Source organism: Anolis sagrei, chromosome 2 (genome assembly GCF_037176765.1).
Source record: "Anolis sagrei isolate rAnoSag1 chromosome 2, rAnoSag1.mat, whole genome shotgun sequence".
NCBI classification, from domain to species: Eukaryota; Metazoa; Chordata; class Lepidosauria; order Squamata; family Dactyloidae; genus Anolis; species Anolis sagrei.
This window is the reverse complement of record NC_090022.1, coordinates 95041462-95162958: the sequence shown is the minus strand read 5'-3', so window position 1 is coordinate 95162958 and position 121497 is coordinate 95041462. Positions and strand designations below refer to the sequence as shown.

Genomic DNA, 121497 nt, shown 5'->3' with positions numbered 1-121497 from the left:
AGTGTGACTTTGCCCAAGTCCACCCAGTGGGTTTCCACGGCCAATGCTCAGACCACTACATCACACACAGCATTATCTACTCTTAATGAGATCAACAGAAATTTCCAAAGTTACAAATACATTTTCAGTATTAGCCGGACTAATAAGCTGCTTAATAGTAGAACTAATAGAAAGAGTGTATTCATAACCAGAAACATCTACTGCTGATCAAATTAATGCTCCCAAAGGTCAATCAATTTCCGTATAGGCTGAAGTATGTTGGACTTTTAAAGAGTAGGTTCAGATGTTGGGAATCAATCTCCTTTTTTGGCAGGCTGGTATGTAAGACCAACAATGGCATACATTTGTTCATATGGAGTTTTAATATCTTGCATAGAAAAAACATGGCATATAAACAATATAAAAAGCACAATCAATTTAAGCTACTGTAGCTTGGCTAAAGGCCCACCTTTGAATATGATGGGAAAATGTAACTGGAATGAGCATGTATTTCTGGCACGTTAAAATCTTTTGCAACCATAAAACTGAACTGCTAAATGAAAATCTTTTAATAGCGCTTGATGAAATGATATTAGGTGGGGTAATAATAAATAAACAGGAAGGAGCATTGTTGAAGATTTGTCAGTGAAGAATCATTCCGGAGATGTTCTTAAAGAACAAAGTTTACTCCTAAAAAAAGAAAGGAAACTGGTCAGTTTACTTTTTCTTAGTCTTATTGAGATTTAACCTGCAAGCTTTCATTTTTTAAAAAAAACATTTGAGTTCATGTTTAGAATTATGGAATTTGTACTTGCTGTAACTTTGTAGGAAATAACACGATTGGAGAAGGTGTAAAATGCATTTCAGTATCTGTATGTTTTCATGCTAAACAAAATGCAGTCATAGGTCTGCATTATGCTTTCCAAATGTCTTTTGTTTATGTTGAATTGTATTGTATGAAAACACAGGTGGGCAATGTGCAGAATGTGCACACTACCATGGGTTTTTTTTTTTTTTGGTCTTCCAACTCGTCGTCCCCCATCCCCCCAGTTGCCAAGGTAGGAAGCCAGGCATTGGCCCTTAATCCAAGCATCAAACCAGTCTGATTTCACTGCAATTTGCCTGCTTGTTTTAAATTAGTCCCCCCCCCCCTCTAATTTGCCACACCATTTTAGTAGCACACATTAGAAGTTCACACTGTCTTAGACTAGGAGGTGGAAACTGCCCCCCAAACATGCCATAAAGGCTTCGTGGTGTTTAAGGCTGTTAATGTATTAAAATGAAATAGAAAATACAGTAACCTCTCCAGACCTGTGAATTCAACCAATTGCTGACCATCATGCTCCATATTGTTATTACCGTAAATTGGTGGCAACATGAACATGGACACACTGAAGCATGTCTGTTCACACCACTAGCATTTACCGATATGGAACATAATCATCTGTGTTTTTTATATCCATGTGAGGTCCTGGTACCAAATCCCCAGATACCGTATAATCACTATACTTCACAGATGAGATTCCTGCCACACTAATGCCATTTAACTTGGCAATCCTGGAGGGTTCATGAGTGCATTTCTCTTTCTCTTTTTTTTTTGTTGGAGATGATTGGATGATTACTGCACTCTATAACTTTTGACGTGGAACTTTATAACACTATAATCTCTAGCTAAATATGCATAAGGTTCACAAGGAGGAACTTACCTGCATAGTCTTGTGAAGCATTCACTGTTATCCCGGCATGAGGCCCCAGTTGGCCTTAAGAGTCCTCTCCAGAACGGTGTCATTCTCTTTTGCCGTACCAGCGGAGAGCTTGGTAGATACAACGAAGCACCTTGTGTCTGAAACACAGTAAGAGTTTGTTTATTTATCATTCTGGAGTTCTGTTACATGACAGTAAGTCATCATAATTCCCTTCACTTGGATCTTCCAAATTTCTATATTTCTATCACCTCCCCATTTCTATATGGCAAGTTATTACTATGATATGTTTCTGCACAAACATTCCCCAAGCTGGTGACAGTTTAAAAACTAACCATCGTTTTTGTTTTGAGGCACTGTGTATGTGCCATTGTAAGCTGCCTTGAGTCCCTCTGCTGGGGTAGAGAAAGGCAGGGTATAAATATAGCAAATAATAAAAAATAATAAATAAATAAATAAAATAACCATAGATGCTGGGCCTCTGCTTCTGCCATACACATGAATGATTGCTATTCATTGAATTTGGGAGCCCTATTCAGTAAAGTTAAGCCTATGGTGAGAGACATCCTACGAGGGGGTACAGCACATATCTCTATTCTGTCACTTGCTGAATACAAAGCCTCTTTCCAAACATTTGTATGACATAATGATGGTCATTCTGCCAGTAACACCCAAAAACTATGTTTTCTTGATACTAAGTTGTAATCCTTGTTTCCCTGACATATCTAGACATCGTATTTAAGTATGATTTGAAATGCAGGAAATCATATAGGTAACAATTCAAATGTCAAAGAAATGGTCTTACCTGAAATAGCAGGACAGAACAGATTAAAATAATTGCTGCAATTTTCAAAAGTGTCATCTTTGAATAGCTTGACCCTTGTCAGTATGTTTCCAAAAGGTACTGGGAGACCTGTGGACATACTTGCCAGCTCCTGCGCCTGGACTTTTATAGAGAAAACCCTTATTGCATCAGTTGCCAGCTTATTAAAGGGACAAAGGTCACTTTAAAGGCAAAGAGATTTAATAAGTTAATGTCTACAAAAGTGATAGTCCAAGGCCTGTCCTCTAGGCTAAATATGTTTGCTTTTCCAAACACTTGTACTTTAAACAGTTTATCAAACATGCCAACCATGTCTTTTTTTAAACGCAGATTTCACCCAGTGTTTCACTATGTACTTTCAAAGGAGTGCAAAGATCAGAGCAGAAAGAATAGAACTGACCTACAGTTTGTTTTTTCACAGCACTGCTTGGGCTTAGTTGTATGAGAAAGAATTGCCAATAGTTGACCGTGGGAAGACAATGTGGGAAGACAATGGATGTGGATGGTGTTTTCTACAGAAATTCATGTTCTTGCTGATCGGTGCAGGTCAGCCCTTTGCCTTTGTTAATATGTGGAAGCCTTACACACAAAACTACTCATAAAAATCAGATTTCTTAAGAATTAGGCAAGTTGCTGCGGAAGGGTATGATCCCTTGTTCAAAATTTGCCCCAATCATTCTATTGGGAGTGTTTCTAAGAAGGTCCAGTCTGTCTCAGTGGACCTCCCAAGAGTCTGAAATATCAAGAGAATTTTGCCCCATTTGTTATGAATTGTTAAATAGGTTTTTTTTCATGTCACCCAGCTGTTCCAACTCACTCTTCATCCCACCCTGTGTTCATTCTACTTAACACGTAGCCACTGTTAATTCTAAGTATAGTTATTTATTAAATCCCTACAAAGCTAATCTTGGTTTCTTTCAAAAATCTGTAGATAAACTAGTGGAAATAAGACTCAAGTGCACTGATTTGCAGAGCAAAAGTTTTTTTAATGTTACCTAGATTATTCATTGAGATGTTTCTAAACATACAGCTGTGAAAACTAAGTGAGAAACTTCCTACATACTTTAAGCAATGGTAGAATGCATAAGTCCATTAATTTTGTATACTAGAAGTTAGCATCCGTTTTCTGGAATTCCAAAATCTGAAATGCACCAAAATTTACACATGGGTAGGTGAGATAGTGCTATGTTCACTCTGATGGTTTGGTGTACATAAATGTTGTTTCATAGCAAAATTATTTAAAATTACCTTCAGGATATGTATATATAGTATTTATGAAACATAAATGAATTTTGCATTTAAACTTGGGTCACATTGCCAAGATATTTCATATGCAAATGCAGGTTTTTAAAAAGCCCACAGGTTGAATCTGGCTTGCCATGTCATTTTATGTGGTCTTCTGGATGCTGGACTACAACTCCTATAGTTCTCATCATTAGACATCATGATTAGACCTGAATGGAATTGTGATATCTGGAAGGCTGCAATTTATTCTGTTCAGCCAGAACAATGGGGTTTGAATTTAGATACAAGGCTTGTGGATATGATGTCTGTTTTTGAAATGTCCTTTAACATTTCCCCAACCTCAGAGCCACAAGTACTGTTGGGTTGCAATTTCCACCTTCCCTAGTCTGCATGGTGGATCATCAAAAGTGATGGGAATTGTTCAATAATATCTGGGGTCCCAAATAGGGTGAAATTAAAGAGCATCAATCACTATTTTTTAAAAAATGATAGCTGGCCCCTGTATCCACAAATTCTTTGTCCCTGGATTCAATGGTCCTTTGAAAGCAACCATAAGGTAGATGTGGCCCTCAATTAAAATGAGGTTGACACCTCTGGTCTAGGACGTTAAAACCAAATAAAACATTACTTTAAAACAGATTTTAAAAAGTAAAACTATAGTGTGTGTGTATGTGTGTATATATATAGAGAGAGATAAAATACAATAAATCTATATAAATAAAAATGTAATGTAGAAGATAGTTTAAAAGCCAAAAAACAAAAATACTACAACGCATGCGCAAAACCACATATATACACAAACACATATATACACATATACATAAATTTTCCTGTCGTGGTCAGCTGTGGCAGGGGACTAGGCTAGTAAATAATAAAACATGAAATCCCATCTCTTTGAAATTCAAATCTGTTCAGGGATGTCTGGGGCCTTATGGAACCAAAGAGAAAATCACCATAATACTGTCAGCTCACTACATTCACTGCAGCTAGGGTTAGAAAACCCCTGCAAAAGTGAGAAAACTGAATTAAAACGTTTTTTATTTGTAAGAAAGCTTTCTGGGAATTTCTAGGCTCTCCTGTGGAGAAGTTGACTATAGATTAACACTTGAGAACCTACAAATGCCTAGAGAAGTGTTCTCCCTAGGAATCTCCATGTCTTTTAGCACAATTCTGTGGTCAACTTCCATAAAAAATGAACCACAGAACCATGCTGGAGATGTAGAGATTTCTAAGATAACAGTAATCAAATCCATAAAAATCCATCAAGAAGTGAAACCCGTAAATGTGGGGGGACAGTAATGCCAACTAAATCTAGTTCCTATATCTTGCCCCTCCTCCATCTTAATACTTAAACAGTTTAGCACAATTAACTAAATCAAAAGATGTCATTTACTCTTGGTTCAGAAAATTGGATATTGTCATAGTGGCTTCTTTGCTGCAAGAGGGGGTCAGGAGAGAATTCAAAATGAACAAATGAAGTTCAGCAGTGACAAATGCAACATAATCCACTTAGGCAGAAAAAATGAAATGCAAAGATACAAAATGTGGGATGCGTGGCTTGACAGCAGTACGTGTGAAAACAATATCTTGGAGTCCTCGTGGACAACAAGTTAAAACATGAGCCAATAATGTCATGAAGTGACAAAAAATCCAATGAGATTTTGGCCTGCATAAATAGGAGTATAGTATCTAAATCCAGGGAAGTCATGCTACCCTTCTAATCTGCCTTGGTCAGACCACACCTGGAATACTGTGTCCAATTCTGGGCACTGCACTTGAGGGGAGATGTTGACAAGCTGGAATGTGTCCAGAGGGGGATAACTAAAATGACCAAGGGTCTGGAGAACAAGCCCTATGAGGAGCAGCTTAAAGAGCTGAGCATATTTAGCCTGCAGAAGAAAAGGCTGAGAGGAGACATGATGGCCATGTATAAATATGTGAGGGGGAGTCATAGGGAGAAGGGAGCAAGCTTGTTTTCTGCTGCCCTGGAGACTGGTACGTGGAACAATGGCATCAAACTACAGGAAAGGAGATTCCACCTGAACATGAGGAAGAACTTCCTAACTGTGAGAGCCATTCAGCAGTGGAATTCTCTGCCCCGGAGTATGGTGGAGGCTCCTTCTTTTGGAGGCTTTTAAACAGAAGTTGGAAGGCCATTTGTTGGGGGTGCTTTGCATGCAATTTTCCAGCTTCTTGGCATGGGGTTGGACTGGATAGCCCACGAGGTCTCTCCCAACTCAATAATTCTATGATTCTGTGATTCTATTACTTTGTTCTTCTATTTATTCACTGCACTCCTTAATTGGTACCCCACATTTCTACCTCGGAACTGGGAAATACATGGCCCTCTAAATGTTGGACTGGCATTCTCACCTATCCCTCATTTACATGCACAGATCATTGAACTAGAAGTGCAGACCCAGAACCTTCGGCCCCAAAGAAAGCAAAAAGGGGGGGGGGGAGAACTAACCACAATAAAACCCATTGCATTGCAAACCTGCAATCCTAGCCACAGTTGCAAGGGTTACTCCATTAAACAAAGTGATACTTCACTTAACCATCTATAATGCATAAAATGATGGTGAATCCCCCGGAAAGCCCACTGCCATCATAGGCAGCTCAGTGAGAATAAAATATTATATTGGGTGACTGTCAGAGGCACTGAAAATGGAAAGCAAGGACTGAGCAACCCTCGGAAAGGGTGATTTATACTAGAGAAGTGTCATATTTGGCTTGTTTCAACCTTGAGTAGAAGCACCTCTGCACTGCAGCAATTTGTCCATGACTAAAACGGGGAATCAAAAGTCTCTGCAGCAAGGCAAACAGTAAAATCACATGGATGCAAGGGATCAAGAGTTCGTGTCTGCTCCCAACGATGCCATAAAGCTCTCTTTTTGTGCTTATATGAGGCAGCTGCAGTTGCTGCATAGTGCATAAAAGCATGGAAAAATCGTGGCAAACAAGTGAACTGGATCTCAAGAGTCCAAAACAAAAGGTTGATGGCCAGTGAGTATCTCTGGAGTGACACTGAAGAGCTTCTCTGAGCCCACATTCCTCCACTAGCAAGACATTGCGCAAAAAGACAGGTATGCCATGCATGCTTCACACTCACCTCAGAAACCTACCAGCTTTAAGAAAAGGGGATTACCAAAGCGCATTGCATTTTAATTCTTTTTTTAAAAAAAAAAACAACACTAAAAATCCTACTAATCCACGCAAGCCAAAAAATAGCTTTTTATGTAATCAAAAGGGATGGTGGGGGAGGGGGAGCAATGCTGTTCTCTAATTTCCAATATATTGCAATATATTTCAAATGTACTCAAACAGGGAAAAATTCCATTTGAATCATCCCACTTTTTCATGAGGGGTTATCAATTCCTAGAATTACCCATAGGAGTGATACATGATGGTGCCAAGTGATTGCCTCATTCAGATAAGATAATGCAACCTTTCTTGATCTCTTTATCTGGCTCCAACCCTGTTCTGTTCTTTGCCACTGTATCCTTATTCAGCAACGGTCAAGCAAGCACTCTGCCTGCATTCGGTGTGCTGGCTGTCTGGCCATCTCACCTTCAACCCCTCTGTGGACAGCAGAATATGTGTTGACATTCTTTTTCCTAGCAGCACACAGTGTTTCTTTTTAAACTCCTGTCCCTTCCCCACTCCCCAGCCCCTGTCTAAATGGATGTTGCCTTCTGTGGCCTCCTCTTTAGCCATTCGGGCAGTTACTTTTGAAAACTAATGGATTAATATTAATCATTGCAGAAAAGTAGCCGATAGCTGTTACTTGCCTCATTGAGAGACTAATAGTATTACACATTGAGCTGTTGGTTATTTTATATAATTATTAATACTATTATGATATTTTATTATCCACCTCTCCTGGCCTTTTAAAAACACAATCCCTTAAGACAGCATTTCTCAACCTGTGGGTGGGAACCCTGGTGGGGTCGCAAGGGGGGTGTCAGAGGGGTTGCCAAAGACCAGTATTTTCTGTTGGTCATGGAGTTTCTGTGTGGCGCAATTCTATCATTGGCAGAGTTCAGAGTGCAACTACAACTCCCAAATGCCAATTTCCCCCAAACTCCACCAGTGTTCACATTTGGGAATATTGAGTATTTGTGCCAAGTTTGGTGCAGATCAATCATTGTTTGAGTCAATAGTACTCTCTGGAGGTAGGTGAACTACAACTCCAAAACTCAAGGTCAATGCCCACCAAATCCTTCCAGTATTTTCTGTTGGTCATGGGAGTTCTGTGTGCCAACTTTGGCTCAATTCCATCATCGGAGGAGTTCAGAATGCTCTTTGATTGTAGGTGAACTAGAAATCCCAGCAACTACAACTCCCAAATGACAAAATCACCCCCCTCCCAACCTCATCAGTATTCACATTTGGGTGTTTTGGGTGCTTGTGCCAAATTTGGTCCAGTGAATGAAAATACATCCTGCATAACAGATATTTACATTACGATTCATAACAGTAGCAACATTACAGTTACGAAGTGGCAACAAAAATTATTTTATGGTTGGGGGTCACCACAACATGAGGAACTGTAGTAAGGGGTCTCAACATTAGAAAGGTTAAGAAACACTTCCTTAAGAGATGAAAAGAGAATGGGACAATGGCAAATTATAGAAGGAACATAGTCACCAACGCCATCTGACAGCCTCCAACATTTCACTGGTGAAAACTAGGGCACCATGTCATTAATCAACATCAAAGCAGCAAGGGTTATTTGTGAGGGACAGAACTGGCTGCAACAGTCTGCTTTTGCATGAGCTAATTGGAAAGAGCAAAATTCAGTCTCCTTCGCTTTGTTCTTTCTGATGAGTTAACTGAGTGCAAACTACTTTTGCATGTTGAACTCAGTTTGCAGCAACTGAAATAAGATGAGGACAAGGTGTGGTGAAGGCTCCTCTTTTGAGATTTTTAAACAGAGGCTAGATGGCCATCTGTCAGTGATGCTTTAATTCTGCTTTTTCTGCTCAGCAGAATGGGGTTGGACTGGATGGCCAGTGTGGTCTTTTCCAACTCTTGGTTTTTATGATTCTAGGGGGGGAGTTTGAGGAAAAGGAAGAAACTGGGAGTTTTAAAATCAACTAAAAATGTGACCACAGAGGATTGAGACAGACCTTAACAGACTGGGACAACTGAAGGATATGCTTCTGCACACAGAGAGAGAAGAAAGGAAGGCTGCTGCTTCCTCCTTGCTGCAACCAGTTACCGATTCTCTCTCTCTCTTCTGCATCATCTTCAGGAATAGGCCATATGTGATTTTCAAAGGAATTGCCCTATTTGTATAGTACAGAAAAAGGAGGGGATAAAAAGAAAAGAGAAATGTAACAGTACTTTTCAGACTGATTTCTTTAATTTTCACATAAACCTTTGCAGTTATAAATCATGTCTTTGCACATAGTACCAAGTGGTATTGTCTCAGACATGAAAGTTTAAGGTGTCAGGCATATTTGCAGAGTTGTGGGAATGGGACAGAATATAATATGACCCAAAAGATGCAAATCCAGACCCTTGTCTTCAATTTACCAAAAGCCTGAATAAGGTGATACAGGTCTTTCCGATCTTTACTGTGGTCAGTTACTACCTTGTCACACAGCAGCAAGAATCAATCCGTGTTGTTGGGAGCATGGGGAACCTGGTGCCGCATGCCCCGCATTGCCTGGCTTCAGTTAAGGGTGATCACATGGAGTGAAGTGTTGCTTGCATGGCTTCCCCCCATGGCTTCCTATGGCAACACGGAAAGCCTCCCATGTTGTTGCAGTGATGATATGTGCTGGCTCCACCCTACTTCACCCACAGAGCCCTGCCGGCATTGTTTAGAGGGAGACAGAGGGCTCCATGGTTGACCTGGGCTAAACTGGCACATGCCACCGAATTTAGCTCTGTGTGATGAAGCTGTTAGTGTTGATATGTGAAAGCAATAAATCTCCTTACCAAAAGTCAGTTTCCTAGGATTCAAAACTGTGTCTATGCCTTTTGTTATATGTGCAAGGAGAAGTGTGTCATGAAACCATTCATATCTAATGGATTGCAACTTGTTAATATCATTCAATCCATCACTTTCTCTTTCTAGCCTTCCTTTATAATTTATCTGTTCAAGGACTGCAACCTTTAAAATCTTTCTGTGTATCCAGGAAGACTGATAAGTTCTTCAACAGATTTTTCGATAGTTCCATGTATACCATCCACTCCATCTGAACATTAGGAAGAACTTCCTGACTGTGAGAGCCGTTCAGCAGTGGAACTCTCTGCCCCGGAGTGTGGTGGAGGCTCCTTCTTTGGAAGCTTTTAAACAGAGGCTGGATGGCCATCTGTCAGGGGTGATTTGAATGCAATATTCCTGCTTCTTGGCAGGGGGTTGGACTGGATGGCCCATGAGGTCTCTTCCAACTCTTTGATTCTATGATTCTATGATTCTATGATTCTATGATTCTATGATTCTATGATTCTATGATTCTATGATTCTATGTTCATTACTTGTCTTGAAAAGTGCTGTCTGTCCAGTTTAGAGGATAGAGGGACATTACTGGCTTAGGATAGCACATATCACATTAGAGGAAAACTGATGTTATTGTTCCCTGTAATATTGCTCCCAGAGCAGGGTGAGGGCATAGGGAGTAAGCAAGCTGTTGGCTAACCAGGCAAGCTACCACTTAAAACTTCGCTGTTAGGAAGCTTTCTCGTTGGCAAGGCATTTATCATTAAACCTAACCTACCTTTTAAAGGTATTTGAGGAGAGGAGAAAACACAAATCACAGCTCATTAGAGGAAAGACTAAGTTAGCCATGGTACCAGAACTTGTTCCTTGCGGTCCTCCCTAACTGTCATTTTTTCTTTCTTTCATATTATGACTATTAGCTAGAATAGTATTATTTTAAATTATAAAATCGCTTGAGTGCTTTGATACATAGAAAGAAAGTGTATTAATGCAGGTAATAAATAATAATTAAGTGCATCCAAAAGGAGCCTTTGATGGCGTGGTGGGTTAAAGCACTTTGATAGCTCTGTGGGTTATACCAAAATGTCGCAGGTTTGAATCCAGGGAGTGGAGTGAGCTCCCCTGTCAGCCCCAGCTTCTGCCAACCTAGCAGTTCGAAAACATGCAAATGTGAGTAGATCAATAGGTACCACTCTGGCGGGAAGGTAATGGTGCTCCATGCAGTCATGCCAGCCACATGACCTTGGAGGTGTCTACAGACAATGCCAGCTCTTCGGCTTAGAAATTCAGATGAGCACCGACCCCCAGAGTCAGACACAACTGGACTTAATGTCAAGGGAAAACCTTACTTACCTACCACCTTTACTTAATTGCATCCAAATGTTCATACACATAGAGGCATCCTGCCCACTCCTATTCCCATTGGTGAACTTCAAAGCTGCCTCACTGTTGCTACTACTTGTACAGATATAAGGAAATAGAATCCTTTCAAGGTTTGTCATGTAATTAGTCTATTTTTAATATATATGTTTAAGTAGAATTAAGTAGAAGTGAGATATCAAAATCTTAGCAAATAGATATCTTTGTGCAACTGTACAAGGAATCCTCCACTAAGTAGTTATACATAATTTACCTGTAAAACTTGACATAATGTTATTGTTCAGCAAAGTACATAGAGTGCTACAGTTATGTTGTATTACAGCTTCGAAAAATGTAGCTACATTTCAAAAAATGCATTATATTATTCTGCTGTCAGGTGCTAATGTGATTCATATGGCTTTTTGAAAGGTATTAATTTTACTGAAAACAATCCTTTGTATGTCTCTCTTTCAAACATAAATGGAGTGAAATTTGACAGCGATTTTCCTGCTTCTTGGCAGGGGGTTTGACTGGATGGCCCACAAGGTCTCTTCCAACTCAATGAATCTATGATTCTACGAAATGTGAACAGTGTTATATCCCCCCCTTTTGGGGGGGGGGGGAGAGAGTCCATATGAGTATTTTTCGATTCTCGGCAACTGCTAAGTGACTTGTTTCTGCAAATAACCACAGATATGAAGTGGCAACACAAAAAAGATATAAAACAGGAATGAGCAGAAATTAGATACAGATCTGCTGATATCTCTAGATAATTTGCAGCTGATAAGCAGGGACTATTGATCTTTAATTATGTAAGAAGAACACAGAGTGACTCTCTCCAACTGTCCCAATTTATAAAGATGAAGCAAAGAAAGCGAAGGAACCAAGAATAGTTTTTGTGTGGAAAGATCGTGGGAGGGCATTCAGGCAACACATTATTTCATTCTTTGTCTTTTGCCCCATATTCCTTTCAGTAAATATAGTGCGAAAACCTAAATAAATCTCACAAAGCCCGGGTCCTGATATCTCCTGTTACAAAACAAGCAGATGATTGTTGTTTCCCATTTGATAGCTAAATGCACTCTAACACACTTGGCAAAACCTTTGTTTAAAATAACAGAGAACAGGGTGATGAGAGGGCAATTACTTATAAATATAGCCTCAAAGCAACTGGTGTAAAGATGAGCTCTGCTATCTCGACAAGTTGGGCTAGCATCGATCAACTCAAATCTCCCAGTTCCCATAGTGCACTGACTCTTATCCAAAGAAAGATAATTTAATCAATTCAAAGTACATTATCTTTACTGTTGATCTAGAGAAATAGAGAGAACAAGTTAGAATTGTGGTGCTAAAGCAGTAAATACTGATATACAAACAAGCATGTAACATACAGGGTGGGGAGTGGTTAGGGAAAACTTTATTTTGAAGAGACAGCTTTTAAATGGCTGAAGAGTATATGTTGCAGCACCCCAAAAGCTCATTTTCTAATTGCACCAAGAAACGTTGAGCATGAAATTGACTAGTACCAAAAGCACACCAAATCCCATTAAAGTAAAGGCAAATCGTCTCTGAGCTCCTAGATCTTTTGCTGTTATGTTTTTTTCAAAATGACTTCAGCTTATGATTTTCTTGGCATGATATATTCAGGTTTTCATTGCCCGTCTCTATGGATGAGTGTGACTTCCCCAAGAGGGGAAGCCATGATGATGCCAGTAGTTTTGGAGGAGAGTCATTATAGTCCAGCATCATCTGAATGATCATTATTTCCTTAACTCTCCGCTGAAGTTGCAAACCGAACTTATTATAATTTGGGGGGGGGGGGGGGGTTGAAGACTTTTAAAACTGGAAGTTGCATTTTGTAATTTCTGAGAATATTAAATATGGTTCAAATTTTTAAGAAGTTTATAGGCACATACACCTTTAAAGTATGGTCTTTTTATAATTTGTATTATTGTTATTTATTTCTAGTTTGGATGCCACCTTAAGCACTACCAAATAAGCATGCTCATTTCTTGAATATTCTGAAAGTACAGAATGAATTCCTTCTATGAGTAAAAATGAAGCCCAGCACTACATGGATGGAAGATTTCCTGGGAAGCATGTGCTATCTGCTCTCAGCTTCTTCGGATGAAGAAGGGCATGCTTTGCAGATAAATATATTTAAAATACAATTTTGTGAATGTGTGTGGGACCTATTCAGTTTTGGATGTTCATCTCTTTGTAGGTGTTGGGCTCAAGACAGAATTCAATTGCATTAGGATCGCAGAAGAACTATTTATTTATCGTGTCAGAAGCAAATTGAGGATACAGTTACAATGTATTTAAAAATACAAGTGAAGTTAACAATTTGGCATTATGCTAAAGCTCCTTTGACCAGAAGCTGGCTGCTTGGAGTGTCTCTGGTGTGAGAAGGTCCTCCAGGGTGCATGTGGTGGGGCTCAGACTGCATTGTAATAGGTGGTCTGTGGTTTGCTCTTCTCCACACTGACATGTCGTGGACTCCACTTTGTGGCTCCATTCTTAAGGTTAGCTCTCCATCTCATATTGCTAGAGCACAGCCTGTTCAGTGCCTTCCAAGTCACCCAGTCTTCTGTGTGCTCAAGGGGGAGTCTCTCAACTGGTATCAGCCACTGAATGAGGTTCCAGGTTTTTGCCTACCACTTTTGGACTGTCACTTCCTGAGGTGTTCCTGCAAGTATCTCCGTAGATCTTAGAAAGCTATTTCTTGATTTAAGACACTGGCATGCTGGCTGATATCCAAACAGAGGATGGGCCAGAGATGTCAATGCCTTGGTTCTTTCATTACAGGCTGCTACTTCCTGACAGTTGTTAGGTGGTGTGATACCAGCTAAACAGTATAATTTCTCCAGTGGTGTTGAGTGTAGACATGGTGATAATGCAGCATGTCTCGTTAAGAGCCACATTCACTGTTTTAATGTGGTGAGATGTATTAATAATAAGAAAACACCACCCCTGCCTACTTTACTTTACATCTCAGAAATTAGTAACTTCCTGGTTCTTAGCAACATTTAATTACATTTGTTTTGTAAACCATAAATATAAAGCAATATCAAGTCCTTAAACTAAGAGATTCCTTCCAGCAATGCTCGTTCCATTTTGTGTTTCATTTAATTTGTTGTTAATGTTTCCTGTCATGGTCAATGTCACACACAATTTAGACTGAGCCTTGGAATACAAATAAAATTATATGTGACTTAAAAAAAAGAAAACTTTATATTCCCCCCCATCCCCCCAGAGGCATGCGTACTCAGAAGCAGAATAGTAAAGTGCAAGGGCAGATGTTTCTTCTGGGCCTGGTTGTGATTCCCAGGTCACAGAAGAACTGAAGACACCTCTATGAGATGTACTAATATTCCTGATAGCACTTCAGAAACTAACATCTCCACTATCTAAATATACACATCTTGTCAGAGACATTGAAACTACATTTAAGGATAGGAAAAGAGGCTAAAAAGGAAGATAACATACAACAACTGCACATTTCTTATGCCTTGAAGTGATTGTCCTTGTTCTTTAATTTGGTGGGATTTGGTATAATGATGTGGAACACTGGAATTACAAGAACCCAGAGTACAGAACGTACAAAGGCAATCATCTCCAAACAAGCAAAAGTTTAAGTAAACAGAGTGAAGCTGGGTTCCAGATAAAAACTAATCTGGGCTGCCACAATGGAGTATCCCAGTTTCTACTAAGTACATACAACAAAATGTCCGTATAACATCATAAAATTTTAAATCCCTAACTTTAAAAGATTGGGTATGGTGGGCTGTGAATTAGAGACTGAAACTAGACAACTAGGTATTTTATCGTACACAGATACATATTTTATTGCTAAACAGAATATCTAATTAGGTCTAGCTCTAAATCACCATGTCGTTTTTGTTTTTTAAATACAGTACTGGGTCTTAGTGGGGGTTTTTTCAAATCAAGGAGACTGAAATCAGTTCTGATTTAAGTCCTGTGGTACCTGTTAACTATGACCAAGTCTGGAGACATCATAATATTAATCTATTTTTCAGATACAAGTTAAACATCTTTAATCCAGATTTCTGAAACTAAAAATATCCCAAAATCTAGAATTGTCACATGGCTGGCTGAGATAGTGATACTTGCTTTTTGATGCTTAAGTGTGCACTATTTTTGTTTCATGCACAATATTTAAAATATTGTATACAAAATATTTTTATATTATAAGGTATACATGAAGCACAAATATGCTCCCATCTCCAATATATCACATGTACATAGATGCAAAATGATTTGGATGATTAAATAGAAGGCATGCTTATCAAATTTGCCGATGACTTCAAATTGTGAGGGATAGGTAATATACCTCAGAGTACAGGATCAGAACCCAAAATGACCTCCATAGATTAGAGAGCTGGGCCAAAACTAACAAAATGAATTTCATCAAAAAGAAATGTATGGTACTATAATTAGCAATAAAATTCAAATGAACAGATATGAAAACTCTACATGTAAAAGGAATTCAGGAGTATTAGTAGACCAGAAGTGGTGCAGGAGTCAACAGTGTGATGCAGCATCTAAAAAAAGCCAATGTGATTTTAAAGCTCCATCAGCTAAAGTATAGTGTCCAGATCAATGGAAGTCATGGTCCCACTCTGTTTTGTATTGGTCAGACCTCACTTAAAATACTGTTCCAGTTCTGGGCACCACAATTCAAGAAGGGTATAGACAAGTTAAATCCATCCAGCAAAAGGTGACCAAAATGATTAAAGGTTTGGAAACCAAATCCTATGAGCAATGGCTGAGAGTCCTGGGTATGTTTACCTTGGAGAAAACAAGGCTGAGACGGGGCATGATAGCCATGTTTAAATATTTGGAAGGATGTCCCATTGAGAAGGGGGGCAAACTTGTTTAGAGACTAGAGACTAGGGCATGGAACAATGGATTCAAACTGCAGGAAAAAAGATTCCACCAGGGGCGGATCAACCCATTACGCAAAGTAAGCATTTGCAGTATAGTTGATTTTGCCCAGGGGTGCTCTTGAGGTGCTCTTGGGGGAAAATAGACCTTGACATATGCGAGTTGTAGTTACTGGGATATATAGTTCACCTTCAATCAAAGAGCATTCTGAACTCCAGCAATGATGGAATTGAACCAAATATGGCACACAGAACTCCCATGAGGAACAGAAAACATATATCAGTGATTGGTTGGGGGGGGGGGGGATACTGTTTGCTTACCATTGAAAATTACCTAGGGCCGCCTCTGCTAATGGACTATGCTGCCTCACAGGGTAGTGGTGTCTTTCTTTGGAGGGTTTCAAGTACAGACTGAATGGCCATCTGTCAAAGGTGCTTTGATTGTGTGTTCCCTTATGGCAGGGTATTGGACTAAATGGTCCTTGTGGTCTTTTCCAACTCTGATTCTATTATTTGTAATAGCTTTCATGCCTTTATTACTGTGCCATATTCACTGTTTCTTAATCTGGAAATAAGAGACAACTGTTTTTTGCCGATTGATTTTTCCAGCAGTACAATTTATTAAACAGCAGACCACTAAAGAAGTGAAGCAAACCTGAGGGCCAAAAGAACATCTGTCCAGTTCAAAATTCAGGTCATCCAGTGTCCATTTATATCATGGTATGAAATGTAAAATTAGCTAATATAAAAATGGCTGATAACAATGTGAAAAAAGAGCATGTCTCCTCTGGAATCCCAGTCCTGATCAAGTGGAGCTACTTCTCTTCCCTGTATCAAAGCTACACTAAAAAAAAAAACAAAAAAACAACTTCCCAACTTTCTAAACTTGCCACATAAGTTTCACACATCTTCTGACCATGCCAGCATATACTACAATGTCACAAATGTTGCTTCTTTGAAGTAATGAAATAGAAGTATCAGCAATTGACCCCCTTGAAAGCTATCAGTGGGTCTGTAATGTAATTATGATCATTTGGTAGGGGGCAATTTTCACCCCTGCCCTATAGCCCCACCCACATATCCAGAGACACCAGAAGTGACCACATCACTTCCATTCACCATTTGAGGGAGACTAACAGCCAAAGATAACAGTCTTGATATGGGTTCTGGGGCATGGCAACAGCTACATTTATGGTTTAGGATAGTTATTGCTAAAAATATCTCTAATTAATAAAAAAAAGTGTTTTGGGTGGTAGGCAATGGGCAGCAAGTCTGGGATTTACAAATGATCATGTTCAATCAACTGCAGGTGTGACACCAAGGATAGAGCTAAAAATATGGCTCATTTTCATGAGTATTTTCCACATGTGAACAACATACAAATTGGTCCATGATCTACATGATTCATCTATTCCAAACGCTACCAAACATAGTAGAAATTGGAATGTTAAATATATGGGATAGAAGAATTAAAAATGGACAGTTAGAGGGAAATGGTCTAGAATAAGAGATAAATAGTTAAACATAAAAGAGGAAGGAGGAGGCTGGGGAATACCAAGTTTAGAAGCATACCATTATGCATTTCAAATTCAAATATTCTTAGAAATACAGTACACTAGGAAAAATGGGTAAATGTGGAAAAAATAAATATTAAAGAGAATGAAAAAATATTTAAGGAATGGAATAGGAGAGAGGAAACAGAATGCAAGGAACTGTTTAAAAGAACAATAAGAGTACGGGGAAAAAGAAGAAATTAAGTCCAGACAATGAGAATAAACTGGCAACAATATGGCAAATTAATCACAACAATGATGTAAATATAGGCAGAACATTGAGATTAATCAAAAGTAGAGGGGGAAAATATGGTTGAGTACTCGTCCCCAGAAGATGGAAATCCTGTAGAGCAAAAAGAAATTCAGAACTGGATAGTATCAGGAAGCTGGATCCAAAGTTGGACTATAAGACAATATATTTATAGATGGAGGGAGAAAATAAGGGAAAAGGACAGTCCATTTGAGAAGCTGATTAGGAAATGTCTGAGAGGGGAGAAAAAAGTGGCAGGAGACCTATTCAAACAAATTATAACATTAAAAGAAATAATAGAGGAAATACTTCAGACGTGGATAATTGATGTGAAAATTGAGAGGGGAGACATCAAAAAGGAAATAAGCAATATAAGTAATGAAAAAATATAATGTACTAAGCAAAATAAGGAAAATGAAACAAAAATGGTATAGGACTCCTGCACAACTTTCATGTTTTTTACCAGAGGTAAAGGACAGGTGTTGGCATAACTATAAACAAAGAGGTGTGTTTAATCACATGATATGGAATACAGGCATACTGGAGAATGATTGAAGGAGAAACTAACAGTATATTAAATCTTCAAATAATAGACAATAAAAATGTATTACATGCAAGGATACCAGGAGTGTATAATGTGCAGAAGGAAAGAGTGGTTGGACAAATTAAGTGTGTTTACAAATTGTTTTAGTGAGGGGTTGGAAAGATAAAACATAGTGGACTCTGATAAATTGGCACAATTATATAGTAAAAATGTAAAATGTGGAAATAACAAATTGTAAACTGAACAATATAGATAAAATAGAAACTGTTATACTAATTAAGAGTACATGGGATCCAGTTAGGAATTATTTAGAGACTGCATTAAGTGGAAAAACTGAGATTAAGACTGATATTTCAAATGAAATTTCTGTAGTTTATTGTACAAACTATGTCCAGGGGGTGGGGCAAAGGGTGGGAGTGGGGTAAGACATTTTTTAAAAATCCACATGGTTCACAGTTCCTTAGAAAATATCTCCCCCCACCCCCACCTGGAGTGAAAGCAAGAGCTCTCCACAGGAGAGGAGGGACAGTGAAATACAGGATTCAGAATGCTGTGACTGGACATCACCAAATGTTCCTCTTTGCACACTCTGAAGAAAAGGCAGGAATCTCTGCCTTTGGTGTTCAATATGACCTAACAACTATTCAAACATATTATCAGCATCATTGCACAAACCAGATGGTAATTCTATATATACATAGATACAACACTTCATTTACAGTCCAGCTGTGCTTCCTTCTGCATATCTAGGAGTCCCGTGTACTGTTCCACCTAATTTTAAGAGGCTGCATTTCTCTTGCAAAGTAATAGGCAGACATTTAATCACCAGAGTTCCCTGTTCAATGAAATGACTAAAATACTACTTGGAGATAGTAAGGAGGTAAAAACCAAACCAAACTGTAGCTGCTTTTCATTTATTTCTAGCAAGTGTTCAGATTTGTGTGTACACTCAAATGGCGTTTCAGTTCAGCAACAGAAGAAAGGCAATATTAAAATGCTTTAAGCTAGCTGACCACTGCAGAACACACTTTTTTTTAACTGAGAGATATGACAAAACATTGCACGGGAATATAACTTCATGTTTTAACTTGCTTGTAGTGAAATCATGTTCCCTGTACATAAGCCAACCAGAATAGAACCAGCATTTAAAAATGGCTAAATGGCAAATCTAAGATTTTATCAATCTAATCTGACACAGGCTCGTGACACAATATATATATATTTCCCTCAATTAAGCTCTCTAAAACACAGGGCCACTTCTCACATTACAAAATATTGGTGTGAGGGCACTTCTGTATGGAATTTAGCATGAAGCTAAATTTAGCATGAAGATGGCATGAGGCCATGTTTGCATTGCTTGTTGAAAGATGAAATACACTTTTGACATTTGTGCATACCATATGTATACATGAATCTGTACATATTCAGAAGTGCTTTGGCATTTCGTATTATCCTCACACAGGGATTTTGTAATGTCTAAAAAGTCATGTCCCAGAAAAGCATACCTCTCTAGACACATAACCAGGACACTATCTATTTTCCTTTCTTTTGTAACATGAGAGCCTTCAGAGTTTGACAAAAGGTTATCCATTGCTTTAAAATAGCCTTTACATCTGGTAGTCATCATAATAAAGAGCATCAGTTGTCTCAGACAACCAGTTTCAATCACTAAAAATAAGTATAAAAATTAAGTGATTGACAGGTTAGCAATAGTAAAACCCTTTGCACCTAGACACTTGTCATAAAAATTTATTAAATAAAAATATATTTTGACATTGGAAATACTAAACAAGAAGTACACAAAATTGCCATGAAAGGACAGGTATTTATTCTCCTTGTTTTGCATCCAGAGAAATACAGTGCTCCCCACCCTCCCCACAACAAAAATCTTACACATTTAATGGAATAGTCTTCCATTTTGAAAACAAAAACAAGGAAACCTCCTTACACCCAAGTTCACCATTTAGTCTTCTGTAAATTAGAAGGTCCTAACAAAAAACAAATTGAAATGGAAATGCCTGCCATGTCATTCCATAAGTCTTATGTTGCAACTAACAGCAGGCTATTTTTTATAACTCTAGAAATATAGACTGAAACACAAGCATTAATAAACCAGGTTTTCTTTACCGACACGTACATTTGGTAGCTATCATATCTTCATACTCTTTGTAGACGATTGATCTATCAGGCTCTACCTTCAGGACACTCAGAGGACTATACTCAGCAGGAACACAGGAAGGCCTGGGAACAGAGGAATCCAGTTTCTCATATATGATGTTCTGCACCATGGTGTGGACAGGAGAGCCATAGCGATGCCCAACAACCCTTGGACATTCACCCTTGCAGTAGCGAGGATTGTATTTTTGTGGTGCAATTATCCATCTGTCCCATTTCAGTTGGCTAAATCGCAGCCAAAAGTTGTGAAGCTCACATTCATTTTGATGAAAGAGGAACTGTTTGTAGTACTGACTTAAATCATATATTGGAACTGGTGTGTTTTTCTTAGCCTCACCTTCATCCCTCCGCTGACGAAGTGCTCTTTTGCTTCTGTCTTTTTCTGGCTTTTCACTGGGATCTGTGGAGGGAATCTTCTTCAGCTTAAGCCCCAGAGAGGTATTCCTTTTTTGCTTGAGGGAGTTCCTCCTATGGTATGCTTGCTCACTGGTGTCATTGAGATACAGTAGAAGAGAAGGTGAGACCAGCACCATATTAAAGAAGTCCTGATGAAAGCCAGGGGATGGGTCATTTTTCAGACAAGTGAAATTCATAGCCATGTGAATATTTCTCTTGCTGGAGGCTATCAGAGGCCGAAGGAAAGTGGTCACATCAATCTCAACCCACTTGCGTCTAAGTTCAAAGTATAGACTGAAAGCCATTGCATGTGGGACATTGGGACACACTTGACTAGATGCATCATGCTCTTTCACAATAAGATTGCCTGTGCACATGACGGCCAAAGATTTAGAAACAGACTTATCAATTGAATAAAGTAAGACTGACTTGAGTAGGTGCTCCAAAGAAGTAACACAGTCCAAGTTGAAGAGCAGGTCCACAGAATGAAGGTCTCCTGCAAAAGAGAGGAAAAAATAGCAATTAAAGGAATATATTTATAGACTGTTATGGATCTGAGAGGCAAACCTTTGAGAACTACACAGTTTATGACAATAAGTATCAAAAAGACATCAAAGGACTGTCTCACTGTAAAAATCAGTTTATCCTCAATACAATTTATACTTTTTGGAGGAACAAATTGCCATTTGGAAGGGGCAGATATTTATTTTTGTTAAAATACCAGCAGGCCAATTTTAAAACAGTTTTGTAAGTACAGGCAATCCCCAAATTACAAGCATTCATTTTATAAATTACTCATAGTTACAAATGGGATGAGACAACAGAAAGTGAGAGAAATCTACCCCTTGCAAGAGAAATTCACCATATATATATGCTGGGTGCTTGTAATATGGGGATTGCCTATACTTGTTGGATGTTTGTAATTTGGGTATATATATATTCAGTTGGAGTTGCACTTAAAAATGTACCTGTTCTGACATACATACAAATTCTACTTAAGAACCAACCAACAGAACCTTTTTTGTTTGTAACTTGGGGACTGCCTGTGGCTAGCGTTTCCTCCCTTACGCATCTCTTTTTTTCAGTTTTACTCATATTTAATTTTATAAACTGGAATTTACATAAAAGTTAACAAAGCATATATGTACATTCCTTTTTATTCTTTTTGTTCTTGTTGAGCTTATGTTTCTAGTTAATACTGCATTTTTATTATTCACTGAAGTAACAATTGTCCAAACAGCTCTTCAAAAATGTGAATAATTTTCTATAAATATTTATCTATTCTCCACTATAATGACAACCCATTGAGTAGGAAAGAAAGTAACCATGTTAACAGTGGCAGCCATCTTGAATTTCCCAAAATTAAAAAAAACCTCAAAACCTTTTGGGAAGAAACAAGCATGTGTTCTCTTATTTTCTTACTAGGTAGTAAGAATTTAACATCATTTTCAAATCTGGTTCAAATCCCTGAAAATTTTACCTTGTCCATTCAGTACAATATCTACAATAATGTTGCCTAACATAGTAAGTAATCACATAAGGATTACTAACAGGATTCTGATCTAACTATCAGAATTCTTTAAGACCTATAGAAAGGCCTTAAAGAAAAGTAACATTTGGCTTATCCCTTCCTTGATAAAATAAGGTTGAACCACTAAAGCTATTCGTTAATTTCTCTTAGAAGACTCAAAGGCAAGATTTAGGAAGTCTAAAGTTTGTGGCAGAACATAGCTACCACATAATAAAATTTTTAAAAAGCTAGATATGTATATGGCTGTAAATCCATTGATCAATGGATCTTTCTAAATAAACACATTGAAAATCAATTTTTAGCTATGATAATCATGAGTAACTATCATAATGGAACTATTATCAAATAGAAGTAATATTCAAGAGACCAACTTAAATGTCACCAGTACAAGACTATTATGGTGCCATTTATTCCTTATTTTGGACGGTACACCAGAAGTCTGTGTACATTTTAGAGATCAGTTACTACAGAAGTGGGAAACCTCATGTTATTAAAAGATCCCATTAAGGACATCATTAGGAAATGAACTTTCAATAAAAGGGTATAGTCTCTACTACTGCATATTTGAAATCAATTTCAGAAGCTATATACAGAAAGAGGAATGGAAGTCAAGTCTTAAGATTTCACTTACCTTCTACTTGGCCTTTAGGCAGGTGCTTGCATTCAGCATGTGGAGTGAAGAGCCGGACTGTGTTATAGATGTGGTTTTTGTTGGTTTTGGGGATCCCTTCCTTGGTAGCAAACATTTTATATAGCCTCTTCATGTATCTCAGGGCTCTGGCATCTGGTAGTGGTCTTGGGGCGCCATCTTCTAGTGCCTGATGGCTGTGGCCAGATAGCACCTTGAAAAGGGGAGTCAAGGAACCACGGCCATTTTCTACATCTGGTGGAAGCAACAACTCTGGAGGCGCCTTGGAAGCTTCCATCTCTGACATTAGCAATGGCTGAAAGTCATCTTCATCTCCAAGACTGGGAGAAGACAAAACACCAGAAAATAGCAGCCTGAGAGAACAGAGACAAAAGAATATCCTCCCCAAAATCTTCATGTTGGGATTTAGTCAGGGCAAGAAAACATCTGCCCCATGACAGGTAATAGTCCAGAAAGTGGAAGCAGTCAGATCTGATCTCTTAAATAAATTCCTGGTGTCATTAAGAGAGCTCCTCCTCCCTAATTATCCATCAAAGGAAAGGCATACACCTGAAGGGGGGAGTCTGGTTAACCAATCAGGTTTAAGCCAGATAAGACCTAATCCTAAAGTTAGTCTCAACCAGAGTAGACCCGTGGAATCAATGGAGTCTACCTATGTGTTGACTCAACATTCAACAGTTGAACTCAATGAGCTTACTCTAGTTGGGACTAACCAAGAGGTTTCAAACCTAAAGCTCCATCTTCTATCCTTGAAGTTGTTTCTTAAGTAAAATGTATTTACTTCTGCAGTTTAACTAAACTGACTTGGAAAATGTAGTAACCCTGTGCATTATAACTTTATGCTCAGAGAACTAGGAATAAATCCCCCTTAATACTATAACACTTACCTGTATGAGTAAAGCTAATTAGGCTCAGTCTTAAATGTTAGCTAGGTTAGGCCTGATTCTGAAAATACACATGTGCTTGACATTAGGATTCCAGTAGGTACATGTCATTTGAATATATCTTGTGGGACCAAAAAGCAATTATACCAGGCATGGGCAAACTTGGGCCCTCCAGGTGTTTTGGATTTCAACACCCACAATTCCTAACATGTGGGAGTTGAAGTCCAAAACACCTGGAGGGCCCAAGTTTGCCCATGCCTGAGTTATAGCGTAATGCAAAGAATTATATTCTATTTCCTATAATTTTAAAAATTATGATCAATATCTTTGTAATAATGGCCAAGACCTAATTAGAACTTTAAAGCAGTTTTTAAAACTCAAGGCATGCTTAAAACACGGTAAATGTCAAAAGGATCTCATCAGAGAGCTTTTCCTGAGCAAACTGAAGGAGATGGGGACTTTTTGCAAAAGGTAATTGAGTCTTTTTTAAAAAATGAGATAAAAGGAACATAAGATTGTTTGTGATAATTAGTGGAGGAGGAATGGAAACAATGAAGGAAGTAGTGAAAGGGGTTTAATCTAAAATTAGTCCCACCTAGGGTAGACCCATTATAGATTGGACTTACAGATCCAGTCTATTTCAATGACACAAGGGAAGTATAAGTTTAGAATTAGAGTCTTTTGCATAACTGAGGCAACAAACTATTTTTCTCCCATCTAGCTATTCAAACCTACTTTAACTTGAACACTTAATAACCTGAAAAGGTTATTAAGTAGAATTGGTCTACTATAGTAAAATTGGTCTACTATATGTGTAGCAACAGGAGTGGGGTAGGAGCAGAGGGAGTCATCCCAGGACCTGGTTAGCTTGCATAGTGTTCCACTGACTGTTTTGACAAGATGTTATATTATATTTTCTGTAGCAGCTCTTCATGTCTTATAGGGTGCTGGAGGGTTCATACATTTCAGAGGTCCCAATGTGTGGTCCGAGGAGTTGTTATTTAGAACAGGGAGCAGAAAAAATGTACTGTGGAGAGGCACATCTATTGCTCTGGAGCCTAGTCCATAATATCTCATGGACTACTTACGGATTGGTATCCTGATTAGGAAATCATTATTTATAACTAACGTGCAGTGGTTTTATGGTGTTGACTCATAGGTAAGTATACTTTGGTTGTTTGTTGTCTTTTTATTATTATTTATTCCAATAGCTGTTCTTTTTCTTCTTCTGGCTGGCATGCAGCTTTTTAGTACTCTCTAGTTTAATTGATTTGTACTCCTGCTTATTGCTTTGGACGTATAAGTAGATAGGCATGTATGGGTTGGCTTGGTTGCTGAGAACCATGCAGTCTCCTACATTACATGTTTTGTCAGCCCACAGCAGTATAATCCATGCTAATAAGAGTTATACTTTGACAACATCTTGAGGAGCATATAATTTCCATCCTATTTTTAACTTCAGTTGCAGAACATAGTAATCCATGCAAATAGATGCATTGATTTCAGTAGAAGTACTGAGATATTCTAAGACAGTGGTTCTCAACCTGAGGTCCCAAGGTGTTTTTGGCCTTCAACTCCCAGAAATCCAAACAGATGGTAAACTGGCTGGGATTTTTGGGAATCGTAGGCCAAAAACATCTGGGGATGCCAGTTTGAGAACCATTAGTCTAAGATAATGATTCCCAAATGTTGGTCTTCCCAGTGTTTGGATTTCAACTCCCAGAAGCCCTAGCTGAGTTGGCCAGATGTCAGGAATTCTGGGAACTGAAGTCTAAAACATTTGGAGGCCCAACGTTTGGGAATCGCTGCTCTAAAAAGAAAAGCAAGGGAGGGAGTACCTTGTTGATTAGAGCCAAAACACTTTTCTGCCCTATGCCACATTCTCTGGGAACAAGGCTACCTGCTGGCAATGTGTGGGGCCAATGAGAGTACTCAGCTATATCTCTCCCTCCTTGCCAACATGTAGGGGAATTCACTATTTATTAACTATTTTTTTTTCCAGGGAAGCTGTACATGAAATCAAACCCACTGTGTTTCCTGTAGCCAATATCTTCCAGATAGCCTCAAACCTGAACCCAGAATGCATGAAACTATCTGTTCTTAATTCAACTTTGAAATTGCTGATGTTCTAACAAAAATATGTATTGTGCATGTTGACTTAAATTCTGTTACAGAAAACTGTAAAGTGGGTGATTTTCAAAACGATGTCTGGGAAGAAACAAAATAATCAGTTGCCTTAATGTCTGTTCTAGGAAAACTGGTGGAAAGACAAAAGTACCAAGCAGACAGAAATGCCAGTCTTGCCGAATGGGGATCAACATGACTTCTGAAAAGGTAAGAACTTTGAAGAGTTCTCTGAGGGTCCTTCCACACAGCTCTATATCCCAGAATATCAAGGCAGAAAATCCCACAATATCTGCTTTGAACTGAGTTATCTGAGTCCATGCTCAGATAATGTGGGATTTCCTACCTTGATATTCTGGGGTATAGGGCTGTGTGGAAGGGCCCTGAGAGTGCCAAAAAGTATGGGAATAAGGATAATACCATAGATATTGTTTACTTCTATTAATAAAATATTCTTGACCAAGAGCCTTCATAAAAGACTCCTAAGCAAACCTAGCAGCCATGGAATAATTTGTGTCCTTTAACATTGATAAAATGACCTTGAGATGGAGCGAACAATGAGATATCCCCCTTGCCGATGACACCACGTTTTTTAGAGTAATCAAAAGGGACATTGAAATGACAAATATAGACAACTGTAAAGTTATGCATACTGAGGCTTAACGTACCTAACAAGATCTGAGATGGAAGTGGCTGATGAACGTAGCAATATTGGGGATGTAGTAAGCAGCTCAATGAAAACGACAACCTGTGCTCCTGTTGTAAAAATGGATAATGACATGTTTGAGATAAATGGGAAAACAGCTAGAATGAAACTCCTAGTATCATACTGCCATAATACAAATCGATAGTGTACTAACTACATTGAAATATTGTATACTGGACAAAAACTACTGTGGCTCAAAAAGTGCTACAACTCAAAAATATATTGTAGAGTTGAGAAAGATGGAGAAAAGATGATCAAGGCCTCTTCTACTCTGCACTATATCCCAGAATCTGATCCTGATTTTCTGCTTTAAATTGGATTAAATGAGTCTCCACTGCCAGATAATCTGAGATAAGAAGATAATCTGAGATCCGATCTTGGGATATAGGGGCAATATGGAAGGTCTCAAATGATCAAGAAACTGGTACCTTTTTATGCGTGGAAAGGTTGTAGATGTTTTATCTTAGGAAGGAAAAAAATAAAATCATATAAATATATGCATGGCTTAGAGAAAGTGGACAAGGGGCCCTTCCACACAGCCATGAAGCCCGGAATATCAAGGCTGAAAATCCCACAATATCTGCTTTGAACTGGGATATTTGAATCCACAGTGCCATATAGTCCAGTTCAAAGCAGATCATGTGGGATTTCCTGCCTTTATATTCTGGATCATATGGCTGTGTGGAAGGGCCCAAGGAGACATTTTTGCCACCTTTCTTGTGATACTAGAGTGTGAGGTCTCAAATGATGCTGAATGGTGGGACATGCAGGACAGATGAAAGAACGCACTTCACACAGCACACAATCGAACTACGGTGTTTGCTTCCCCAGGGTGTAGTGATCGATGTTTAAAAAAGGAAATGTATAAATGACAAAGTTATCTAAAGCTAATAGTCATGATGACTGTATCCAAAATTAGAGTCAGTATGTCTTTGTATACCACTTGCTTGGCAACATGAGCAGAATGGTGCTATTATATGTCTTGGGCTGGATCTGCACTGCCATATAATTCAGTTTCAGAATGCAGATTAACTGTATTGAACTTAATTATATGGCAGTGTAAACTCATAAAATTCAATTTGTATTGAACAGTTCAATACAAATTACATTACCGTATATGAGTCGACACTGACTATATAATGCAGTTCAATTTGCATTATTATGGCAGTGTAGATGGGGCCTGAAGCATTCTAGTAACGCAAAATATGGAGTTGCATCCTTTCACATTTTTCTGCAAAGCTATTTTTTACAATGCTTCATTTTCCACTACTTGATGACTAGCCAAGTGATGATACAACCAAAACTGCAGGCCTTGCTGAACATCTGGAATTAACCTGCGGCCTTCATTACCTGAACATATTATGTCTAGTCTCCCATAATATTTCAATGACCTGAAAGAGATCTGCTAAAGTCTATTTTCCAGAACATCAAAAGGCGATCCACAACTACTGCATATTTCTTTTTTGCACTAAATATATCCAGAAATATGTTTGTTCAAGTTCACTCTGCAATGTCATATAATGTTTTCAGTTCCACATTCATCCATGTATCATGCTAATCTCTAGCCTGTGGCAGACATTGTTCAATTTCAGATGCAGTGCTTATATTTTGGGCAAGATTGCTGTCTGGAGAGCTTCTGGTATCACATTTCTTTCTTCTCAGTTCAGGATGCCAAATTGCACATACACCCTCTATCGAGAATCATAGTGGTGTGGCTTGGTATATGGCTTTTGTTTTTGGCCAGGTCAGTAATATTCTGAATTTCACTTTCTGAAGTATATTGTCTTCCACCGTTTGTTACATTTCAGTCTTCCCTGAGATATGAGTGAGTACTGTGCATACTTCAGCTTCTTGTGGTTATACCCAGTTCAGTGTGGCTAGTAACCAGCAATCTCTCCCTGGACAGTAGCTGATTTGTATACCATATTTCTGCAGGCATATCATGTTGAGGTATAGATGCTTTTCTGCATACTGATACGTTTTTATACATTTTCCAAAACTCTATGATTTTCTGAACATGTACTGTATAGCCAGATGTGTAACAATGACATTTCTCCATTTGGAAAAACATTGCAAATTGTGTTTCTGTTTCAGGAAAAGGTCTTATCCCAAATGCAATTGGCTGGTTTTGTTTTTTCACTGCATGGAATTTTCTGTATCTTTTCAGATTTCTATTTGATTACAAAGTATGATCCTACTGTACTTACTGTAGATTGTCAACCTTACTGTAGATTGTCAACCTCTCCTTCATTACAGGTTGAGGGTCTCTTATACAAAATGCTTGGTATCACAAATGTTTTGGATTTCTGATTTTTTGTTGTTGATTTTAGAACATCTCTATTTGGGTATTTGTATACAATGAGATATGTTGGCAATGGGACCCAGTGAAAACACAATATTCATTTATGTTTCTTGTACACCTGATACACATAGCCCAAACGTAATTGTGTGCCTAACATTTTAAATAATTCTGTACAAGAAGCATTTGTACATTTGTACATTGAACCACCAGGAAGGAACGGGTATTACTATCTCATCCACCCAGGTAGACAATTTTGGATTTCAGAATTCCAGAAAAGGGATGTTCAATCTGTATGAACACATTGTCAGCTATTTCATAGGTGCCATCACATTTTCCATTGTTTGTATCATCCTGTTTTGAAATATATCAGGGGGAGAACTGATGCCACTTGGCTTTCCTCTTCAGTATAATCTCCCAAAGAGCATCCAAAATAACCACGTTTTTGCGAGACTCACAGAACCAAGAGTTTGTTCTCATCATCAAAAACAAAGCAGCACTATACCACAAGATACTATGTAGACAAAATTACCTCCAGGCAGAGAATGCAGAAGTAATCAAAGATAGTGTAAGAACATCACTGAAGCAGAACTGTTTGCAGTAATTTTACTGTACTGAATGAGAGGAACAGTTGAGCAAAGATAAATTATGAGAACAACATGAAACATGCAGTTCAAAACTAAGCTAAGGGTGAGATAGTGGGTACCCAGCCTGATCTCTCAAAACACAGCTCTGCAAAGACCACAGAGCAGAAACTGCAAATCTTACTTTTTTGGTCTGCAGTCCTCTCCACTCTCCAGCATAGCTAATTATGATGATGCTCTCTTGAGGGTGTTCTGGGTACTGTAGTCAAAGAGGTAACTTTTCCAACCTCTGCCCCAGCACAAAAATTATGCAAAATTTCTGAAAAGTAAAAGGAGTGAAATATTCACAAAGCTGGAGGACATCATAGAAACTGCCAATGAGTCCTTAGAATTCACTATTAAATAACCCAGGAAAGCGAAATCCCTAAGTCAATGAAATGCCAAATCTAAAAATATGAGGATCCAGAAAAAGTCAGTATTTTAATATTAGGCTATATGGTGTCTAGGAAACAGAAGCATTTTTTCAGTAACCTTTCTAAACAAATTGCTCCTCAAATGTGTTATTCATTTACTGTGTGCCAACTCCAAAATAAAAAAGGAGCAATACTCAAGGAGGTCATTGCATGGTTTGCATATTAATTTGGAGAATCCTTTGGCACAAACGCACAGTGTCAGAAGATGTAGCTCTAGTGAGGCCAGCAATAAAACTTTTACAAAACTTCTGTACTGGAATACTGCAAGGTGGATAAAGTTTGCCCTTGGATTGGGAAACTACAGGAAATTGGGAATTTCAGTTTTTGGGTCCTGAGAGCACTGACAAAATGCTTGTAATGAACGCAGCCAACATTGCTCCATCTTGATCCTTTTCCATCTTGGCTGATTAAAGCACATTGCGGAATGGCTGATCAGATAAAGTCCAGGCCTCTCATTTTGTTCACTACTGCAGATAGACAAAATAATTTAACACAATGAGTTACGTTTCTGAATGCTGTGCTTGTTTTGTTGTTTGCCTGCAAATTGTTTCCAATTTATGGTGACCCTAAGACAAACATATAATGGGATTTTCTTAGCAAATTTTTTTCAGAAGAGATCACCCTGAGGATTTCCACAGCCAAGTGGAGATTTCAACCCTGGTCTCCCGAATCATAGTCCAGCATTGAAACCACACCACACTGGCTCCTAAAAAGTGTTTACTTACTTGCAGAAAAACGTTTTCTATATATATTGAATTGATTATAATGGTTTTATTGTTTTAGTCAGAGAGACAATTTTTATGTTGTAATTTGTTTTGAGTGAAGTTGTTAGCTGCCCTGTACATAATTTTTTAAAATAGAAAGATAGGTTTAATAAGCATAAATTCATTTTATGTGGCTTTATCTATATCTGTACATAGGCACGAAACAGACTCTATAACTGATTATATCCTAATACCCATTGACAGCTCATATCTTTGTGCCCTCTTTGGTCTGGGATTATTGGAAGCAATGGGCAGTCACGCAGGGAGGTTTTTAGTTCAGCCCATTGGTACTCGCACTCTGCTTGTACCATTTTGTCCCTACTGCTATTTAACATTTATATCAAGGGTCCCCAAACAGAGGCCCGTGGGCCTGATACAACTCTCCAAGGTCAATGACCCAGTGCCTGCCCTAAACTTTAGACTTAGGTTTTCCCTAAGTCTGAAACGACTTGATGGCACACAACAACAACATCCTAATTAACTTGACTATCTCATTAGCCAAAAGCAGGTCCACCAAGTTTCTGTTGGTTAAAAGTGTTTTTCATTTTAAATATATTGATCTTTCATGTTTTTTTTGCACTACAAATAAGATATGTGCAGTGTGCACAGGATTTTGTTTGTGTTTTTTTCAAACTATAGTGTTTTTTTCAAACTATAGTCTAGTTCCCCCAAGTTCGGCTTTAAAAGTTTGAGGACCCCTGATCTCTATGAAACTGTTGGAACTAATCATCAGGAGAGTGGGCCCAGTTATCCTGAGGAGCCCTAGAGCTGTTTCTGTGTAACATCCGAATCAGTTGTGCTGTGCAAGACCAGAATGGGTTGGATGAAGGCTAGCAAGCTGAACAAGAAAAGGAGAGAGTGGCTCAATGCGTGGTTAATGCTTTACTACAGGAATAGGATAGGTTGACAGGTTTGGAGAGGGTTACACTACCTCTGCATGATCCCAAACTGTCCTTGTTCCTAGGGTTGTTTGCACCTCTTTTGGTTTTTTTTAAAGAGTTGTATTTAGACATAACAGATCAGATTTTGTGTGAATTTATCTTTAAGACTCCTGGTTTCTCCATATTTTATACCTTTCTGCCTAACAAAAAAGGTTCAAAATCCTTCTTTTAAGGAGATTTTGTTTATTATTATTTTTTTGTAGTGCAAGCTTATAATATAATAGTTGCAATTTGCTGAGTTTAATCTTTTAACCTCCAGTATTTGAAGCATTTCTGTTGTGATGTTTGGGATTTGTATCTCAAGGTCATGAAGATTAGAGCTAAATAATCTTCATGCATGCAGAATGCTGTCCTCTGATGCATCAATCCAGTAGTAAATAAAAGAAGATCTTTGGTTGTTAACTGACCAAAATGTTACATTGTTATAGAAAGTATTTGTTAGAAAATTAAAACAGAAAAATTGGATTAAAAAACATCTAGGCCAGAAAAGCAGAATTTACTGTTATGTCATAGATGAAGGGTGACCTTGCTTTTGGTAGATTTGGCAAAACGTTTGTATTGGTAGTGTTATGTTTTTGGTCGCAAGGAATGGAAAATGGCCTCTTTCCAGTGGTTTGCTTAAGGGCCTTGGATCTGCACATTATCTGATTTCTGTGATAGTTTTCTGTTCATTATCAGATTATCAGATTTCTGACTCAGATTGCTTTTTTCATTGCATAATGACACAGTCCCCCACTTTTGTAAACGGTGTGACTCTTCATTGAGAATCTATAATAAAGCAGTCAAAACCTTCCTTTTTGGTAGCTACATATTTGAGTCAATCTTTTAAAGAAATGTTCCTCTCAGTCAAACATGTCACTTAATTTTGTAGAAATAATGGAATTCTATCTTTAAAAACATGTTCATTACCAACTTCCTTGAGGCCTAACACAGTTCTAGTAATCTACAACCACAAATTTTGGCCTGAATCTCTGGCTTGTCTGTACATAAGCAAAATTGCTAATGTACAGACAAGGGTACTGTTCCATTATCCAGGTGGAGGCCAGACAGAGAAGGGGGCTTAGACAGAGGAGGATAGTCTATTTTACGGGGGGGGGGGGAGGATTGAAGGGGTAAAACCATTTCCCCCTGTTTTCCTGTTATTCACCCCACCCATGTTGCCGTCATCAAAACAACCATCGTTTATGATATGAGAAAGGGGGAGGGATAACCAGTGAAAATGGGGAAAACTCCCCCCCCCCATAAAATAGACCATCCTTCTCTGTCTAAGCCCCCTTTTGGAGTCCTAGACATGGAACAATCCCTAGACAAGTTTGCATTAGGAAAATACTAGTGTTAATGTAGCCTGTATATGGTATTTTAAAATTACTTACTTTTTTGTGAAGAATTTTGGACTCTACTACAGAGATGTATTTAAGATACCAGGAAGATCAAGGTAGATGGAAATAATATTGCCATTGCCTCTATCATTTAACTAAAATGTCAGTATTTTATCCCTCGAGTGCATGTTTACAAAATACTGATGCCTTTCTGGCATTTCCTAAAGCATGTTTATCATGTGATAGACTGCCCACAAGATAACTTCACATTTCATTGTCACTTTTGAGGGTTTTTTTTAAAAAAAAGTGCACTCTTTATTGTGTCTTCAGTGTTGTTTAAATTGTGTCATTTCCCCCATTTGCATGGGTGTTTTTTGGTTCTGTCTACACCCCTTACTTATGTTCACTGCTTTGCTTATATCTGGTTTTTCATACTTTTTTCTATGTGTTTCGTTGACAAATCCCTTTCTCTTTCTTTCTAAGGTTTCATTCTATTTTATCCAGGATTCTAGTTTGGCCTAAATCAGTTGCGTTGCTTATCTATAACATTTTCTCTCCACAAATTTCCTGGCACCTACATGTCCCAGCTTCCTTATGTTATCATCTCCCATATGAATGAGTTTTCAATATTATAGTTTTATATAACCTTTTTTCTTATATCCCACTACTATCTCCCCAAAGGAACTCAGGGCAGTTTACAGATGGCACAAAGTGCCTAAAAACAAACATAAAATAAAGCACAATATAAAATACAATACAATAAAATAAATCACATATGCATATTAAAACATCAATTCAGACTCAATCCAACTGAAATTATCAACCAGTGGTGGTAAGCTTCTGTAAACCTGTCCATACTGTAAACAATAGGAATGGAATAAGTGCAATCCGCAACAATGGAGAGAGGGCATAGGATAAAGTACAAGGATGTGTGACCACTGGGCAGAACAACCAAGGACTAAGCATTCTCAAAAGCTTTTGAATTTCCAGGAATGTTCCTAGATTGTGCCATACATAACCTTAACATGCCTTAGTTCCAAGTGAAAAACCCTTTCCACAGTTTCATTATTTTTTGGAAGTTGCTCATGCTTCAAAGCCCTAATAACCAATTCAGTGCTTGAGGAATGTTTGTAAACCATGTTTACAAACTTATCTCCGTCCCTCTAAAACATACTGAACTCCTCTTTCCAGGTGTTCCATGCCTGGCTTAAGTCCTAAGTATGGCTTCAACCCTTTAATTTCCTTTTTGTTTTAAATAACATACTCACAGTTTGCTGTTGTTCTCCATCTAGCATGAATTCAGTTTCCACTCCTACCATCTTTCAAGACTTCAGAAATTTTTAGTGGACGAAATAAATTTTGTTTTCTAAACTAATGATAGGTTTGTCCAAATAAAAAGCTTTTCACAGAGCTCTTTCTGTTTGGGAGCCTCTGTGAGCCAGAGGAAGTGCATGCCGCTCTTACGTCCTTCCCACTTCCTCCTAGAAAGCCCAACATTTTAGCCAAGCTGTGTTTATAAGCTCTTCCATGTTACACGTGCGATCCACTTTCTCTACGTCTTCAGTAAGCCTGCAGCTTCTCAAGGACTCAGTATTTAAAGGCTGCCAGCTGACTAGAAAAGAAATAGTTTGGATTGTTTCTTTGCCTTTGAACTTCAGAGATAAACAGAAATTGTTTTTTCATACCATGGAAAAGAACATTAATGGCTCCTTGTGTCAGGACTTTATGCAAAGAAGTGGTGAAGAATAGCATTGGGCCGAAGAAGACCAAGCAAGCAGTGACGGAGTATGTAGCATGAGAGCATGGTTCAGAGGCCTCTTGACCACTGCATGGGCCTTTGGAGCATTGCTTTTTCAATATGGGATAGCATATCCAGGTTAGAAGAGAGACCACATGTACATCTTGATTCTGACCTCATTGGACCTCCTACCCCCTTATATGAAGCGTACACTGCTCAGGTGTAGGGTTTTGTATTGAACCAGTTCACCAACTTTTGTCTAGTTGTTGTTGTGTGCACCAAGCCCTTGAACTGATGAAGAATGGTTCATCATGGTTATTGTTTCATGCAATATCTCCTCCTCTAACCTTTGGAGTTCTAGTTTCCGAACTCAATACTGTAATCCTTAAAAGAAACTGGTGCTTGGTTTAGATGTTCCTTGTCTGTATAGCCATTAAATGCTAATCAAGGTGGCCAGTTGAAACATTCACACCTAGCTCCAACAGACAAGAGTTCTTTCTCCCACCCTAGACATTCCACAGATATATAAACCCAAATTTCCTAGTTTCCAACAGACCTCACAACCTCTGAGGATGCCAACCATAGATGCACGTGAAACGTCAGGAGAGAATGCTTCTGGAACATGACCATACAGCCCAAAAAACTTACATAAACCCAATGATTTTGGCCATGAAAGCCTTCAACAATATATATGTCTATATGGTGTGTAAAGCAGGTTGTATCAGGGGAATATAGGGATAAAGATCCAAGCCTTTGCAGTAGTCTGTAGCCACATACAAGACCCCTTATATAAGCAGGTCATAGTCGAAGGACTCACATAGGAGCAACAGTTATGTGGAAGTGTAGTAAGTGTTCTCTTGTGCAACTGTCATTAGAGAAGAACTGTCCTTTCAATAATATGGAATAGGTATAAATCAAGCAGTGTCTACGAGTTACACTGCCACATGCTCTCTTTCTTCTAATCTCATTATTTCTGTTGGCTTTCAAACTATAATTAGCTACAACCGAATGCAGGAAGTTTCATTTAGACTGGAACTGTAATATAAAGCAATATACCAGCCTGCAATACCACTTAAATCAAAACAGAGATCTAAAATGAATGTTCGGATCTCATAGGTAAAGGTTAACGTTTTTCCCCTGACATTAAGTACAGTCGTGTCCGACTCTGGGGATTGTTGCTCATCTCCATTTCTAAGCCGAAGTTGTCCATAGACACCTCCAAGGTCATTTGGCCAGCATAACTGCATGGAGCTCTGTTGCCTTCCCACTGGAGCAGTACCTATTGATCTATGCACATTTGCATGTTTTTGAACTGCCAGGTTGACAGAAGCTGGAGCTAACAGCAGGAGCTCACACTCCTCTCGTGATTCGAACCTGTGACCTTTCAGTCAGCAAGTTCAGCAGCTCAGCGGTTTAACCCACTGCACCCCCGGAGACTCTTCAGATCTCATACACATTGCAAAAAATGTGTCTATGGCATGCAACCAATTCACTACTGCTGTAAAAACATGCTATAAGTTCTTGTGACCACCAGAGGCCATGCTAGAGGCACATTCTGTTTCAAGTACAACTCTGACATATTTCTCGGGACCATTAAATGGCTTTCATTACTGATGTATTTATTTAACACAAAACCTGGAAGGTGTTACATGCTTTTTAAGAATATCCATAAAACTTTCCAAAAGGAGACTTCCATTGGAGAAATAGCAATTTTGCTGAATTCAAAGTTTTGTAGGAGAATACCAGAACAACTGCTAAAATCAGAATCAGTAGTTCATAAATGATTAAAACATTTGGAGGATGATAAAAGATGACAACATGGCTTGATTTTAAAGAATTACTAAAGATAAACACAGATATATATATATAAAAAGCACCAATAAGCAGGAAAGGCATTGTTGTGGTGGAGTCATACAGGTTGAGCACCACTTATCTGAAGTGCTTGGGACCAGGCATGTTGGTGTATTCTGGATTTCCCTTCCTTTTTCTCATTTGGAATACTGGCCTGTACACAATGAGATATCTTGGAGATGAAACTCATATCTAAACACAAAAATATTCAAGTTTCATTTGCACATTACACACATAGACTAACAACATTTTTATGCACAATATTTTTCATAACTTTGCATGAAACATAGTTGGTATATATTAGATCATTAGGAAGTAAAAGTGTTTCAGCAACCTATGTAGAAAATTTTGGATTTTGGAGTGTTTTGGACTTCAGAATTCCAGTCAGGGATGCTAAAACTGTACACTGTTTCCCTTTTCCAAGTCTCGGTTCATTCACGATGTTGGCCAAAAATAAATAAATAAAAAAAATCAAATATCACACCCTCTGCTGTATTTGTTTATGAAGATTACTCTTATCAGTTTAAAACATCAGTTATGCTATCTTGGCTCTTGGGCTCTAGTTAGATGTTTCCTATGGTAGCAATCAAAATCAGTCATATTTATATATAAAAAAACCCCAATATTATTTTACCACTTGAAATTTGATGCTGGTAGATATTTATGGCCGCATCTAAATATAAAACAGTTTAACTGCATTGAATTGCATTGTGTGGTAGTATAGACTCATATATTGCAGTTCAGTGCTGTGAAACTGCATTATATGGCAGTGTAGGTGGGAGCTATATTTGTTTTCTATATTTTTATCCCGCGCTATCTCACCCCAAAGGGGGCTCAGAGCAGCTTCCAATTGGCAAAATTCAATGTCATACAAACAAAACATACAGATAAAATATACATATACGTTAAAATCAATAAAAATAAAAATTCATAACATATTAATACATTAAAATCAGCTATTAAAACCACTCAAAATCCGAAGTCATAATCCAGGAGCCATTCCAATTGTGTTATGCTTAGTTCATAGCTGCCTATTGCACTGATAGTTCTTCAAAAGCTTGGTCCCATAGCCATGTTTTCAGTTTCTTTCTAAAGGTCAGGACGGAGGGAGGTGATCCAATTTCATGGGGAAGGGAGTTCCACAGCCAAGGGGCCATCACTCAGAAGGCCCTGTCTCTGGTCCCCGTCAGCCACACCTGTGGAGGAGGCAGAACTGAGAGCAGGGCCTCCTCAGAAGAACTTATCCTCCAAGGTGGTTCATAGAGGAAGATACGTTCGAACAAGTACGCTGGGCCAGAACCATTTAGTGCTTTATAGGCTAAAGCTAGCACTTTGAATTGTGCTCGGTAGGAGACTGGCAGCCAGTGGAGCTGACGTAATGGGGGGGGGGGGGTTGTGTGCTCTCTGTATGCCACTCTAGTGAGTAATCTAGTTGGTGCCCATTGGACTACTTGGAGCTTCCAAACAGTCTTCAAAGCCCCACGTAGAGCACGTTGCAGTATCAAGAGCATGGACCACTATGGTCAAGTCTGGCTTCTCATGGTATATTGAGTCATTACTATCTTCCAGAACACAAATACAGTTATTGTTGTGCTACATCAACAATATCAAAGTACAGAAGTGTATATCAACTACAGTACATAAATATATTTTCCTCCAATTCATACATAAAATCCTTAAATTCTGTATTCCCAATTGCCCCCTTTGGACCCCAATCCCGATTTATCTCTTGAGTGAACAGATTTGAATTCTGGGATTTGTTGTTTGGTTAGATTTTTGGTATTTCTTGCTGAGAACGCCCATCTCTTTTACTGAGAATGACTGGAATGCATTATTTTCAGAAGATAGTGAGTAGAAGCATTTTGCTTAACCATCCTTGGTAGAGGCCTCTCGTATACAACAACATAAAGGTTTATTCATTCCCTGAATTGCATCACTGGACTTCAAAATCCAAATCTATGTTGTAGTTTACATTTATGCAGTACGTATATGAAGGATGCTAACATATTACATTTGAAACTACAAGGCTCTATCTTTATGGTGGACTCTCTGGTGGCACAATGGGTTAAACCCTTTTATCAGCAGGACTGAAGACCGACAGGTCAGGTTCAAATCCGGGGAGAGTGCGGACGAGCTCCAGCTTCCCATGTAGGGACATGAGATAAGCCTCCCACAAGGATGGTAAAACATCAAAACATCCGGGCGTCCCCTGGGCAATGTCCTTGCAGACGGCCAATTCTCTCATACCAGAAGTGACTTGCACACACACACATCTTTATGGTGCAAACAGGTCTTCTTTTGAAGGCTGAGACCCCATCAACATTGCTCTAGCCACTTCAGTATGAACCTAGCTTTGAACTTGATTACTTGATCAGTGTAGATGGGGTCAAAGCCATTTTAGTTGGATATCTAGTACAGGGAATAACAGCTAAAGAGAAAAGACCTCTTGCAGTTTTAGTGAAATCAGATGTGGAATTTCCTTGCTTATATTTATTGTAACGCTGTAGAAACTGAAACCTATATGAGCCATAATGCCCCCTTGGATTTGACCAGCATGTCTGCATTCCAAAAACTGTTTTATTTTTATAGGGACTGGAATTTTACAACTTTCCTCTACAATAACTGCATTTCTGTGTCAAGGTGTTTAGGAAAAAGCTGACAGACCCCTTTTCATGGGAGGCCCTATGAAATGCCTGTTTGCAGTGCCAATAAAACTCCTCTGAGGAAAATCCAAACTTCTGTGAAAAATATGCACTGAACACTTTTCTTCGCTTTAGTAATTCTATCCTTAACATTCCACAGACCGCAGGAGAGTTCCCCATTCCCTTCGTGTATATATAGGAGAGGGAATGTCACACTGGAATTCTCTTGTTTTAAAAAAAGTAAAGGCATGCTGTTAGGAGGTCTGTGCAAGGTAGTAATTTATTGTTATGGTAGTTACAAAAGGTAATGAGCATGCCTCATGCCAGAGGTTCTCATAGAGTCCATGGACCCCAGGCTCCCTTGCAATGCCTTCACAGGAAATTTGCAAAGGTCAAAAGAAACATTTTGCATGTTTACAGTTAGAAAGAAAGAAAAGGAGGAAAGGAAAGAAGATGGACAGATACACAGTCTGTCATACAACCATTCATTGATCTTAAAAAGCAGAAGTCTATTGCTGGTGGTAGACATCATTTGTACAAAATTTCATTACAATCTCTCAAGCCATTCAAAGGTTTTGAAAATAATTGTTTGGTAGTCAAAATCGGAGCCCCCGGTGGCACAGTGGGTTAAACCGCTGAGCTGCTGAACTTGCTAATCGAAAGGTCGTGGGTTCCAATTTGGGGAGCAGCGTGAGCTCCTGCTGTTAGCCCCAGCTTCTGCTAATCTAGCAGTTTGAAAACATTCAAATGTGATTAGATCAATAGGTACCGCATGGCAGGAAGGTAATGGTGCTCTATGCAGTCACATGACCTTGGAGGTGTCTACGGACAACACGGCTCTTCGGCTTAGAAATGAAGATGAGCACTAACCCCTAGTGCCACCACTTTATTGAAATGTCTTATTGTTTCCCTGAATTTTGCTGTGGTGTTGAGAATGTTCTCAAACTCATATATGAAAGGAAGACATTTTCATAACATTTTCGTGTTAACTGTTAACATTTTCGTGTTAACTTTGGGCTATTGAAAATATTTCGGTATTGTTGGGAAATGTGACTTTTGAATGTGATTACAATGAATTCTGTAACAATACAGTTTTGCTAAACCTGAGGATGGAACACTGGCTGAATGTGCAACGTCAAAGTATTGACAAAGTTGATAAGGCTAGGTTCTTGTGGGTTTTTTCGGGCTATAGGGCCATGTTCTACAGACATTTTTCCTGACGTTTCGCCTGCATCTATGGCAAGCATCCTCAGAGGTAGTGAGGTCTGTTGGAAATAGGACAATGGGTTTGTATATCTGTGGAATGACTGGGGTGGGACAAAGAGCTCTCTGCTGAAGCTAGGTGTGAATGTTTCAGCTGACCACCTTCATTAGCATTTTAAGGCTTGGCTGAGCCTGGGAAAATGTTCTGTTGAGAGGTGTTAATCTGTGCCTGGTTGTTTCCTCTCTGCTGTTTTGCTGTAGTAATTTTAGAGTTTTTTAATACTGGTAGCCAGATTTTGTTCATTTTCATGGTCTCTTCCTTTCTGTTGAAATTGTCCACCTGCTTGTGGATTTCAATGGCTTCTCTGTGTAGTCTGACATGGTGGTTGTTGGTGTGGTCCAGCATTTCTGTGTTCTCAAATAATATGCTGTGTCCAGGCTGGTTCATCAGGTGCTCTGCTATGGCTGACTTCTCTGGTTGAAGTAGTCTGCAGTGCCTTTTATGTTCCTTGATGCGTGTCTGGGCGCTGCGTTTGGTGGTCCCTATGTAGACTTGTCCACAGCTGCATGGTATACTGTAGACTCCTGCAGAGGTGAGAGGATCCCTCTTGTCCTTTGCTGAACGTAGCATTTGTTGGATTTTCTTGGTGGGTTTGTAGATTGTTTGTATGTTGTGCTTCCTCATCAGCTTCCCTATGCGGTCAGTGGTTCCCTTGATGTATGGCAGGAACACTTTTCCTCTGGGTGGATCTTCATCTTTACTCTCGTGGCTTGTTCTTGGTCTTGCAGCTCTTCTGATGTCTGAGGTGGAGTATCCATTGGCCGAATCAAGGAACATGAAAGGCACTGCAGACTACTTCAACCAGAGAAGTCAGCCATAGCAGAGCACCTGATGAACCAGCCTGGACACAGCATATTATTTGAGAACACAGAAATGCTGGACCACACCAACAACCACCATGTCAGACTACACAGAGAAGCCATTGAAATCCACAAGCAGGTGGACAATTTCAACAGAAAGGAAGAGACCATGAAAATGAACAAAATCTGGCTACCAGTATTAAAAAACTCTAAAATTACAACAGCAAAACAGCAGAGAGGAAACAACCAGGCACATCTTAACACCTCCCAGCAAGAGAATTTCCCAGGCTCAGGCAGGCCTTCAAATGCTAATGAAGGTGATCAGGTGAAACATTCACACCTAGCTCCAGCAGGGAAGAGCTTCTTGCCCCACCCCAGCCATTCCATAGATATATAAACCCATTGTCCTAATTCCAACAGACCTCACTACCTCTGAGGATGCTTGCCATAGATGCAGGCGAAACGTCAGGAGAAATCCCTCTAGAACATGGCCCTATAGCCCGAAAAAACCCACAAGAACCTAGTGATTCCAGCCATGAAAGCCTTCGACAATACATTGATAAGGCTACATCCTTTTCAAAGGAAAATGAAGCTTCTTCCAGTCATTTTACAAGTGCTGCCATTATAGCAAGGAAGATCTATAGATTTGATTTACTTGTACAAAGCCAGAAGACAAGCAACTGCAGTTGAATTTTATTTTTCTGGAAATCTGAAAAACTCAAAAAACTGAAATCTTTAGTTGCCCTCCCATGTCCACCTTAGAGGAAAGGGGGCTAGTCATGCTTCTGCTAGGTTTTTCTCAAGGCGCTCTTCTCCACCATAGTCTAAAATATGATAGGGAAAGGCAAGTGGGAAGGACTTTCCTTTATGCTGCTGGACTTACATAAATCCTCTGTAGAAAGCAGGCTTCAGGAGAGGGAAGAGTCCAAATGCCCCTGGTTGCTTAGGGAATGTTGCAAAGCTCCAGTTGCCTGGGTAGTCTGCACCATCCTTTCCTTCTGCCCAGCCAATGGTGGAGCAAGTCATGCACCCTGGAAACAAGGTGTGGATGTGGCATGGATAGGCAGGCAGCTGGAGCTTTGCAACATTCCCTGACACCATGGCAGCCAGATGCTGTTCTCCAGCTTCTACTTTCCAGTAATGTAATCCCTTAGATTTCTATATTGGCACATTGATACTCAAAATCCTACAGCAATGGATTGTTCCGCCATACATTTAGATTTCAGGTCCCAGAATACCCATCAGTCTGACTGCTCAGAGTTTCTGGGAGTCAAAAACACCCAAAGGAACAAAAGTTGGGAATCATTGATATAGCTCATGAACAACAATGGATTATTCTTAAAGAAATGAGTATGCCACAACATTTGAGCATCCTGATGTGCAGGCAAATGGGCTACTGTTAGGTCAGAATATGGAGAAACAGAATGGTTTCCAATTGTCAAAGAATCATAGAGTTGGAAGAGACCTCATGGGTCATCCAATCCAACTCCCTGCCAAGAAGCAGGAAAATTGCATTCAAAGCACCCCCAACAGATGGCCATCCATCCTCTGTTTAAAAGCCTCCAAAGAAGGAGGCACCATCACACCCCGGGGCAGAGAGTTCCACTGATGAACAGCTCTTACAGTCAGGAAGTTTTGAAGGGGTAAGTTAGGAAGGGGTAAAACAAGGCTACATATGATCACCCTTTTCCTACTAAGCAGCTACCTGTCATCTGTTTCATTTGTACACAGAACATCAAACAAAAAGCTGGTTTAGACTAGTAGAAAGGAACATCAACAATTTAAGATATGCAGATAACACCATATTACTAACAGAAAATAGTGAAAAGTGTTGAGGAAACTCAGGGAAGAAAGAATAATTAAAAATTATTTATATACTTTTAAATAGTTTTAAAAGCTCTATTCTTGTTTCAATTATGAATAAGAAGGGAGGCTGCAGTCAATACGTTTTAAGAAGACTAGGACTCAGAAAAGCAACTGTGAAAGAACCAGAGATGTTGAAGTGTAGAGATATATTATTGAGTACTAACATTAGGATTGTCTAGACCAGGGATCCCCAAACTAAGCCCTCTAAGGTCATTTACCAGCCCCCCACCCTAAACTTTAGACTTAAGGTCAACCTAAGTCTGAAACAACTTGAAGGCACAAAACAACAACAATCCTAATTAACTTGACTATCCCATCAGGGGATTGTAAAAGCTGGTCAGTGAAGAAATCCACTCCAGTGGTACTGGAAGAGAGTTCTGCAGATACTATGGACTGCTAAAAAAAGATAAATAAATGGGCGCTAGAGTGAATTAAACTTTCTATAAAAGCAAAAATGAATAAACTCTTATCCTCCTGCCTTGTAATGAGAAGATATGCCTTACTATAAAAGACAATAAGGCAATAGGAAAAGAATAAGGGCCCTTACACACTGCCCCTTTATCCTAGGATCTGATCTCAGATTATCTGTTTATCCCAGGTTATCTGGTAGTGGGGACTCATATTCCAGTTCAAAGCAGATAATCTGGGATCAAATGCTGGGATAAAGGGCAGCGTGGAAGGGCCCTAAGACTGTGGATATATTTGGTCTTGGAAACCACATCCCTGAGTCTGAGAAGGACTGTTGATAAAAGGGTGACTTGGAGGTCTCTTATTCATGATTCATGGGGTTGCTATAAGTTGAAGCTGATTTTACAACAGTTAATAGCAACACAGATCTTTTAATTTAAGTTGAAACTAAACTAGTAATGCTAAGGGACACCTATTTATATGGATGATCTTGGGGAAGGGGAAACCAAAACATATCTTGTATCTCCTCTCCCTCTTCCCACCATGTAAAACGTAAATTGTATTTGTTGCTCAAAATTATAATTATTATTACTATTATTACTATTATTATTTACTTTTTATCACACTTTTCTCCCATGTATGGTCTCAAAGTGGTGTAAAGGTAAAGGTTTTCCCCTGACATTAAGTCCAGTCATGTCCAACTCTGGGGGTTGGTGCTCATCTCCATTTCTAAGCTGAAGAGCTGACGTTGTCCATAGACACCTACAAGGTCATGTGGTCAGCATGACTGCATGGAGCTCCGTTACCTTCCTGCTAGAGCAATACCTATTGATCTACTCAAATTTGCATGTTTTCGAACTGCTAGGTTGGCAGAAGCTAGAGCTAACAGTGGGAGCTCACTGTGCTCCCCAGATTTGAACCCGTGACCTTTCAGTCAGCAAGTTCAGCAGCTCAGCGCTTTAACCCACTGTGCCACTGGTATACAAAATAGAAAAAAGACAACAACATAATACAGAAAAACAATCATCCCATACACCCAATCATACCACCACCCAACATGTAAACAATAAATCCATACATTGCATAAAACACAAGTTACATAAATATAAATAAACATAAAAATGATCACATATAACATTATCATTAAAAACCCTACACCTCAGGCCCCAGCGGCTGTCCTAACAAGTTAAAACATTAAACTGAACGACTCAGAGGTCCAAATCTTTGGCTATATGAGTCTTGTCTGGTTGAGATAGCTGCTTATTGTATGTTGTTGGGGAAGGTCTGCTTCCATAAAAAAGTTTTCACCTGAGAGCAGAAAGCCAACAATGAGAAGGCCACCACCGAAAAGGCCCTTTCTCTTGTTCCCACCAATCATACTTGTGATGGTGGTGGGACTGAGAGAAGGGCCTCTCCCGATGATCTCAAGGCTTGTGTGGGCTGGGCAAAACCCAAATGAGGAAGTGTGCTTCCCTACATTACATTTTACAATTCCCTGTACATAGCTTAATGTGAATAAAGCTAGGTTTTGCAAAATAAAAAAAAAGGGGGGGGGGGTTCTAAGGAGAACATGCTGATATGGTTCCCCCAAGAATGATCCCCCAAAATTCTGAATTAGCCAGACATCCCAGGAGAGGAAGGATTAATAAGATGCAACACCTTTTATTTGGAAATACGTAGCCTAACAGTATATCTGGCTCACAATCACTTATGTGGAGTGGCAGTGGCAATTCCCCAGGCTGTGCTCCCAATTCGGTTACTTAACAGTTTTTAACAGAATATGCTGCAGCTAGAAGCCAACGCTATAGCTGGAAAGCAGCTGCTTTAATCCTTCCCAATATCTATTTATGACCTAGACAGGGGTGAAACCAAGTCATCATTGGATTTGAGCTGTTATCAACTGACACATGACTAGATAGGAGTATACATTCACCCTGCATCATAATATCTCCCCTAAGCATATAATTTGCCATGCTGGGTTTTGTTTTTCTGTGAACAAACACTGTAATTAGGAAAGTGGACATTGCAATCTCTCTTCTGCAGAAAAGCCAAACTTTTGCTCTTGTGCTCCAAAAAAAGAAAATTGTGCTGGTCTAAAAAAGAGCTTGAAGTAGGTGCCAAAAACATTCACATTGAAACTTTGCGAATGTCCGGCAGGTAGAAAAAAGGAATAAAGGCAAGGGAAACTCGATAAAAGACTTCTTTGGACACAAAGGATTTGTGTGATGTTGCAGAGCTGAACAAGGACACGTCGTGAATGGATGGCTGTCCTGTGCACTGTTTTAGGACCTTAAGGATTCTAGCTACGCGCTGAGCCTTGCTTGACTTGTACTCTAATCAGTGGCACAAATCCTCTTGTTTATCCTTTTGTCCAGTTGCTGGCGGGTGCCTTTCTTTTCCTTTTGCATGAGGAGATCTGGGTCAGGCTGAAACGCTTTTACTCTGAAGCCTGAGGTTCAGGTTCATTATTCTAACCACTCCTACTTTAATGTGATTGGATGGGGAATACTTCCAATTACCTTGATGATCTAAAAGTAGCCAGGGGAACCAAAGAAAACTCAAAAGAGCCTCTCTCTCTCTCTCTCTCTCTCTCTCTCTCTCTCTCTCTCTCTCTCTCTCACACACACACACACACACACACACACACACACACACACTTACTTTCACTGACTGCTTAAAGAAACCATGCTCATGTGAGCAAGAGAAAAAGAACAACACTTTTTGTTCTGTGCTGGCACTACAAAGGAGGGAAAAACTATTGTTTGTGTCAGTCCAAAAACAAATCTCCAGCGAGTGCTTTGGAGGGTTAACCAGAAGCAGCATCAAGCGATGGCAAACAGGTAATTATAACTGATTTATTTTTTTATTAAGGAATCACTCTCTAACTCTATATTTAGAAATGACAAATCCACTGGGATGACATATGGTATGAAAATTATCCTGATTGGTTTTAATGCCTGGGTATATGCATACACATCTGGAGGCAATATATTCATAGTGAAGATAAATAAGGATTTTATAGAGGCAGGCGGATTTGCAATTGCCAGTGGGAGACTGGGAAAGGCATAATTGTGCGGCTTAAATTTCAGTGATTCTCTTGGTTGGAGTAAAATGACAATTTAAATCCAGTTTGTTGTACTTTCCGTATGGAGTAATCTTTAGTAGCAGTGTAGTCAGTTTTTCTCTCTCTTTAGGTAGCAATAAAATCAGCATGGAGTGTGTGCGTGTGTGTGTGTGTGGGGGGGGGGGGACTCACTATGCATCCCTTTTGTATGCGAATTGTGTTGAAGTTGTGGCTGATGTGTTGTTACAGTATGAACATCTAAATTATTTAAAACAATATTATCTAGCTGCTAATAACTCGGGAGTCTTGTGCAATAAGGCTATATCTGGTTTAGAATATGAGTGCCTTATTAACTCAGAATGAGCTAATCTAGTTTCCAAACTCTTTGGCTCTAAGCCTGGGTTAATTTTCTCTGGAGACGTTTCACTGACTTGAGAAGAATCGCTGAGGAATAAATTCTTCTAGGGCTGTGAGCATCAGGATTGCCATGGTGCAGCAATGGAAGCTACTAATGCTTTTTTATTATTCATTTGTAAAGCATTTGCAACCATCACAGGAACATCCATTACCCTTTCAATTGCAACTCTGCAGCGCAGGCATCCCTTACTGGGATTTTTCCCCCCTGCTTCTCCTGAGCAATACCTCTAGCCAAAGTCATAAGCAAAAGAGGTGTACAAAAGCAGCAACTCTTCTTCCTTGACAAAAGTGATGGAACAGAAACCCTTAATTATTCCTGATTGAATCAATATTTGCACAAAAAGTTTGTAAAATTCTAGATATTGCAGTCACTTTTGTTTTAAGTATGTCACATACAAATGTGAGATATAAAAACACTGGGGGGAAATAATAGATGACTGCCTTTTTTGATCACTGACTTGAACACTTGCAAAAGATATGTTGAAAGTGAGCATTATCAAAAAAAGCAATGAGAGAACCAAGGTTAAAAAACAGCAAAAATTGAATGAAATTGTTATGTTATTTGCCTTATTGCAATCCTGCTTGCTTTTAAGTGGCCCAGTTTGCAGGGAGGACTTATACAAGAGGCTCAATGGGAAGATTTACCAACAGGATTTTTTAGGATTAAAATAAATAGCATATTTCACTAAACCGAAGATACTTAAACAGAATGAGGAATTGAAGTCACAGACCTTGCTATGGCTGAAAACATTTGTGAGTCAATCATAAGGTTGTGCCCCTCCTGAAAATTGCTTTACTACATCACTTGTTTTTTCTTCTTCTTCATGTCAGGAGTGACTTGAGAAACTGCAAGTCGCTTCTGGTGTGAGAGAATTGGCCGTCTGCAAGGACGTTGCCTAGGGGATGCCTGGATGTTTTAATGTTTTACCATCCTTATGGGAGGCTTCTCTCATCCCCCACATGGGGAGCTGGAGCTGACAGAGGGAGCTCACTCGCACTCTTCCCGGATTCGAACCTCCGACCTGTCAGACTTCAGTCCTGCCGGCACAAGGGTTTAACTCATTGTGTGACCAGGGGCTCACTTGGTTAGACCATCTCATCGCTTGGTGAGACCATCTTTTTCTTCAGGTGTTCTGCATGACATTGCAAGAAGGGCCACAAACTCTCTTTCCTCTGCCCTCAAAGTCTCCCAAACCTCACACTGCTATAAAGGGGGTTCCCAGCCATAGGAATAAACAACAACAACAACAACATCAACAACTTGAAGGTCCAGTGTATTACCATGAGGGAAAAGCTTAAAGCTGCTCTGAGTCCCCTTCGGGGTGAGAAGGGCGGCATATAAATGTTGTAAATAAATAAGGCTAAATAGTAACCCATGTTTACATATTTATGTAACCTGCATTTTGCTGTATCTGTGTACCTGTTGTCCAGATCTTGTAAAATATGCAGCAAGTAATTAGAAGCAGCATTAGAGTACAACATGCAATGTTTTGAACATTGAGTTGGTGGACTCACCGTTCCCCAGGACAGAGGGAATGTGCTTGTGCCGATAAACAGGGACATGTTGCCAGAGAGAAACTTTTGCTTCTTAGAAAATTTACCCATTCCAAATTTCCTAGGCAGGATTTATGAAGGTGTAGTGGGTGCAAATTACCACAATAATCAGGCTTTGATCCAAGGGTAGTAGGAATATTTTGTAGGACTCTTCTTTAAACCAGGTGGTCAAATAACAAGGTACAATGGAAAAGTACCAGAGGCGACAATAATATACCATTAGAAAAAGAAATGTAACTTCAGAATGAAACTGAAATGCTTATTTCATGGATATATATATACGGAAAGGATCTTGGTTTGGAAAAGAGTCTGTAGTCACAAATCTATGCTGGTTGCCTTCTCGTGATGTTTGGGTCCTAGTTCTAGGTGCTCCTGACCTTTGCAATACATGTTTCCTCCAATGTTAAACAAGTGTTCTGATCCAAAAAGGAGTTCTCCTTTTGTAAGTGCTGAGCATGAATGGAGTCTTTGTATTTCTTGGGATTCCCCAGAATGTGTAAGGCGAAGTTTTAATACGGAAGTATCTGAAAGAGCAATTGCAAACAATAAGATTTCAGCCCAGAGCATGTTATTGGGTTCATGTTCAGGGGAGCTTATAGACCGGTGGTTCCCAACCTGTGGTCCATGAACCATCATTACTACACCATTGCAATGAGAGTGACTGATCTGGCAAAACCCTCTTATAGTGCTGAAGCTTATTAAATATTGTTTTCTGTGGGTGAAGAGATGGCAACTACTGGATGACATATGTCCTGTATCAGAAACTAGAGATGATGGTCTAACTCTGTACAATGTAATTTTCTGAATCAGCACACCAAATAACCAAACTGAATCTAAAGTTGATCAAAAACTGATTTGTAACAGTTTTGGTACTAAAGTTGGAGAGTGGTCCCTGGTCAAAGTGGTCCCTGGTCAAAAAAAGGTTGGGAACCACTGGTGTCGGCCAAGAAGAAACTGCCTCCAACCACTGTTTCAGAGGAGGTACTTTTCTGTTCATTCCATGAACCGCCACGGTATATATATCTCACATAAACTACTAAAACAGGCAACATGATTTATGCTATTGATTTAAATAGGATTAAATGAAACCAGCTTTTCTCAGGGTAGCCCCATGATCTGTAATGTCGCTTCTAGCCAAGAGTCACATATATTATTTAGATTTCTGTGCTGCCTTACTATATTAGGAGGCTAAAACAAACAACAATTATAAAGCATTTTACGTTTCACAGTATATAAAAGATGCATAACATAAATATATAAAACATTGCCAAATCCATAGTACATAAAAGATACATAACAAGAAAATATAAAATGTGGCCATTTGTTTCCAATTCCACCCAAGTAAAAGTTACATAAAATGAAAAAAAAGTTTCCAAATTCACAGTACAGTAGAGTCTTTCTTGTCCAACTTTCACTCATCCGATGTTCTGTATTATCCAATGCAGTGTGCCCCCTGCTCGGATCCACTGCTGTTTCACTACATTGCAATGTTTTGGTGCTAAATTTGTAAATACAGTAATTACTACACAACGTTACCGTGTTTTGAACTGTGTTTTCTGTCTATTTGTTGTAAAACATGATGTTTTGGTGCTTAATTTGTAAAATCATAATGTAATTTGATATTTAATAGGCTTTTCCTTAATCCTTCCTTATTATCCAACATTTTCACTTATCCAACGTTCTGCCAGCCCATTTATGCTGGATAAGCGAGACTCTACTGTATGTAAAATATGCAATGTTGCCATGGGATCCATTTTTCTGATCCAATCAGTTCTTTGGATCAGGATTTCTAGCATATAATTGTGGCAAGCAACATTTTTTACAAAAAAGAACTGAAAAAACGAGGATGTCTTCCATTTGTAAGTATGTTTCATCCATAAATGTATTCATCTTGAAGTATGGGATATGAAGAGCTAAGGAAAGTCCATGATGCTTTTCCAAGTGGAGCAGACAAGGATATGACATTTCGCCTTGCGTCTCCTTCTCCCTTCACTTAAAGCCCTACCTTGAAATCAGTGCCAAGATGATATTGGCAACATGCTGCACTGTAAAGGAAGGCAACCTCTTTCAGATTGAACTTGGATCATTTGTCAGCATATTTTGCTTAATCTTCCTTATTGTTTGTGCAGCAAAACTAGTGAGAGATGATGCAATTTTTGAGGAGGGTGGCATGTGGAAGATGAAGTAACCATGGCTGTGGGTGGGTTTGTGTCTGTGTCAGATGCCCTTTGTCTTCAAGGGTCTCCAAAAGCCTCTCAAAAAACAAATACTATGGCATGTTAATGCACTTTCTGTATACATGAAAATGTAAACAATCTTGCTGTTACATAAATAACTCAGGCATCTGGACAGATGCTGGACTTGCACAAAGAGGGTGGTATTTTGTGCGACCACACAGCATGAAACAGTACCTCCTTTAAATTTTAATAATCAAACTTTCAAGACTGGACTGATGTATGGGGGTTTTACATTTTAAATACGGTTGGCTTAGCTCTGTTATTGATATTAATGATTATGGGCTAGTGGTTACAAGTAGTGGTTACTGCCTTGAACAGGATCTACCATGAAGTCTTTTACATGTCCCAGGAAATGAATAGGAGCAGCAGAAGAGCACAGAAAATACAGGAGAACTTCCTAGTGGACAGTGTCTTTTGTCGATTCTTGATTCTTGTTTTCACAGGAGAGAAACAATAAATGTTTGATAGGAAAGCTACAGTTCAGTTTTGCATAAATCCATCATAAAGTGTTATAGAAACTGTATGATCATAGAATCATAGAATTATTGAGTTGGAAGAGACCTCATGGGCCATCTAGTCCAACCCCCTGCCAAGAAGCAGGAAAAGCACCCCCAACAGATGGCGATCCAGCCTCTGCTTAAAAGCCTTCAAAGAAGTCTCCAAAGAAGGAGTTCCATCGCTGAACAGCTCTCACAGTTAAGAAGTTCAGGTGGAATCTCCTTTCCTGTAGTTTGAAGCCATTTTTCCACATCCTAGTCTCCAGAGCTGCAGAAAACAAGCCTCCTCCCTATGACTTCCCCTCACATGGCTATCATGTTTTCTTTCAGCCTTCTGTTCTGCAGGCTAAACATGCCCAGCTCTTTAAGCTGCTCCTCAAAGGGCTTGTTCTCCAGACCCTTGTTCATTTTAGTTGTCCTCCTCTGGACACATTCCAGCTTGTCAACATTTCTCTTCAATTGCAGTGCCCAGAATTGGACACAGTATTCCAGATGTGGTCTAAACAAGGCAGAATAGAAGGGTAGCATGACTTCCCTGGATCTAGACACTATAATCCTATTGATGCAGGCCAAAATCCCATTGGGTTTTTTTGCTGCCACATGACATTCCTGGTTCATGTTTAACTTGTTGTCCACGAGGACTCCAAGATGCTTTTCACACATACTGCTCTCAAGCCATGCGTCCCCCATTCTATATCTTTGCATTTCATTTTTTCTTCCTAAGTGGAGTATCTTGCATTTGTCATGGTTGAACTTCATTTTGTTAGTTTTGGCCCATCCCTCTAATCTGTTAAGACAATTTTAAATTCTGCTCCTGTCTTCTGGACTATTAGCTAGCCCTCCCAATTTGGTACATTTTTATGTACATTGTGAAGTGCAAAATTGTGTGAACACTGTTCAAGACAATCTTCCCAATCAAAAGATTATTCTTATATCCAAGCATTTGATGAATCTGAGTCTTATTGAAATCAGTGTGTAGTAGTCTTCTTGATTAATACCTATCTTACTGTTTTCTGCAGTGACTGCTCAGTGCAGCTCACTTAGTCTGGATCCCCCCTGTTATGAATCATTTATTTGCAACATTTTGAACATTATAGAAGACAGAGGTAGTCAAAGTATTTCAGCTTTGCTGCAATGAACCTAGTGAAAGTGATTCCCCTTTTCATTGCAGCAATGACAATAAAACAAAACAAAGGGAGGAAATTCTGTACATTAAGTAATGTAACACAGATGGAATTTTAGAAAAACAGAAAACCCATTGGTATTGAATTCACCATTCTCTGTAATGTCTAGGACTAGATTCTGAGACAAGGTTGTCAAGAAACATGACTGTTAAGGTACTTAACCAGTGTGAGAAACTTGAAGCAGAATCTGTTATTGTTAGTGAAATGATTGTGCTCCCACATCCATTTGTCAAAGGTAACAATGATGGCAATTCCAGATTGTGTCTGATGGCTGACGGTCACCTCATCAGGCCCGTATTTCTTCTGCTGGTTTCCTTTCTGTCTCCAAAACTGTAATTGACTAGAATTCTTTCCCACATAATAACAGTGTTTCAGGGCGCCACCTGTGCAGAAGGCAGCCATGAGCTAGACCTGAGATCATACTCTTATGCAGGCAGTTTGGAAGATGAGCCCAAGGTTTGCACAGAAACAGTCCAGCAGAAGGTTAAATCTTAGGCTTAAGCAGGAAGGCTGGGCAGGAAAGGCACAGGGGATTTTTTTTTTTTGCAGTCTCCCCTTACCCTGCTCTATAGGAATCTTTGGAACAACATATAGGAAAAATGTATGAGGAGGAGTGCATGAGAAAGAGTAATTGGTGAAAATTGTGTCCCTTGGTTCTAGTAATGGAAACATCCACTGCATCCAAGAACCTTCTGTCAGCAGCAGGATATGACACTGCCCAGAGAAAGATATCATTTTTAAAAAACAGGCAGTATTATATTAATGGTTGGTGAATTATTCCACTCCACATTTTTACTGATTGTTCTTTAGCTGGCTATTACAAAAGAAAGAGGAGGAAAATATGTTGATGCTGGTAATAGGATTTAAAATTAAAGATTGCAGGATATTGTCTTCATTTACTGAAAGGCTATATGACATCTCAAATACCAGTACATTGTTAGGTCTATTAAATTAGATTAATAGATCTAAAACAGTTTCCTAGCATCAGTATAATGTATCTCACAAAATTCATTATATGCAGTTTTGCATCTGCTTTGAGAACTTGGCTAAGAAGCAGAATAAAATGCAAACAAACAAGTTCTTTGGAGGAAGAATGGGACATAAATAAATATGATATGAGAAAAGTCTGCCCCAGAACTTGGACCAAGTCACCCTCTTCTTTCCCCAGCTTCAAAGATTTACCTGATGAGTTGAATAAGCTTCAGATCGTTGTTTTCTTGTGGGAAAACAAAAACCTGTGTCTACAACAGGATGCATGTGCTAAGCTTTTGTGGTAAATCTGGGCACTGGAAATTTTATAGACATATAAAGAGGTGATGAGTGGAGTCCCCCAGGGTTTGGTCCTGGTCTGATTCTGTTCAACATCTTTATTAATGACTTAGGTGAAGGGTTAGAAGGCATGATCATCAAGTTTGCACATGACACCAAATTGAGAGGGAGAGCCAATACTCCAGAGGACAGAAGCAGAATTCAAACGATCTTAACAGATTAGAGAGATAGGCCAAAAGTAATAAAATGAAGTTCACCAGGAACAAATGCACGATACTCCACTTAGGCAGAAAAAAATGAAACGCAAAGATACAGAATGGGGGACGATGACTGGCTCAACAGCAGTACATGTGAAACAGATCTGGGGAGTCCTCATGGACAACAAGTTAAACATGAGCCAACAATGTGGTGCGGCAGCTTAAAAAGCTGATGGGGTTTTGGCCTGGATAAATAGGAGTATAGTGTCTAGATACAGGGAACTCATGCTACCCCTCTATTCTGCCTTGGTTAGACCACATCTGGAATACTGTATCCAATTCTAGGCACCACAATTTAAGGGAGATGTCGACAAACTGGAATATGTCCAGAGGAAGGTGACTGAAATGATCAAGGGTCTGGAGAACAAACCCTATGAGGAGTGGTTTAAAGAGCTGGGCATGTTTAGCCTGCAGAAGAGAAGACTGAGAGGAGGCATGATGGCCAGGAATAAATATGTGAAGGGAAGTCATAGGGAGGAGGCTTGTTTTCTACTGCCCTGGAGATGAGGATGCGGAGCAATGGCTTCAAACTACAGGAAAGGAGATTCCACCTGAACATTAGGAACACCTGAACAGCCTCACTGTGAGAGCTATTCAGCAGTGGAACCCTCTGCCCTGGAGTGTGGTGGAGGCTCCTTCTTTGAAGGCTTTTAAACAGAGGCTGGGGGTGCTTTGAAGACAGTTTTCCTGGTTTTTGGCAGGGGGTTGGACTGGATGGTCCATGAGGTCTTTTCCAATTCTATGATTCCATGCCTGTGATGAAACGTTTGCTAACCAAGGCATTATCTTCTCAGTATCTCCTTTTCTCTAGAATTGCAAACTACTATTGTATTTTCTGACAGTCATCCCAACAGTATTATGTATTGGTCAATATGACGCAGTTGGTCTCCTTCCAGCTTTGTAATTTTGTAAATGTTCAGTCAGCCAGCAGAGGTAAAATGATTATGATGTCTCGCAATACACTGATTGTGGTGCCCTGAGACAGTGCCTTTCAAACACCTGATCATAGCTGGAGGCTGGTAACAACCTGTACTTGCGGTCTTGGGTGAGCCTAGAAGGTTGTGATGATGACATGGGGAAGAGCATAGTTTCTATCTCCCTTCTTTTAGAGAAGAGATAGCATTAGAAAATATTCTGTGCTAGAGTTAAAACTATAAGGAAGTTGAAATCTGATATTGTGTGTTAAAAATATGAATTTTTGTAAGGGCCAGAGAAACAGGTTTGGAGAACTGCATGCAGCTCATGAGATTCATGTTTTCCTCACCTTTGTCCTAAACAAGGATAAGGAATGGACATCTGTTGAAATGTTTCAAGTATGAAGCTTCTTCTTACACCTAGTCTGTATATATTTATAGATCAATCATATGTCACTAACACATCAAGAGTGGAATCTGGTGTTTTGGACTAGAAGTATGTTGTTACGTGAGAAAGGATGTACCAATGGGTTGCTGTGTGTTTTCCGGGCTGTATGGCCATGTTCCAGAAGCATTCTCTCCTGACATTTTGCCTTCATCTATGGCAGGCATCTTCATATAGTAGTATTCTAGAAAAAGTTGCTCACTTTGATTTTTGGGGTATTTTTGTATGTAGGTTTTGTTTTAATCTGTCTAAATAAAAATTTAATCATTTTTAAAAAGTGTGGAATCTAGGGCAGGCTACATGCAAGTGAGATGATATGTGGATGCAAATCTTCCTCCGACACTCATGGTATCCTTTACTTCTCTTTGAAATGCTACACAGACATTGGTAGGCAATGGAAGGTACAGAGAGGATTGTGTGGATTCACTCAAGGCCATAAATCTCCAATGACTTCCTTCTTTGGAAAGTAAACCCTGGCACACAGAGAAGCGTTGAAACTACAGTGCTCCCTCACTTATCACAGGGGTTCCATTCCAGGACCACCCGCGATAAGTGAAAATCTGTGAAGTAGGGACGTCGTATTAATTTTAATATTTATATATTATTTTATATATTATTTTATATATTATTTTCTTACCTGCGCTTCCTTACCTGCCTTCTGGCCCATCCCAAGGGCACCTGCCTGCCTCCCTGGCCTCCGCAGAGCTTCCAGAGCCACACAGGCAGCAGCAGGCCAGGGAGGCAGGCCTTCCCCGCCATGCCTCAGGCCACCGCACTTCCGGGGTCCCTGGCCTCCCTGGCTTCCACTGGACATAAATATTTTATATTAATATTTTCAAAAACCCGCAAAACAGCGAGTCTGCTAAAAGCGAACTGAGAAGTAGCAAGGGAACACTGTACTCACAGCATAGAAGCAGGGTGTATAAGCATAACAATATTGTTTCCTGTAAAACAAATTTAGGGTGTTTTTTGCAGCAGTGGCAGGGCATTCACACAAACTGATACTGACCAATGGACCTATTGCAAAATGCTACTGTTCTGCCTCCACTTTTTGTTTTATTGCCTGGAAGACTTGATCAGATAAAGGCACCATACAATTTATGATGTGGACTTTCTTCAGTTGCTGCCATCAGTCGTATGGTGCTCTAGGAAGGACTGCACAGACATATTGCATGCCTTGCTGAGGGAGAATTTCAGATGCTCCCAGCTCAACTTTCACCAGGAATCTTTGTTTTGTGGAATATGAAATGAGATCATCCCCCTCTTATCCTACACTTGCTATCAGCACATGTTCTGCATTGCTAGGGGATATATACATTTAAGGATCTTTCCAATTAAAAGCAAACCAAACACGTGCTACTCATATTTTGGCTTGAACTAGAAAGGGTGTCATTTGTCATCATGGTGGCAAGTGTTCAGTTTGCACCTGTCTCTATACTTACCCAATTTCACCACATTTTCTCCTTGTACCCATATCAGGAGAAGAGTATTTTATACAGAAAAAGTCGTTATTGGCAGACCACAATCTGTATAAAAGAAAACAAATCACAATCTGCTACCATAAAAAACAAACTCAAAAACATTTTTCATTATATATATATATATATATATATATATATATATATAACAAGCAACACACCTTTATCTATAACATACAAGCCAAACAGATCTCTCCAAAAGCCGATCTACAAGCCTCAATGTCGCTGCTGATTTTAACTATTTGTTACTCCCCTTTTCCACTTTATTTCTCCCCATATACTTTTGATGTCACTCTGACTCGTGTGTGTGTGTGTGTGTGTGTGTATGTGTAAGAGTGCTTTCAGATTGCCAACAAACATAGAGTGATCCTATGAATTCCATAGGGTTTTCTTAGACAAGGAATACTATGGTCAAAAATTGTTTACTATTGCCTTCTTCTGAAGTATAGTCTATAACAGTTCATATCCCTTGATGGTTCTCCATCCAAGTATTAACCCTACTTAAATTCCAGGATCAGATGACATCTGATTTAGGTTTTTCTTCTTCTTCTGATGAACAGTTTGTGAATTTCACTTGCCTAATATTCTAAAAATATTTATTTATTTTAGAACAGCTTCCAAACAGGCAACAATTCAATGCCAAGCCTAATATAAAACACATAATAAATACACCCATATACATTAAAATAGTTTAAAATATACATTAGAACTAGCTATTCTCTAAAGAGTTTCTGCACAAGGAACTCTTCTTACTTCCATTCATGGCATTGCATCCTAAAGAAAAGTTTTCATATCCTCATTTATTCTTCTCATTGCAGTATATTTGCATGCAGGACATTGTACCTAGTATGCCATCCAGGAAATATAGGATGCCTTTGCTAGGTTCAGGGTCGCATGACCCTTCCCCCTTCTAGGGAATGCATAGCTTCCCCACAACTGCTTGGTAGACTGGTAGGAAAGTTGTATGAGTAGAACATAGGCTCTATGTGGCGGTGGCATGGGATACAGAAACGGAGCATATGTTGAATGTCTGTCGCAAAAGGCTTATAATAATAATAATAATTATTATTATTTATTTATTTATTTATTTATTTATAGGCCGCCCTATCTCCCCAGGGGGACTTGTATGTTTTGATAAGAGTGCAAATAGTAGTTGTGGGTGAGTCTTCAGGTTATGATGCAACAAAATGGTTTAAATTCTGTCCACTTCCACTGATACGTGCACATACCATTGTGTTAATCTGAACTCCATAAAAAGAAGACCAGATTTCCCATCCTACAACATAAAGAGCAAATTTGACAGTCTTAGCGATGATTTAAAACTGGGCCATTCAATGGCCACGATATCTTTCCTGTGCTTCAGAAGAGGCTGTTTGATTGGCATAGCTTTCTTTTACCTTTTCCTGGATTACATAAATAAATCCCACTTGTGCCCCACACAGGCAAAGCTTCTCCATTTCAACCTTATGCTATAAATCTGTCTCTGGCACCTGAAACTTGGCCCCAACACAATAGAAACTGAACTCTGTTTGTTGTTTCCCTGGCCCGGATTTCAACTTTGCAAATCACTTTCAGGTCACATGAAGTAAGTTAGCAGGTAAATTTTACTTCCTTTTGCATTTCTAGGGACTGGGAAAAATGTTGGAGCAGCTATTTAAAAACGATTCTTGATGTGGCTTTCTTGGTCTTAATTTGTGGATCTTGTGTCTAGATGGAATAGGTATATATGTCATCTAAGAGACAGTATGTATAGAGTAAGACCCTCCCCAAAGAATAGAACCCATTACTGTGACTTCACTTACCATGCTCAAGGAAATGTTGTCTCTCTAGGAATGCATTGAGTCCTCTTCTGGGAATTTCTTGATCTTCCAGGGCAGTTGTCTAGATCCATTTCAGTAAGGTTTCAGGTCTGATTATGGAACAGAGACAGCTTTGGTTGCCTTGATGGATGACCTATGACCTCATCAGACAGGTCTCCAGAATTGCCACGTATCATGGCAAATCTGGCATGGGCAACCTGTCAGTCCACATCTCCCGGCTTCCCCCCACCTCATCCCATGAGGTGGGGGACGGGGATGGGGACATCCACAGTCCAGCTTCTCCTGTTGATTCCAATGTAGCACAGGAAGCCTCCCATGTTGCTACCAGGGTGTTATACACCAGGTCTTCTATAGTTTTATGATGTAGCCCCGCCAGAAGTTGTTCAATATTGTGGGATAGGAGCCAGTGGGCTCTGTTGTAAAACAATAGAAGATCCAGTGCATGCCATCAATAGTAACCCCGTCTGATGAGGTCGTTGCACAGAGAACTGTGCAGAGGAAGTGTGTCCCTGTTGGTTGTCCTGGATCTTTCAGCGGCTTTCGATACCATCAACCATGGTATCTTTCTGAATCGCCTTTCTGGGATGGGACTTGGAGGCATTGTTCTTCAGTAGCTCTGTTCCATCCTGGAGGGACAGTCTCAGAAAGTGGTGCTGTGGAGCCCTGTTCTTGATCTGCATGTTCTCCTGCAGTGAGGACATCAGTTTCCAGATGGAAGGCGGACCTGGTCAGGGTTGGCTTAATGTGCCTTCCTTTTGGCATATTTCTCCCTTTTGCCCTCCATTCATGCCTCTTTGAATTCTGCAGCACTGCTGGTCACAGTTGACCTCCAGTTAGAGTGCTCAAGGGACAGGGCTTCCCAGTTCTCAGTGTTTATGCCACAGTTTTTAAAGTTGGTTTTACCATGAAGCCAAGCCAACTCTGTGGTACGTTGGGACTAAAAGTCAGGTGATTTAATGGTGTTTGGTTGTATCTATAGTTTCAGATAACCGCAGTCTAAGTGAGAATATATCTCCTGCATTCTTACTGTACTTGATTGTCTTACTGTACTTCCTTGTGTGATATCAGTGCTGCATCCACTCTTCTTAAAATGCCCTGGAAAAGTGAGCCAGAAACCTGTTTTACTTTACACTGTTGGTGTAAGATTCTGTTTCTGTTATACAAATGCCTTTCAGACTTCCGCTATCGAAGTGCATAGATGTGACATCTTCCATGCTGACTACAGTAATACAATTTTAATGCCCTGTTCTATAAATGGCACAATGTTCCTGCTTAGGGATTTTTGACAACTTACATATTTAAAATTGCACTTGTAAGTGGCAATAGTTCCCTTCCCCTTCTATTTAAGTCTCTTGGATAGCACAGATTGCTCAGTATCCCAAAGTTTCTAAATCCATGCAATTAGATTTTTTTTTTAACGTAAGTGGATGGATGTGCCTGGATGATCTTCTTTTGCCCAGGAAATGGAAAACTTTACGTTGTATTATAATTAGAGATGGAGATAAAAATGCTAAGAGACTCAGAATGCATCTACAGTGTAGGCTGGGGTTTTTTTGTTGCACAATCCCCCAGCGTTACTAATGACATTTTATGCAGGTTCCAGATATCCTCATCCTCATCTACAATGTACAGTGATGTAGTTTGACACCATTTAAATAGCTATGGCTTAGAATCATAGAATCATAGAATCAAAAAGTTGGAAGAGACCTCATGGGCCATCCAGTCCAACCCCCTGTGAAGAAGCAGGAATATTGCATTCAAATCACCCCTGACAGATGGTCATCCAGCCTCTGTTTAAAAGCTTCCAAAGAAGGAGCCTCCACCACACTCTGGGGCAGAGAGTTCCACTGCTGAACGGCTCTCACAGTCAGGAAGTTCTTCCTCATGTTCAGATGGAATCTCCTCTCTTGTAGTTTGAAGCCATTGTTCCGCGTCCTAGTCTCCAAGGAAGCAGAAAACAAGCTTGCTCCCTCCTCCCTGTGGCTTCCTCTCACATATTTATACATGGCTATCATATTTCCCCTCAGCCTTCTCTTCTTCAGGCTAAACATGCCCAGCTCCTTAAGCCGTTCCTCATAGGGCTCGTTCTCCAGACCCTTGATCATTTTAGTCGCCCTCCTCTGGACACATTCCAGCTTGTCAATGTCTCTCTTGAATTGTGGTGCCTAGAATTGGACACAATATTCCAGATGTGGTCTAACCAAAGCGGAATAGAGGGGTAGCATTACTTCCCTAGATCTAGACACTATGCTCCTATTGAGGCAGGCCAAAATCCCATTGGCTTTTTTTGCCGCCACATCACATTGTTGGCTCATGTTTAACTTGTTGTCCACGAGGACTCCAAGATCTTTTTCACACGTACTGCTCTCGAGCCAGGCATTGTCCCCCATTCTCTATCTTTGCATTTTGTTTTTTCTGCCTAAGTGGAGTATCTTGCATTTGTCATGGTTGAACTTCATTTTGTTAGTTTTGGCCCATCCCTCTAATCTGTTAAGATAATTTTGAATCCTGTTCCTGTCCTCTGGAGTATTGGCTATCCCTTAATGCTTAATGCTTTCAATCCTGGGATTTGTAGTGTGGTGAGGCACCAGCACTCCTTGGCAGAGAAGGCACTAGACCTTGTCAAACTACATATCCTTCAATTCTATAGCTTTGAGACATAGTGGTTAAAGTGGTATCAAACTGCATTATTTTTACAGTGTAGATGCACCCTTAGTATCTTTTGTAGCATCATCTCCCATACTGTTAGCGTATAATTCCTGTTGGTGATGCTATATCAGTAATTCTTCTCACTGCATCCATTTCTTTTGAGATGTTCTCCCAGACATGGGTTTTGTTGCACAATCCCCCAGCCTTACTAATGACATTTTATGCAGGTTCCAGATGAATTTTATGCCTACTTAAAGTTTTTTATGCCTACTTTCATCTTCATTTGTACTACAAACAATCCTTCGTGTAGAAAAAAAATGACTCACTGTACATCAGCTATTGGCATTAGGAACTCTCTATTGAGAACTACCCTAAACTACCCTAAACAGTATTGTTTGTACATTTGAAGAAAGGTTCATGGTTTCTAAAATGTACTCTGTGCACAGGACGAGTTCTTATGGGTGGAATTCCCTCCAAAGTTATTCTGCAGAGGATTAAATCTAATCCCAAAAATGCTAATCTTAACCCATGCCTGATTGCTTTTTTAGATTCCAGTCTTGCCTCTGTCCCAAAGCAGTTGTTCACGTGAATCTAAATCCATACTGAATTCTATTCAAGGTTATTTTAAAAATATGTTTGTTTTGTTTTTTGCCGTTTGAAGCTAATGGAATTCCAGGAGAACTAGAATTAGCCTATTATTCAAAATGGAACTAATTTAATTTAGTGTGTAACTTGGACAATTACAATTCATTCCATTATATGTTACAAAATTCCAAAAGAAAATATCCCCATCCCTGTAATTTCGTGAAGTAAAGCTATTAATAATTTAAAGCACCTGTGTCAAACTCAAGACCTGCAAGCTAAATCTGGCCTGCCATGTTATTTTACCTGGCCCTCCAGGTGCTGGACTACAACTCCTGTATTCCTCATAATTAGACATCATGACTAGAGCTGATGGGAGTTGTGATATAATAACATCTAAAAGGTTGCACTTTATTTTAAATAGTTAGGATAATGAGGTTCAAATTTAGATACAAGGCTTGTGGATATGATGTCTGACATTAAACTGTTCTTTAACCTCTCCCCAACCTCAGAGCTGTTGCTGTTGTGTTTCAGTTCCCATTCTCCCCAGTTTGCATGGTGGATAATCAAAAGTGATGGGAGTTGTCATTCAATAACATCTGGGACCCAAACTTGGTAATAACTAAAGCGCATTGACCACTATGTAAAACAGTTATGTTTGGGCTTCTGTATCCATGGATGCAACGGCCCTTTGAAGGCAACGCTAAGGCTGATGTGACCTGCCATGAAAATGAGTTTGACAACCCTGATTTAAAGAAAAACCTGAATAAGGAACACACTTACATACACACACTGGAACACCCAAAACCAAAGAAAATAATCTGTCTTGCCATTTCCCCATTTTAAAATTGTTTGCATGGATGGCTGCGATTTTGACACCTTTGCTTTCTGATGATTCAGTGTACTTTGCTTCACGCACAAAATTAATTAAAACATTGTATAAAATTTCCTTCATATACAAGATGGGTCCATCTACACACAACAAGTGAGGTGGTCCTGGGATGAAAGGTTTTAATGGAATCCATGTAATGCACAGAACTGATTTCCTCTACTTGCCAGGCAAAACTTCTTAAGGCAGTCTTGCTTCACATTTCCTAGAGTTCGAGAATATCCCAGAGCTTTCCCACACTTTGGTCACAAGTAAAATTTGGGCTGGTTCTGATTTGGTTTTGGCTGCTGCTGTTTACGTGGCCATCCTACTTTCACCATCCTGTCCCTGTTGTAGCATTAACCATGGGTCTCATGGTCATTGCTCGTGATCTTCGCTAGTGCAGACACTTGCCAAAGACCCAATGTGATCAGAGAGGGTGTGTTTGCTGATGCTTTGGCAAGCTTGAGTACTAGTATTAAGTAAAGATCATTATAAATTTCACACCCTGTTGTTGCCTCTATGATGGGAACACGATGGAGACAGTATGGGTGGCTGAACCAGATTTGGCATTGCTCGATGGTGCTAACTCCCTCTATTGCAGTTTTGTCCTCTTTCCTTAGGAGAGGGACTGCAAAATCTTTGGTTTGCATGGATGAAAGCTTCCCTTTGCCATTTGGGTAAATAAAACTCAGTCAGATAGTAAAAGCAGACAGGCTTGTTGAGATACTCACACCAGCTCTTTTATTTTGTCTTCTTCACTGACAGATTTAAGGGCACCTCTCCCCATCCTTCCTTGTCCTCCTCCTCCTCCCTTTCTGTGTCTCTCTTTTCAGTCTTCCCCAGCTCCACCTTTCTTACACATCTCCCTTACACTCAGTTGATTGTCAGCCTCAGCTCCTATATATTTCTGTTGAAGTAATAATTTTGCAACAACTGCATTGGCTATCAATAGAACATCGGATCTCTTACAAGATATCGATCCTGACATTTAGAGCTCAAAATGGCCAAGGACCTTTTTATCTTAGGGACTGCCTAATTCCTTTTTCCATCAGTGGTTACCTCGATCCACCCAGGAAAATCTCCTATACATACCGGGCCCTAGGGAGGTACACGTGGAAGCTACAAGGCATAGAGCTTTTTCGACCTATGCTCCAATTCTGTGGAACTCATTGCCTCCATATATTAGAGCAATGTCGGAGTTGCAACCTTTTGTAAAAGGGCTCAAGACTTGGCTGTTTGGTTGTGCATTTAAGTAAACAGATCTAATTTGCCAAATAGTCACTGTTGAATGTTTTTATATTGAATGTTTTTATATTGTGAAATGCTATTTTAAATTGTAAGTCGCTCGGAGCACCTTGTTGGAGAGCAACTAATTAAGAAATAAAGTGAAGTGAAGTGAAGTGAAGTGAGGGAGTAAGTACAGGTGTTTCCTTCTTCACTCCTTACACTCTTTCATCCTCCCACTAGTTGTGCAGACACCCTCCTGCTACTGCAATGCCTCAGAGGCTGGCTGTGTAGACTCTCCCAAGGCTGATCCAGATGTGCCCTGATTGTCTAGGGCATATATGTAACATATTTTTTTGGCTTAGACTTGGATCTTATCTCCAATATATCTCATTATGTATGTATATGCAAATACAGCTATTCCAAACTCTGGATAAGGGATACTCACCTTCTACATTGTTACTTCTGAGTTTTGATCCAGTACTTTCAAAATCTGATGTCAGTCCCCAGGGCTCAGTTGGTCTTTTCCCCATATCTAGATACTACACCTGAATGTTTTTTCTTACACAGCTAAAATCCCATAAACATGACTTTGCCTAAGTGCTACAACACTTTTAAATGTATCACTTGCTATTGTGCTGTTTTTATTAAACTATTTTTTCTAAAGAATTGGCATTACAGTTCAACTATTATTGATTGACATGATTTCTTCCAAAAACTGAAATATTTCAAGAGCAACCCTAATATTTTAAACTGTTGTCCTCTTCTAAGCTCCCTACCTTATGAGAAAGGACACACATGTTCAACTCCATGATGTAAGTTAGGTTGAAAGTCAACATAGAAGAACCGAGATTTAAATGTGAGAGAGACTGAACAAATACAGTACTGTCCTTATATCAATAAGACCAATGCCTGGGGTTTTATTTATCCATGTCTTATATATGTCTTCTCTAGGATTTTTCTAGGTTATACAAACTGACTATATAGTCTTCTTGGGTGGGAAGTCCTTCATTTCATTAGAGTTTGCTATTATCTATGGTTCTACATATCCACACAAAATCTAGTAACATATTCCCACAGAGTGTGGGTGTGAATGTATATGTCATATTGTATCCTTACATTTTCCCTTCTCTGCAATGGCTCTACTTATCAAAATAGTTATATCATCTACATGTACAAAATATTTCCAATAGCATGTTTGAATAGCTAATGTGTCACCTTGTCATTGTGCTCTTGACCAATGATTTCCAGATTAGGACAATATTTCATGTTTACCGACTCGAGGAATGCAACATTCTTTTTTTCTTTGTTTTTAAAGATGTAAATATCAGTGCAAAACACCATAAGCGAAAATAAAGATAAAAACATTCTAACTGTTTATAAAACAGAAAGTGGTATTTACTCCTTTCACTTCACATTCTTCACATACCTTTTCGTTTATATTTTTATTTACTTGCCTACCACCATATCCTGCTTTTTCCTTGCTCAGAATTGAGACAAAACTAAAAAACTACCAGATGTCAAAAAATTAAACAATAATTCTGTTTAGGATCACAAAATCATTTGGGATTCAATTCATTACAGAAGAAAAAGTAGCTGCATGGATGCTTTAAGGAGTATCACATATCACACACACACAAATATGCAACATGAAATCACATTATTTCTTTCTTTCTTTCTTTCTTTCTTTCGTATATTTATATCCTGTCCTTCTCCTCACAAGGGGGACTCAGCGCGGCCTCACATGTGCATCAGAGGATGCTAACAGCATAATTACAATAAAAATTACAATTTACAATAAAATCATTTTAAAACATTATACTACATCATCCATAAAATTTAACAATAAATTAATATATTAACGTGCCAGTAAAATTAAGCCGAGCTGGGAGAATCCGTTTCGCAAAATTCAAATTATGGCTGAATTCTTCCAATTATCCAAGAATTTCTTTGCAAACCATGGCAAAAATGGGGCTATTTCATGAGATTAAACTGATGTAACAAAACTGACAATTCAGTAGATCTGAATTTTGTATTTTGTATTTCTTTAGTTGTACTGGGTATGAAGAAGATTCAAAGCTGCCTTTTGGAATTTCTTTCTTTCTTTACTTGATATATATTCTACCTTTTTCTCACTGTGGGACTAAAAGCAGCTCATCATATATAAGTTTAAACCAAAAACTGTTAAAATAAGGAAAACAGAAGTTACAAAGCAATTAAATAACCATGTTAAAAACATTAAGACAAACCAGCTAAAAAAGCAACATAATAGAGGTGATAAAAATACAATATGATTCAATAGAAAGATCTTGTGCAATAACCAGTGGACAGTCAAAGGTCTCGGTAAATAAGTGGTATTGACTCAGTCCCAGCAGCTTATATAATGGGCCCTTGTTATCTATTGGAGTCCAGTTCCAGAACCTCAACATCTGTTCATATTGAAATCCCATTATATACAATTACATAATAAAAATGTGTCCTATATGTAACATGGAGGAATCAAGTTTTTTATTTTTGGAATAAAAAAAATATTTTTCAGGGATGGTTGAATCCTTGGGTACAGAATCTGTGGATGTGGAGGGATGAGTATGTAATAAGAAAGCAGGACTATAGCTTATGTTCTTACATATTTTCAGAAATGCCCTTCCTTTGCAAAAGTATTGAGGGTCTGGAAGCCTTCACCTCCCTTGCACCTGAGCGCCTCTCCACTGTTGCCTAACAAAAAAACAACAACAAAACAAACAACAACAAAACATCTGTGTCCAAATTCTTGTCTTTTACAGCCAGCACTGAAAGGCACATAAACATTGTTCTTCTTTGTCACTCTGGTAATTAGATCACCTTCTCAAATTAGATGAATGGGTCAGATCCCCAGCTGGTGTGAAATGACATGGATCTAGTGGCTCAGAAGCAGCCGAGCTGAAGAATAAAAGGGAAAATGGCTCTCCAAGGCAAAGGAAGTTCCTATAGCATTCTAAACCAGAGATCAAAGTCATAAGTGGTTCTGGTTTGCAAGCTTTCCAGAACAAATGTAAGTTGCTTGCTTGCATTTGAGGGCTGTATTAATTTAAGAACCCTGTAATAAAGGTACCATTGTTTCAGGGCTCTGGCAGAGAAAATGAAAGCTGAACTACACCTTTGCAATGTAACATCAGCACATCAGCAGAAGCCCTCCTTTTTCATTGATTTATTTGTTATTCGGCATAGAAAGGAAAGTATCCACTTGTCGATAAAAGCAGCAAGGACTCCTTGCATTTGTTTCTGCCTTGTAACTGGATCTTTGCCTCTTCTTCTAGAGCAGGGAAACTACTATTTTATTTCTACTACTTTTCTTTTTAAATTTGAATCTTTTAACTAATTAGAACTTGCACTATTTCTTAGTGGCAGTGGCATAACATTTGGAAACTAAGGCAATACAGTATTTTTGAATTGAAACCTTGTGCAATTGACCTTGGAACGGACTCAGACCATGAACTTGGATGGCGTGTTTTCTAAGTTTTTAACTTTTAAAATCTGTTTTTACTCTGCTTAAATTTTGCAATTTTTGAAATGTTTAGGTAATTGTGTTGAGGCACAATGTTGTGCCATTATAAGCAAATAAATAACTAAATAAATAAATATAACAAATGAACAAGTCAACAGCTAATAAAGTGCTGCTGTTGAGATTGATATGCAGCCATCACTTGACAATTGTCATGAATGTGTTTATCATTAGAATCTGTCACAGCTACTTCCTTGTCCCTTTTAGAGGATGTCCAGTCTATTGACCTCATCAGATGGCCGGCAGCAGAAGATGTGGGGAATCCGGTACCCCACACTTTGTGTGCCTGGAGGGCAATCACATGGGGGGAAGTCTGAGTGTGTGGCTTCCCCCCATAGATACAGGCAATATAGGAAGCCTCCCGTGTTGCCACAGTGGCAGCAGTGTGCCAGTTCCACCCTCCTTCACCCATGGAGCCCACATGATGTCATCTGATGGGAGCCGGCCGGCTCCACAGGTGACCGGAGCCAGATCGGTGTATATAACCAGTGTGACAAGGTTGTAAAAAATGTACCCAGTCTAAAAATACCTCTGTTCTCCTGCCAGTCTTGATATTGCTTTGCTCATTTTCATACTTACCTGTGCAGAGATGTTTGTATATATAGTTATGTACATCCTGGAAACGAGTGTAACTGGTATTGCAGCTATCTATTTATTTTACTGAGAGTTGATGGAAATGAAATTTTCAGGTATGAAAACCACCTCATACAATATAGTCAAATGCTCTCTTTCTTTAGCCTTTAACTTGAGGAAACTGTCTTAAAATTCCACATTAGTTCATTTATTTGCTACACATGGGACACCTTTAAACCCCTCTCTCCATTTTTGTTGCCCCCTGGCAAAACAAGTGTATTTCATTTGGCAACATCTGGAAGTGGTGCAGGAATAGTAACATTTGATTCCAGGCTTGCTGAACTTGTCCACATCATTTTAGGGACAAGTGATAATATAAGGGAGGCCTCTTTCTATAATATCCCATGGTCATCCCTGTAACTGGCCATCACTCAGCTCATTTACATCAGAATAGGAACTTTCCAGAACAGACTTGTCCAACCAGTCTGACCCACACCAGCAGTTTCTTTTCTCAAACCACAAACTTCAGACTGTTGGGGGAAATGCTTGAACGATCATTCAGAGCAGCCTCAATCTCATTATCCTAATGAGAAGCAGAGAATAACAAGCCAATTTGAGGTTTTCATATGGGTGCACACCCTGGAATGTAAACTGAACTAGTTGCAGAAGTATCGTGGACTCTTTGAAGGGTGTAGTGCTATCTTACTTGTGCAAGAGAGATCCTAATTACAGAAAATCAAAAGAAATCATTCAGAAACACCCGGAAAGAAAGATGGTAACCTGAGGAGGGATCAGGCAGAAAAACCAGAGAATAATAGTTATATTAACGCAAGTTAATTGGTGTGACCAAAAAATACAGCCTGGATACAGCGTTGCAAAGCTATATTTGAACCTATAATCTGAGGTGGATCTTGGAATTCCTCAAGAAGGAAGTCAGGTGAATTGCTGAACGCCTCCTGAATATGAAGGTGATCTTTCTTGGTGCTTCCGAGGTTTCTAGTCTTTGCTGCTGCTGAAAGTCACCTCTGCTGGACCTGCCAGCAGAAACAGGCATCTATTAACAGGTAACAATTTGAACCACCTTTGATCAAAAGTAGAGATGGGTAACATTTGATTTAAACATAGTGATTTATTTCATTAGATTCAACAGGAAAATGTCTAACTCTGATCGGTATGATCAAAATAAACTGGGAAGGTGAGCAAACGCTGGAGAGAGACAGATTGATGAGAAATGTTCAGGGCTGAGTTACAACTGATCTAAAGGTTGTAATATACAGATCCCAGACAATCAGGAAACCAACTATAGATTACCAAGGCTTCAATGACTCTTGGTTTCCTAGGAGTAAGTGCAATTGAACTCAATGGGGCCATATTTCAGTAGATATTCAAAAGAGTCCATTAATAATGGAATTTAACTGGCGTGCAAATGGAAGAGAAAAGTGGACTGATTTGTTTCTTTATTCTAAACTCTCAGGTAGCTTGGGATATTTTAACTTCTAAATTATGCCTTTACAGTTTTTACTTTTTACAAAAATATACACTTTCCTCCTCTGCACAGAAAAAAAAGCTATCAGTTACTATATAACCCAGTACAATGAATTGTAGACATCAGTTAAAACATGCTTTCTTGATTTCAGTTGATTTATTTACAGTAGATTGAACACTTTGTTTCATTTCTATCAGTGTGTAGGAAGGAATCAAGCAGAAAAAATTAGGAGGATGTTTGCTGTTTTGCTTGGTGTAGAGCTGTGGTTCTCAACTTGTGGATCCCCAGATGTTTTGGCCTCCAACTCCCAGAAATCCTAACTGCTGGTAAACTGGCTGGGATTTTTGGGAGTTGTAGGCCAGAACACCTGGGAACCCTCAGGTTGAGAACCACTGGTGCAGAGATATGTATTCCGTGTTCAACTGTTGCAACCCCCCAGGCAGTTGTGTGTGTTTGATTATTGTATTTCTTACTTAGCAAAACAAATCTGTTAGCATCCTTATTCTGCCTGAGAACTGAGTGGAGCTACAATATTTTCTTCTCTCTGTCAAATATTTGCTCTGTTAAATGAACATGAACTATTACCAGAGGGAAATCTATTATCTTATTTCTTCCTTTTGAGAAACAAGTACTTTTACTCAATTGTGTGACACTAGAGTCCCAAGAAACTGGGCGTAGGAGGCTAAAGTAACACCTACACTATAAGATTAATGCAGTTTGACACCACTTTAACTGCCATGGCTCAATGCTATAGAATCCTGGGAATTGTAGTTTAGGAAGGTCTTTAGCCAAAGATGGGTAGTGCCTCACTAAACTAAAAATCCCATAGCATTGAGCTTTGACAGTTAAAGTTGTGTCAAACTGCATGAATTTAATGGTGTAGATGCTGTTTTAGTCTCCTATGCCCAGTTTCTTGAGACTCTCTAGTGCAGTGGTTCTCAACCTGTGTGTCCCCAGATGTTTTGGCCTTCAACTCCCAGAATTCCTAACAGCAGGTAAACTTGCTGGAATTTCTAGGAATCATAGGCCAAACACCTGGGTACCCACAGGATGAGAACCACTACTCTAGTGTCACTGAATTCTGTAAAAGTACTTGTTTTCAAAACAAGTAATTTTATTGATTCATTCATTTTATAGTGTAGATACAACCTGGGTGTCTTGCTATTTTGAGAAATGTGTCCTACATTGCACTAGGTGGGGCAGGATTATGAAAGAAGCCTGTGATTATGATTTGCCAAACCTACTGTAGAAACAATGATAAAACTCTATCTGGGGACCCCTGCTAGCAGTTGAGTGGGTAGTTGAGCTTTGATTTCATGGGCCAAACCTCTGTTGTTAGTGCTTCTTTGCTTGTCAGTTATCCTTAATATAATTCTCTTGCATTTGAACAACTCCTTTCTTTATGGGCCCCATTCACACAGCCATGTATCCCACAATATAGAATCACAGAATCATAGAATCGGAAGAAACCTCGTGGGCCATCCAGTCCAACCCCCTGCCAAGAAGCAGGAAAATTGCATTTAAAGCACTCTTGACAGATGGCCATCCAGCCTCTGCTTAAGGCAGATGATTCACAATATCTGCTTTGAAATGGATTATCTGAGTCCACGCCGCCATATAATCCAGTTCAATACAGATTTTATACAGCTGTGTGGAAGGGGCCTTTATCAGTTACGTTTCACAATTATACAACATTACAAAGTCTATAAGTTACGATAATAATGGATATGGCTTGAGATCTAAACAGAAGGTCCTGGATTTGGGTTTTGCATCGACCCAGTTGAAAGATGAGAATAATGAAGGCAGTGTCAATAATCCTTCCTTGTAATCCTGATTAATACAGTTCATATGTTTAACCTCAAACCCCCTTGTGGCTATAAACCAAATAAATCTTAAATGCCTCGCACTAGCTTTAAGGCAGCTGTGAGTTTATTAAAAGCAGAACTGGAAAGTGTTCATAGAGCTTTTAAGCACAGCCCAAATTTATAACTGTGCTCCTGTTGTATCAACTCAGTGTGAAATCAGAGGTGAGGGAAAATGCTTTGGCTTTATGGTAGGTTATGTGTATTAAAATTGTTATAATGATATCTAGAGAATGGCATATTCAGATCCTTCCTAGCTAGGGCTTTTCAGTGGTTAATGACAGAGGAGATTTTATGCTTTCAGACTACAAATAAATTATATATGTGTACACACATCCACACAGCTGCTGGAAAATTGCTGTTCTCTGCAGGCTAAGAGATCATCCTATCCAATTTTGGCTTGCTAACTATAGCCAGATTGTAGCCGTAAGAGAGAGCTCCTTTACCCCTTAGCTTCAGGGTGAAGCCCAGAACGACTGGTTGTGGGCCCAGATCAGGCTTGGAACATCATATGCGCTAAAAGATGCTAATCTCTGAAATTTGCCAGAGGGCTCAGAAGGTAATGATCTGTGGCTGATGGAAGAAACACAGTGTTGTGTGAGTTCTGTATGGGGGAATGATTTTGCTCATGGGCTGTTGCTGGGGAAGCACAAAAATTGAAAGCATTGTAAGTGCCCACAACTGCAGACATGAGATTGTCCTATCAATCCGATTTTGAACTATTAAAAGAGCACAGTGCCATTAGTGGACAAGATTCCCTCCTCTAACATGTCATAGAAATATGTGTTGGAAATAGCAACCTTCTACAGGCCCTCCTATACAAGTTATTTGTAATGTATATAATTTGGATAGCTTACTATATTGTATATGTGTGTATTGGTATGCAGCTTTCCCTTAACTCTATGTTTTTTGAGGTTGTGGGAGGGACTGGAGACCATGTGATCAGATCTGGGACTATTCAGACCGAGACTCCATTTTAGAAGTCAGTGTTCAGTCAGTGTTGTATTGTATAGTCAGTGTTCATTATTCATTAATTATAAGACAGATAAGAGATTGCAACAGAACGCCTTAGAGAACTTACTGTTTAAACTTTCAACTGATAAGCAATGTACCTGTACGTTGAATACATAAGGTTGTAAGTAGATGAACTTCGTTATTCTTAACAAAGATTACTTATTTTTGTCTCTTGAGAGCACGATTTAAAACCAAATATATTTTATGGGAGGGTAGATGTTTTGGGGCAACTGTAATAACACTTTTGAAGATCTACTATATATTTTGTGCATAGGTATAATCTTTATTCCTAACAGTTGAAAGAGATAACAATGTATATCAGTCTAACAACTGAGAAACCTAATTTGCCATGCATGAATACTAGTGGATATATACCATTAAAGAGAAGATTCACTCAAACGAGTTTTTAGGTCTTCTCAGGAAGATCATACTTTACAAAAGGGTTATGATTTTCCAAATGGCATGAACGCCAAGTAATTTCCAAAAGGTTAGACTTCCAAAAAGGCTATAGAAATTATGGTTTTCCAAAAGGTTATGATGTCAAAGGTCATCCTTTTCCCAAAAAAAGTCTTTCTTCTTAAAATTTCTGATTTTCTTTTCTCTCTCTGTATAGCTGTGAAGCTATAGACGTCATCTTCTATCCCACTTCTGCCATTTAAAAAATGTATTTATATTCAAATGAGTTCAGAACAAAATAAATGCAACACAAATGCCCCCACAATTACAGCATTGCAGCCCGTGCATGCACACTATAGAATTAATGCCATTTGACACCACTTGACCTGCTATGACTCAATGCTATGGAACCTTGGGAGGTTTACAAAGTCCTTTAACCTTCTCTGCCAAAAAGGGCCACCAAACTACAGCTCCCAGGATTCTGTAGTAATGAGCCATGGCAATTAAAGTGGTGTTGAACTGCATTAATTCTACAGTGTAGGTTGGATCTACATGGCCCATTAATGCAATTTGAACTGCATTATATGGTACACACATAGGCATATCATATTATTCTAATTTTCTAGTTTTCCCAAGAGTTAAGTGCTGGACCATTTGAGCATAGATATGGTTCCCTGTTTCAGCTCATCCGGTTAACTTTATTAAAAAAACATGTATGTGAAGGTCACAAGTAGACCTTGTGGGTATTATAAGTGATGTCTAAAGGATGATAAATGTATAGCTCTGAGAATGAGAGTCAAACCCCTTTTGTTAAAGAACTTATAGGTAGGTTTTAGCTTGGAGTTAGTGGGTGCGCATTTCCTGTTCAGCTCCCCTGAGGTGATCTGTTTATGAAAGGTAAATTAATTGCTTTTGGAATGTGTAGGTTGCCTGCCCTTTCTGGCAGGGAAGAGTAATACAACTCTTTGCATTATGCAACTGTATAAATGTAAAAATAAAATAAAATTCATGTTTGACTTTGGAATTTATGTGGAGTCCATGTTTTGGGAGGGGGAGGGGTCTGATCTTTCAATAACATGCTCAGTGTAGATCCAGATAATGCAGTTTGCTGCAGTTCAAGCTGCATCATTTGGCAGCATAGATCCAGTTGTAAATGCATCCTGAGAGTCCTTTAATAATAAACTTTTGGTTATTATTAAAGGCATTTGGCTGTCAAGGTCTAATGCCTTTTCAAAAAATCTAATAAACCAACATGGCTGCAAATGTTGGACTAAGTTATAGTTTTATTTTCCTGGTCTTTTTTTAAGTTTGAAAAATTATGAAGTAGCCCCTTTAGGCTGCATCCACACTGACATACAATCCAGTTTGAACTGCATTATAATGGTCAGTGTAGACTCATATCATGAAAACTGAACCACATTGAACTGGATTGTATATGAATCTACACTGCCATATAATCCAGCTCCAAGCAGTTAATCCTTCTATGAACCGGCACAAACTCTAAGATCTTCCAGGGAGGCCCTCCTTTCGCTCCCACTACTGTCACAAATACGGTTGGTGGGGACGAGAGAGAGGGCCTTCTCGATGGTGGCCCCCCACCTCTGGAATGCCCTTCCAAGGGAAATAAGACAGGTCCCATCCCTCCCCTCCTTTCGTAAGAGCTTGAAGACCTGGTGGTTTCAACAAGGCTTCGAGAATGACCAGTTCTAGCCCAGCCCCAAACATTGTTGAATACGGCCTTATACTTCCTACCTATTACCCTGGTCATTCCTCAAATAGGCCTTGGAAATGAGCAGCCACAGGCTCATACCTGTTATTGCTGTTAGCCTGTTATAGCACTGTACTTAATTCTTGGTCCCCACATATTTTGAGTTTGCACTAGCCTCGGCCCGGCCTTTTAATTGCTCTGAACAGGCAGGATTATTTTTTATATATGTGTGTTATTGTGATAATTTTATGCTTATGTTGTTTTGTTAATTTTATGTTATGTTGTTTACTCTGTATGTTTTGGTAATGTTGCTTGGAAACAGCCCTGAGTCTTCCTTGGGGAGATAGAGCGGCATATAAATCAAGTTTTTTTTTATTATAATCTGCATTCTGAAAATGGATTATATGGCAGTGTAGATGGGTTATCACAAACACTTCTCTTGCAAGTTCACACAATGTGAGGATGGCTAAGTAGAACACCTGGATATCTTATGGAAACACCTTTCAGTATCTGCTATAGTCACTGGCAGTTTCCAGAAAAATAAATAGAAAAACCGTTAGGTCAATGCATAGTTCTTAGAAAATCAATTCCAGTTGTTTCTTCAAAATTGTCTTTAACAATTGAAATGGGAGTAATTCTTTTCCAGGAAAAGACATAAGTTCTTTTTTTGTGGGAGAGGGTACAACATGTCTCAAGGAAAAACACTGCTTCTGATTGGTTCCACTAAATTGCACCAAGATCTGGTCAATAGAAATAAAGAAATGAGTTTCTGTCAATATCCTCAGGCATTTTATACTGATTTTCCCCTTAACGGTAGTGGAGTTTCTCTCCTGGCCTGGGTCCCTCTGGAGTTCTGCCCCCTCTATATATTTGGACTCTAGCAAAATGCATCCTTGGTCCCATGGTTTCCATATGTTGGTGCTGCACTCAGAATTAAGGGGCAGGTAGTACTTCTAATGGTTTTGGTGGCCCCGTTTTGTCTTCTTCCCAAGGCATTTAAATTTATGGAGAGGTAAAAACAGATTTCATCTGAACATCAGACAGATAACGCAAATCTTAACTTAGTGTGTGCCTGTGCCTTCAAATTGCTTGTTGATGTATGGTGACCCCATGAATTTCACAGAGTTTTCTTAGATAAGGATTACTTAGAAGTTTTCTTGCCAGCAAGTGGGGGGGGGGGGGGATATTATTTTATGAGTTAGATAATTTACACAATAGTCCTATGCATTTCTTTTCAGAGGTAAGCTCAACGGACTTCTCTCAGTGTGGGGAAAGTTAATTTTTAAATGCAGTTTGTTCCTGTTGAGTTTGACAAGTAATGCATTGTTGTTGCTCATTACAGTGTGGTAAGACTACAACCCACGTCCTTCATAGCTGATGAATTATGCAAGAGGTAGTTCAATACATCCCCGAGTCAACAGACTGGAGCAGGGACTTTTGCATAAATTGAAGCTTTAATGGACAGGTTTGTCGGGCATTTTAGTGGGCTATGGATATAAGTAGAGGGGGCAGCTGCTGATTCATGTCTGCTTATCCCTTTGCATGCATCTGAAAGAACTGGACAGCAGGCAGCCTGTGACTATCAGCAACAGAGTCCGTGCTGAAGTAATAGAAAACTTTTCTGAGAGCAAAACTGAACCCTGCGGGATCAAACCAAGGGACCGGTTGAGACTAGCATTCTGCTCTGAGAAAGTGTCAAGCAGGACAGAAATGTTAACAGTACTTTAAATATACTACCATGATAGTAAACATTATGGAACTATGTAATTGATTTATATCCCCTATTTCTCCCCAGAATTTGAACTTGATTTTAAAGAACAAAACAATTAAAAACATACAAACAATGAACATTAAATTAAAATTTGATTATTTATAGTATTGGGGGCTGCAGTGGCACAGTAGGTTAAACAGCTAAGACACGCAAATTGCTGACCAAAAGATTGACAGTTCAAATCAGCAAGACGGGGTGAGCGCATGTTGTTAGCCTCAGCTTCTGCCAACTTAGCAGTTCGAAAACATGCAAATATGAGTAGATCAATAAGTACCACTCCAGCAGGAAGGTACTGGAGCTCCAGGCAGTCATGCTGGCCACATGACCTTGGAGGCATCTACGGACAATGCTTAGCTTAGAAATGCCCTTCAGCTTAGAAATGGAGATGAGCACCACCCCCTAGAGTCAGACTCAACTAGACAAGTTACAAATATAGGCTGCAATTAAAAGATAATTAGTTATAGAGCCCTGGGACAGCCACTGAGGGTTCACCTACACTGTAGAATTAATGCAGTTTGACACCACTTTAACTTCAATGGCTCAGTGCTGTGAAATACTTGGAATTTGTTTTGGTTTGTTTTAGTTTGACAAGGTATTTACTCTTCTCTGCCAAAAAGCACTGCCTCATATGAGCTACCACAATCGATATGAACTACCACGATTCCATAACATTGAGCTATAGCAGTTAAAATGATGTCAAACTGCATTAATTCTGCAGTGTAGATTTATTTATTTATTTACTTTACTTTACTTTACTTTACTTATATACCACTGTTCTCAGCCCGAAGGCGACTCCACACAAAGAAAGGCATCTCTCACATCCTCCTCAATTTAGCTTATGATAGTGGTGGGACTGAAAGAAGGGTATATCCTGATGATCTCAGGTCCTTTGCAGGTTTATACAGGGTGATACAGATGGACAAATAGTCTGTACCTCACCTATATAGTGCTTGATATGTGCTTTATATATCATAACCAACACTTTTCTTTGGTAACATCCCATTTGAACTACTACAACACAATGTATTTGGGGCTGTCTTTGAAAAGTGTTTGAAAATTTCTGCAAGTTCAAAGAGCTGTGGCCAGACTATTAATTGGGGCAGGTTAGAGAGACTATACTATGCCCCTGTTGAAATGGCTCCCCAGTTGCCGGTTTGTTTCTGTTTGAATCAAACTGGCAGCTAGGGGAGCCATTTCAACAGGGGCATAGTATAGTCTCTCTAACCTGCCCTAGTTAAAGGTTAGGCCACAGCTCTTTGAACTTGCAGAAGTTTTCAAACACTCTTCAAAGACAGCCCCAAATACATTGTGCTGTAGTAGTTCAAATGGGATGTTACCAAGGCATGCGCCACTGTGGCCAGATCTGACTTCTCAAGGGATGGACGCAGCTGGTGGACAAGCGTTAAATGTGCAAAGGCACTTTGCCATGACTGCTAACCACTGATACCTTTATCTTCCTTGGAGAACAGTCTGTTTTTTAATATGTGAAGTATGAAGGAGTATTTTCCTTTGTCCAGTGGTGCAATGGGTAAAACCCTTGTGCTAGCAGTAGTGCTGACCGATAGGTCAGCGGTTCGAATCCAGGGAGAGCGGGTTAAGCTCCCTCTGTCAGTTCCAGCTCCCCATGTGGGACATGAGAGAAGCCTCCCACAAGGATGGTAAAACTTAAAACATGTGGGTGCCTCCTGGGCAATGTTCTTGCAGACAGCCAATTCTCTCACACCAGAAGCAACTTGCAGTTTCTCAAGTCGCTCCTGACATGGAAAAACATGAATCTTTCATTATTTACCTTGAATGGATGACCTTGTTCTATTCTAGTTGTGAGAAACAGAAAAAATTCTCAGTCTGCTTTCCCCACAATCTGTTAAGTTTCCCCTTAATTCTTGTTTCCTGAACAAAAAGAATTTTCTCTTTCCTCAGGCAAGAATTACTCCTTTATTGGGTTGTTGTAGGTTTTTTGGGCTGTATGGCCATGTTCTAGAAGCATTCTCTCCTGACCTTTTGCCTGCATCTGTTGCAGGCATCCTCAGAGGTTGTGAGGTTTGTTGCCTTCGACAATACATTACTCCTGTATTGTTTTTGCATCCTTCCAGATTTGCAACATCCTTCTAAAGAAATGTGTGTGCATATGCACCTTCAAGTCACCTGTTGCCCTACGGAGAATCTGATCAAAAAACCTAAGCAAATTTGCCTGAAAACTCCATATATCATTTAACAATGTAAATCAAACCCAGAACAAAAAACCCAGACCAGATTGTTTCTCTGGGTGGTCATATCTTTGTGTATGGGCTGAACACAGGTGGGAAAATCTTGTGTGGGTAGCATGCCAGTGAGACACTGTTCATTCCACTGTAATTCCCCATCTCTGGGCCATACACTTTGGAACATGCAGATAACTGTTGAATGAACCCAAGTATTGTTAGTACACACAATTTGTTTTTCCAGAGAGAGTCCTCTGTGTGTGTATATGTCAAGGTTGCACACAGAATCATTTACTTTTCTGACCTCAAACTGTTCATTTTAAAGCTCCTTGTTTAAGCTGACAAAAGGAAATACTTGATGAAATTTATAGACAAAGCTAGATCTTGATGCTGATCATTGCTGTTGTTGTGGTTATATCCCTTCAAGTCATTTTTAACTTATGGTGATCCAAAGTGAACCTGTAATGGGTTTTCTTGGAAAGCTTTGTTCAGAGGGCATTTGCTCTTGCCTTCCTCTGAAGCTGAGAGAGTGTGACTTTCCCCAAGTCACCCAGTGATTTCCCATGGCTGAGTAGGGATTTGAACACTGATTTCCCAGAATTATAGTCCAACACAAATCATGGCACTATACAGGCTGATACAGCAAATTACATGATAAGCCACAATAACTAAGCAATGGTAGGATGATACTCTGCACACCAGGGCATCATCCTTCTGTGGCTGAAATATGGGTGGTTTCAGCATGCCCTTATATTTGTTGTTCGTCAAAGTAAAATTCAATACGATGCTATGTGGCATGTTTTTCACCCTCCTGGTTCAGCTGTGGTGATCATGCAAATGTTCAGTCTCCTTGGAAGGTCTAGCTTTGCCCTGAAGGAGGCGCATTCTCCCTGCCATGGTTTCTGATTGTAAATCAGATTAAACTCCCAGTGCCAACTGTGACACTGAATGGAATCTAAGGAATGTAGTTTAATATTTATCTTAGCCAGTTTGTACATTGATAAGCACTGGGTCATTCACAGCTGGGTACAAGACAAGACGTAGCACTGGTAGGCAGGCCATGATGTTTGCTTTGCATTTTCACAGGCTTATCGATCACATTCTTCTGAGGCCAATAGGACTTGGACGCTTTTATAAAAAGGACTTTTACATGCTTTAAAAAGAAATAAAGATTAATGGAAGAATTCTTCTTCCTTGACTCATTACTCTGTTTGAACAAACACTTCGATAAGCAAACAGGAGTGATCTATCTGATACAAAACACATTTACTTAAGTGTGATTTCACTACTTGTAACCGGATGGGCCCAAATTAAGCGAGATCTCACTACTTGTAGCTGGATGGGCCCTCAAGAAAGTCCACCAGTGAGTGCATGCTCCAACCACACTTGTGACAACTACTGTGGTGCTCCCATCTTCTCCTCTGCAAGGTCTTGAAAACATTGCCTCTCAGGATAGTGTTGAGTTTGTTCCTTCTTCTTTAAGGAAAATAAACAATATTGAGGTGTAGAAAGAGGCATGCATAGTCAGGGGAGGAGCTGAAAAGATACCCCCATCATATGGACTTTTGGGGGGGGGGGTTTACTTCATTTCTTAGATAAATTAAGTGTAGTATGATTATGTATGCAATATACAATATCTTTAAGGATCCATTGGGATGAAGGGAGAGATCAGAATGTGGAAATAGCTGGTGATTGGCGGTCTGAGGGAATAAAAAAATGACATACAATATTTTAATAATTTTGTATATGAAACAAAGTAGCTGTATGTTAAACTATCAGGAAGTAACAATGTCACTAATTCAGCTATCCATGTTGATAATTTTGGATTTTTTACAAAGCCATTTTTTCAGTTTAGACCAGGCATGGGCAAACTATTTTGCCTTGGGCCACATTGTGGGCCTGACCAAGAGGGCCGGGCCAGGAGGGAGGGCGGCTGGGCCTGCGCTGGGCGGGATGCGCCTGGGAGGGAGAGGCCCTATGAAAGGGTGGAGCAGGGCAGGACCTGGGTCATCCTCAGGTTGTCCTCTTGGCATAAGGATGGGGCTGCTCGTCCCATCCTTATGCCAGGAGGAAAATGAGACATGCAGCGACTGCCCTGATGCTCCTCTCTGATCATCCTCCCCCGATCATCAGGTTGTCCTCTTGACATTATGCTGAGAGGAGGGTGATACAGGTGATGTCCAAGAGCACTCTGGAGGGCTTTCAGCCACTTAATGCCTTCCTTGGACCATCCTCTCGACATAAGGATGGGGCAGCTCATACTGTCCTTACGCCAGGAGGAGGGCGAGACATGCGATGGCTGAGAGCGCTCCAGAGGACTCTCAGCTTCTGCGTGCCTTCCTCCCCCAGCCTTTCTGTATAAGGATGTAGTGTGCCACCATGTTTTTATTCTGAGAAGACAGAGAAAATTAGGAGGGCCCTGAGGTAAGTGCCCAGTGGGTTACATCTGGCTCCCAGGCCTTAGTTTGCCCATGAATGGTTTAGACTGTAGAGAGAATTCAATGAAAATGAATGTTGGTCTTATTTTTTAAGTGTTCATATGATCTATTTGTAGAAGAAACACCATTGTCTTGAGTTGAGGCTCACACACTTCCTTCTTTATTGTTTCTCCCCTTTACATGCCAGTCACTGGGAAAGCCACTTTTTCATAGTTTCAGATTTAAACATTGCTTATTTGTGAAAAACACTTAGTGGTGTTACTGGATTTGTTTCCTGACATGCCATTTGTCCCACCATTCAGTATAGGAGCAGCCCAAATATTCTTTGTTTAATAAATATTTTTTTTCCTGAGTTGTGCTTCTACACATTGAAACTAAGCCTGCCAAAAGCTGCTTTTGCTCACTGCTGCAGGAAGTAGTCATTAGAAGTACAACGAACCCATTTCAAAAAATAGGCTTGGCAGCGACTGTAGTAGCAGTCCATTATAATTTTTTCCTTCAAGTGTAATCAGAAAGCTCATGCATACAAACAAGAAAAGTTAACTTCTTTAAAGAAAATAATACTTTCTATTTGGTTTCTGCCAATTTGGCATACTGTTTCTACCTACTCGTAGAAATGTCATGGCCATGAAACAGAATTCATTCATTTCCAGTGAATATCCTGTATGAATCTAAAGATGTCTGAAGACAAATGCTAGCAATATAATATTATGTTCTCAAAGGCTTTCACAGCTGGAATCACCGGGTTGCTGTGAGTTTTCCGGGTTATATGGCCATGTTCCATAAGCATTCCTTCCTGATGTTTCACCCACATCCATGGCAGGAATCCTCACAACTTCTGAGGATGCCTGCCATAGATGTGGGCAAAATGTCAGGAGAGAATGCTTCTGGTATATGACCATACAACCCGGAAAACTCACAGTAACCCAATATAATATTACTTTATCTCCAGAGCTGGAAGTATTTTGGAGAGTTCTGATTTGTAGGTTCCAAACTTATAGCTCATGTGATTGTGCTGCAAAAGCATAGTTTGGGATGTTAATGTTTTAAAAAGAAATTAATTAGAAGATGTAGTTCCACCTCACTCTAGGTATCCAGCAACTTTTGGCAGATAATGCTAAAGATCTTATAACCCTAAAACCCTCGTGATTCCATAGCATTGAGCCATGGCAGGATGAATTTTCCAGTGTAGATGCACCCTCAGTTGGCTTGCATGGCTTCTAGGGAGACTCCAGGCATGATTTACTCTAGGATCCATTTATTCTTCTTTTAAGCAATCCATTAGCATTAAGCAGACGTCTTGTCCAGCACCACATCCCAAATGACAAACTACAAAATAACTACAGTTGTTTAAGTGACTTCACAAAAGAAATTATACTTTGTTATATATCATTAAATAACTTAGTTATAGCTATATTCAGCATAATTACATAATTCAGTTAAAGGTAACTAACTGCCTTCTCCATTCTGTGTGGAAAGAGTGGTTCAGCTCACTCAGAAGTAAATGTTTCAAGGCCTAAACAGTGTTTGTCATTATCTTTTCTTCTCGCTGCTTTTTTTGTGGTCAGGAGTGCAAGTTGCTTCTGGTGTGAAAGAACTGGCCACCTGCAAGGACATTGCCCAAGGGACTCCTGGATGTTTTTCCATCCTGTGGGAGGCTTCTTTCATGCCATGAAAGCCTTCGACAATACATGGGAAGAACAGTTTTCATCTGTTCTTCTCACATAACTACTTGGCTAATTATACCACGCTAGCACTATAACTATTAAAAAGAAGAAGAAGAAATATTCAGTCTGATAACCAGTAAGGTAATGAGAGGAGGAAAGTCAGAGGGAAACCTCCATGGCAAAGATCAAACCCCACCTAACACATCTATAGTGAGACCACCCAGAGGTAGAGGAGGAATGTAACAATGGCATGTGAATTCATCCCTGCCTGTATTGGAAATCCCTGGGGCAAGGAGACCCAGGCCCTGGGTTTAAAAAGTTGTGACTATTCTTTACATTCATAGTTCCGGGCAGAACATATGTTGAACTGATTTTTTTAAAAAAATCCCAATAAGTACAGATACATCACTCACCAATTCTGGAGGCTTGGGCTTCTCTCATTACATCCAAAATCCTTCATGTGGAAGGAATATTGATACAATAGTTCAAACTCCTCTGTCATTCCTCTCCTCACAGGCCGCTTCAAGCTGAGAACAGTTTCTACTATAGACATGCAGAAGCCTTACAAAATGTAGGACTCTGAGAAATATCCGTACGCAGAGCTGGCAGAGGTAGCGGACTCCCCCTTCCTCACAAGTTAGTTGGGGATCCTATATCTTGGTCTTGACCAATTTTATTCCATGGAATACCAGATGTAGCATAGTTCTGAGGGAAGTGGGTGACAGGATTAATCACGAAGACTTGTTTTGATGGTTAAAAAATATGTGTGCAAAAAGTAAGTTGTTCCAGTTGGCATCGCTTCAAAATCTAAGATAGAGGACAAGTGGAATGATTGTTTCCAGGTATCCAAGCAGTATGATTTCAGACTTATTACAAATGCTTTTCCAGAACATATTACTTCATCAGCTTCCTACAGTGAATAATAATATTCTAATTTAGATAGGATAATCTATCCTGCCTTTTAAAGCCTGAATTGTGATGTTACATTTAAAAATGCAATTTAAGGAAGGTTTGGCAGCAGTGTTTGTGTGTGCGTGTGGGGGCGGGGAAGGGATTGCATGTACCTAACACTACTGGACCTTGTTCTTAGCAGAGGTCTCCATTCGGGATTATGTTATGAAGTAATTTAGGACAGTTCACAGATAGTGAGATCCGGAACGTGGAAATGGTGTCCATGCCTGGTGAGACTTGAAGCTAAAACCCAAAGTTCCCAATCAAAGAAGTCTCACCAGTTGAAGCAGGAGCCACCCAGGTAACTATGGCGCAGCTGGCTGGGAGTCAGCTGCATTAAGATCACTACTGACCAAAAGGTCATGAGTTCAAAGCCAGCCCAGGTCGGAGTGAGCTTCCGACCAATTTTGGTCACTTGCTGTTGACCTTTGCAGCCCGAAAGACAGTTGCATCTGTCAAGTAGGAAATTTAGGTACCACCTACATGGGGAGGCTAATTTAACTAATTTATGATGCCATAAAAATCTCCAGCAAGCAAAGAATGAGGAAGTACTTCATCAGTGTCACAAATGGACAGTGAAGCTACAGCTCCCCGGTGGCCAGAATACCCTCATGAAAAGCTGGAATGTTAAATAGCCTCTGTGTGTCTGTCTATATATGTTGTGTGTCTATGGCATTGAGTGTTTGGCATGTATATATACATTGTAATCCACCCCAGGTCCCCTGTGGGGTGAGAAGGGTGGAATATAAATACTGTAAATAAGTAAATAAATAATAATAATGTATTCAATTTGGCCAGAAAGGATGACAGCCAGCGGTAAGCCATTCAAAGAAACTGACATACCAAGGGGCCACAGGTGGCACAACGGGTTAAATGGTTGAGCTGCTGAACTTGTTGACTTGAAGATTGGCAGTTCAAATCCGCTGGATGGGGTGAGCTCCCGCTGTTAGCCCCAGTTCCTGCCAACCTAGCAGTTCGAAAACATACAAATATGAGTAAATCAATAAATAGGTACCACTTAGGTGGGAAGGCAAACAGGCGCTCCAAGCAGTCATGCCGGCCACATGACCAGCAGATGTCTACGGATAATGGAGGCTCCTCAACTTGGAAATGGAGATTAACACCTTTCCCAGAGCTGGAAATGAAATGGGAAGCTTTTGCCTTTGTCTGTGAGTTTCTGTTAATTGCATCAAGGCAATGAATGTTTGTCTGTGTTCGTGTTTATACATATACTGTAATCCACTCTCAGTCCCCTCGGAGAGAGAGGGCAGAATATAAATAAAGTGTTATTATTATGTTATTATTACCATGGTACAGATAAAACACACATTTTATACAGTTCAGTCTTTTGTTTGTTATACAGTTCAGTCTTTTGCTGGGGGTGTGTGTGTGTCTTGGCTCGACATCAGTTACTCTTAGTTGCTTGTATCCCCTCAAAAGCTACTTCAAAAAGCGTCTTTGCTCCATCAGCTCTTTTCCTGACTCATTTCTCATGATGTTCTCACCCCATTCTTGTCTTGGTAGAAGATTTAACTGACAACCCAGAGTGTTTGAAATTATCCCAGTGGCTTGTATTATGAGATTACCAGAGCATTGCTAGGAGGCAACTTTTTGTGGTGCTTTTCAGCGAAACATGGTTAAAGAAAACAACAGTGTTATTATTTATTTTACCATTAGCTGGCTTTTCAGGATGCGAATGTGCTGCCTTCTATCTAGTGTAAAAGCAGCTTAGGCTGTGTGCAATGATTACTGGCTTTAAAACACATGAAGCCTGAAGCTTCTGGCTTCATCACTTCACTTATAAATGCAAAAAGCTTTTCTAAGGATCTATTTCCAATTCTACAGTATGTACTCAGAGAGAACAAAGTCTGGGCATTTCTTCCAGAGGATTTGTAAAGGGCTAGGGAAATGAAAGTGTACGGTTGAACAAAAAGGTAGTGATGTTATCTCATAAATTTCAACAGGTTTAACACTTAAAGTATTATATTCCACTTTAACTGCCATGGCAGCATCCTGTGGAATTCTGGAGTTCGTAGATTAGTAACAACTCCTTGTCTGAGAAGTCTAAATTCTTCTTCCTAAACTCAGAAAATTTAGGATTACCTATGATGTTCCAATGGCAACTGAAGTGGAACATAATGCTATAGCAGTGTTGCGTGATACGGCACTGTAGCTATCTAAAATCAGGACATCAGTAAATAAAGGGCAATGCTAAAAAGTAGGGGAATTCCAAACAAGAATAATTCAGGGCCAGCTAACACCTCCCAACAAAGCATTTGAAGCTGCAAGGCCATTCAATGCTAATTAAGGTGGCCATTTGTAACATTCACACTTGCCTCAAGCGGACAAGAGTTGTTTCTCCCACCCTGGACATTCCACAGATATATAAACCACACTTACCTAGTTTCCAACAGACCTCAAAACCTCTGAAGATGCCTGCCATAGATGTGGGTGAAACATCAGGAGAGAATGCTTCTGGAATATGACCATACAGCCTGGAAAACTCACAGCAACCCAGTGATTCCAGCCACGAAATCCTTCGACAGTACCTCCAACTATCATTTGGATCTGTCCAGCCTTATTGACAGCAAAATCCTTCAAAAGTCAGTGAAACAATTCCGTTTTAAATGAAGCTTGATTAACTCCATTTCTCATCAGCATTGCTTTGCATCATAAAAATCGAATTTAATCCCTCCATCCCAGACACCAACAGTCTGCTTCACTCCTTTTCCCTCCTAAAAGCTGACTGGTTTTTTAATTGTTTCTTGTAAATCTACATTAGCTCCACTTTATAAATGAACTTCTTGTAATTATTCTCCACCCGGGCCTGGGTTACCCAGCTTGGCTGCCATCCACATTCCCTTTGGCTCAAGATGATTGATACCCAAACTGCCCTTGAAACAGAATAGGAAGGCTGTGCATTCTTTTTGTCCAAAGAGAGGTATTTCCCAGTTGGCTTCTCTTTCCTCCTTTCTCTCGGGCTGGATCTACACTGCCTTATGTCCCAGGATTTGATACCAGACTATCTGTTTTGAACTAGGTTATATGAGCCTATACTGCCAGATAATCTGTGATAAGCAGATAACCTGGAATCAGCTTTTGGGAAATAGGGCAGTGCAGATCCAGTCTCAATCTCTCCTCTTCTTTCCCTCCCTCGCTTTTCATGTTTTACACAGAAATGTGTGTCCATACAGAAGATTGTATCTATTAGCTTAGCTTTTTCTGTGAAACTGGGCATTAACCTCTGTCTGCTTCTGAACAGCATCCATTGAGCTGAAAAGGAGATGAGAAACTGCACTCATATTCACAGTTTGAGACATAGATCTGATAAAAGTACCGTATATACTCAAGTATAAGCCAACCTGAATAGAAGCCGAGGCATCTAATTTTATCACAAAAAACTGGGAAAATGTATTGACTCGAGTATAAGCTGAGGGTGGGAAATGCATCCACTATGGGTCAATTTCAAAATAAAAATGGATACCAATAAAATTACATTAATTGAGGCATCGATAGGCTAAATGTTTCTGAATATTTACATAAAACTGTAAGATAAGACTGTCCAACTCTTATTAAATCCATTATTCTAATCTCCTTCAATGTAAATGTACTTATTATTAAAATAATAAATATAATAAAAATAATAGAGCAAAATAATGAAAATACAATAAAAACAGTAATAATGGAGTAAAATAATAAATGTAGTAATAATAGGGTAAAATACTGTAAATGTAATAATAATAATAATAATAATAATAAAACAAAATAATAAATATAATAATAATAGAGCAAAATAATGTAAATATAATAATAGAGTAAAATAATAAATATAATAAAATAATACTAATAACAGAGTAAAAGAATAAATAACCTTGACCCGAGTATAAGCCGAGGGGAGCTTTTTCAGCCTAAAAAAGGGGCTGAAAAACTAGGCTTATACTCGAGTATATACAATAATCACCAAGAAGTTCCTAGCAATATAAGCTGTTTAACAGTGGAATATGCTGCCTCAGTATAGTTTCCTTCTTTGGAAGTTTTACAACTGAGGTTGGATGGCCATCTATCAGGAGTACTTTGATTATTTGTTACTGCATGGTAGAAGGGAGGCCCTTGGAGGATCCTCCAGTTATATAATTCTAGCAGCAGTAGGCAAGACAAGAGCAGCAGAGACGCTGCTTCATTCACATATTGCCTTGAATTTTTCAGGTCCAACTTTGACTACAGTCTGAGGCCCCTTCTATATTGCTATATAATCCAGATTATCAAATCAGATCATCCAGATTATCTGCTTAGAACTGGGTTATATGAGGCCCTTTCTACACTGCTATATAAAATCCAGATTTTTTTAACCGAATTATATGGCAGTGTAGACTCATATAATCTAGTTCAAAGCAGATAATCTGGATTATTTGCTTTGATAATGGCAGTGTAGAGGGGGCCTTAGTCTATTGGTGTATTAAGAGTCTATACAGGCTGCAGTGAAGTTTTGTGAAGGCACTGTATCAGAGGCTCCAAAAATCCAATTGCTTGCCTTGCCTTTTTGTATTATTTTATTTTATTTATTGTCAAGAGGTGCTTGCAAGGGGCACAGCTTATTTGTGCTGGCAAGGAGATCCAGTTGTTTATAAGGAATGTTTGTATATAGCTGTCAAAACCTACCTATTCAGCACAGAAAAGAGTGGGCTATTTATTAAAAACCCTTGGCAGATTTAAATTCCAGTGCCTGCCGTGTTATATTTCTAGGGACAGAGCTCCTTGGAGCTGCTGCTTGCTTTTCCCATTACTGTCAGAATGCCTGAGGGCTGGTGAGTGACCCTGCCAGGCCAAACTACTCGCCTGCTTTTGTGATATATGTCTTGTGGCTTAGAGAGTACTTTATCTTCAGTATGGATGGTGTGTCTGGAATTTCATTCTTTGTGTCCTTCTTTTCACAGTCTTGGAGCAAATTTCCTGATAAAAAAATAGGGAAGATTAAGTGACTAAAGCAGCGAATGCCTTCCATCCAAGCAGCCAACCAAGGCATAAATCTATATCTGCTGTTGATGGGGGGCTGTAGACCATTAGATAATGAATTTCATTGTATTGGTGTTGGCATGATTGGTGTAATTGCATTAGAAATGGTTTATTCAGCATGTGCTTTTAAGCTTCTGCTGTCTAGAGCCTAAAATAAATCCCATCACCACCCAAAAGGATGCAGAATCCTTAAGACCTTGAACACCCGCCTTCTCTGTGTTGACCTTGGAAGAGGACAGATCCAGGCTTGAAGTAGTGCAACCAGTATATTTTATTTTGACATAACCATGTGTTTTCCGATGCCTTCCATGTTTCATGCTGGCTTGCCATAATTTTTTCACTCTTTATTTATCTAAAACTCACAAGCTACAGATGATATTTGTGAGTCCTCTGGCCAATATCCAGTCTCCACTCTGCCCTGGGACCCTGTTTTTGACTTATGGTGACTCTCAGGTTACCCAGTGGGTTTCCATGGCATAGTGGGGATTTAAACTCAGATCTTGAGAGTTGTAGTCCAATGTTTAAACTGCTATATCTTTAGATGGTTGATCCTCACAGCTTCATACACATTTAATGTGTGTTGTTTGGGAATGGCAGTTCCTATTCCCAGACAATGATACAAATTAAATGTATTTCTTACTATTGGACCCAACGACAGATCCAAACTCCTTTGGACACTCAAACTTAGTAGTGCTGGAGCCAGGCCTTTCTTTTTAACACAGCTAAAAGCAAAACTCTAAGGGCAGTGGAAGGCTTTGCTCTGTTCCATTTGTGTAAGACCAAACTAAAGTTATCTGCTGAGATTAGCAACAATGCAACTAAAAATAATTACTTCCTACCACTGTCTGTCCAACATCTGAAGACAAACAGTGTAGTTCCTTGGATTAATTTCACGAAGGAAAGGAAGTTTTTTGCAGGTGGAGCCAATTTCTACACCACATTGAAACTGTGGGCATTACCTGCCAGGACATTTTCTTATGCAAAGCCTATTGTGATGAACGCATACTGCACCGTTGCTTTCTTTTGGCTATTGCAGACAAAATAAACACTGAAAAATATCTATGGGTGGGATATGTGAGAGGAAACCCAGCTAGAAATAACACAAAGAATGTTTTTTTTTCACCTTCAGAAGTGTAACCAATCAAGGAAAAGCTGAATATTTTCCAATGGCATAGATTATGATTCCAAAAGATTTAGGCAGGTGTGGAATTCTCCCACTGGGATCAGTGGCATTTCCATTTTTAAAAATGAACAGTTCAACCCAACATGTGTACCCTTGATCCCCTTTGAATTAAATGGGGTTTCTTCCCATGTAACTGGGAGCCCCCAGTGGTGCAGTGGGTTAAACCACTGAGCTGCTAAACATGTTGACCGAAAGGTCACAGGTTCAAATTCGGGGAGCAGCGTGAGTTTTCGCAGTCAGCCCCAGCTTCTGGCAACCTAGAAGTTCGAAAACATGCAAATGTGAGTAGATCAATAGGATCCGCTCCAATGGAAAGGTAAAGGCACTCCATGTAGTCATGCTGGCCACATGACCTTGGAGGTGTCTACAGACAATGCCGGCTCTTTGGCTTAGAAATGGAGATGAGCACAAACCCCCAGAGTTGGACACAACTGGACACGACATGGGAAACCTTTATCTTAACTGGGTATGAGATTTGTATCTTCTTTATTTTTATTTTTTATTATTTTATTATTTATTATTATGATTGGTGATGGTTTGCATTGTTGCTTTTGATTAATCCCCTTGACACAAGTAGGGTCTCCCCATTTCTTTCAAGTCTCCTTGTGACTTAAAACTCAAATACAGGTCTGGAAAACAAGTGTGTAAAGCAATGCACCATTCCTTGTGGCAAGACAAGCTCTGCTGTGCCCAGTTCAGACCACCGGTACTTCTTATGTCCTGGGATGGGTTTGGTCAGGAAATGACCCTGGTTCAGGTGTACAGCTAGGTGAAAATATTGAACCAACCTGTGGCTGCTATGAAAAAAAGGAAATTTGAATTGTGGCTCATTCGCTTCACATCCACACAGCAAAATTATGGCAGTTTGACAAAACTTTAACTGACATAGCTGCATCCTGAGATTTGTAGCTTGTTGTGGCATCAGAGCTCCATGACAGAAAAGAATCAATATCTCACAAAACTACAAATCCCAGAATTCCATAACATTGGGCCATGTGGAATCAAACTGCTATAATTCTGCAGTGTAGATAAGGCCTTAGAAAGGGATAGGCATTAAAACTGTCTGTGAACCCTTGTACTTTAAATTGTTTCTGCTAGCAGTCTTTGCCAGATCTTCCGAAGGTTTGCTTTTTATATAAATCCTTCTCTCTTCATGCCATAAAGTAGCTAAATATTAACATACCGTACTGAAACATGTCAACTGCAAACCAGATGTTCTGAAAATACTTCTCTCCATGACAAAGTAATCTGATCTACTAGAATCACACTGCCTTTGAACCTTCTACCTATATATTTAGAGAAATGTTTTCCTGACAATTATACAGTTTAAATTATAGCTATGCAAGAAATCAGAACTTGGAAACATTCAGGCTTGCTTTAGACCACAAACATTTGGGCTGCAAATAGGGTTGCCTGTTCAGGATTGACTAAGGCCTTGAGGTTTTCTGGCCAAATCTGAGTAGGGTTGGTTCTTGGTGATATCTTTAAGTGTTATGCATTAAGTACCAACAAGAGTTACTAACAGATATTCACACGTGACATGTGCAAACACATACATATAAAATTTCCCTGTTTGGAAATGAGACATAAATCTTAGCTGAAGAGTTGGTTCCAGATCAAAGTGAAGTGAAAAGTTTAGTCCTTCCTTAGGCACATAGCATAAGGAACATTTAATGTAGCTAACCAATTAGTATGACTATGACTCCCACCCAGTGCTATGATACTGTCATTCTACTTGCTTTTAGCCAGAAAGTGGATGCCGTGGAGTCAAAGGTTGAGTACAATAGTTGGGATTGTGTCATACACCAGAGCAGAAACACCTCTGACCTCTGACACCACACCAGCTTGATAAAATCAGCAAGCAGTTTATTGTCAAAGGCTTTCATGGCCAGCATCAATGGGTTGTGGTAGGGTTTTTGGGCTATATGGCCATGTTCTAGAAGCATTCTCTCCTGACCTTTTGCCTGCATCCATGGCAGGCATTATCAGAGGATGTGAGGACCTCACAACTTCTGAGGATACCTGCAATACATGCAGGCAGAACATCTGGAGAGAATGCTACTAGAATATGACCATATATCCCGAAAAACCTACAACAATCCAGCAAGCAGTTTATTGAAGAATATAAGTAAGCAAAGTAGTAAAATCAGCAAACCAGTAAAGTTCCAAAACTAAGTTTAGTCCATCAAGGCAAAACAAGGTTCATAGGTATATAAATCCATGAAACAGGCAGAAGAATCCATGAAACAAGGCAACATGAAAAATCCAATACATAAATCAGGAGCTTGGCACATGAAACTAAGAACACTTGAGAGCAAGGCTAGACTCAAAATTCCAATGTTGACCCAACTGAGGCAACTCTTCCCATTACTCAATATAAGGCTTTTCCAGATCCCCACACCTAAAGGAAAGCATTTTGCTTGACCTTTTAACCAGATAAATGGTTTTTTATCTTTTTTCCTGTAAACAAATTGATCTTCTTTGTGCTTAAACGCTCTGTCACTGTTTACAAAAGCCTTGCTTTCTATGTACACTCTCATTATTTTGACTCTCATTAACTTCTGCACCTGGGAAATCATCTCCAGACAGTTGCTCTGAGAAAGACCGTGAAAGGCCTCTCCCAGGAATGTGACCTTTTGAATCTTCCAAAGACAGCTCAAGCATCTCATCTGAGCTTAACTCAGGCCCAGACAAACCCTCATCCCCACTATCAACAGACTCAGGCCCACCCTCAGGAACATCATTCCCATTCCCAGCATGAACATCAGACACAATCACAGGCTGAACATGCTGATATACAACAAATTGGAGGAGACAGCTAACTAGGTAAATATGTAGCTTCTCTTGGAAAGTCTGCAAGTTGTAGTAGCAACTCAATTACGTCTTAATAATAATAATAACAACAACAACAACAACAACACTTTATTTGTACCCCGCTACCATCTCCCCAAGGGACTCGATGCGGCTTACATGAGGCCAAGCCCACAATACATCAATAAAATAAAACATCAAGAAACAATCAATACAATATAAATCATAAATCACATAAACAAAATAGACAATAATGTAGAAAGTTCCTGTTCTCCTAGCTGAGTTCAAGATTTGCACACAATCCTTTCTTCTTGCTTAGAAATGAGCCCACCAAAACTGAATATTTGTACCCTTCTCTCTCACATGGAGATGTTCCATGAAAACTGGAGATTAATGATTCGGCTTTGAGATCTGCCAAACCTAATTGCAAATCGGGTTTCTGTAATACAGAAAATAACCCCTGCAAGAAACTGGGTGTGCCCTATTCTGTTTGTGGTACCTGAATGTCATGACCATGAGCTCACTCAAGGATGGTCTGTGTTTAGACTATCAGGTCTTTATATGCTATGGCAGTATATGCACGTAGATCTCTGTAGTAAATTGGCAAGGATATCTGAGTTACAGTTGTTTAGCAGTACTAGCAACAATGTACTTTTCTTCCACTCTACTGTAAATTATACTGCAGAAATATAACAAAAGATTGGACTAACCATGAGTGGATTTTTGTGAGACTGGTACTAAAAAAGCAAATTCCTGAGCTCATCTTAGGAGCATGATTTATATCCAGTTGTATTTCTAGCATTGAGGGGACCCTGAAAACATCTCCTAGAAGAATCTCCATATACTTTTGGTTGGTGACCTCCAGTTTGCCCTTCCCACCACATTTCCAGGGCATCTTCCTCTCTTCAAGTTTCTCCCCACCCTGATCTAGGCATTTCCTATCCTTTTCTCACCATCCTTTCATGCTTTCCTCATTTCTTCCCAGCAGCGTTCTGCATTTCTTTTGTAACTTAGCAGAGTTCGTGTGTTGCAGAACAATGGTGCAGTTGTACACATGATTTCCACATTATAATTCTTGGGCATTCTCTATGTATGTGCGCGGAGCCCCCAGTGACACAAAGGGTTAAACCCTTGTGCTGGCAGGACTGCTGACTGAAATGTCAGTGGTTCAAATCTGGGGAGTGGGACGAGTTCCTGTTTGTCAGCTCTAGCTTCCCATATGAGATACATGAGAGAAACCTCCCACAGGATGGAAAAACATCCAAGTGTCCCCTGGGCAATGTCTCTGCAGATGGCCAATTATCTCACACCAGAAGTGACTTGCAGTTTCTCAAGTCAGTCCTGACACAAAAAAAAGTGTGTCTGAGGAGTGGGGGGAGAGCTTCACATAGCAAATGGAAGATTTCCATGATATCTTTGCAGCACATTCATACTAGCCTCAGACTAAATTTAAAAGAATGGAAAGAAGGCAAAAAGTGAAATGGAAAACTGAGGTTCCTTTTCATGAAAGAATGGAGCATGTGTTGGGTAAGTAAGCACTGAGTCCCAGTTTGGGGGAAAAGGTGGAGTATAGATTATAGTGGTTGTGGAGGAAGAGAGCAAACACTTGGCAAGGTGAGATGGCATGGGAGGCTCTTTGAACTGTGGGAATCTCAAGTGCTTCCCAGTTTCAGAACAGAAAATTTACTTCTGTTCATATTTCATAGTTTTCCAGTATTCTATCAAGTATGAACATCAACGAGTACAATATTAGTAATGATTATGCACTAGGGCTTAAATGTAGTTTATAGTCCCAAATAGAATATATCTTCTGAATCAGTGGGATTTATTTAAATGTTGAGTTATTCAGCTGTTGATTCAATAGGTCCATGATAGCTGGGACTAGCAACTGAATTCTGGGTGAGGTTTTTGGAGATATATTTAGTCAAAGTTCATATTTTTGTGCTGGGATGTTATTATGAGGTAAAAACTAATGTACTTTGTCTTCAAGAGACTGTACTGAATATAAGCATTTTAAAAATATATCACATTCAGGAATGTTTTTGCTGATCCCTCCTGATGATATTCCACTGAGTGCTTTTCAATTAGTTCTTCTCTTTTGTAGGATCCATGCCTCAGGCTCATGAAATGTGGCAGTGACATGTGAAACAAAGCAATATGCAACTTCTTGGCCAGAAGACAGAAGAAGTCTTCATTGCATCTCAGTTGCTTTTCTGGAGGACTGGATTAATTTGTAGGGGAGAAGATGTCTTCATATGAGCATGAAGTTTCCAGATGGAGCCTGATACATGGCCGAGGAATAGAGGAGCTCTTGGAGCCTGTGGTCTCTCCATGTGATGCCAGCAGGTTTGCAGCAGAGAAACCACTTGGTAGCATAGACCAGTTCTTGCACATTCCTGGAAAAGCAGACTCGGCATACAGTTCTTTCTCAGGGGGCTCCAATCTTCCAGAATATCCTGTCCCATTAGGCTACACTGAAGATGACCCTCTGCCTCCGGACCAGCCACCCTATATGGACTCAGGATATGTCAGAGGTATTTATAATCCCACTGCAATGAATGCTGAGCTAAGACAAATGTATGAAAACAAGACAACAGGAAAGAGCAGCCACTACAAGTTGGAGAGGACTGGCCACACCCAAATATATGGAAGTGCTCCTGTCCATGGGATGCCATATCAGACACAGTCACCACTGGCCAGGTTTGCATCTCCTCTTCCTCCCCCACCATCCCCACCAGTTCGAGTGGACAGCTATAAAGTTAATAGAAATGGAGATCAACCTCTTACAATTTGTTTTGACCTGAGTGGACAAGCAGAAGGGTATGTACAGAATCCCAGCAAAGGCTCCCCATTTGATGCCCCAGCAGACTGTTACAATGATTATTGGCTCTCTAGCCATGAAACTGAAAGTTTAATCATGGAAAAGGACAATATCTGGTATTCTACCCACCCATATGTCACAAAGAAAAACAACTCTCCCATTTTCACCAAACCTTCTGCAATGCTGGAAGAAAAAATGAGACCTAATTCTTCTGAGAAGATTTTGTGGGCTCAAAATACAATCCATGCTTATAAAATTCCCGAGGTGATGAACTCTGAGTCCTTTCCTTCCTTGCAAGCCAGCCACAATGCTGTTAATGATACACAAGAGAACAAACAGTATTTTTATTCCTACAGTGTACACAAACCACCCTTCGCAGAAGCAGATTTGCCAGGCTCCCAGGCTGGATCCAGAAAACCAGAGGGAGAGCTCGACGACTTTCTTCACCCGTCCGGAGTTGAGAATCATTCAGGTTTGGAACAGACATATAAATGCAGTTCAATCTTAAATTACATTGACGAATCTCCTCCTAATGAAGCTACTCTAAGGATAATTAAGAACTACGATGAAAAGAAATGTTCCTTCAGTTCTGATGAAGAAAACAGCAGAGATGTTTGGCATCCACTTCTAAAACAGCAAATGAGAATGCAGAAAGTGCCTTCTCATGGTCTGAATTTCATGGAAACTTGTCATAGGGAAATTTATGAGACCACCAACACCGTATCTTGTTACAAGCAGGATGCAGAGGGCAGTGCAACCCAGCCATTCAATGGGTTTAGAAAAGCAAAAGAAAAGGATAATAATAGCAGCCCTGACCTCCTTATGAACTCAAGGCAAGGAGAAACATTGGAGCCTGTTCATTTTCCAAACCAACATTTGTTAGAGCAATTGGAAAGTCAATCCCAGCCCACCTCTGCCAGTATAAAGATAAACAGAAAGACAACTCCCCTGCTTTACTACCTCTCTGGTGGGAAAAATTCAAACTTTATGACTCACAAACCTCATAAAGCTCTGGAACAAGAAGACTTCTCTAGAAAATCTCCAAGGAGCAATTGCCCAGTGTCAGCAGCACCAGCGGAAATACCAAAGGACAATAACACCTGTATGGATGATACTACCAGCACGAATGGAAGATTAATTGTGGGGAGCCCTGCATTGTCAGTGGATGATGCATTCAAGAATGACTATAGAGAAAAACTTAAAATTGCTCAAAGCAAAGTCCTGAGAGAAACTTCTTTCAAGAGAAAAGATTTGCAAATGAGCTTGCCTATCCGGTTGAAGCCAAGACCTACGTCAAGACCATCCATTCAACATCTCAGGTCCTCATCGTTATCTACTACTAATGAGGATTCGCAACCTATCCCTCCCCTCAAACCACTAGAAAACCTTAGAAGAGATGATGAATCAAAAAAGCCACAAACCACTCGAATTGGGGGAAGAAAAAGGGCTACTATAGAACAAAAGAAGATCTCCTATTCTGAACCTGAGAAGCTAAACCAGTTAGAAGATCAGAGAGATCAAAGTGCATCATGGAAAAAGAAAAATGCAAGATCCCGGTCAGATGAGATAAGTGAACAGGACACCAGGTTCGTGAGAAGTAAAGCCCTGGAAAGTCAAGGAAGGTCTCTTTCTAAGGCAGAATTGAAACAAATACAGCAGAATGCACTTCTTGAATACATGGAACGAAAGACTGGCCAACGGCCTACTGCTACTCACCACAGCACACAACAGAAACCCCCTTTGCGACAGAAGGCTTCAGATTCAAAGAGGTTTGTGGAAGATAGGTCTTCCAATTCTGGTACTGGCAGAAACTTATCAAATACAGATGGCTTCCATCAACATCCTCCTCCAGAGGAAAACCTGGAGCCACTAAGTTTCTCCTCTGCTTTTACACCTACCAGTTTTCTAGGCTCTGAAATGGCAATTTCGAAATCACAGCACTCTGGAGTTGGAGGGAGCCATGCCAGCAATTGTGCCTTGGAGAAAACGCTTCTTCACTCCGGTTCTTCTGTCTCCAGCAGAGGCCAAAGGACTTCCAAATCCACATCTCCAGTGCAGGTACTCAAGTACCTTGTATTAAAATATAACATAATACTTGTGCCAGATGTCCTATACAGTATTGACAATAGGTTGCTTTTGTCACTAATATGAAAGCTTGTTTCTATGGTCCTAAATGGATCGCTCTGCTGAATTTTATTAGAAAGATCCAGTACTGGCTGGAAACTTCCAATTTAATGGAAAGTTTTAATCAAGCCCCCGGTGATGCAGTGGGTTAAACCACTGAGCTGCTGAACTTGTGTACCAAAAGGTCACAGGTTCGAATCCAGAAAGTGGTGTGAGCCCCCGCTGTTAGCCCCATCTTCTGCCAACCTAGCAGGTTGAAAACATGCAAATGTGAGTAGATCAATAGGTACCACTCAGACAGGAATGTAAAGGCACTCCATGCAGTCATGCTGGCCGCATGACCTTGGAGGTGTCTACGGAGAATGCCAGCTCTTTGGCTTAGAAATGGAGATGAGCACCACCCCCCAGAGTAGGACACGACTGGACTTAATGTCAGGGGAAAACCTTTGCCTTTACCCTTAATGGAGTTATCCAAGGTGCTTTGCTTCAAATAGTTCAACACTTTGTATAGTTACATTAAAACTTAGAGTGGATTCACTGTCCCATTGGCAGGAGAGTCACCACTCACTATCAGAGCATAAAGATCATGAGGGCAGGAAAGTGTGGTTCTATTACATATGCTAATAATGATCAACTCACATTGTTTTGTAAAATGAAGAACATTTCAATGAAGTGGTAAGATAGCAATACAGCCTTATGAAGTTCAGCATATATGGACCCCGACCTTGAGTAGCTGTCCACTCTGGTTCTAGAACTATGGAAGGGGGTGGTGGTATTTGTTTCCCAGGAGAGTTTGGAAGATCTAATCTCCCTCTGCATAAAAATCAAGAATGGGTTTACTTGCCCCAAAATAACATGCAGGGGCATGGAAGACATTGTTAGTGTAGCTTTTGTGAGCAATTTTAGACCCAAGAAGGACCTTTGTTACTTCCATTCCACTGTGAATGGAATAATTCCCTCATTCAAACAAGGCTTCTTTGGTATCTATATTGGGCCAAAGGGCCACTAAATCTTGGTAAAAATGTCTTTGAACCCTCTAGAGCAGTGGTTCTCAACCTCTGGGTCCCCAGGTGTTTTGGCCTACAACTCCCAGAAATCTCAACCGATTTACCAGCTGTTGGGATTTCTGGGAATTGAAGGCCAAAACATCTGGGGACCCACAGGTTGAGAACCACTGCTTTAGACAGTATTTGAAGGCAAAAGTTTGTTTTTTTTTGTTTTGTTTTTTTGAAAAAATCATTTTGTAGCCACTGGGGATTCAGGAGGTCTCAAAACATGCCTTTTAGGAACCATTTGGAGAAATTTGCAAAAAAAAATATTTTTGTGCCCTCTGGGAGTTTTTGGAAATCATAAAAATGCCCCAAAGAAGAGGTATGTGGCCCATGGGCTGCACTTAACTCACCCTGCTCTAGTGGGAATAGGAAGTAGCTTGATGGTTCAACTGCACGCACTTCCTATTTAAAAAAAAAGTTCAACTGACTGTCAGTGTTCAAATTTCAGGGTAGAGGAGGGAGCCTTGTCCACCCTTTATTACATTTGTGTGAAACAGTATTAATGCCAAATCACACTTGTGCTCTTGGTAGCATACATGTGAAAACGAGTGTCATTGTATGCTGTTCATATGCTATTCTCTTTCACCCATGCTATTAATTATTCATTTCCAGGATGTGTATACAGCTATAGAATCTGCAACTTGCCCAGCATTATCAACTCAGGACCATGGATATTATCCAGCACACCCCAGGTAAGCATGTAATAATACCACGAGGCTGTTCACATGATTGGGATTTTCAGAGTGTGTGCCAATCCACATAGACAAGGATAGGCAGCTATATAGTAGCTAAGTGTGTATGTGCCCACATACTCATATGGATGACCCCAGTTCGTCTGGGAATATTTATTTATTATTATTTATTTCCAGTTTTTCTACCCCATCCTTCTCAGTCCCCAAAGGGAGACTTAGGATGGCTTACATTTGGCAACAATTCAATGCTACTACATATAACAACAATATAACAACAATTAAAACAATAAATAAATAGAACATTAATTAAAACAATAAAAAACAGTATTAATAGCAAGCTTTACTACATTATTACCATATGACATTGTTGGTAGAAATCTGTCCAGCAACAAATGTGTCGGAGAGGGTTGCTGTAGTTTTCTGGGCTGTAGGCCATGTTCCAGAAGCATTCTCTCCTGACGTTTCACCCACATCTATGGCAGGCATTCTCGGAAGTTATGAGGTCTATGGAAACTAGGCAAGCAGGGTTTATATATCTGTTGTATGTCCAGGGTGGGAGAAAGAACTCTTGTCTGTTTGAGGCAGATGTGAATTTTGCAATTGCCCTCCAGGCTTCCTGCCTGGCGGGATCCTTTGTTAGGTGTTAGCTGGCCCTGATTTCTTGTCTGGGATTCCCCTGTTTTCTGGGTGTTGTTCTTTATTTATTGTCCTGATTTTAGAGTATTTTAAATACTTGTAGCCATATTTTGTTCATTTTCATGGTTTCCTCCTTTCTGTTGAAATTATCCGCATGCATTCCCCAGGCAGGAAGCAGCCAGGCTTTGAAGCTGCAAGGCTATTTAATGCTAATCAAGATGGCTAATTGTAACATATACAACTGCCTAAAACAGACAAGAGTTCTTTCTCCCACCTTAGATATTCCACAGATATCTTGTCTAGTTTTCACAGACCTCACAACCTCTAAGGATGTCTACCATAGATGTGGGCAAAACATCAGGAGAGAATGCTTCTGGAATATGGATATACAGCCTGGAAAACTCACAAAAACCCAGTGATTCCAACCATGAAAGCCTTTGACAACACATTTTGTTGGAGAGGATTTGGGATTTTGGACTGGGAAATTCCTAAAATGGGGTGGGGGGAAGAGATAACTTTAGATCAGCAAAAGCATAGTTTAAGGCTAGCACATTCTCCATTCCTGTTTTGGAAAGTAAAAACCAGATGAACCTGTGTTCTGACTCAGTAGAAGGAAGTTCCTTCTGTTCCTGTTTGGTAGAAATCACTGTGAGCTTCTTGATGTAAAAACAATCCTCCCTTCACCCTTTCAAAACGCCAGGAAACTTTGGCCTTTCAAATGATCTCACCAAGCTTGAGAATTTTAATGGAAATGTATTCAGGAACACAACAAGTTCTTGTAGACTTTTTTTGACCAAACAGTAGCTGAGAAAGTATTTTAATTTTTCAGTTGAAGTTACTATATAGTTAATTCCAGAGCTTGGAAAAGTTACCATTTTGGATGACAACTCCCAGAATCTCTCCTCAGTTGGCCAGAAATTGGCCTTTATAGTATGCCATAGAAAAAAATTGAAATGTCTCCAAATGTACAAGGGCTGGTCTTTCTCTCCTTATTCGGCAGGCTCTGTAACAGCCACTTCTAATATTCCCATTATTTGAGATCATAGCTCCACCATCTGATCTCACACAGAAATAACACTTTAATGTGCAGGGAATGGAAGCCGAAGAAGAATATAAATGGAAAACTGCATTAAATATGTTTACAAGATGCAGTGTCTAGAGTAAGAAATATATTTAAAACAGAAAGGGTTTTTTTAGGTGTTGATGCAGGATAAAACCCTATACTTGGTTGAGAATAAAATGAAGAAGAACTGGAAGAATATAGAGATATCCTTTTCCTGGTGGTTAGAAAATATTTATAGCTTATAGGTGATCTTTTATTATATTTAATAATAACCTGACTAGACTGAACTTCATCTGTTATCTCCATATTCATGCCCTCGGGTTATTTTCCAAAATGACATGTTGTGCAGCAGCTGCAGTCCAGCACATTACAACACCAGCACATTACAAGCAGTCATAAAGTTGCTTCAGATCTATTCACTGTAGAATTAAGTGCCTGTTTTAAAAATGTTGACCATTTTATAGTCCTTTAAAGTGTGGCTTTACTACCTGCTAGTATAGACATCAGTTCCTCTTAATGTGTGTATTCAAATATCAAATGTCCTTGCCATTATTGTTATTCTTCGCATAGGCCAAGCCTGGTTTACCAAAATTAATTAGCCAAGGGATTGGAACCCAAGGATATCAGCTTTTATCTTTTAAAGACCTTTGAGAAGGATAACTAAGTGATCCCATGGAAAGTTTTGTATAAATGTGTTAACATCATACTGTTATTTATTTATTTATTTATTTCGATTCCGCTTTTCTCCCAGATCGGGACTCAAAGCAGCGAGTCTATCTTTCTAACTGTGATTGCTTTGGAATAATTAACAGATAATCAGTATTAAAAGATCTGAGTTCTTCTAGGTAATCGTTTTAAATGCTACCAACCACACACACACACTTTTGGAAAATGGAAATCTCTACAACCTTTTGGAAAATAGATATTCATAACCATTTGGGAAAACCAGAAATCTTTTGGAAAGGGATGACCTTGTTAAAGATCCTCGCTTTTTATAAAGTATGATCTTCCTGACAAGTTTAAAACTCCCTTGAGTCAACCTCCTCCTTAGTGGTAAATATCCACTAGTATTCATGCAAAGCAATCAGGCTTCTCAGCTGTTAAACTGATATACCTAGATATCTCTTTGAACTGTTATGGACAAAAATATGCCAATGCACAAAAACAAAACAAAACATATATAGCAGGGTTTCAGAAGTATTATTTCAGTTGCCCAAAAAAACAACTATTCTCCCTTAAAACATCTTGGTTTAAATCATGCTCTCAAGAGACCAAAAATAAAGTAGTCTTTTTTTTTCAAACAACATAGTTGGTTTACTCACAAACTTCATGTGTTCAGCATACAGGTATATTGCATATCAATCCAGTTACAGATAGGATTTGAAGTATAAAAACTTCTATATAAAACTTGATTTATACTCCGCCACCATCTGCCCAAAGAGACTCAGGGAGGCTTACAAGGGTGCACATATAACATGCAGCAGGTAAAAATGGTACAAAAGTATAAAACAAGTCACATAAGAATATAACTCCCCACCCCCGTCAATACATGTAGCATAAAATCAAAACAATACAGATTTAAAACAACAGTAGATAAAACTGCAATCAATTCACAGGTGCCAAGTATCAGCTTCATATGGGCCCATTGAGCCTACACAAGGTCAAAGGCCTGTATGTTTTCAGGTAGTTTCTCTGTGCAGATAACATAGGGCATCTTTCTTGTAATCTGAACAGCCCATAGTCTAAAGCAGTGGTTCTCAACCTGTGGGTCCCCAGGTGTTTTGACCAATAACTCCCAGAAATCCCAGCCAGTTTACCAGCTGTTAGGATTTCTGGGAGTTGAAGACCAAAACATCTGGGGACCCACAGGTTGAGAACCACTGTCTCTAAAGCATCTCTCTATTCTGAGAGTCCAATAGAGTCTGTGTCTTCCTAAGGCATTCTGTTTCTATTGGCTTCCATAAAGCATACTGTTTCTACAACTTTTAAAAGCACACTGTTTCTAAAACGGAGTCTGAGATTTGAACAGTCCCAGACCTGATCACATGGTCTGCAGTTACTATCCAAGACATAGAGTTAAGAAAAAACTGCATACCAACACACACATATACGATACAGTAAGCATTCTGAATACAAGCAAATTACTAGTGGAGGTTTGAAGAAGGTTGCCATTTCCAACATACACTGATATTGTGATTCATTTCCATTTTTCCACATATGTTTTTGTAAAATTATAGCACAATACTGTCTTGCTCTATGCACTGCCTAAGGCTGCTAACAGCAAGAAAAGACATAATAAAAAACTCAGAATAACAATACATTTGTTAAATGATAATGTGTTAATAATAGTATTATTATTATGTATGAACAGCTAAAGCGTTCTGACAGTGGCAGACAATTAAAAACATATTAAGATAAATGTAGAGATTAAGATGACAGAACAGCAGGAAAAGGCAAATCTGCTCAAAAGTCTCTATACCTATTCTATCTGCTGCTGAGAGAACAATAAATAAGCTTTATGTTGGTTGAGAGTGCTAAAGAAATCCCCAAATCCGCTTAAGTGCCTTAACTGCTCTTCAGCCATGGCTTAGCAGTACACCTTAGATACATATTTATTATGACTGATACTACTACTATTATTAGCTTTCATTTATGGGACAAAGGAGCTGTTTCAAGTACAGCAGAGATGGTTGTGTGCCTTTTCCTTGCTTGTTGTGATCCCATTCAATAGCAGCCTTCTCCAAGCACCTTTTCTTCTCAAGAGGTAAAAGAGATAGGCTCCAACCTCACCTCTCTAGCTGGAAGAAGTATCCTTATTGTGAATGGCAAGACTATAGTTAAAGCAAGGTTGGAAGACCCTTGGGTATCTATGCATTTTTAGTCTACAACTCTTATCAGTCCTAAACATGTGGGTTGCAAAAGATTCCTGAACCCCAGGGTTAAACAATCCTCATTTCTGTTCTGTTTTTCTGGTCTCCTCCTATAAGCCTGGGTAAGCCTTTGGCACTGTATATCCCAGTGGCATCTGGAATATACAGTGCCAAAGGAGTACGAAATAATGCTCTGGGTTTTAATTTAGACTTCAAAGAGCTCCACAAGGTGCTAAAATCTGGACCAGAATAAATTTCATAACTTTGGATAGATCAGTTAAAGTTTAGACCAAACTCTTGAGTAGATCCACTATTCAGTGGCATTGACGCTACTCAACATTTATTTTTATTCAATTGTTAAAACATTTATACCACACTCTGTATGCTTTTATGCTTACAAATAGCATAAAAGCAAGTTTAAAACATAAAGGTAATTTCAATAGGCTGAAATATATTAAACAATAAAAGATAAAGGCAAAGGTTTCCCCTGACATTAGGTCTAGTCGTGTCTGACTCTGGGGAGTGGTGCTCATCTTCATTTCTAAGCCAAAGCGCCACCATTGTCCATAGACATCTCCAAGGTCATGTGGCCAGCATGACTGCGTGGAGTGCTATTACCTTCCCCCAGAAGTGGTACCTATTGATCTACTCATACTTGCATATTTTCAAACTGTTAGGTTAGCAGAAGCTGGGGCTAATAGCGGGAGCTCACTCCGCTTCCCAGATTTGAACCACCAACCTTTCAGTCAGCAAATTCAGCAGATCAGTGGTTTAACCCGCTGCGCCACCAGGGGGCCCTATATTAAACAATATAATGAGTCAAAACAGATGTTAAAACTACCAGTTTTTAAAATTGTACACATGATGCCCGAATTTTTAACCTGGCACCTGAATGACATGAATGTGGGCCCAAACTGGGCTTTTACAACTGGATTGCCATGGCTGAGAAGGCCCTCTCCCACTTCCTAAAGGAAAGCATTAACCTCCCTGATGGGGCTCAAAGGAGGCTCCCCCCTGATCGTAGTCCTTAGACAGGCACATATGGAAAGAAGCATTCCCTTGAGGTCCAAAGCTGTTCAGAGGTTTAAGTGTCGTCACAAGCACCTTGAATTCAGAACAGAAATGTTTTAGCAGCCAGTGTAATATCTTAAACACATTCATTATGTGCTATCTATACGATATTCTGGTCAGTAGTCAATCGGTTTCATTTTGCAATCGCTACAGCTTCTGAGTCTTCTTCAGGTGTAGCCCCGCATAGAATGTGTTACAGTAATCAAACAAGTGGATGGACCAGTGTGGCTAGGCTCTCTTCTGCTCAGGAAGCCTGTAGCTGGTGCACCATTACTATTTGATGAAGTTATAGGGATTGTACTACTAACAACTCCGTATTCACCCTAAGATCAAATCCCGTTCTAAAACCCTAGTATTGTGTGGTGCTAACAATTTTTTTAAAAAAATAGGATGATTAGATGAATAAGGAATGCAATAAGATTGTTGACTATTTTTAAAAAGATGAAATGTCATTTGAAATCACCTTTAGTCCCCTGTTGAAGGAGGCCTTGGATGTTGACCAACATGATATTTTGGGGATTACAAAGCAAGGAAGTCATGTTCCGGGAAGAAGAGAGAAGTCTATGGAAGAAACCGGAAGTCCTGAAAGGGTCAGACTTTCTCCACTAAGCCAAAGTACAGACCAGCTTCACCACCTGAAGGACTGGCTTCTTTCCTCTGGGATGGAGGCTCGCCAGAGCAACCAGGGAACCAACCATCAACATATTCTGCAGAATTGTGAGTCTGCACCAAGATATCTGCCCAGACAATCATCTACTGAAGATGCTACGTCTCTGAAGGAATTAAACCCAGTTTTTTGTGCACTTGAAACACCTCACAGCACAAAAAATAACAAATTCCCTAGAACTTTTATAAGCCCAGGGAATCCACCCATAGGCCACAAACCCCTGCTTCCTATGGGCAGCAGCTTCCCATTCTCAAGCATACCTGTGGCAGAAGACTGTCCTTCACCCATCTCTTCTCCAGGTGACGCAGACAATGACAGTTTTAAGAATCCTTTTGCCAGTGGCTCAGAAACAGCCTCAGACCTTTCCTCGCTCCATGGACAAAGCCAGCGTTTCACAGGAGACAGGATGGAACCAGAACCAGTTTCTACAGGTTTTGCTCTGCAGAGCTCCACAGAAGGAAATCAAATTAAGGAAGAGCAGAATGTCAGGTAAATATTTTATACTTATTTTTAGACAATGTTTTTTTTTCCTGTGGTCTGTGCACATGTTTTAGGATTTAAATTCAGATATGTCATGGATCTAAAAGAGTAGCCATGTTATTATCTTGCAACATAAAATGGAGGAAGGAAATGTAAAATATCAGCCCATGTGAGTCTTGAGATCATCAGGAGAGGCCCTCCTCTTGGCCCCACCACCATCACAAGTATAGTTGGTGGGAATGAGAGAGGGGGGCTTTTCAGTGGTGGCTCTGGAACTTCCTCCCCAAAGAGATACGTTCAACCCCCTCATTACTGGCCTTCAGCTCCCAGGTGAAAACTTCCCTGACAACTAGCAGCTATCTAGACCAGACAAGACTCATATGGCCAAAGATCTGGAGCTCTGAGTCACTTAGTTTAATGTCTAATGTTTTAACCATTAGGACAACCTCAGTGACTTGAGGTGCTGGGCTTTTAATGTTAATGATATATGTGATTATTTTTTATGTTTATGTATATTGATGTAACTTGTGTTTTATGCAATGTCTGATTTATTGGTTATATGTTGGGTGGGTGGGATGATGGTTTCTTTAGCATTATGTAGTTGTCTTTTTTCTGTTTTGTTTGCTGCTTTGAGTCCCATCTATGGGAGAAAGCAGGCTAAAAGTAAATAAATTAAAAAAAATAGGAATGTGAAAACACCTTTAAGTCCAGGTACAACCCCCCCCCCCCCCCCACACACACACACCCCAAATCTGTGGCAGGACTTCAAAGCAATAAACAAAAATGCAGATAAAGCAAACCCTGTAGAAATAAGAGACTTCTGACCCGAGAATACTATAGAGTTGAGTTGGAGAAAATATCTAGAAAGGACATATTGTGGATAAATGAAATGCAGATCCTGATCCTATGAGTCACCCTAGGGCTGAGAACGGCTGAGAACGGCGGTCAACAAATGCAGCAAATAAATGAATAATGGAAGCCAAACCGTTATTTACTTTTATTTTAACGTAAAATGTCATAGTCATAATCCTACTTCTTCAGATGCAGTACAGAGTGGTATTAGGCATAAAACATAGTTATACAGCTATGAGAGTGGAACCAAATGCAATAGGATCCTATCACAATTGTAGCCAGGCCTTTTTCTCCCCTCCAGCTCTGTTGTTTCTTTTTATGGATCTAAAATACACATTGAGCATAAGATAAAGGTAAAGGTTTCCCCTGATATTAAGTCCAGTTGTGTCCGACTCTGTGGGGTGGTGTTCATCTTCCTTTCTAGGCTGAAGAGCCACTGTTGTCCGTAGACACCACCAAGGTCATGTGGCCTCATGACTGTGTGGAGCACTGTTACCTTCCCACAGAAGCAATACATTTTGATCTACTCACATTTGCATGTTTTCGAACTGCTAGGTTGGCAGAAGCTGGGGATAACAGCGGGAGCTCAACCTGCTCCCTGGATGTGAACCACCAACTTTTCAGTCAGCCAGTTCAGCAGCTCAGCGGTTTAACCAGGGGGCCCTACATTGAGCATAAGTGCCCTCTAAGGGATGGGCTTTGTCAGTCGGTCAGGATGGTGTAGCTGACTATTACTAGCGCAGTGCTAACTCTGTCCAATCCCTTCTCTTTCCTTGATCTCAGCCTGCAGCAGGAGGGAGGAGGTGGGGACCTGAGGTGTGAGAAGACAACAAAAATAGGTTTGTACCTGTAATTACTTTAGGGAAGGAGAAGAAAGAAAAGCAAGCTGCTACTGAGGTTTGCTGTCTCACAGTTTAAAGGTTAAAGCATTAGATTAAAGAGCAATGATTGCATCTCAGCAGTCTGAACACCTTTTGTTAAGCCTCTCTTACAACACATTTTTCCTACACATTCACATTTAGGTGGCTTAACTGTTCTCAGTGGAACACCTACAGCTTTGGAGGAGTGTTCGCTTGCTGAAATGTCTTTCAAGTCATTGCCACAGTCACTGAGCATGTGCTACTCCCCTCCTCCTCCTCCTTCCATAGGGTTCTGCACACTTCACTGAAAATTATTTGCAGACATTGGGTTGTTGTAGGTTTTTCAGGCTGTATGTCCATGTTCTAGAAGTATTCTCTCCCGATGTTTCATCTGCATCTATGGCAGGCATCCTCAGACATAGTGGGGTCTGTTGGAAATGAGGAAAATGGGTTTATATATCTGTGGAAAGTCCAGTCATTTCCTCTAGATATCATTCAGTACTTTAAATGCTCTAATGCAGTAACCATGAATGAATTAGACAATCCGGGGCCTGCAAATCGTATCGGCAGAAGAAGCAGCCCTTTCCCCCATTATCTTATGATGCTCTGTTTTCCCATTTGAAGCAGGTCTCCTCTTTTGTCTGTCTGTGACCAGGCAGTATGCAAATAATCTATTGCATTTTTGGTGTCCTCATGAATTGCATAGAGCATTCTTTAAAAATGAATGAGATCATGTTTTGCCATGTTCTTCCTCTAAAATCTAGCCTACAGCTTCTGTTATTCTTTGTCAGTCTCCTATCAAAGTACCAACTAGGGCCAACTCTGCTTAGGTTCCAAGATCAGATGGGATCTGGTGCTTTTAGGATAATTAGGACCATTTTCCAGATGTGGTAAACTCTGCTGACTAGAGGAAAATAAATAATTCCATCACACATAGTTCCAATTTAAGTGAATAGGCAGCCCCTTTCTGTTCAGGAGGACCAGGCTGGGAGGCCCAGAGCTTCAGAATGTTGCTTGAGGTTGCCCTTACGCTGCTTCTAATTGGCTCCAGCAAATCTCACAAAATCTGGGCAACAGACACATGGAAATAAGTTTCCATAAATATCCTCAGGCATGATCTACAGCAGAGATGGGCAATTGCTTGGCAGACATTTTCACACCCCTGGGCTACATCAGCAATTCATCTGAAGTGCCTTTCAAGCAATGTTTTGAAGATTTCAAGATGATTTTTTTCCTCTTAGGCCATTTTAATTCCTGTCACCTTTTGTGTGGGACTGAGAGAAAGGGAGGTAGCCTGGGAAGGCTCTGCCAGACGTGTGGGTAGTATATTGTTTGTTTGGTGGGCTGAAAGGCATTCAGAAATCAAACTAGGCATTGGTTTTTGGGAAAAGGGATGACCTTTGAGATCATAACCTTTTGGAAAACCAGAATCTCCATAGCCTTTTAGAAACATAACCTTTTTGGAGGTATTCACTACCATTTGGAAAATCATGACCTTTTTGTAAAGTATGATCTTCCTGAGAAGAGCTAAAAACTCATTTCAGTGAATCTTCTCTTTAATGGTATATATCCTCTAGTATTCATTCAAGGCAAATTAGGTTTCTCTGTTGTTAAACTGATATAATTGGTTATCTCTTTGAACTGTTAGGAACAAAGATTATATAGTAGAGTCTCACTTATCCAAGATAAACGGTCCGGCAGAATGTTGGATAAGTGAAAATGCTGGATAATAAGGAGGGATTAAGGAAAAGCCTATTAAATGTGAAATTACGTTATGATTTTACAAATTAAGCACCAAAACATCATGTTTTACAACAAATTGACAGAAAAAGCAGTTCAATACACAGTAACGTTATGTAGTAATTACTGTATTTATGAATTTAGCACCAAAACATTGCAATGTATTGTGGATCCCGGCGGGAGGCAGACTGCGTTGGATAATACAGAACATTGGATGAGCAAAGGTTGGATAAGCGAGACTCTACTGTGCCAATGCACAAAATATATAGCAGGTCTTCAGAAGTGTTATTTCAGTTGCCCAAAAACATCTACTCTCCCATAAAATATATTTGGTTTTAAATCATGCTCTCAAGAGACAAAAATAAGCAGTCTTTGTTAAAAAAAATAACATAGTTGGTTTACTTAGAAACGTCATGTATTCAGCATACAGGTACAATGCTTATCAATTGAAAGTTTAAACAGTAAGTTCTCTAAGGAATTCTGTTGCTGTCTTTTCTCTGTCTTATGACTAATGCATAATGAACACTGACTATACAATACACAACACAACACCAACATCTAAAAATGGAGTCTCAGTCTGAATAGTCCCAAATCTGATCGCATGGTCTGCAGTCCCACCCACAACCTCAAACAACATAGAGTTAAGGGAAAGCTGCATACCAATACACACATATAGAATATAGTAAGCAATCTGAATTATATACATAACAAATAACTAGTATAGGAGGCTTGTAAAAGGTTGATATTTTCAACACTGGGGGTTTTCAAGGATAGGCAAAGGGTCTTTGGGGCCACAATAGAGGGATTCAGGGAGCTAATTAAACATATGGACTGCATTTTCTCCATCCCTGTCTCATTTCTCGCCGGCTAGGCTGAGAAACGGCAGTATACAAGTATACAAGTATATTTTAGAGTAAGTTCTTTTGACATCTGTGGAAGTTACTCAGGAGTGGTCATGAATAGAACTGTGCTGTAATGTTTTGTAGTTAATTCAGTAAATCCTAGGCTACTCAAAAACAAAAACTGCCAAGTTGTGTGGAAAAATCTTTGGCATGAATTTGATCAGTGAAACGCGATGCTGTAAATGTGAACATTAGGGCTGAAGGTATGATAGATATAGAAAACCTTTAAAGCTACTTCTTATTCTCTGTCTCTTCTTCATGCCAGGAATCTCCATTTCTAAGATTTTCATATATCAAGTCACAGGAGCAGAATAATTTTTTAAAGTGGCAGCTCTGTGTTACATAACTCTCTGAGTAATTATACAATTCTTTCTTCTAGCTTCTCTCTCTCTGAGAAAGAAGGATCTAATTATGGAGAAAATGGAGGTGATGAGAATTTAGCAAGGAATTCATATTGCTCAGAAATGGCTCCTGAATCCCCAGCTTTCTTCCTTAAAGAAAAGAGCAACACAAATTCTCAGTTGAAGCGAGACATCAGTGAAAAATCCCATGTGTCCGATGCACCTCAGTGGCAGAACGTAGAAGCGAATGACACAACTGATCCCTTGGAAAACAGGACATACTATTGTACAGCTCTGTTAGACAACCAAGGACATGAAAATACTAAGTGTGCATTAGCAAGTTCAAAAGCCCTGCAAAATGAATGTGAGAGCAGTGTTCCAGTACAAAAAACAGGTTTCTTTGTGGCTGAGACAAAAACCTCAGAGGACCAGAGGTGTGAAGATCTTGCTATTGCGATTATTGCCAAAGACAAGACACTGGTTGATATCCTCATGCCCCATCCCAATAGGAAAACTGTGTTAGATCTCATGGAAGGCCTTTTCCCGGTGAACATTTCAGTGCCAGACAGATCCTGCAGATGGAAAGTGGAAATTCAGATTGTCCAAGAAAACAAGTAAGTCTGAGAGACACAAACCTCAAGGAGCCTCCTTGGGTGTGTTTGGGGAAGTTGATTTCCCAGTTGATATTAACTATTGTATATTTATGAAGTTTTTGTCCATAAGAAATATTAGATTGGATTCATGTCAGTAGTGTAACATATATAAACATTAAAGGAGATAGACACAAAGATCTCAGTTAGACTTACACAGCATTACTCAAATTATGTGGGACAAACCTTTTTGAGAAAGGAACTAAAGCTGAAAGCAAAGTGAGATGTTATGGGAAGTGCATATTTACTGTTGCTTCATGTTCCAGGAACCAATCACAAAACAACGAACACATATTTGCAAAATAGCATAGCTAAACAAAAGTATGTGTTAGGACAAACCGATATCTTTTGCCACTTGAAGGAGCTCTGCTTTCAAATATAAGCCAAACATAGTATCTACTTTGGATCTCAGTGATAAAATGCATGTTTGATGTGCATAAGATCAAGCAATCTCCAGTTAAAGACATGAAATAGCACATGATATAGAAGATCTTTTTGTGGGAGGAGGAGGTGGGAATCTAGAGAGCAATGTTTGGGCAAAATGAATAATATTTGGTTGGATAAATAAAGAGAATGATCTTGCATAAGGTGGCTTTCTTCCAAGTGGATTTTCCAGCACAAGCTCCTCTGAAACAAAACAAAATCATTATTTATTTATTTACTATATTTATATACTGTTTTTCTCACCCCTGGGGTTTTTTTTGGGGGGGGCGGGGGGACTCAAGGCCGTTTACAACATATCAGTGGCAAAAAAACCAATGTCAACATACATGTGAAAGAGAAATAATAATAACTAAACACTAACATATAACTATACATTAAAGTCATTAACAGAGAATTGTGCTGTGACTTTCTTTCGAACATTTGGGGAACATTTGGCATTTTGGATGTTTTGGACTTCAGTTGCCATATTTTCTTATTGAGACCCGTGTGACTTAGAACTCTGAGCATTTGGACGATGCTCTGGAGGCCAAGCATTACATCCCTGCTCAACCATGGAAACCTGCTGGATGATCATACTCTCTCAGCCTCAGAGGAAAGCAATATCAGACTCTATCTGATAAACCTTGCTAATGAAACCTCTTGATAAGGTCACATTAGGGTCACTATAATTGGGAAATGCTTTGAAGGCACACAACAACAGACCCATGCCACTGCCTAGTTTGGGTAATCAGCACCAAAGGTTTGTGGGATTTTTGTGATATCTTACCAATGACTATGTTATCTTTCTGGGACATCTGAGGTGGTTCTTTTATGGTGATTTCTGTCCTTTTGGATGGACAGTTTCAGAAGGGGCTGGTGATGGAAGGTTGATTAATGGAAATTGAACGACAGCATGCCTTAGCATTCCTCTTCCAATCTTCTTTGACATATATATGAAAGTTAATTGAATCAAATGTTATATATACCATACCAAAAGTTATTGCAACAGCATATGGAGAGCTTGGGAGAGTGGGGTACTGGAAGAAAAGATAAAATTTTGAAACATGCAGAATACTTCCTTTTAACTGAATTGTGATGTGGGCCCCCCTATCATTCCCAGACTTCGTGTGGATACACAAAGTTATAATAGCAAACCCTACTGAAGTCAATTATTTCTAGCCCAAGAATATAATCAAATTATACTGGACAACTTGGAAATGCCAGATCTTGTGAGAAGTGGATGAATGAAATCACGAATCCGGTTCTACAGATACATGGGTCAAACTGTATTTATCAGATAATTAATGAGTACTAAACAATTGATTGTTCTCTGTTTTAACAGCCAAAGAAACTGTGATTGTGCAAAAGATGGATCTCACGGAAGTGAAAACAGAAAGAGCCTTGATGACCCAGAGGACATCACAACCAAGAAAGTAGGTAAATGAGGTTCAAAACACTGAACTCACATTTTAAAGAAGTGCTCCCTCAAGTGGTAAAAGGGATTTATCATTAGCTGTTGGTACATTCCTTCAAATCAGCCATGACTTATGGTTACTTTGTTTAAGAGTTTTCTTGGGAAGATCAATCCAGAAGGGATCAGCTATTGCCTTTCTCTGAAGTTGAGATGATATGCCTTATCTGAGGTCTCCCAGTGGTACAGCAGTCCAATCACTACATCACATTGTCTCTGTGAAGCATATTATTTCCCTTAAAATACGTATTCTATTTTTTGGGCTTTTTTCAGCTGCATTTCTATTTCACATTACAAAGTCAAACAACAACACATTCAGCTTGCCAAGTCTTATCTAATATGTGCCAGAGCTTACAATTTGACGGGAAATTCTTTTTCCAGTATTCCTGCAAAATGGCTCTTTTTTCTTCTTTGCAAAACAGAACCTTTCTTTCCAGAGTAGAGATGGGACAGTTTTGACTTCCCCTGCAGAAATGTAATGATTTCTTGGAAGGTTCAATATGCAAGTTTCAATATGCAAGGGCTGGCTTTAATACAGCAGGTTAATCACCAGCTGCAGCTGCAGTAAATCTTGCCAGCCCAAAGGTTGGCAATTCAAAGCCAGGTCAGGGTGAGCTCCTGACCTTCAGCCCAGCTCTCTGCCCACCTAACAGATCAAAAACAGCAATGTGATTAGATGAATAGGAAGTGCATTAAGAGGGGAGGTATTATAGGCATGGTGCTTGAATCAGAAAAAGGAGGAAAGTTTATGAACAAAGAAAGCTCTTCAGGAAGGAGATGGAGTGACATCACCCCTCCCCCCCCCCCCCCCCCCCGGCCAGAACTGAGCACAGTCTCCAAAGATGCTGAAAGATGGCGAAGAGCCTATATAAATACCTCTATCTGTTGACTGTCTTGTCATTCTATAATCAGGATTTAGTGTTTGCCATGTATGTGTTCTGTGATTCACCCTAAGTCCTCTTCGGGGTGAGAAGGGTGGAATATAAATACTGTAAATAAATAAATAATAAGTATTGTTTCAATTCATGACATTTCTGCCAGATAGTATGGCATGTATGAATACAGGGTTGAATAAATATTTGGGAGGGAGATTGACCTCACACTATTGCTCCCCTCAATGTTTCTGTCACTGGAGTACACGTTCCCCCCACCCCACCCCTTGTGGAAAGGTTTGGTTTCACAACCCCGTTTTTATGAGCTCTCCTTTGTAAATAACCTGCTCCTCCTTTATCTCACCCTTAGTTTTTAACCTTTTAAAAACATTTTAACTTGCACATGCAGCCCACCCGTTGTCACTGTGATTGTGTTTATTGTAACTCTTTATTGCATAATGTATTCACATGTTTTTATATGATTATGATGTTGTTGTTTGTTGCTTGTGTTTTGGTTTTATTTTGCTGTAATCTGTTGTCTGGGCTTGGCCTCATGTAAGCCGCCCCGAGTCCCTGTTGGGGGTGATGGTGGCGAGGTATAAATAAAGTTTATTATTATTATTTTATTATTATTATTTTGTGTCAAAAAGCACAACATCGAGCAATTGCATGATGCTAGATAGTGGACAGCTCTCTTACTTTTGTTATTCTCAGAGTTTGTTCATGCTATTCACTCCTTTTCCCAGGTCTGCCCTATTAATACTTGTTCAGCAGAGTTGACTTTCTTTTGCAATGTTTTCTTTTCTTGCAGAGAGAACTTATTTCTAATATCCAGCTGAAACTGCAAGCTCTGTGGGATAAGAGAGAGCTCCTCCAAAACCAAGTTAAAGAGCATGCTGCCCGTGGCAAAGAGCTGGAGGTGGTGGTCCGAGGCCTCTGTAAGCCCAATGAGTACGAGCGCTATCTGATGTTCATTGGTGACCTGGAGAAGGTGGTAAACCTGCTGCTGTGCCTCTCCAGCCGCCTTGCTCGGGTCCAGAATGCTATGGGGAAAATGGATGAAAATACTGATGCTGAGGAGAAGGTGAGTCCCTGGAGAGGAGTGCAGGGAATACTCTTTAGTCTTGGCTCTTTAAAGAGAAGTTTGCAGTCTAACTTTTCCATATCTTTGAAGATATGGAATCTTTAAACTTTAAGATTTAGATTTCTGTTGTTTCCATTTGTGGCCCAGGACATAATACATTTACTTCTGTGCTCTGTGTAAGTCATCCACCAAAGGTCCCATTATCAGACCTGAGACTAGCCCAGTCAACCTGTGAGTCCCCAGATGTTTTGGCCCTCAACTCCCAGAAATCATAACAGCTGGTAAACTGGTTGGGATTTCTGGGAGTTGTAGACCAAAACACCTGGGGACCCACAGGTTGAGAACCACTGGGCTAGACTGAAATGGATCAAGATAACCCATCTCATTGAGGAACCCTTCAAGCTGGGAAGCCACCACATACTTTTTGCCCAAGAAAGGGAGGTTGGGGACTGGCCTATAAGTCTCCCCCTGGCCTATTTAATAAACCAGAAAGGTAAGAGTCTAGCATATCTCACATCTTCAAGGATCCTGTCCATATCCTCATCTTGCATAGAATGAAAAGTATTTAACAGACTCGTATCAATTCTGGCCTTCTATGTGCAATACTGTACCATCACAGGTAAAATAATATACATTGACCTTTGTGTCTCAACCCTTGAAACACTCCCTTGAGGAAAAGCAGACTAACTGTAACATTCTTCACAGTTCAAGACATTGTTGTGGAACATTAATTTCCCTATATTGAAAATGTGTTTGGGAAGAACCTGTTTATTTTGTTCAAAATCGAACAATTTTCACACAAATAACTTGTTTTTGTCCAGAAAACACATACAGAAAAACTAGAAAAAGGAAAACTGTTTGTGTAAAACACATTTCCTTCACAGGGAAACCATGAATATTTGGGTGCAAATACATTTTCTCGAACAAAGTCCTAAGTATGAGAGTGTTCAAGGGCATGCTGTACACCACCACAGTCCTTAAAGCTAGGTATTTGGGGCACTTGGTCACTTTTTTGACCTAGGGAAGAGTGCCCAGCAAGGCTCCCTAGGTCTCCAGCCTACTAGTCCTCACTTAGTTTCACCTCGCTGCATGTCTGAGCCTGCCCTGCCCATCTCAACTTTCCTTATCTTTATATGTTAAGATGAGTGGGAAAGCAGCTGGACAACATTTTCTGAACAGAAAAATAGCCAGAGGGGTAAAGCTTAAGCAGCCCTGTTCCAGTCTTCACAATGAAGTTAGCAGAAAAATTGTGTGGAAGAAAAACAAAAACAAAGTGAAAGGACTAGTTCATACCTTTCCTACTTTGGCCTTAGCGTGCCCCCCACCTCAAGCTGAAGCGATTTCAATCTGGTTTCAGGCTTAGCTATGTAACAGTCCTACACAGAGAGCTAGACAATGGGAGTGTGTTCCTGTTAGTTCTCCTGGATCTCTCAGTGGCTTTCGATATCATCGACCATGGTATACTTCTAGGTCGTCTCGCTGGGATGGGAATGGGAGGCACTGTTTTACAGTGGCTCCAGTCCTTCCTGGAGGTCTGTACCCAGAAGGTGAGGCTGGGGGACTCCTGTTCAAACCCCTGGCCTTTGTCCTGTGGGGTTTGTCAGGGTTCCATTCTTTCCCCATGCTGTTTAACATATACATGAAACTGCATAGTAGAAGTCCCAGAAATTTGGAATTTGGTGCCAACTGTATGCAGAGCATGCCCAGCTCTACTACTCCTTCTCACCTAAAGCCAGTGAAGCTGTCCTAACCCTAAACCAACATTTGTCATCAGCAATGGACTGGATGAGGGCAAACAAATTCAAACTTAATCCAGACAAGACAGAGGTGCTCCTGTTCAGTCGGAAGGCAGACCAGGGAATAGGGATCCAGCCTGTGCTGGATGGGGTTACACTCTCCCTGAAGACACAGGTCCGCAATTTGTGGGTCCTCCTGGACTCAGCACTGAACCTGGAGGCCCAGGTTTTGACAGTGGCCAAGAGGACGTTTGCACAATTAAAACTTGTGCGCCAACTGCATCCTCTTGTACAAACTTGCCTGGGCCCTGAGATCTTCAGGAGAGGCGCATCCATGGATTTTGATATCCACAATAGGTCCTAAAACCAAACCTCAGTGGATACCAAGTACCCACGGTACACCAGAATTAATCTCTGGCATATTATAACAACAAACAATCTGTGGAAAAGCAAATAATGCTTTCCTTGGTTTGGACTTCTCCAGTCTTTGCGCCAATTTGGAGCCCGTTCCTTCAGGGATTGATGGCAGAGCTTGGATAAGGTCATTTTTAGACTACAAACCAATGATTGTGATGCATATACAAAAAAGTCTGAGTGATTTAGCTCTCTTTTTCTTTTTCTCTGCAGCATTCTCTCAACGAGCGGCACAGGCTCCTGTCCAGGCAGCGAGAGGATGCTAAGGACCTAAAGGAGAACTTGGATCGCCGAGAAAGGGTGGTGTCAGGTATCCTTTCCAAGTACATGCCAGAGGGCCAGCTTCAGGACTACAGGCACTTTGTACAGGAAAAGACATCTTTGTTAATTGAACAAAAGGACCTTGAGGAGCAGATTATGTTTGTAGAAGAGCAGCTGGAGAGACTGGAGAAAAGTATCCTTCCGTAAACCCTCGTTTATAGGTTGCTTGCATTCCTACCTGAAGCAACTCTGCTAGAAATCTGTCTGCATTCACAGACTCAGAAATGGGCAAGGCATCATATCATGACTTCCCAGGGGCACCACTTTTCCCATGGCTGACAGGGGCTTACTTGGCCTAGGCACACCTTCTTGGGAGAAGAAAAATGACAAAACCTTCCCTGTAGGTAGCTAGTTTTGTCTTGAGATGACTGTGCAATGTGTGATGTCTTTTGATAATGAGTGGATGTTTTGTTTTTCTTCCCTGCTGACTGCCAGTCTGTTCAGTTTCCAAATTGACATTATCCCAATAAAAATAACTGGAACAACAGTAACATAAAGATGCTTCTTCTTTATTGACATAGGAGAGAGAAGATAATATTTGAATGTGGATTAGATACAAGAACACTGGCTCTTTCCATGCTAATGCAGGCCATTTAGTAAGCCCCCTTTCCAGTTTAATTACAAAAACTGTCTTTATAAAACTGAATTACTGTATACATTTAACATGATGTTTTAGAAGAGGTGCTACTCCAAGTGGCGAAAAGAGTCTGTTTGTCACTTCATGTTGTTTTCTTCAACTACATACATGCATATCTTACATATGCTTTCTTAACTGATTGATTAGTGGACATCAAACATCATCTTTGTTTGAAAGTCTGATTGCTGAGGCCTATATGGCAGGGAAATTCCATTATGAGATGGAAAACAGATTAATGCATTCTCCTTAATGTCTAGTTTGACCCACTAATAAAAGACAGCCTTTTGTGCTTTTGTGGAACAGCCATAAAACCCCGCTCAAAACTACCCACATGCCCAGGTGATTTATTTTAGAGCATAGCATGCATACAGCTCACAAGGTACCTCTGGGGGCTTAAAAGTTATCTGGCTTGTCTCTAAAAAAATGTATTGTCTTATATTACTGTTTTAGTTTTTGCTTTTAAAAATATGCCTCTGACTCTTTCAGTGAAAAAAGTAATGTACTCTGACTACAAAGTGGAAGAATTTATGTTAAACCACTTTGAGTCTCCTTTGGGTAAGATAAAGCAGAATATCAAACCATAGTAATTGTTGTTGTTGTTATAATTATTCTTAGAAACACAAAAAGATTAGTACACAGCAAGCAAGATCACTATGCTGACTTTTGTATTGGATCACGTGTTAGACACTTCCCAAGTGCCTAGGACTGTGTGATGTATCAGCGAATAATACATGCAGATCCAAGTAGGGTGGCCTTTTGCAGCTGACAGATGGTAATTTTGTGTTTAAGTGCACGCCAAGGTCATTAGGCACTGCACTCAGTGTGCCAGTCATCACTGGGACCACCTTTACTGGTTTGTACCATAGTCTTTGCTGTTCGATCTTTAAATTTTTGTATCCTGTCAGCTTTTTCAGTTGTTTCTCTTCAATCCTGCTGTTGATTGGAATTGCAACATCGATGATCCATACTTGTTTTTTTCCCCATGATCGTGTCATCAGGAGTATTGTGCTCCAAAACTCTGTCAGTCTGAATTCGGAAGTCCCAAAGTAGTTTGATGTGTTCATTTTCTGTCACTTTTTCAGCCTTGTGATCCCACCAGTTCTTTGTCACAGGCAGATGATGATGATGATGATGATGATTATTATTATTATTATTATTTGGGTGGGAAATCTTTTTATTTCTGTATTTTTCTTATATACTATGAAGAAAGGATTTGATGTTTTTAAAGGACAGATCATTTGACAACATAATGTTTAATATTATCTTTCATTTCTGAAATTTACATCCCATTCTTAACAAACATACCACCAAGTTGTTTCTTGACCTCATGCATTTCAGAGGATATTCTTAGACAAGGAATACTCAGATGTGGTTTTGCAAATTCCTTCCTCTGGAAAATAGCCTATAGGGCTTGCAATTTGTTGCCAGTCTCCCATCCATTCCTAACCAGGGTTACCTCGACTAATGGACCGCATCACACTAGAGAATGAATCCAGTTTAAATCTGGTTGCTACCTCCTGTAGAATTCTGGGGTTTGTAGTTTAGGGAGGAGCCTTTTAACAGCCTTCCTAAACTACAAACCTCAGAATTCTGCAGGAAGCAGAAAGTGGATTCATTCTCTAGTGTGATGAAGAAGATAATTATTATTATTTCATCACAGTCGAAAATGAATCCACTGATCTCCAAGATCAGACAGGATCTGTTGCCTTTAGGGTATTTAGTCCTGACAACAAGCATATGAAGCTGCCTTATATTAAGCCAAGCCATCATATTTAGGGAACGTGTAGCTTGCCTATTTTAGAGTCACTAGAAACCTATTTTTAAAAGAGGAACTTTTGGTCATTTTTCATTGTTAAAAAGGCCTCTTCTGTGGTTAGAATGACCTGGGGGGCAAAAACATGGCAAAATAACCTTTGTGTCACCTTAAAGGGGCTTGAGGGCATTTAGAGGCAAAAGGGTTAGGGGAATGTGGAGGTGGGGTTGCCTTCCAGGGTCCCCATGGCTCTCCATCTTCATTGCCCACATGTGACCTAAGGTTTTAGAGGCTCTCAGAAACAGAACTTTCAGCGGTCTCCTTTCACCTGGAAATGGACGAATGTGCAAACACAATTCTCTCAGAGGCAGAATCAATTCTTCTTGGAAATTCTGCTGAAATGGGCAATTCTTAGCACAGTGAGCCCTTAAACCTGGGTCCTGGCCTATTGTGCCCTCTCCTGGAGCTGGCCTTTGTTCTGGCCTGCTGAAATTTTGATTTTGCACACACTTTGGTTGGAGTAAACATGCTTAGTCTTGAGTAAATATGCACTGGATTGTGCTGTTAGCTTATCTAGCAGTAAACATTTGCAAAATGTAGTATTAGCCTCTTAAACAAGGATTTTTTTAAAAAATCATTATCTATGTGCCTTTGCACAATAGTTAAAAATGTTCTTGCTAAGTGGCTAGTACTATATTTTGAAAGCTTTTACTGCTCAGAAGGCTAATATTGCAACCTACATATGTGCTTTTCAACCTGATGTCTTATGACTACCATTTCATAGAGTTTTCTCAGGGAAGGAATACTCAGAGGTGGTTTTGCCAGTTCCTTGCTGCAAAATATAGCTAGTACTCAGTATTCATTGGAGAGATCCCATCCAAGCACTAACCAAGGCCGAGACTGCTTAGCTACCAATATCAAGCAAGATATGGCATTTTATAGTATTTGTAATCTCTGATACCAGAAAGACTCTACACACAGTCTTCAGTCGGAATATATAAAATGCCGATGATGTAAATAAATACATATGGCATTTTATGTACTTCAGATGAATAGTGCCTTAAAATGAAATCCTGACTTCATTGCAGTATGTATTCCCACAGAAATATTATTCTATCCTGCCATATGGTGCATGATTGTTTTGCCACATTCTCCTTT

The 121497-nt window shown here is 39.7% G+C and overlaps 3 protein-coding genes across 4 annotated transcripts; 1 reads left to right on the top strand and 2 right to left on the bottom strand.

The window, feature by feature from the left end:
* Positions 1-343: 343 nt before the first annotated feature.
* LEAP2 (liver enriched antimicrobial peptide 2) lies at positions 344-2630 on the bottom strand. Its single transcript, XM_060765208.2, has 3 exons — positions 2488-2630; positions 1686-1822; positions 344-669 (listed from the first exon to the last, which is right to left on the bottom strand). The coding sequence occupies exons 1-3, from the start codon at positions 2542-2544 to the stop codon at positions 633-635; spliced, it is 231 nt and encodes a 76-aa protein (XP_060621191.2). The 5' UTR covers positions 2545-2630; the 3' UTR covers positions 344-632.
* Positions 2631-20131: 17501 nt separating this feature from the next.
* On the bottom strand, positions 20132-23527 carry GDF9 (growth differentiation factor 9). The gene is made up of 2 exons (XM_067465548.1): positions 23050-23527; positions 20132-21383 (listed from the first exon to the last, which is right to left on the bottom strand). Exons 1-2 carry the CDS (start codon positions 23462-23464, stop codon positions 20440-20442), a joined length of 1359 nt encoding a protein of 452 aa, XP_067321649.1. The 5' UTR covers positions 23465-23527; the 3' UTR covers positions 20132-20439.
* Positions 23528-25807: 2280 nt separating this feature from the next.
* On the top strand, positions 25808-118861 carry SHROOM1 (shroom family member 1). Of its 2 annotated transcripts, XM_060765210.2 has the most exons (9): positions 25808-25913; positions 26204-26285; positions 94912-97686; positions 99417-99496; positions 105606-106292; positions 111017-111592; positions 113394-113484; positions 115206-115478; positions 117842-118861. In XM_060765210.2, exons 3-9 carry the CDS (start codon positions 95053-95055, stop codon positions 118094-118096), a joined length of 4596 nt encoding a protein of 1531 aa, XP_060621193.2. In that variant the 5' UTR covers positions 25808-25913; positions 26204-26285; positions 94912-95052; the 3' UTR covers positions 118097-118861. The 2 variants fall into 2 exon arrangements, with proteins under 2 accessions (XP_060621193.2, XP_060621192.2); XM_060765209.2 differs by lacking the exons at positions 25808-25913; positions 26204-26285 and adding an exon at positions 45417-46570.
* The last annotated feature ends 2636 nt before the right edge of the window (positions 118862-121497 follow it).

Excerpts from the sequence above, each read along its gene's own strand:
- GDF9 (XM_067465548.1), bottom strand. The coding sequence starts at position 23,464 with ATGAAGATTTTGGGGAGGATATTCTTTTGTCTCTGTTCTCTCAGGCTG. Across the intron at positions 21,384-23,049 it reads GCCTAAAGGCCAAGTAGAAG|GAGACCTTCATTCTGTGGAC; the intron begins GTAAGTGAAATC and ends TCTCTTTTGCAG.
- SHROOM1 (XM_060765210.2), top strand. The coding sequence starts at position 95,053 with ATGTCTTCATATGAGCATGAAGTTTCCAGATGGAGCCTGATACATGGC. Across the intron at positions 106,293-111,016 it reads AAGGAAGAGCAGAATGTCAG|CTTCTCTCTCTCTGAGAAAG; the intron begins GTAAATATTTTA and ends TCTTTCTTCTAG. Across the intron at positions 115,479-117,841 it reads ATACTGATGCTGAGGAGAAG|CATTCTCTCAACGAGCGGCA; the intron begins GTGAGTCCCTGG and ends TTTTCTCTGCAG.
- LEAP2 (XM_060765208.2), bottom strand. The coding sequence starts at position 2,544 with ATGACACTTTTGAAAATTGCAGCAATTATTTTAATCTGTTCTGTCCTG. Across the intron at positions 1,823-2,487 it reads GTTCTGTCCTGCTATTTCAG|ACACAAGGTGCTTCGTTGTA; the intron begins GTAAGACCATTT and ends ACTGTGTTTCAG. Across the intron at positions 670-1,685 it reads TGCTTCACAAGACTATGCAG|GAGTAAACTTTGTTCTTTAA; the intron begins GTAAGTTCCTCC and ends TTCTTTTTTTAG.